This window comes from Euprymna scolopes, chromosome 33, assembly GCF_053919585.1.
Source record: "Euprymna scolopes isolate OS-2025 chromosome 33, ASM5391958v1, whole genome shotgun sequence".
In the NCBI taxonomy this organism is placed as follows: Eukaryota; Metazoa; Mollusca; class Cephalopoda; order Sepiida; family Sepiolidae; genus Euprymna; species Euprymna scolopes.
Genome location: NC_136514.1, coordinates 80997985 through 81142163, shown reverse-complemented (window position 1 = coordinate 81142163; position 144179 = coordinate 80997985). Strand labels below are relative to the sequence as shown.

The 144179-nt window shown below is 34.6% G+C and overlaps 2 protein-coding genes across 3 annotated transcripts in view; one reads left to right on the top strand and one right to left on the bottom strand.

Annotated features, from left to right (window-relative positions):
• LOC145258327 (unconventional myosin-XV-like) overlaps nucleotides 1-13164 on the top strand; it is a 597738-nt gene extending 584574 nt beyond the window's left edge. For both annotated transcript variants that reach the window (XM_080116477.1, XM_080116478.1), the window contains exons 59-62: nucleotides 2460-2509; nucleotides 4816-4893; nucleotides 7566-7697; nucleotides 12888-13164. In XM_080116477.1, the coding sequence (XP_079972603.1) occupies nucleotides 2460-2509; nucleotides 4816-4893; nucleotides 7566-7697; nucleotides 12888-12986 (359 nt within the window). In that variant the 3' untranslated portion in view covers nucleotides 12987-13164. The remainder of the gene's footprint in view (nucleotides 1-2459; nucleotides 2510-4815; nucleotides 4894-7565; nucleotides 7698-12887) is intronic.
• Nucleotides 13165-33726: 20562 nt separating this feature from the next.
• LOC145258326 (methionine--tRNA ligase, cytoplasmic-like) lies at nucleotides 33727-128557 on the bottom strand. Its single transcript, XM_080116476.1, has 23 exons — nucleotides 127905-128557; nucleotides 119425-119509; nucleotides 113576-113660; nucleotides 106204-106335; nucleotides 103811-103886; nucleotides 97498-97589; nucleotides 93964-94116; nucleotides 91564-91667; nucleotides 88044-88160; nucleotides 84780-84983; nucleotides 82579-82668; nucleotides 79392-79578; nucleotides 65642-65812; nucleotides 60491-60586; nucleotides 59326-59443; nucleotides 57918-58051; nucleotides 52833-52912; nucleotides 49000-49131; nucleotides 44820-44924; nucleotides 43191-43374; nucleotides 36593-36679; nucleotides 36359-36466; nucleotides 33727-33954 (listed from the first exon to the last, which is right to left on the bottom strand). The coding sequence occupies exons 1-23, from the start codon at nucleotides 128011-128013 to the stop codon at nucleotides 33793-33795; spliced, it is 2811 nt and encodes a 936-aa protein (XP_079972602.1). The 5' UTR covers nucleotides 128014-128557; the 3' UTR covers nucleotides 33727-33792.
• Between the last annotated feature and the right edge of the window lie 15622 nt (nucleotides 128558-144179).

Sequence of the window (144179 nt, the reverse complement as noted above, 5' to 3'; positions counted from 1 at the left end):
GAGTGAGTCGGAGCACGTGCAAGAGAAAGTTATCTCGCTGCCCAGATTACGTACTATGTCTTACCACAAATATAAACATCCACTCGAAATTTGTCTTATTTTTCCTTAAACCATCGACCATAACAACCAGCAAATGAGATCAAAGTGTAGTATCTGTTCTTCAGATGCTGCACTTCAATTTCTTGTTCTGTCAGTGGAGGGAAAATCCTTCACGACTGAGACAATTTTTATTTTTGTTCCTTTTCTCCGCGTTAAAAAAAAACGACCTTGGTGTCTAACTCTGTCCCGTGGGGAGGCATTGTAAATAGGAACAACCAGCAAATTAGGATTCACGGCAAAAATCCAAATTTAAGAAAACCCCAGTGTTTCACTTAGCATTGCTAAATGGAATTGAAAAGGAAAAAGCAACAAAGATTCGGATTTCAGATATATGAAAAAAAGAAGGAAAATTTTCAAACAAGTAACTAAAAAATACTAAAAAAAAAAAAATTGTAACACTTGCTTCCTTGACGCTATAACCAAAGTATTTTATTGTTCTTTGGACATACACACAGAATAAAAATGGAGGAAAAAGGTTACTAAACGGCAAAAAAGCCTTTTTTAGAAGGAAAAAATCTCAAGAAGAATTTTTTCCTCGCATCCCCCCTCCCATTATATAAGAAAAAACAAAACAAAAGCGCCGTTTTTGTTTTAGGAGGAGATAAACCGAAACGGTTTACGAAAATTGATTTAAGAAAAAAAAAATATCACATATTGATCTCTTTTGGTTTTGGATCTCATGCCAAAAGGCATATCCGAAAATTGTTTGGGACCAAAACTGAGATGTTCCACCTTCATCTCATGGAGTTTCTTTGGCGGAAAATGAAAAATTCTTGCATTAATGGATTAGTATGTGATATAATTTTTTTTTTTTTTTATTAATTAACACAAGTTTTTGTTTTGTTTTGTTTTTTTTATTAATTAACACAAGTTTTTTTTTGTTTTTTTTTTTTTTATTAATTAACACAAGTTTTTTTTGTTTTGTTTTTATTAACACAAGTTTGTTTGTTTTTTTTTATTAATTAACACAAGTTTTTTTTTGTTTTGTTTTTTTTTATTAATTAACACAAGTTTTTTTTTGTTTTGTTTTTTTTTATTAATTAACACAAGTTTTTTTTTGTTTTTTTTTTATTAATTAACACAAGTTTTTTTGTTTTGTTTTTTATTAACACAAGTTTTTTTTTTGTTTTTTTTGACATCATTTCATTGTTACAATTTATTTATTTTAGATTTTGTGTTTGTTAATTAATAAGTTTAATTATTTTATTACATAACATTGTTTCATTTTTAGTTTGTTAATTAACTTGTTCTCTTTTTTAATTGATTAACTGATTACAATTGTTCAGGTTTAATATTCGTGTATTAATATTTTCCCTTTGTATTCCTTTTTGCTATTATTATTCAAAAATTTGTGTATTCGTTTTTATTAAAGTTTGTTAATTAATGGGTTTCATTTTCGTAAACTGTCTCGGCAATGCTTTTTCTTTAAATAATCTCCCTTAGAGTCGATTGACCAACTAAAGAATTTCATGGATAAGGAGCGTTGTGTGTCCATAGAGACAATAAGAATAATTGTTCTTGAAAATGTTTCGACTTTTTTTTTTATAAAACGTCACAATTTTTTTTATAGAACAGTGGGACTTTTAGATAGAATGTTTGGATTTTTAGATAGAAAGTCGCGATGATAGAACGTTGAGACTTTTAGATAGAAGGTCGCAATTTTCTTGATAGAACGTTGAGACTTTTAGATATAACGTTAGGAATTTTAGATAGAACATCGGGATTCTTAGGTTGAGACGAAAGCGACAATATTCCTGGAAGCTACAATTTTTTTTTATTGCATTTTCACCCTAAACAAGGCACAGTGCCACTTTGATGTAGAGGAACATAAGTTGCAGGGATACTATGTAGGGAGTTGAGCAGCAAGATGTCTGATTACATTACACTTGAACTTCTGCATGTCAGTAGAGTCAGGGAAGCAGGAACTCAGAAGGGAATTCTAAAGTCCAGCAGTTCTGGGGAAGAAACTATTAGAGTAGAAAGCTTCCTTTCATCTAAGGATCTCTACTGTGTAGGGGTGGGATTTTGCTGCTTGTTGGGTTTATCGGGAGTATTTACATCATTTAGTGTGAAAACTCCTCTTAAGACAGATTTACATTCCTGTTGATGATGTATGCCTGCATCCGTTCAACTTGCATGCTACACTGCACAAGTGAAAACAGGTTTAGTCCTTGAAGCCGTTCTTTAAATGCCCTTTTCGTATGGAAGCAAATATTGTTATTTTTAAAAACGTAAAAAATATTTCTTTCTTTCTTTTTAATTGAAATAATAAAAATGTTTCTTTCTTTCTTTTTAATTGAAATAATAAAAATGTTTCTTTCTTTCTTTTTAATTGAAATAATAAAAATGTTTCTTTTCAGACCATCTGTCCTCGTTTGAATTATTTGGTTCAACATTTTTCCACATAAAGGTACGTCCATTTATTTGTTTATTTACTTTTTTTACGGATTCATAATGATAGTGTGCTATGCCTCTCACACTATCATAACAAAATTTTATCCAAATGTCACCAGTAGTTTCTGAGCAAAATTGCAACAGACAGATAAACAGGTTAAGTTAAAATATATATATATATATATATATATATTAGTGTGAGGACTATGAATCGGAATCAGAAAAATCAGAACTGATGAGGGTATCAGAATCAGAAAAATTTGTGCATATTTTCCGATGCCAAAAACGATTCCTTTGCCTTTTCTAATTAGATTTTGTTTAAAACAAAATCTTCAACTACTGGTAATAATGATAAAATACTAAATTATTTAAACAACCAGTAAAACTGAAATCTATAGATCATCCGCCACAAATGTATTTTCACGTTTGAGAAAATGTATGCAAACCTAACAGGTGTTTTTACCGTAATCAGAAAAAATAACAAATTTATACTTAAATATTTAGAAGTTTATAAAGAATTGAAATCGGAAATTTAGTACATAATCGGGAGAAATATTGCAATCATCCATTACTAATATATATATAAGTGATTGGAGGATGCCAATATTTCTCCCAATTATGTACTTATATATATATATATATATATATATATATAGTAATTTATAAAATATATATGGCGATTAAACTACATTGAATATTCAGCGTTTCATCCACTCTAGGATTCGTCAGGCTTATGCGCATAAGCCTGACGAATCCTAGAGTGGATGAAACGCTGAATATTCAGTGTAGCTTAATCGCCATATATATTTTATAAATTACTAACTAGCTCTACCTACGTATTGAGCACTTCTGAAATAAATACTTAAAGTTTACGCATAAATCTATACTTTCGCATATTAATTTTATGTGAGTAAATGAAGTAGTTATATATATATATATATATATATATATATAGCATAATCGCATTGACACACTGGTTCTCGTCAGATCACTGAAGTTAAGCAACGTTGAGCCTGGTTAGTACCAGATGGATGACCATTTGGGAATTCTAGGCTCTATATGTGCTCTCCGCTTATCTCTGCATTTGTTTCCAGTTGTCCTGTACGTACACGTCACTTGCCATTGGTATTTAACAATGTCATCTCAAGAGAGGTGTGGTTGGAGATTGCGCACCTCCTGCCACAAAAATTTAATGCGTAGTCACCCCTTCACGGGTATCCATAGTCTGTTAAAGACTGAAGGAGTCTGTGTGTGTGTGTATACTTCAGAATAAAATTATCTAACAATCAACTGGTATGGAAACCTGTTATATTAGGAGTTATAATATTTCAAATGTATTCTTTGTCTTACATATAAGAATCAAAATCTTTTGATTTGAAATTCAAACATTTCACGTCATAAATTTTTAAATTCAATTCATGACTAAGATTTGATATATATATTAGTGATGGGACGATTCCAATACAATTAGTGATTCTGATTCTTTATATATCTCTAAATATTTAACTATATACGTGTTAATTTTTTCCCCAATTACCATAAAAAAAAAACATGTTAAATGTGCAGATATTTTCTCAGCTATAAAAACACACTTTTAAGGGGTGATTTATAAATTTTAGTTTTACAACTAGTTTAAAATCAATAAATATTTATTATTTTTCGATTTTTCTGATTTCTGATTAATCGTCCCAACACTAAAAGATTTAGACATTATCAATTTTCTTTATCTAAATATATATCCGAAATCAAGAACGATTTATTATTTTACCATTACTACCAGCAGTGAAAGATTTTGTTTGAAACAAAATCAAATAAAAATAAAAACAATTAAAATAATTTGAGCATCGGAAAATAGGCATAAATTTTTCTGATACCGATTCCGATACACCCAAAAAGTTCAAGTTTTTCTGATTTCCGATTCCAAATAATCGTCCCAACATTAATAGATTTATCAATTTTTTTTATCTAAATAATTCTTTTCTATCTATATTAATTTATCATTACTACCAGATTTTGAAACAAAATCAAATAAAAACAAAAGAATCGTTTTTGGCCTCAGAAAATAGTCACAAATATTTCCGATTCCGATACCCCGAAAAGTTAAGGTTTTTCTAATTCCTAATTCTGATTAATCGTTCCAACACTGATAGATTTAGATATTATTATCAATTAGATATCATTATCAATTAGATATTATGATCAATTAGATATTATTATCAATTAGATATTATCGATTTTCTTTTTCTAAATAATTCTTTTATATCCATTCAGAACGTGGCGAATATTTTTACTTCTAAAATGCCATTTTTTGTTTTTTTTCAGTCGATTCCACAAACAACTGGAGAGTATTGGCTGGCTGTAAACCGAAACGGGGTCCAAATTATCAGCAAGGTCAATCACGTGAGTAACACAAACATTTGCGGTATTACCGTAGGTGCGAGATGGTATTTAGTTTTCTCCCACTGCATGAACTATGACACCAGGGTCGGAAAGTGGGATCGGGAAAGTTAGCACCCCAAAGGAGGTTCACTGACCTGTAAAAAGTGCCTGAGAAGCCCTGTCATCATTCCCCGGTCAGGGCGCCTTGGACGATTAGCAATAAACTAACCCCTTCTCAAAGAGAGAAGGCAAAGCCTGGGAGAGTGGACCTCCTAGAACTGCACAGAACTTTTACACCTACTGCAAAATCAACTGGGACTGAATCATTACAGGAATGGTCTAATCTCTGTTGATTTTGTGGGCCCCAGGATAAAAATCCCTAAAATGTGTAACAAAGCCAGTGACACATATGTAACCGTGATGGCATAACACACATAGAAATAACCAAGTGCCTTTTATAGATAAGTAGTTCACAATACATTGTAGTCTACATTGCACTGTAAAGAACCTACTGTTGATTTTTTTAACTATTTTTATATTAATGACTAATAGGAGGCCTGGCGTTGCCTCATCGTAAAATACGTATAAATCTCTACAATTATATAAATGCAACTTTGTGTGTGTCTGTGTGATAGTCCATTCCGAAAAGGCTGAACAGATTTTCTTTAAAATTTACAGAACTTTGGTGTATAAGTTTGGGAGTGATCTTAGTTAAGTTTTGTTTCAGAATACCCCCCCGATAATTACCGATAATCGAAACCGTTATTTTAATTTATCTATCATTGTTAAAGCCATTTTTTCCATGTGGTCGCTTAGCAACAATGATAGAACAAGGGGCCGTGAAAATTCTATTGTGGGTAAGTTGATAGCATGTTTTTTCATTTTTTTTATGTGACGTGGTCTGTAGGTTCAAACTCCACACTTAAATTTCTTAAATTTTTTTTTTCATTAACTGCAAAGAATTTTATTAGATTTGAAAATTTACATGTTTTTTTTTTTGCATGACGTCTAAAGGTTCAAACCCCGCACATAAATTTCTTAATGTTTTTTTTTTTTTAAAAAACAGTAGGTTCTCTACAGTGCAATGTAGAATAACATATTTTGGGCTAAGTTATTGCATGAAGGCATGTGAAGCTTCTTCCCAGGCGATTTCACGGATTTCGATGACAATAAAAATATAGGAGTGTGAAATATTCGTTGATCATCGTTCAATCCCAGGCAACGTCAGGTCTCCCTGCTAGTATTATAACAAATAAGAATTTTGTATTAATTAAAATATAAACAGTAGGTATTAAACGTAACGTTAAATTCCTTAAAAAAAAAAAAAATGAAGTAAAAAAAAAAAAGAAAACGGAAAGAAACCAAGACATGTCCATGAGGGTATTATGTTTTTTTCTAAATAGTTCACTTCTTGTAAGTAAACAAAAAAAAAAAAAATGCTTGAGCTGAGATCGAAACCAAAACCTACAGAAAGTGAGTCAACTACGATAATCATTGGACTAGCTTGACACAATCTTCAAAAGTGTTTTCAAACCTACTTATTCTTTATATAAAGAATCTGTCATGTGAACGATTCACGCATGCGCATTCATGAAACAGCTGACAAACATAAAAATCTGACAGCCTCCACGTATCAATTTTTCAATTTTTACCACTTAGCAACCCTTTTTTTTTTTTTTTTCTCTCAGGATGAAAATACCAAATTTCAAGTCAGTAGATCAAAAATTTGTTGAGTATATAGGTTGAGAAGTGTCCTCACACACACACACATTCTCACTTTTATAGATATATAAATTTGAATTAAAGTTTAAAAAGCAAGAGTTAATTATCATGGTTCAATTGTACTCTAAACAGAAACATTAATTTTGAATGTGCCCCTGTCTTATCAAAGAACTTACTGTTGATTTTATAAATCTGGCCCTTCTGCTTGCGCCGTGATAAAACTTCTAAAATACACTTCTGATGTTAGGCTGTATAAGGGTATGAACTTTGGTCAAAATCGGACTGTTCCTTCTTTAATGGGATTTTCCGATTATCGATTTTTGATACTTATCAGAGGTATTCCGACGCAAAACCTACCTAAGAATACTCCCAGACACATAAAGTAGATTTGTAGTAAATTTTTTTAAAAGTCGGCCCAGCTATTTTGGAGTGCATAAGGAACGAATTCACACACACACACTGTTCCTTTTCTATAATAGTAAAGATCAGTTATTTTTAATTATGGATTTCGGTTTTCGGACTCACTTCCTCATCTTTGGTGTTTTTTTTTAGTATGTTTCGGCCGTATCATCCTTCGGCCTTCTTCAGGTGTATCTCGAACTCAGGAACTGTTTTTTTTTTTTTCCTGAGTTCGAGATACACCTGAAGAAGGCCAAAGGATGATACGGCTGAAACGTAGTGGAAAAAACACCGAAGATGAGGAAGTGAGTCCGAAAAACGAAATCCATAATAAAATCACCTCATCCCAGCACTATAGACAATAGTTATTTTTAAGATTAAGCCTTCTCTTCTTTGCTCATAAAAATTAGATTTTCATCCCGGTTATTCTTTCCTTTTCTTTTTCAATTATTCTAAGATTTATTTAAATCTGAATTTTTGCGTCAGTCTTCTTTGCGACCATACGTTCTATATGACGCTTGACTCATTGTGTTATACTGACTTGAACAATGTTTTTTTTTTTTTTTTCTTAGGAATTATTGGCAAAATATAAATTCGGTGAGATTCTATCAACACGTCTTTATCGAGAGAATGAGAAAACCTATCTGGACATGAAACTTGGCAATTTAATGGCGCAGCGAATCTCCCGGTTCGAAACAGATCAGGTAACAAGTGTTTTGTTCTTTCTTTGTGTGTATGGGGGGAGGGGATAGTGCATAAAGGGAGACAATAGCTTTCAAACACACCGGAAGTTGGCACCCGTGTTTCTCAATTGAGGTATGTTGCACTTTTTAAAAAAAAAAATCATTGAAAATTTTATATCTATATCATTAATTGCTAGATGAAAGATAATGTTTTTAAATTGCAACAAAATGTACATTACATAAAATAAATCCAAGGTAATTTTTTGATTCAATTTAAATTAAATTTTTATACCTTACTTTGTAAAATTTATAAAAGTGTACTTTGAATATAAATAAATTTCAAATTGAATCTTGTACCTTTATTTTTCAAACCTATAGTAAAAACATTTTGTTTAACAATTTTCATGCCTTGGATGAAATGCTTTTCTAACTTGTATCTTATCTTTTTAAGATTATATTTTAAAACTCTCCTTCTCTCTATTTCAGTTTGTATTTCTTCTCACACCACAACTCATTTTTATAACCCCCTCTTTGTAATACATGTCTGAATAATGAGAAAATCTGGATTTTTTTTAACAAAAACTTTAAAATAACTTTTTTAGATTAAATTTTTTTAAACTTCTTTCAGATTAGAAAATCTTTAAAATTTAATCAGGAACATATTTCATAAAGGGTTTATTAACAAATATTCAGTACATAACGAGAAAAATAGAGATGAAAATTTCAAAAGGACTGTATAACTGGTTATGGTCAATAGTAGTCCTCGTCAGCGAAAGTCTTTGTTATTCTATTATTATTTAAAACATTTTGTATCCTGCTCTTTAGCGCGAGGACTTATAAAATAAACAGGGTTATCAAATGGTATTAAAAAACCTAAAAAAATAAAATGAATAATGTGAAATTTTTCTCCTCCCTAAAAGAGAAATTCACTATTTTTAGTGAAAAAGAAAACTCAGAAGGCCTACAGTATACAATAAGTTCATGAATGCCTCGAGGGAGAGAGATAGATGGAGAGTCATAGCTGTCTATGTCTGTACCAGAAAGGACACCACTTCAATAATGAATACTGCATAAGTACCAGGAAATCAATTAACTTTCCTTCATTATATACTGCTATAGCTATCCGATGTTGCCTGGGAGTCTTTATATTTAAAATTTTATTTTTGAAAGCTAAATTTAATTATTTTGTGATGGTATTATTTTAATCTCTACTAGCAGTTCATCCCAGCTTTGCTCGGGCCCTATATACTGTTCATAACTTTATGTGCATATATATATATATATATATTTGACTCATGTCCAGGCAACCTACATCTAAAATTTCAAGTATTTAGACCCAAAATTGGCGGAGGAATTTGATAGAGTCTGCAAAGGTCAACTCTTCCAACTTTGACCTCTTGGCAGCCAAATTTTCGCCTAAAAACTGATTCAAAAGTTTGCTGCATGTCTGAATATACTTTATGTAAAATTTCAAATGTTCAGATCCATAATTTGCTGAATAGTTTGCTAGATACCACAAAGGTAAAAATCTTAACTTTGACCCCTTACCAGCCAAATTTTTGGCCCAAATCCTATTAAAAAGCTTGCCCTATGTCTGAATACACTTTATGTAAAATTTTGAATCGTTAGACCAAAAATTGGCCAAGTAATTTCATAGAGACCGCAGAGGTCAATTTGTTTTTAACTTTGACCGATTTTGACCCTTAAACACATTGTTTTGAGCTCAGGTCAAACTTTTTAATTTCATTTATGTGCAAGTAACCTACATCTAAAATTTCAAGTGTTTAGAGCCAAAATTGGCGGAGGAGTTTGGTAGAGTTTTCAAAGGTCAAATCGTCAAACTTTGACCCCTTAACAGACAAATTTCTGGCCAAAAACTGATAAATCGATTTTTCCAAATCTTAATACCCCTTATATATCAACTCTCGAGTCTGTAGACTGAAAATAGATAGAGTAGTTTTGTAGGGAAATGTACACACAGACACAGACAATTTCACTTTTATAGATATATAGGTAGATTTATGAAGTTATTAGGCATCAAACACTTTCAGTTTTTCTAATTGAACGAGGATTTGCTGAGAAATGGCTTTCTATTCGACTGTTTAAAGACTTCAAAATTCCTTTCAAATATTGAAGAGTCATGAACTAATTCAGACTTTTTTTTTTTTTTAACTATTAACAAAACCTTAAAATGGCTGACTTGTTTACCCAATAAATATGAGTAAAAAAATAGCAAAGATACATTTACACCCAAATTATTTAATTAATTTTAATATTTTATTAATAATAAAAAAGTAGAAAAAAAATCTGGTGTCCCCCCCCCCCCAAATACCATCCATAAACTCAATAAAAACTTATTTCCAGTTTTCATTATAGTTGTTCCTTGTTTTTTTGTTTTTTACTTCCTAATACTTTGGGGGTTGGAGCTCGACAGTATCACAACCTAAAAATCATACCAGTCTTCAGTCGAGACCATATTTGATCTTCCAATCTGCTCTGAGCCACAATCTGCGTTTAACTGTCCCAAACTGAAAACTGTCCTCAACTTTCATCAACTCAAGACTGTTGTAAACTGTTGCAAAACTCACTCTCACAACTGTCCGTAAACCCTAAATATACTGACCTCTATTGTTCAGTCCTTTTGTCCCAATCACTGCCACATCTTGATTAACAATCCTATTTCAGCTCTCCTTTGTGTGCCTTGATGAACAGCTTTCTCTCCATGATCTTTCTACTAATCTCACTTCCTATATTTATGTTTTGCTTATTATTGGTCCCCCCGACAAAAGGAGGGTGGACCTGTAAATTCACCCTTGTCCGTTCGCACTTTTCTCAATAACTATAGCTTGGAATTTTTTGAAATTTCGCACAAACATTAAACATGATATAAGTAAAAAAAAGTAACAGAACGGATTTTTCGGGAAAATTACGGTTGCCCCTAGGGGTGCCTTTTGGGTTAAAATAGATAAAATTGACACTTTTGTGCTTATTAAAAAAAATTGATGCCTTGGATTTTTATAAAACTTTCTGAAAAGTTGTAACTAACTGATTTCTATATAATTTTGTTTGTCTATACTTCGCGATAACTCTTGGGTGTGCCCCAGGGGCTCTTTTAGAGCTAATAAAAACACTCCGTTTTTGGGACTATTTACCATATTTGTCCAAAATTTTCTGTGTATGTCTATTTAGCAGTTTTGTATGGTGCTGAACTCAAATTTAAATATGTTGAGGACTTTTGGGGCTAAATGGGGGGGGGGGCAAATTGTGGACTTTGTCATTTCTTTTTTTGCATGATGCAGAACTCAAATTTACATATGTTAAGACCTAAAATTGCACTGTTTGTTCATTTTCACCAGGATTTCCCTCAGCGACTTTTGGGGCTAAATGGGGGGGGGGGAGTAAATGCTGAACTTAGTTTTTTTATGCCTCGTTCATTGTGCACTTGACCATGCATGTTTCACTTGTTTCTTCTTTTCATTATAGTTTTTCTTTGTTTTGTTTATTTTATACTTCCTAATCCTTTGGGGGTTGGACATCGACAGTATCACAATATAGCAATAATAATAATAAAAGCAGAGTTTCACAGACCAATGACGTCATGACATTTACTTACTTATTAGGTTGTCGTTTTTTTTTACATATATCTGATAAAAACGACATTATTTTTGCATCAACCTAATAACTTTCTTGGTGACCGGATAGCAGTGGGAAAGTTGAACATAAGAAAATGATTTGGAAGGAAGTATCTAGTTTCCATCTTATAAATATCAGTTGTATGCTGGGTGTGTGTGTGTGTGTGACACCATTGTGGGAAACGATCTTCCAAACATTAACGTCCCCCTCTTAGTTATCTTTCGATGCCAACACTGTCAATCAGGCAAAGTCGGCTCATCTCCAGTTCGTCAAAACTGTCTCAATCTACTGCTGTCAACTGTCGCAAAACTCACTTTCAATTCTAAACTGTCTGTTAATTAAACTCCAAATATATTGACCTCTATATCTGTTTCTTTGTCCACGTCACTGCCACACCTTGATGAACAATCCTATTTTCGATCACCTTTGTCTTTGGTGAACCACCTATCCCCTATTGTCTTTCTATTAACCTCATTTCCCATGCCTCTTTTTGTTATAGTTTTTCCTCTTTTTAATCATTTCCTAACACTTGAGGTGGGGGGGGGCATATGCAGTATCACAATGATACTTCTGCAGTTTACGAACCATACTATCTTTTTAGATTCTTAGATACGATTTTCATGTTCATTTCAAATTTTTAGGGTTTTTTTGTTTATTAAATTATTAAGTGAAAGTACAGAATAGTTTATAAAGACCCCTCTCTCCACATGCTAAGAATGAGTTTCTAAGTAATGACGTTATTACTTCAGCACGGTCCATAAACTGCAGAAGTATCTATGTCATATTGATATAAATTTTTGTTCTGATAATCAACTATTTCCTCTTTTTTTTATATATAGTTCATATTCTTTTTTTCTGGGTTCAATGGTTGCCATATTGGCAGAGGTGGAAGTAGGGGACGAGCTCCCACTCTCCTAAAAAAATACTCCCAAGGCATGCTAAAATTTATAGCTTCTGACAATCTAGTCCTACTCCTGGCCTTCATGTGTGGCTTAGTCATTAAGCCTGGCAGACCTGTTTTGCTGACAGGAAGGAATACATCAGGCAAACAGCTGATAGAGGTAGATAGTGCTTGACAGACCAACCATCTTGGAGATGGAAAATTCTAATTTCAAACAACCGCTGTGTCACATAGTTCATGCATTAGGAGTGAGACTTCGTGAGTCAATCCCAAGCTCTGGCAACTCCTGCGACATCATTATTACCCAAGCTGCATGGCCCCTGTCTTTCCCTTGGATAACATTGAAGACTTGGAGAGGGGAGGGACCTGCTCTATGGGTAATAACCTATACCCCTAATATCTTGCCTAGGCACTGTGCCCCAAAGAGAACACTCCAGCGCCTCCAAAAGGTGGTGGCAAAACTCTTTTTTCTGTTTTTGGGGGGGGGGGGCGGGAGAATATCCATGATATCACTAGAGCATGAACAAATTGTTAACGGAATTTGTCGCATGGGGGATTCTTTCCAATGCAACAGATTGGAAGTCGTTATCTTGTTGACAGCAATTTGACATACCTTTCTTCCCGATAATGTCCTTGCACCAGACTTGATATTTTTTTTTTTTCTATTATTCTTTCAGTGTTCCGACATCTCGACGCTGATTGGCCAATATATTCATGTGATCAACCGGCACAGGAAACGAGAGAATAACGCAACACTAACGCCGTTGTATAACTGATTCACACAAATGGTGTAGATGAGGTGTACAAAAAAAACAATGAGAGAAGTTGGAAAAAAAATATAAATAATTAAAAAAAAACAAAAAACAATCGGATTCAGGAAAAGACTACCATAAAAAACATTTGTTATATTATATATATATACACACACACACACTCTCTCTCTCTATATATATATATTATATACATACATACATACATGCACACATCTCTCTATAAATATATACACACACGCACAAATCTACACATGCACTCATGTACATTCCAACAAGAACAATCAAAATTGGTTTTGATTAAAAAATAACAGCTCTTTCTTCACGGCTACACAATCAAATAAATTACAAAGTTTGAATCATTTAAAAAGCAAACTATTTTTTTTTTGATTGATACAAGATGTTGTTTTTTGTTGGAAACTATTTCAATTTATAATTGCTCTGGATATTACAACTCTTGGAGTGTCTAATATCCAGTGAGCTGAAACAGTTGAGTTTGAGCCCACAACCTAGACCGTCCCCTAATAAAAATATATATATTTTCATTGGTTAATTATTTGAATAATTTTGCAAACGTTTCAAGATGTTACTATTGTTGAAGTTTATTTTATTAATAGTATTTTTTTTTTTTTTTTTTTAGTTTTTATTAGTAATGCTACTAGTATTTCAATTTTTTGTTTAGTCAATCTAAGTACAGATGTGTTATCAAATAAAATCTACTTAAGTTGGGGCAAGGAAAAGGATGTTTTTGATGCATGGATAATCTCCTTGACAAAATGGTGGAAAACACTGCTATATTTAACCACCTGACTAATACACCATTCTTTCCTTTTTCCCAATTTAGGGAGATTTTAGTTGACAACACATCTATATTTGAAGAGAAAAAAAAAACTTTAAATACTAGAAACATTACTAGTAAAAACTAAAAAAAAAAACTATTATTAATAAAATAAACTTTGTCAATAGTAGTAACATCCTGAAATGTTTATAAAGTTATTAAAATAATTAACCAATGAAAAAAATATATACATATATATTTTCTTATATATCAATCCTTATATAAGAAGCTCAATGTAATTACAGAGCAATATATAGAATAAATGACAAAAATTTATATTCCAAAATTCATGATGTTGACCATCTTATAGTTTATTCCTTAAAATCAGTTGATTTATACAATTCTTGACAGTATCTGTTTTGTAGCACAAAATCAATCACTTAATTATTATGCCAAACAGGGAATCTATTATGCCCTTAACTCATCAGAAGAAATAGCAACAATCAATCCGTCAAAAGAAATTAAAATGTGATTTGACATGATGAAAACCCGAAAATTGGAAGAGAAGCTGCAGTTACCTTTATATTTTTTCATTATGCCATATTGAATTTTATCGGCATCCAAATCCCTGTTAAGCATGTCAATAGTTTGTGTCTTACATGCGAAAGCTCTACCTGTTATAAGCATGTCAGCCCTTTCTGAGCATCCAATTCGTCTGTTTGGAAATTCTTCCTGAAACAGTACACACACGTGGAGCGTGCTCCATTTTGCTGAAAGTAGAGGCAGCTGTTTTAATATTGTGTCGTACATTGACATTAACATTGTGTCGTACATTTTGCCATGATTTGATTTGACGGTTTTGTGCTGAATAATGGGTCTCTATACCTCCTTTTTCAACTACACATCAACTTTTGCACCCCTATAATATACATAAACACACTATATTTGAATATATATATATATATATATATACACATACATGTATTTTTTCAGTGCTTTTTTTATTTTAAAGAACAGGGTTATTTATAATTATAAGCTATTGACATAAAAAATATATATTCATTCCATTACTAATAAACTAACTATATATATATATATATATATATATATATATCACACAATATCATGAAATGAAATGTCATAAAGACAAATGTAGTAAGTACTTAATTAGTTTTCTTATATATATATATATATATATATATATATATATATATATATAGTTAGTTTATATATATATATATATATTTCCAAACCAAAATACCAAGTTTTAAAAAATGTTTGCATCATATTGTGTATTTTCTAGTAATGTTACAACTGTTTCGACACCATTCGGATAATATTAAACCTTATGTTGTTCAAAAATCTTCCAGATTGGCATTTCATTAGACATGTTGAAAGAAATACAAAAGTTAATACATATCTAAATAGATCTTCATCCCGCTATTAACGTTAGCAAGCAGTGCGATCCACCTCGCCATGTTTTGTTTTAAACCATTTCCTCATGCCTGACATAGTATATTTTAATATATTAAACCTTTGGATAAAATATATATATATATATATATACAGATTAAATATGGAAAAAAGGAAAACCTAATAACTCTACTCTTTCATAATCACACACACACATACATATGTGTGTGTGTAAAAACATGTTGTAAAATAAATATTCAAAACTTTGAAAAGTAAAAGCTCAATAAATTTTACCTTTTAATAACAGAGCACATATATATAAAAATATTGTCAAATGCCAGTGACAATGTCTTTATTATTTATTTATTTTTTTTTTTTACAATTAAGAAGATTCGATGACTCATCGGGACCAGCACCGTTGGCATTGATATCTAACATCGCTTTTATACAAGCATCGGTCGCCATGTTCACAAAGAGCTTTGCATTATGCTAAAGTAGTTGCATAAAATATCATTATCCAGAGTGCTCAACCCGAGAATTGGGGGGAGCTTTTATATAGTCATCCACAGACGGACTTTTCGCTGTATCATAGCTCTTTCGTTTGGCTAAACCAGTCTCCCATATATATATATATACCTTATTAATTCTTTTTTAACAAAAACTTTTAATATATCAAAATTCGGTAATGTTCATATACCAATAAAAATTAAAGTAAAAATTAATTGACTCAATTATTAAACTTCAAGATTATCAGTTTTTATAATCAAGCATGCAAATAATATTTTCACAAAATCAAGACATTAAAATAAAAAATGAGAGCATCATATAGTGTATTTTCATGTTCGGTTACTATTCGGGCAATTTCAAATTTTATCTCATTCAAAATATTCTAAAAATAGCCTCTCTTCAGACGGTGAAATACACTATTTATGCATATAAGAACACATTTCTAATCCCTATCTAATATATTAAATATAATAATATATCCCTATTTAATATATAAATATTTTATTTTAATATATATATATATTTACATGCATACATACACTGACGAAGACCATAGGTACGGTCGAAATTATGTTCTTTTAAAACAAACTACATGTTGCCAAATAAGAAATAGAAAATAGATGTCAACATATACACTTTTAGTATTAATTTTTTATACTTACACACAAGCAAACTACTTTAACCTGTTATTATGTGATAACAAGTTACAGTAGTTTGTTTGAAGCTTTGCACGTTTGAAAATTAAACACACACCTGACGAAGGGAAGACATCCCGAAATATAACATCATGGATACACCACCTGACCCAAGTAAGAACATCCTACATGTAAAATATTGTATAAAAAATACACACATATATATATATATATATACACACACACACACATGTATGATTATACATATACACATGAATTGGATCAATAAAAGTGAAACTGCTTAGATGGTTCCACCATTATATCTTAAGTTGCTTCAACTTGATTCTATCCGTCACACCTTTGCATTATTCTGCCTTCTATAAACCTAAATTTCTTGATATATACATATATATCATCTACAGACACAGTATCACACTTCTTCAATGTGGCTAGATAAGCAAGCCAAGATTCAAATTTGACCATCCAGATAAGTTGGTACTCCTAAACAAATAGATTATCATTTGGAATCTGCTAATAGCAAACAAAATCTCAATGATAAAGATTGTCAATTGCCTGCAAACTCCATCTGTTTTCACAAAAAGCATTGCTTTATATGAAGTTGATAAAAGTTTATGATTTCATATATATATATGTATACACACACATATTTTTCAAGCGATATCCTTGGCCTGATGATATGATTTCTCTGAAATGGGAAATTACAGAAACATGTATGCACATATGTAGCCGTTTGTTTGTATAAATGAGTTTAATATATGCTCTGTTAACTCATTGAGCACTTTTTTTGGTAGACACATGTTGTTTCAGTGGATGTACTTCTAGGAAACGAAATCAAACTACCACTGTATAAAATTGTTCATCTTGAAAAATATTAATTATATAAACCTGATGGAAATTGTTATGTGTAAGATAAAAATCCAGAGAATTTCCATCCGATTTATACAATTGATATTTTTCAATATGAACACCTAAAAGCCTATTATCTTCAGGTTGATAAGAAAAAAATAAATGACTAATATTAAAATAAATTTAAAATAATCCTCGTAATAGCTGTCTATTGCCTAACTGCAGCCATTGCACTTTATTCTTCGATGTCAACAGGTCACATGACTTTAAGGGAATGGCCTTCTATTTATGTAGGCCACATTTGCCAAAGAGTCAAACATTAATAGTGAACTTATTTACTGACGATAAGCGAAAAGTAGGATTAAATTTGATAGACCAATGTCAAATTCACTCGTGCTTGTAAACCCAATAGCCAATCCGCTTCCTAAATCAAGAAACTGGTCCTTATGCTGTATAAGGACTCTGCTATCATTAGAATCGTCCGAGTGGTTTATAGAAAAGATGCCGAACAAAACATTTGTGATTTTTTTTTTTCTCCAGACAATATTTTTCTGGTCATTTTTTTTTTGGGGGGGGGACATTTTTTTGTTTAGTTAATTTGTTATTCTGGCCAATTTTTTCAATTTCTGTTAGTATGAAGATAATTCAATAAAATCGATATTCTTGACGGGCAATTCTTACAAAACTTTAAGAAATTCAGGGTATTTTTTACTGCTCACAGACCATCGAAAAAGTGGTAAAAAAAAATCAAATATATAGCAAATAAATGTTACCAAAGGCAAGATAAGTTACCCTTCTACCCAGCTCTGTAGTTTTTAGTATTTTTACTCAAATATAAAATGTTTAATCAGCTCGAAAAACAAGCAAGTTCAATGGGTGCAGGACGACAAGAAAAAGTGGCCACAATGTATTTGTTATGCAGACATTTTTTCTTGTGCTCTCAAACCTTTTGAACTTGCTTATTTTTCGAGCCAATTAAATATTTTACATTAAATACACTACAACACCTACCCAGTTAGGTAGGAAAGTAACTTATCTTGCATTTTGTAACATTTATTCATTATATATTTTATTTTTTTACCACTTTTTTGAAGTACTGTGGACAGTAAAACATACCCAAAATTCGAATCAAGAAAAAAAAAAAACATTCGTTATAAGTTTTTGTTTTTTTTAATTAATAAACCAATGCTAATAAACAAAAGTCCTCTGCATTTTCTGTAAAGCGCCCAGACGATTTTGATGATAGCACTGTCTTTATACTGCATAAGTACTAAGAAATCAATTAACTTTCCTTCATTATATACTGCTATAGGTATCCGATGTTGCCTGGGAGTCTTTTTATTTAAAATTTTGTCCTGGCATTTTTAAAATATGCATTTTATTTAATTTTTTTTTAAATTTTTTTTAAATTTTTAAAATTTGCATTTTATTTAATTTTTTTTTTTTTTTTACCAATTTTAACAAAAATTTGAAATAGGTATATTTGAAAGCTAAATTTAATTATTATTTTGTGAAGATAATGTTTTAGTCTATTTATGAAGCCATTGGACGTGAATAGCTTCAAACACTTCCAGTTTTTTTTTGTTTTTTGTTTTTCTTTTCAAAATTAAATTGCTGAGAAATGACTTTCTATTCAACTGTTTAAAGACTTGAAAAATTCCTTTCAAATATTGAAGAGTCATGAACTAATTCAGATTTTTTTTTTTTTAACTATTAACAAAACCTTAAAATGGCTGACTTGTTTACGAATAAATACGAGCAAAAACAAAAAAATACTAGCAAATATATATTTACACCCAAATTATTTAATTTTAATATTTTATTAATGATAAAAAAGTAGAAAAGAATTTAACTCTTAAAATATTTGGTGACCCCCTCCCCCTGCCAATTACACCCATGGACTCAATTAAAAATAAATTCACAATCCTTTCTACAATTGAGCCATATGTAGCACGAATAAACTTTAATCCATGCATTACTTGTCCACCAAGTTTCAATAAGGAATATCCAACAGCCTTTGTTTTATTACATACCTAGTTACGATGTACAAAATTTTCTATAACATTAACGCATTCCTCTCCTGACACTGGTCTCGTTTTAGCTGTGATAGTATTCTTCAGTTTGGGAATAGTCTGGAGATTGGCTACCTCAAAGATAAGATGTAAAAGAGCACGTATGAGGATATTAGCAGCAGCCGTTTTGAGCGTGTATGCAAATTGGCAAGTGTCGGAAAAAAAGAAAAATTGAGAAAAAAATGTACCACGTGGCGAGGGCATAAGGAAAAACGCGTGCTAGGTGAAATAGACGTGTGGCTCTGTGATGGCAGCGAAAAACTTTTAAGCTGGTGTTGAGATGGCGGGGTTTTGTTAGTCTCATGGCAGACAAAATGAACAGTTAAAAAAAATCCAAAAAGCAGACATTGTTTCGAAAGTATTGGTAATAAATGCCTTTTGCTAAAACAGAAAGAAAAGGATGGTACCAGACAGCACGAGGGTCCGAGAGAGGTTTAAACTGTAATGCACACGGTTCAAGCGTAACGGTCACGTTACAAATATTTATTAAAACAAATTACGAATCTGGAGATGGGGTGGGGGTGGTCAATGTCCGGGTGAATGTGCGACCCATTCAGAATAACTTTCTACTGATGAGATGATCACCAAAGTGTCCCCTTCATATCATTGAATGGTGATAAAACTAAGACTGTTGGACATTCGTAAATGAAATTTGGTGGACATATCAGGCATAGGCTGAAGTTGATTTATACCAAATATGGTTGGATAATGGAAAAGATTATTGATTTTATTTTAGGATTCTGCGAGTGGCATTTTTGGTGGGTCACCACGTACAATAACCATTTTTTTTTGTTTTGTGTGTTATACTGATTGTTATTATAACTGCCCTTGTTCTTCTATTGGCTTTTCACTGTTTGTATCTTTTAATAATTTTTTTTTTTTTTTTCAGAGTAAAATTGTTGATAAATTCGTTTGTGCATTTAAAAGAAAAAAAGAAAGTAGAAAATTGTTTGAATTTTTTTTTTTTAATGGCAAACAAATGTTTTTTTTTATATTGTGTTGTTTAATTTATAAGGATGCAAATTGAAAGCCTGAAATAAATCAAAATTATATTTTTTCACATTAAAAATTTTCTTTTTCTTCATTTTTGTTTGTATTACATATTTTGGTGCTGGTCTTGGTTCTTGTTCAAGAATAAAGAAAAATCGATGGTTCTCATGAACTTGTTTGTTGTCTCCCTTTGGTGTTTTTTTTTTTTTTTCTCGCTTACATGCCCCTATTTCGAATTCGTAGCAATGAGCCATCATTAATGATTTTTTTTTTTTTTACCAAAACGACAATTAACAATTTTTTTTTAGTTTAACATAAACGAGGTGACTTAAATAAGTTTCCAGACTTTTGTGTACATGCATTTAAAAGGCTTGAGAATTCACTGTTATTGCTATACATCTTATGAGATGACTGACCAATTTTCATGATTTCAGGTTCAAATAACCAGCTACAGCAGGAATTGGAATACACCCTACAAAAGCTTGATTGTCGCAGCTGGTGAATTTCAAAAATGTTATCTGGACACAAGGACACTTTAGAAAAATGATAGACAATAAAATTATGTTTTTAAACTTGAAAAACAAAAATGCCACAGAAACATAGACTATATTTTGACCATCTTGCATGAATCGAGAATCAGTTCTTGAGTGGCATGAGAGATTCAAGGAAGGTAGGAAGTCTGTGAGAGAAGATGAGAGGTGTGGAAGGAGTAAGGAAGTCAGAACACCAGAGTTGATTGGCCAAATAAAGAATTTCATGGATAAGGATCGTTGTGTGTCTATAGAGATAATAAGGGCACAGTTTGATGCTAGTGTAGAAACTGTTCACAAAATTATTCGCGAGGCACTGAAGATGCCAAAAATTGGCACAAATGCACAAGTCCATCCTTGTCACAAACTGTTTAACTAAGATGGGCATTAAGACAGTGCCTCATCCTCCCTATAGTCCAGACCTTGCTCCCTGTGACTTTTGGTTATTCCCTAGAGATTCCTTAGAGGCTATCATTATGAGACAATTGAGATGAATGAGGCTGTGACAAGGGTCATTAGGCTTTCTAGAAGTTGCTGGAATGGTGTAAGTGCATTGCAGCCGGGGGAGATTACTTTGAAGGCAACCAGAGTTTCATGTATTTACTATCAATAAAAGCGCCTTGGAAACTTATCAAAAAAAGTTCATATCAAGCTCATATAAATTATTGCACAGTAAAAATAATTAAATTAAAACAAAAAATCATTTTTCTTATTTCGAATTATTTAATCAACTAAAAATGTCTTCTTTTTTTTTTTTTGTTTACTTGATTTCTAAATGTAAAAAATTATTCTAGCAAATCTGAAGGTTTTCATGGACTTTTGCTTGGAATTTTTATTTGATTGATTAATTCGAAATAAGAAAAATAAAAACCATTGCTATGTTACCACGCTATTTTTTTCATAGTATTTTCAAATTAAATTCATTTTTTCTTATTTTGAATTATATAAGTGCAAATTCCATGCAAGATCCATGAGAACCTTCAAATTTGCTTGAATAATTTTTTTTTAATTTAGTAATTAAGTAAAAAAAAACGAAATTCTTAATTAAATCATTTGAAATAAAGAAAAATATTTTTGTTTTAATTTAATTATTTTTTTGCTGTGCAAAAATTTATATCAGTATGAAATAGGTTAAACTAAAAAACAAAAGCATTGTTTATGTCCATTTTGGTCAAAAAATAAAAATAAATAATGCTTGCCCACTGCTATGAATTCATAATAGGGGCATGCAAGTGAGAAAAAAAAATGAAAGTAGAAACAAGGAGACAACAAGTACATGAGAACGAAATCGGCAATCCCTAACAATTTTGTCCCCAAAACTAAGACGATGGAAATGGATGTAGTCGATGTAAATACAGAACGGAAGCGATGGTTTCGTAATTCACTTGAAAATAGTTACCTTGTTTTATGATACACTAGCGGGGGTACCCGCCATTGCCTGGGTGTGTGGAAGTGTAGTAAGGACCTCCCCCCAGGAGGGGGGAAATAAAAGGTGTTAAAAAAAGTGGTTGCTTGGGTCAAGTAAGGACCCCGGGTGGGGGAGCGATTAAAAAAAAAAAAAAATAAATAATTGGTAGTAGCGGGGAGGCGAAGCAGTTTGGATGGAGAGAGAAAAAAGAAAAAAAGTGGTAGCAGGCAGGCAGGCTCGAACCTATAACATGAAGGAGGGAAAAAAACCTTGACATCTTTGCCAATGTCTCTATCGACCGACCGATACGATGACATGCAAAAAAATCGACCCCTCCTGGTACAAAACTGCCCAGTTGAGGGTGAACGAATGAATGTTTTTGGCCAATTCTTTTTATATTTGTCATGAAGGGTCGAGTTTTAAAACGATACCGATCTTGTGAGGATCAGTCGCCTCTGTCGAAAATTTTTGCGAGAAACATAAACACACACACATTTTGCCTTCTATTACATAAATCTATCCTGTCTATTTAAATGTATGTATGTAAGGAGGCGTCGCTTTTTTCACCGATCTTTTCAAAAGTTATCCCGTCTTTTTGATTGACTAGCCTTAATTTAACCCTTCGCCACTTCCGATTTGGCGATGGATATAACAGCAAAGACGTCACATTCTTTTCCTCCTTCACAGTATATATTCGCGTCTGCCTGCCAACTACCACTTTTTCTTTTTGCTCAACACACACTTCCAAACACCCGGGCAATGTTAGTTTACATATAGAGATTAGGTCAAAATTATGTCACAAAATTTGTGAAAGATATTCTAAGAATTCAAAGAAATATTAAAACATAATATAAAAATGTAAAAAAATAAATTAATTTTTTTTTTTGTTTCGTCATAAAACAAGTATAAAAACTAAATCAATTTTTTTACTTAAAAATATTTCTATATGGTTTCGTATTTCGTTTCATGTTTTGTAACTTCCATTCTGTATTTACATCAACTGTATCCACTTCCGCCGTCTTCATTTTGGGACCGCAATTGTTAGAGACTGCCAAAAAATCTGTATGACGTATGCACCCTGACGAGAAGGAAAATATCATATTCCAAAAATTATGTAACCTGATCAAGTAGTTTTAATTTTAAATAAGAAAATCAAATTTTATGACTAACTGAGGAGTGACTGTTTCACAATGCCATCTTGAAAACAGTCTAACAAAAAAAAAAAAAGGGGGGGGGGAGATAACTCAACATAATTCAGATTTGTGAGATTTGTCTTGTAATGTCTACAAATTCCTATTAATCACTTAAAATTTATTTTATTTGTAAAAATAAAACTACTTGATCAATTTATGTGATTTTTGGAATATGGCATTTTCATTTTATCATAGGTATGTACATCATACAAATTTTTCTCTTTTTTGCTTTTTTTTTTGTTTCAATACAGCGGAATTCTGTTTAAAGCACTCATATCGTTTTTTTTTGTTTTTGTTTTTTTAATTTACAATTTACAGCCAGACAGATTAAATTTGAGTTTCCCACTATGTTATGGCCGCCAAATCTGAAATCTTGAATTTCGACTAGTGTTAATTAAAAAAAAAAAAACTTTATCCTATTTTTACTTGTTTTTGTTATTTATTTTTCACCAATTTGTTTAATTATAAATAACTTTAATCTATATAAATAAAACAGTAGATGTATGTATGTTTGTATATAAATATTTAACCGATAAACTCTTAAACTACTGATCACAACACTTGAATTAACAGGAAACAGTAATCATACATCAAGGATGTTTTATAACGAGTAAAATCTTTGTTTGGATAGATGAATAACACATGCAAAAATGTTCATTTCAATTTGCCAACACATTTCTATTACGTTTGTGTATGGCTAAATTTAATTGATTCTTCAAGCCGTTTAATATTAAATCTTTCTTATCTATCTGTCAATAGCTCAAACAGTAGGGAACATGGCTGGAGCGCTAAATATTTTGGTTTCAATTCTAGCAGATGGCACTCAAGTCATTTTTTTTTTTTTTTTTAACTTTTGAAATCAATCCTATATATTAGGTACAATATAATATTCAATAGAGAATTGGTTCTATAATAATAAGTACAAAATCTGCATGAATTAAAGTATATTTAAGTGGATTTTGTGACTGGGTCATGCCAGGAGGCCCTGCTATATATTGGGTACAATATAATAATATTAATTAATCTGTATAAATAAAATAGAAGATAATTGTATGAGTTTGTCTTTGTATAAATATTTAATCAATAAATCTTAAACTACTAACAGTGAAGTTAACAGAAAATATTAATCATACACCAAGGATTGTTTATAAGGAGTAAAATCTTTGTTTGGATGGATGAATAACGCATACAGAAATATGTTGGTAAGTAGAAATGCAAAATGTTCATTTCAACTTGCCGACATATTTTTATTTTCTGTGAATGTTAAAATTCAAGTCATTTCTTCAAGTAGTCTAATATTAAATCTTTCTTGCCTATCTGTTGATAGCTGCATTGGTAGGAGACACAACTGGAGTGCTAAATGTTTTGGTTTCGATTCTAGCTGATGGCACCCAAGACATTTTTTTATTTTTAACTTTTGAAATTACTCCTATATATTAAGTATAATATAATATTCAATAAAGAATTGGCTCTGTAATAATAAACACAAAATCTGCTTGAATCAAAATATTTAAGCGTCTTTTTTGACTGGGCAAGCCCCTTCCCCCACTAGTAAGTAATAAAATGAATTTTTTTTTTATTTATATTTTTTTTGTATAGGTGTTAATTTTTTTTTTATTTATATTTTTTTTGTATAGGTGTTAATCATGGTACTTACCCAGTTTTTAGCCCAATATTAAAAACTGCTAGTAGAACAAGCCGCGTGTGCGTGGTCCCCCTCTGGTGCTGCATGTGAGATGACACCACAAAAAATAGTGAAGAAATGACGAATGTGAAAAGCGTGAAGTGCCAACGTTCCTTCATATTTCCGCCAAGTTTCAGAAAAATCTAATGGATGGGTAAAAAGTTATGGGTAAAAAGTGTCATTTTTTGCAATTTTGAGCTATTTGTGACCCCTTTTGAGCTCCTGGGAATGCTGAATCGCAGTGAAAATGAACAAACGGTGCAATTTCATGCCTTAAGACATGTATATTTGAATTCAGCACCATGAAAAACCACTACATAGACATACATATCAAGTTTTTGAGTAATATGAAAAAAGGGGTCCAAAAAGGCATGTTTTTTTTTTAGTCCTAAAAGTCCCAGAGGGATGTGAACCAGAATTTTGCCAGGGTCACTCTTACTGAATTTATATTAAGAACAATGGCCTCCATATTTTGGCCAAGTTTCAGGAAAATCTAATAGGTGGATTAAACGCTATGGGCCAAAAAGTGTCATTTTTGGCCATTTTGGGGCATTTTTGGCCTCTTTTGAGCCCCTGGGGATGCCGAATCCCAGTGTAAATGGATAACAGTGCAGTTTCAGGCCTTAACACATTTATATTTGATTTGACCACCATGAAAAAATACTATATAGTCAGACATATCAAGTTTTTGTTGAGAAATACGAAAAAGACCCACAAAAAGGGGCATTTTAGCACAAAAAGTCTCCAGGGACGCAAACCAGAATTTTGCCAAGGTCACCCATACTGGATTTATAGTAAGAACAATGGGCTCCATATTTTGGTTAAGTTTCAGAAAAATCTAATCGATGGATCAAAAGTTATGGGGCAAAACATGTCATTTTTGGTCTCTTTGGAGCCCCTGGGGATGCAACGGGAACTTTTGCAAAAAAAATTTTTTTTACTATGCACATCTGTTTAATGAAATACAATTTGTGACAAAATTTCAGGAAAAACTAATGGACGGACGGACGCACGCACGGACGCCACTGAAAACATAGGTCCCTCTCCGATAAATTGGGAGCCCAAAAATATAAATAAACAAAATGACACCAAAATATATAATAAAACTTGGTGCTTGTTTACAATTGTTGATTTTTTTTAAACCAATGCATTTCAGGTGAAAACATTACATACTTACTTGTCATGGCAAAATTAGTATGAATTACGAAAAACGATTCAGTAGAAAAATAATTACAAGTAAAAATAGAATTTATCAAATTATCAAGTTTTATCGTATGCTTTCATACAGAAGAGTTGTGCGACCAATTCAGTATGATAAACAATGAAAATAACCCTCGACTTAAATTAAAGGATCTGCCATCTTTAAACACATAGTTGATTTTTTTTTTATTAAAAATACTTTCAGCACAAAATCATTTTTCATAATTTTTAGCACTTATACTAATTTTGCGTGGACACATAAGTATGCAATAATAAGTGGTATGTCGCACTTCTGGGTGTCTACTGCTTTGTGACTGGCTATGATCTGTGCCACGTCCAATTCCGCTACATGTATATCACTGGTCAGAGACTCTGGTCCCTTGTATTTATTTGTGGCACTGAACCAATACTATATGGCACGCACATCAATTGGCTGGCTATATTTTTAATCAATGCAACCAATGTCATGCTGACCAAGAGTTTATATTGTTGTATATTGGAGGTAGGGGTATATAAACGGTGTTCTGCTGCTACCAGATCAGGCTGTCTGAAGATATTGACTTCCTAAGACGGAATGCACCTAACATTGATGTTTTTTTTTTCTACTTCCTTTTGCAAAACTTTATTATGTTCTGCAAAACCAAAAAATAACAACCCCCCCCTTTCCTTCCTCCTTCTATCTCCTCAACTTCCTTACTGGTTTCCTAACTTAAAATGTACCAAACATTAATACTGTAACCCTTTTCCCCTTTTGCATTGCAAAACTCATTCATGTTCTGCAGGGCAGAGAACAAAAACGACAAAATCCACTATAAAACAACCAAATCAAACACTACAAATTAGCGATTGAAGATACAAATAGATTCTCTCTCCTCTGATCTCGAGCGCGTGGTTCAGTGGGGGAAGACGTGGCTAGTTACCTTTAATGCATCCAAAACCAAACTCCTATCCTTACATCATCAACGCTCTGATCCCCAGCTGGCATCAATTGTGATGGATGGCTCTCGTCTGGGTGAGGCCCTGTGTTTTGACAAGCTTCTGGATTTGACCTTTACTCCTGATCTGAAATGGAACACGTACATCAAGTCTGTTGCCAAGGTCGCTGGAAAGATGGTGGGATCCTTCTACCGCTCCAGAAGATATCTCACTACTGATGCAATTCTCTATCTATATAAAAGCCAAGTACGTCCAAGGATGGAATACTGTTGCCATATCTGGGCAGGAGCTGCTAAAAACAGCCTATCATGCCTTGACAGAGTACAAAATAGACTTCGTGGCTTAGTGGGGGATGCCCTTTTCTCTACCCTGCAACCCCTCTCCCACAGAAGAGACGTTGCGAGCCTATCCTTGTTTTATCGTTATTTTCATGGCAGGTGCTCGTCTGAACTCCAATCCCTGGTCCCCCTTCGCCAATCTTTCACGAAAAACACCCGTCTAGCTGAATCCACTGTGAAAAATTTCCCCCACTCTATATCTGTGCCTAAATCAAAACGCGGATTCCATGAACAAAGCTTCTTTCTTAGAACTGCACGCCTGTGGAACTCTGTTCCGTCTGCCTGCTTCCCTCCGGACTACAACTTGGATGTCTTCAAGTCTAATGTTAACAAATTCCTAATGAACCGCCCCCTTAAGTAAACACTTCATCAAATCTCCACACTAACGTAATGTACTTGCAATAACCCTTATCCCTGAGTGGCTTCCGGGCCTTGATAAGTGGTGATCACTGTGTAAAAAAAAAAAAAAAAAAAAAAAAAAAAAAAAAGAATAAAAACCTTCAACAAAATAACTGGATTCAGCATTAAATAACACGAAAAGGGTTGATATGCTGTAAAAACAAAACCATATAAACAGTATAGCTGTATAACGAGCATATATGTTTGTCTTGTATTTATATATGAGCGGAGGTACCCGGCGTTGCCCGAGTGTGGAGAGGTGGTATAGTAAGGAGTTAATACAACCACAAAAAAAAAAAAAAAAAGTTTAAGTGAATGGTAAAATAATTCAGTTTTTGTTTTAAAAAGAAAAAAATCCCATTATGTAAACCTCAAAATAAAAAAAAAAAAGAAAAGGAGTCGGCAGGCAGGCTCGAACCTGTAACGCAAAGGAGGAAAAGGTGAAAAAAAGCAAATCACTTAATCCCCGCGGCCACCATGACATATGACTTTGCTGTCGTTCAAATTAAGGCTAATAATTGCAAGCGCATATGATGACATTGCAAAAATATTGACGAAAAAGTGAGCTCTCCTTATACAAAACTGCCCAGTTGTGGGTGAAGGAAGGAATGTTTTGGGCCAATCTTTTTTATATTTATCATCCGAAGGATGGAGCTTTAAAACGATACAGATCTTGTGAGGATCAGTCGCGTATGTGGAAAGTTTTTTGCAAGACATACAAACACACACACATTTTGCCTTTTATATATTAGACTACTGGGGGTGGCTGGCGTTTCCCGAAGTGTTTGGAGGTGTAAAAGAACAAAAAAGTTGTTAGTAGGCAGGCAGATTTGAACCCGTGATGTGAAGGTCGAACACATGCGATCTTACCGCTGCGCTATGACGACAAAGGAAGTGAAAAGCATTTAGATTTAGCGACGTCAATCAAAAGCTGTTGACTTACTAATAATTAAGTCAGGAGTCGACGAAGAAATGAAATGAATCTCGTGATATTTATTTTCTTCACCACGAGGTTGTTCCCAGCTCCCAGGTGTCCAAATGAATAGCAATTGTCTGATATGAGGGGTTTTCCACACGGTGATCAAAGCTAATTGCTTTCTGGACGCCCCCAACATGAAGCTTCCCTTTCGTTAGTTTCGCTTTTTTATAAATCATAATATCTCAGATTTGCAAACGGACATGGTTTCTTTCATTTTTTTTGATAAAATTTTCAAAAATTCCCACCGTCCCGTCGTATCAACTGTTTGTTTGTCTTTTTCGTATAAATAAAGCGAAACTAGTCGAACACAACAGCCAACTCCCGGCCTTCACCCAGGTAGTATCTGTTCTGTAATTGGTTCTTGGTCAATGTAGGGGAAACCCTTCATACTGAGAAAATTACTATTTATTTGGATACTGTCAGAGTGCCCCCTTTTTGGGGGAGCTGCTTTTCACCCACATTTAAAACAACTTTCGTGGGAGGTTTAAAAGCAATGCCATTTCTGCAAGTCATCTTTTTGATTGACTACGTTTAATTTGAACGCCTTACACTTCCGGTCGCGTTGTAGCATAGAGGTAAGACGTCAGGTTTTCTTTCACTTTCTTTTCCGCTTTCGCGTCACGGGTTCAAACTTGCCTACCTATTACCACTTTCTTTTTTTTTTTTTTTTCTTTAACACCTACAAACACCCAGGCAACGCTGAGCACCTAGGCTAGTCTTAAGAGAAAAATTCAGGTTGTCCTTGATGGTCGTACATTTAAACAATATGATATAAATGCGGGTGTACCTCAGGGGTCACTCCTTGGACCTTTATTATTCTTAATATTCATAAATAACCTCCCTGATAAAATTGTCTCTGAGATGAGTATATTTGCTGATGACACCACACTCTATAAAAGGCACGAGGGGAAAACAAATGAACACATATCTAAGGAAATGGCAGAAACACTAGAGGAAGACCTCTAATCTATAGTGGAATGGAGACAAAAATGGATGGTCACATTCAATGCTGCCAAGACTAAGCTTGTTTCCTTCAATAATTACAAGAAACTTTATCAACCATCAATAGCTATGGCTAAAGATACATTATCTTAAAGTATTCTTTCAAACTCCTCGGCTTAACGTTCACGGGGAACATGAGTTGGAATAGATACACTGAGATCATTGCCAAGGCTGCTGAGAAGAAGGTGGGCTCTCTCTACCATGCTAGAAAGTTACTAACGCTTGAAAGTATCTTGTACTTCTATAAGGCCACCATTCGCCCATGTATGGAGTATTGTTGTCACATTTGGGCTGGTGCATCTGCTACTAGTCTCTCTCTCCTGGACAGAGTTCAAAAGAGAGTCACCAACCTGATAGGTCCTGAACTGTCATCTAAGCTTCAACATCTGTCCCATCAAAAAAATGTTACATCTCTCTGCCTGCTTTACAAGTAATTTAATGGTGGATGCTCTGACGAACTACTAGCCCTTGTACCCCCTTGATGTAAATACCCTCAACAAACCCGAAAAGCAGCAAAGTCTCAACCTTACGCAGTAGAGATCCCTGGATGTAAGAAAGCCTTCTCCTCTAATAGTTTCTACCTAGACTTTGGAATTCTTTCCGATTTCCTGCTACCTCAACTGTACTGACATGCAGAAGTTCAAAACAGAACAGACATCTTGCTGCTCAACTTCCTACATAGTATCACTGCAACTTATGTTCTTAATAGTAGCTGCTACATCAAAGTGATACTGTGCCTTGTTTGGGGTGAAAATGTAAAAAAAAAAAAAAAATTTATTCTTCGGTAGGTTCTTTTTTAGAATTGGCACGCTTTGTATCAGATTATATTTTTGTAAGTCACCCCCTTCTGATTTCCAAGGGAGTTCTCTCAAAAAAAACCCATCTGTCTGTTTACGCATTGCATATCGAACCGCTCCCCTTGTAACTAAAACTCTACATCTCAAAACCTATTTTTTCCCTTACGTCATAACTAGAGCTAGGACAACAGCATATACTTTTCATTGTTTTGACTCTTGAGTGTGTATTCATTGATATCTTATATGCTTTTATACAAAGTAATGTGATTCTCGGTTGATTAACTGTGTCGGATATATACTCGAGAGTCAAAACAATGATAAGAATATGCTGTTGTCATAGCCCTAGTCATCGCTATACATAGCCTAAACATCCTTGCTGGGTTTTTGTCACGTATCTTTGCTTATATTATGGTTAGCTCAAATTTCATCTATCAAGTTAACATTACTGAGAACTATTAAATGTAAACATTTAAACTTAATTTTTCACGTCGATAACATTCTATACTAACAATTATACTCTTATCAATCATAATAATTGACCATTTTAATGGTGTTTTCCGGTAGACTAAAAACACAACAGTAATCATTCACCAGTTTCCTTCAGTGTGTTTAATCATATCCTAATGAGCATCTCACTGGCAGCCTTGATAGAGTTTGCACTTTTCTACTGAGTGCCCAACACCTAGTTGCATACACATGCAGTCTGTCTTTATGTGCAACACCTTGATCTGCCAGTGGAGCACCAAGTTAATTCCCTTCAACATAGCATCCAGTTTGGCCAGATTAATATGCTGTGCATCATTCTCAGATTGCAGCCAACAAGTGTCCTTCAACAGAGTTCCGTCTCTTTCCAATGCCAACTTGGTTGCTAGCGTGCTGGCACTGACCCATACGTTCAGTTCCCGGATGCCCATGTATCAGTCGCCACAAGCTGGATCATTCTGCCTTACTGCATATGGTCTCGCATATCATATGTCCGATATTCGGACACTCAAGTGCACAGTCATCTGCCCATTTCCATGCTGCGATCCACGCCTGTCTCCAATGATCATATGTAGTATTAAAATCAGGTTTACTGATGGAGATAGCTGCACATGTGGGGACTTTTCCATCACCAATCCAAACGGCACCTGTAGGTCCAACAGTGATGCTTCCCAATGCGTCTATTAAATTGATCCTTAACAACAGATCAAACCCCAATTGTTTACTACGCACTACCACAACATTGATCCTGATTGCTTTCGTTTGTGGAAATAATAACTACTTTCCTGCCACAGCATGCACGGAGACGTGCCTCCAATAGTCTAGACGTCCCCTCTTGCCGTTTTCCAGGATCAACATCGATTTGCATCTACTATTGTATGTGAGCATGTTGTGTCGATTAAGGCAGAACACTGCATTCCTTCAACATAGACTTACATCTTGGTGGCGGAGCAGTCTTGCACTGAAGCCTCATCCCCTTGTTAATTTCATGAAGTCATGGGCCCAGTGTCCAACCTTGTGTATTAGTAGCAATGAGTTCTATGTCTTCACCAACCTTTTCGTATATGATCCTTGTGACTGCATCTGTAACAGTTTACACCAGTGCTAGAGCTGGTCTTGGTAGGAACGGCAGATTTATCATTGGGTGGACCCACAGCTACAACCATATAGTAGCTTTGGTTCCTAGTCAATGTCAGTACCGTTGCTCTCGCAATTAGGTCTCCCATGGTCAGAATCTCAATTTTTGGTGTCTACTTGAGTTTGATGGAGATGGCATCAGTTTGTATTTAATTCTATCCCACTGCAAGAACTTAGACACCAGGGTCGGAAAGTGGGGTTGAAAAGTCAACTCCCCAGATGGGCACTCTGACCTGCAAAAAGTGCCTGGGCAGCCCTGTCGGCATTTCCTGGTGAGGGCGTCTAAGGTGATTAGCAATAAACTAACCTCTTCTCAAAGAGAAAAGGGTGAACCTCCTAGAACTGCACATAACTAAACTCCCACCGCAAAATCAACAGGGACCAGATCATTACAGGAATGGTTTAATCTCTGTTGATTTTGGTGGCCTAGGATAAAGATCCCTGGCCGTGGAGATGACATCAGTTACAAAAACCAGTTGGGTAAGCCTTTCTAGACCAACTCCCTTGAAGCCAACCAATCCGACCAACCATCTGATGTTGTTTGCATAAACGTCTACCTGCTTGCCAACCATGTAGCTACAGCCCATAGGAATAGCCTGTGAACACCTTTATCTTCTCAACATCCAGTATTTTCATTTTTCATAATCATCATGTTAATTGGTCTGTATTTAGCCATAAATATATATATATATATACTAACAATGAGACCCGATATTGCCCGGGATTGAATGCTGATCACACTCCCATATGCACCAGGAGGAAGCTTTACATGCCTCCTTGTACGGAATTAGTCCACAATATATTGTAGTCTACATTGCACTGTAGAGAACCTGTTAATTTTATAAAATTATTTTTATATATATAATAATGGCTTGAATTAAAGTTTAAAATGCAAAAGCCAAGTATCATGCTTCAATTGTGTTCTAAACAGAAATATTAATTTCAAACATTTCACCCCCCCCGTCACATCAAAGAATCCACTGTTCCTTCTTTCATCGGATTATTTTGATTATCAATACTTATCGAAGACATTCCTAGAGAAAACCTATCTAAGAACACTGCCAAGCACATAAAGTACTTTCGTGTAAAATTTCATAAAAATCAGCTCAGCCGTTTTTGAGTCTATAGGTAACGAACTCACAGAGACGAAATTCTTTTTATACGATAATATATATATATACACACATGAGGTGTCTTAAATAAGTTTCCAGACTTTTTTGTAAAGGCATTTACATGTTATGAGATGACTGACCAATTTATATGATACATATTTTATCAATCAACGCTTCTATCAAGGAACACGCACCCCTAACACACACACACACACATATATATATATATATATATATACACCGTTTTTTTTGTTTGTTTTTTTTATAAAATCCCAAAGAACAGAAATTTATGGAAAGAATATTCTTTTATTTCATATTAATTTTACCAATTGGCATCAGCGTCGTCGCAATTTCACTTCTTTTTGCCTTTTTTCTTTCCACCTCCGACTAACGTGCTTGGATCAATTCCTTGTAGGGTTGCTAGGCGGCGTTTCAGATCGAGCAGTATCACAACTTCTGCGTCCACAACACTTTTTTCAGCCTTGTTTGCTTTCAATTCCCGAACTTTTAAACCCTGAAAAATTTAAAATGGCATAAAATGAAGATAAACACGTACTACATACACTATTACAACTGCATATATACTGCAATCATACCATATTTACAATCTTTATATCCTTAAAGTATTTCAAAAAACTAAGATGGTGATCTAGTTTTGTTAGAGAAACTATGCAATATACATATATATATTTAAACAATGTGTGTGTATATATACATATATATATATACACACACATTGTTTAAATTACCTGTTGTTATAAAAGATGCTGGAAGTGCTCCTTTTTTTTTATTTACAAGGTAGTCACCACCTATCAAGGCCTGGAAGCCACTCGGGGATAAGGGTTATTGCGTGTACAGTAATCGATGGGATAGTATTGCAGTAATCGTTAGTATCGGAGATTTGATAAAGTGTCTTAAGGGGGCGGTTCATCAGAAATTTGTTTATGTTGGACTTGAAGACATCCAGGTTGTAGTCAGGTGGGAAACAGGCAAACGGAAGAGAGTTCCACAGGCGTGCACTTCTAAAAAAGAAGCTTTGTTCATGGAATCTACGTTTATAAAGAGTGGGGAAAATTTTTTACAGTGGTTTCAGCTAGACGGGTGTTTATCGTGAAAGATTGTCGAGGGGGGGAACCAGAGATTGGAGCTCAGACGAGCACTTGCCATGGAAGTAACGGTAAAACAAAGACAGGCTCGCAACGTCTCTTCTGTAAGAGAGAGGTTGCAGGGAATAGAAAAGGGGATCCCTCACAAAGCCAATTTTGTACTCTGTCAAGGCAGGATAGGCTGTTTTTAGCAGCTCCTGCCCAAATGTGGCAGCAGTACTCCATTCTTGGAAGTACTTGGCTTTTATATAGATAGAGAATTGCATCAGCAGTGAGATGTCTTCTGGAGCGGTAGAAAGATCCTACCATTTTTCCAGCAACCTGGGCAACTGACTTGATGTACATGTTCCATTTCAGGTCAGAAGTAAAGGTCGAGCCCAGAAACTTATCAAAACATGGAGCTTCCCCTAGACGAGAGTCATCCATTTCAATTGATGCCAGATGGGGATCAGATAGGAGCTTGGTTTAAGATGCATTAAAAGTAACCAGCCACCTCTTCCCCCACTGTACCACACGTTCTAGATTAGAGGAGAGAGAATCAAAGAAAACTTTGTCATTTACGGCCTTAGATGTGATGCCATAGATGTTGTGTCATCAGCATAGATGTCAACGAATGATTTAAGTATGTGTTTTGGGAGATCATTGATGTAGATTAGGAAGAGAGTTGAGCCCAGGATGGACCCCTGAGGGACTCCATCATTAATACTGTGGGCCTCTGATTTTTGTCCATCAACCACTAATCTTATGAGCCTATTGGAGAGAAATGATTTAATGATTGAGAAAACATTTCCAGTTATACGTAGCTGGAAATCTTGTGAAGTAGGCCCTTATGCCATACCTTATTGAAGGCCTTTGATATGTCAAGAGTAATTGCGCTAGAAAGGAAGCCTTTGTTGAGAGATTCACTAATCCTATGAGATATAACGGTTAGCACATCTGCTGTAGATCTGGCAGAACATCTATGTCATTGACATCTATGCATTTCTGGGCACATTTAACCACGTTTGCAGATACTGCCTGTAGATCTTTCTGGTGATTCTCCTGATAACGTTGGTAATGTTCTCCTTTACTTGGTCTAGATTGTGAGGATTATTTGCATAAAATTTTTTGTTTTAAAGTCCTCCAAATTTTTTGTTTTAAAGTCCTCCAAAGATAAAAATCACATGATGACACGTCCGGGAAAAATGGTGGCCATAACCCTTTCATTATTGTTCTTTCTTCCAAAAACATGTCAGGAACTCGTGTGAGTGATCTGTGAAACGTGTGGTATGTAGCGCCATCTTGTTGGAAAAAGAATTGCATTTTGTCTTGTGGTGTCAGTTGGTCGATAAGAGAAAAATTATAGATCAGGCTACTTTTAAGTGGGCCATGATATGTATATATATATACACACACACACATACATACCAGAGTGATGGAAGGAAAATATTGTATTCCAAAAATCACGTAAATCGATCATAATTTTATTTTTAAATAAGAAAATCAAATTTTATGGCTAACTGAGGAACGACTGTTTCATGATGCTATTTTGAAAACAATCTCATGAAACAAGGAAGATAAGTCAAAATAATTCAAACTTCCTAGATCTATGCTGTAACACCTGTAAATTCCCATTAATCACGTTAAAATTATTTTGTTTATAAAAATAAAACAACTTGATCCAATTTACATGATTTTTGGGGAACGATATTTTGTTTCCATCAGAGGTACATACGTCACACAGATTTTTTTTAATTTTTTTTTGTTATTTTAATATTGGGAAAATTCTAGACAAACATCATATTTTTTTTTCAAAACATTTCCAATATTTACCTGTTCTGTTACCATTTGCGTGAGTTTTTCAATTTCAGCTGCAGAAGATCCTGTTGGGATGAAAGAAACTGGAGCTGGGGATGAGGAAGCTGGAGGTGGCGTCTTTTTCTGAAAAAAAAAATCATTATTAAAATCATATCTACTTCTACTGCTTGTCAGGAACACTCGGATGTTGGGAATCGTGTAAAGAGAAAAGATAAACATTCAGGAGACGGAAAAGCAACCAACTGGTACCTTGGCATCAGCAACATTTTCAGGCATGAATTTCTTTTTCAGTTCTTGAATTAAAGCCGTTTCTAATTTCTGGAAGAGTGGACTCGGCTGGAAGTAAAAATAAAAACAAAGCGTTCATAAAAAAACAAAACATAAAGTGGGTTGTTTTTTTTTTCGGATTATAGTTATCTTATTAGCACGTTTTGGTCGAAGTAGTCGCTGACCTTTTCCAGGTTTATATTGTCAAACTTGAAAATCAATATCAAACTTGGAAATGTGCACAGAATTTCTAACAAAACCCTTTATTTACTCTGCCGGGGGTAGCTTGCTCTTGTTTCATTAGCCATGGCTGGTTAGAAGTCCTAAGTAATTTTAGGAGTGTCGCCCGCACTGAGGATTGAACCATCAATCTCCAGAATGTAACTTTACAATTGAATTTTTTACCAAGTATATCACTCACTATGCCATTAATCAAAATTTTTTTTATTTTTATTTTTATTTATTTACTTTTTTTTTTTTATCCCAAACAAGGCATATTGCCACTTGGACGTAAGGGGCTACTAATTGTAACGATGCCTAAGAAAGATTAAGATGCTGGTTTACGTTGCATTTGACCTTCTGCATATCAGTACAGTTTGAGAAGCAGGCAGCAGGAAGAGAATTCCAAAGTCTAGCTGTTCTAGGGAAGAAGCTATTTGAGTAGAAAACTTTTTCACATGTAGGGACCTCAACAGTGAAGGGGTGTGATTTTGTTGCTAAGTGGGTTTGTCAAGGATATGTACATCGAGAGGGCACAAATGCAATGAGTTCATTAGAGCACATTTCATTAAAATACTTGTAAAACAGACACAGGGATACAACATTGTGGTGATGGGACAGGGGTTGGAGCCTAGTTGACAAAGTGGGACCTATTAGATTGCAGACCCCTTTTTGGACCCCATCCAAGAAGGAGAGACTAGTGGTAGATGCACCAGCCCAGATGTGGATACAATATTCCATACATGGGAGGGGTAAGGATACTTTCAGGTATGAGCAGTTTTCTAACACGATAAAGGGAGCCCACCTTCCTTGAAGCAGCCTTCATAATGTCCTCAATGCATTTATTCCAGTTCATATTTCCTGTGAATGTTAAACTGAGAAGTTTGAAGGAAGAATTCATATCATAGATATCGGTAGTTTGAGATTTAAGATAGATTAGCCAACATGCAGCCAGTCCAATGGAGCAGTATTTGTTAGATATATTAAATATGCAAGTCATTGATTTTGTAAAAATTCAATACCATGTGAGTCTTTGCTTTCCGTTGTTTTTGTGGTCTTCTCCTTCAAACAGGGTGAGTCATGGGAAACGGATGTTTTTAGAACGCTCCTTGTTCTCCTTGAGCAAGGGATAGGGAGTGAGGAAGGTATTCTTTAAACCTGCTTAAGATGTCGTTTAGTTTGTTGTTATTTGTTCATCTTTTACAAATTTTGATTTAGTTATTGATTTTGAATTGATTTTCTTTTCGGTTCATTGTCCTCATCCTACTGTGGAGTCGTGAATACCGCGTGTTGCTTATGACACAAACTCCAACATATTCTGCAAATATCAGTTGCACTTTAATGTGTGTGACACCATCAATTCTCTGAACGCTAACGTCCCCGTCTACGTCTTCTGTCAAGGCTGCACTCATCAGTCGGTTAATCAATTCATTTCTCCATCATCTGTGAGTCACAACCTGCCTTCGACTGTGTCCAACACAGGCAACTGTTCTCAACTTGTAACTGCCGTCAACAGCCGCACCCAAGACTGTCCCCAACCATTCCTGTCATAAAGACTGTCACAAAATAAAACTGCCCACACACCAACTCTAAATATATACTACTACTGTAATGTTGTGACCCTTTCGGGTGATCATAGCATAGTATCTGTTAACTGTGGCAAGCAGGGCCAAGGGTCAAAACATTATTATTATTATGATTATTAATTGATTAGAGCTACGGCTAATCGCTGGATCAATTATTATGATTAGAAAAATAAACAATTAAATTGGGGAAAAAATGATTGACATATAATATAATAAATTGCAAAAGGAATATGAAAATAGAAAATAGATGTAAACATGATTTTTGGTTTGCATAAACAAATAACTAGATTGGGGACATTAGGTTGGTCTGAGACACGTAATGATGTGACGTAAAGAAACACGTGATGTATGTAGATTTGGGGAGATTCTAGGCAGTCGTTAGTTGGACATCAGAGAGAACGGACAACTCAAGATGACGTGGGAAGCGGCATCACTTCGGACAGCCAAAATGTAAAGAACGTGTAATCTCTGAAAATGCTGACTAGATCATGAGAATAAATGTTCATAAATAATTCAGGAATGTTTTGTGTTATTAAGAAAAAAATGTTTGTCTACAACTGTTTCGATACGTCTACGTCAATTGTTTCCTGTTAGAACTGTTGCATAAATGTTAAAATATACACACTAGCCGATCAACTAAATGATACAACGTATATATATACATGCATTTACCGTACATGAATATACGGATAAAATATAAAACCCAACTATTAAACGAGTACGTCGTTATAGAACGTATTCATACACCTGCCTATATACTACTACTACATCTTGAATCATAACCTCAGCTTTCTTTTGTGTGTGTTGGTGAACAACTTCCTATACTTTTGTTTTACTGATAAACTTATTTCCTTTTCTTTTTTATACTCCTTTCCTTTTTTACTTTCCAAGGGTGGGGGTGCAACATTGATAGTTTAACGAAAACACGATTATCAACTAGTGTCAAAATCAGAATATATTGCGATGTAAACATGTGCTAGGCTACCCTTGTGAAGGGTTCAGTTCGAAAGTCTATACAAATTCCTCCTATTAAACACTCACAACAAGCACTCTTCTACCTACAACAACTGTCAACAAATTCTCTCAGTCTCTATGTGTGCCTAAAACTAAATGAAAATTCCATGAACAAAGTTTCTTTCTAAAAACTACCAGTCCATGGAACACAATGCCCATAAACATTGTCAAATGATGGAAGCTCCAAACAAACAGCATTGCATTAACAGGCTAGTGGGGGTTTGTAATTTCACCCAACCCAGAAAGGGGGGGGGGCATATTTTTTTGCTCTATCACAACTCTTCAGTGCGGCTGCCTTAAGCTGGGATCAAAACTCAAGTCTAGATTACAGTGCATTTCTAACTCTGCTACACACACACACACACACTAACATATATTTCTGTGAAAATATGATTTTTTTTTTTTCAATTATATTTCACTTTTACATATACAAGTCCTTAATTTAAGCTCAATGTAAATTACAGCGCATATATTAAATAAATGACAAAAGTCTATATTTCAAATTTCATGATGTTGACCATCTTACAATTTATTCCTTTAATTCCATTGATACTTACAATTCTTGGCAGTATCTTTTTCGTAGCACAAAATCATTAAGCTAATAATAAGGTAATTGCAACTTCTCTTCCAATTTTCAAATTTTGTAATCATGCCCATTTGCATTTTATTTTCTTTTTGCGGATTGATTGTTGCTATTTCTTCTGATGAGTTAAGGGCAAAATAGATTCATTGATTGATATAATAATTAAATAATGTTACGAAACAGTTACTGTCAAAATTTGTAAGTGTTAACGTAATTAAAGGAATAAATTGTAAGATGGACAACATCATGAAATTTTGAATATAGACTTTTGTAATGTTGGAACGATTAATTGGAATTGGGAATCGGAAAAATTGGAACTTATACGGTATCGGAATCAGTATTGGAAAGATTAGTGTCTACTTTCCAATGCCAAAAACGATTCCTTTAATTATTTGTTTTTTTTTTGTTTTATTTTGTTTAAAACTAGATTTTCCATTACTGGTACTAAAGATAAAATGATAAATATTTACTGATTTTAAATTAACGGTGAAATTAAAAATCTCAAGATCACTCTAAAAGTGTATGTCTTACGTTTGCGAAAATATTTGCATATAATAAATGCGTTTTTACGGTAACCCGAAAAGAAAATAATTAAAAATAACTTTACAGCTACATATTTAAAAGAGATTTAAAAGAATCAGAATCAGTAATTGTATTGGAATCAGAAAAAATGTTGAAATCGTCCCATCACTAATATATATATATATATATATATATATATATATATATATATATATATATATATATATATATAATGCTGGAATCATAACTTCAGCTATCTTTTACTTCCTGGGGGAGGGAGCATTGTTGATCGTATAACAAAAGCATGATTATCAACTGAGGTCAAAGTCAGAATATATCGCGATGTAAACATGTGCTAGGTTGCTAGATTGCAAGTGATATAGATGCTTGGCTGAAGGAAAGGTCATGGCTGACAGAATCAGAACAATCTACCCTCGTGGATTAAATAAAGGGTTCAGTTCAAAATTCTATATAGATTCCCCATTAAACATTCACAACAAACACTCGTCTACCTACAACAATTGTCTACAAATTCTCTTACTCTCTGTATGTATCTAAAACCAAACCAAAAATTCCATGAACAAAGTTTCCTTCCTAAAATTACCTATCCATGGAACACAATGCATTTCAGCTGACTATAACATGGTTGTTTTCAAGTCTAATATAAACAAGTTCCTATTGAGCCATCCTCTTAAATAACCAAACCCTATCCTCGTTTCACCATTACTATACATCACAGTGTTGTCTCACAGTCTACCCGATATTCATTTACCCTTATCCTTGAATGGCCCTTGAGCCTTGATAAACGGTGTGCCCCTAGTACAAAAAAAATCTTGCCTCATTGGGGAGGCTATTTTCTCCAATTTTAGTATTCCTGTTATCAACAATGATAATAAAACCCTGCCCATAATGACGCAGTGAAAATTCAATGACCTGCCAGCCGATTATAGCTGACGTCATATCGCAATCTAGTGTCAGAGATGTGTCTAGTATTTCATTGGTTAATACCTCGGGAGCTGATCACCATTCTCAAGACATAACAACACTTTCAAGAAACGTCCACACAACAAACCAAATAACTCTCCCCGACAAACGATCGGATCTCATTTGGTGCCATGACCAGGATGGAAAAACCATTCTTGAAATGTCCACAAGACATGGACAAATTAAGAAACTCTCCCTGGCAAAAAATCCTAGTGTACTTTCATTTTCCCTTTTATTTTTTACTTGCAGGGAGACCCGATGTTGGCCGAGACTGAATGGTGATCAATGAATGTTTCACACTTCCAATACTTTTATTGTCATCAGTGAAATAGTCCATTTTTCTATCAAATCGATTGATAACCTGCTCTAGTCAAGGACCCGCTGTGATGCACCAGGAGAAATCTTCTACATGCCTTCCCACACTGACTTAGCCAGCAATGCATTGTAGTCTACATTGCATTGTGGAGAACTTTATGTGTCTGACATTGTTCTTGGAAAGGTTTTGTATTGGAATGCCTCTGATAAGTATCGCTAATCAAAAAACTCTAAAGAAGGAAGAGTCCAATATTTACCAAAAACTCTTGATTTTTATAAAATTATTTTTATATAATGACTTAATCAAAGTTTAAAATGCAAGTATCATTGCTCAGTTGTGCTCTAAACAGAAATATTCAATTGAAACATGCCCCATGTCTTATCAAAGAACCTATTGTTGATTTTCTGATTTGATGAAACTTTTCAAATGCACTTGTGATGTTAGGCTGAAAAGGGTGTTAGCTTTGGTCAAAATTTGACTGTTCCTTCCTTAGAGTTTTTCAATTATCGATACTTATCAGAGGCATTCCAATACAAAACCTATCCAAGAACAATTTCAGATACATAAAATATATTTGTGTTAAATTTAAAAAAAAAAGAAAATCGACTCAGCCATAGAGTATGAACTCACACAAATTGCCTTTTATATATAACTAGCAGGGGCTACCTGGCGTAGCCCGGGCGTGGAAAGGTTTTATGGTAAGGATATTGAGCAACGGGGCCCTAAAAAGAGATATTTCAATCGAGCGAGAAACAAACAAACAAAAAATTATCGCCCCCACCTAAAAAAAAAATTAAAATAGCAGCAAGTACCTGTGTGAGTGCAAGAAAAAAAAAGTAGTAAACAGGCAGGCTAGGCTTGAACCTGTAACGCTAAGAGGAAAAGGAAGTGAAAAACAAGTGAACAGCTTAGCCGCTGCACTCACCGTGACATACAACGTCGCCGCTGTTCGAAATAAGGTTAGTCATTGCAAGGCATATGAGGATTTTGCAAAAAGCATCAATGAAAAAGTGACCTCTCTTTGTGAAAAACGGCCCAGTTGACAGTCAGAGAATGAATCTTTTTGGCCAATTTTTGGATATTTGTCATCCGAGAGACTGACCTTTATAACGATACCAATTTTGCCAGTTTTGTTGCGTGTGTCAAAAGTTTTAGCAAGACATACAAACATACATACACACTAATAGACATTTGAGATTTATATATATAGAAGATTCAAGATAAATATTGTGAAGATGTTACTATCATACAAGATTTTAGTTTTTTTTTATAATTTATTCAAAGTTTTGATTCATTTAGAAAAAAATTAGTTAAAAGTGTGAGAATCGAGAAACGCAGATGCTGAAAATGGCTTACCTTCCCAATTTTATGTCCCGGTTTCAAGTAGGCTGCAATGTTGTCAAGGATGACAAAGCTCTCATCGGCCATGTTCAGTTGCTTCTGGATCGTTTCGCTGGTGGTCGGCATAAATGGTTGAAGCAGAACAGCTAAGAGAGCAGCAAAATTGGCTGAAAGACTCACAACGCAACCAGCACGACTCCTGAAATAAAAAAAACAAACAACCATTGAATCTGTTTTGTATGAAATAGCAAAAAAAAAAAAAAAAATCCCCTATGACGCCAAAGATTTTTTATTTTTACATTATTTGGTTCTTCTCCAGAATTCTTCCTATATTTAAAAACCAAAAATCAAGAAAAACTCTGTATGATGTACACACCCATGACGAAATGAAAATATCATATTCCAAAAACCACGTAAATTGATTAAGTATGTATTAGTGTTGGGACGATTAATCAGAATTGGGAATCGGAAAAATCAGAAATTTTTGGGGTATCAGAATCAGTATCGGAAAAATTTGTGCAAACGCCAAAAATGATTCCTTAAATTATCTTTTTTATTTGATTTTGTTTAAAAAAATTTTTCCACTGCTTGTAGTAATAATAAAATAATATTTATTAAATTTAAACAACCAGTAAAACTAAAATCTCTAGATCATCCCCTCCCCACAAGTGTTTTACGTTTGAGAAAATATCTGCACCCCTAACATGTGTAACTGATTTTGTAATCAGGAAAAAATAACCATTTTATAGTTAAATATTTAGAGATTTATAAAGAATTGGAATCAGAAATTGTATCTGAATCGTCCCATCACTAGTATTTGGATTAATCGGACTAACATTCTCATTTTGAGTGTTATTCGCATATTTCAGTCGATGTAACCCTCGTCAAGTGTATAAGTTGTCATATTTGGTGGCCTTCTGCTTGTACAGTGATAAAACTTCTCAAATGCACTTGTGATGCTATACTGTATAAAAATGTTAACTTTGGTCAAAATTGGCCTGTCCCTTCTTTAATAAGATTTTTTTGATTATCCATTAAAAAATTAAGTTTAATTTCTTAATGGTCATGAAAAAAATTAAGATTATTTTCTCAATGGCCATTAAAAAATTGGCAACGATACAAACACTTTTTGGTGACTAAAACATCATTTTAAAGTTTTATTTATTTTAAATTTTACTTTGAAAATAATTAGTTAATTAGCTGACCCGTGTCCTGGCATTGACCAGGAAAGCAGATTAACTCAAGAAATTTCATGCCCAACCACAAACTATTAAATTATTTGCTGCTTCTGGTTGTGGTGTCGTGTTTGTGCCAAATAATGTTGAAAGCAAAAAAAAGTATAAAAAGTCTCACTTCTTTTCTGGTGTATCCTTGACCAATACTTTAGTGACTAAAATGTCCATTTATTCTAAAGTTATATTCTATTTTAATTTTATCTTAAAAAAAAAAAAAAAAAAAAAAATGAGTTAATTTAAAAATAAGCTAGCCAACTCATGTCTTGGCATTACCCAAGAAAACAGTTAACTCAAAAAGTTTCATGCTGAACCACAAACTATTGAATTATTTGCTGCTTTTGACAGTAGTGTCTCCTTCATGCCAAATAATATTAAAAACAAATGAAATAAATAAGAAATGAAGGCTCACTTCTCTTCGGGTGTACCCTTGACCAATACCCAGGGTTTATTGGATTGCATGTATTGGTTTCCAAGGCGAGAGATACTCAGCAAGTTCCGGATGGAATCACGCATTCTGTGAAAAGAAGGAAACAGAAAGTTAGGATGTCAAAGGTAAAAAAAATGGGACGCATAAATCAATAGATTTTGGATTATCTATATATATAAACTAGCAGGGGGGTACCCGGCATTGGCCGAGTGTTTGGAGGGGGTGGGAATGTTAATGAAAACCTAAGAATAAGCGAAGTAAAAAAAGAAAACATAAAAACGAAGCGGGGGGTACCCGTGAAGGGAGGGGGGGGTAATCAAAACATCGAGGAAAAAAACGCAAAAAAAACCTAATGTAAGGCAAACGAACGATATTAAATGTAAAAATCGAAAAAAACAAAAAAGAAAACAGAAAAACGAACGTTAAAAAAAAAAAAACACGTGAAAAATGGCTTAAATAAGCCTGTTTCGATATTAAAATTTTAAAAATCGGTGGGTACCCGGGTGTTTTTGGGTGTGTGAGGTCGGTCAGGGTGTTAATGAAAACCTAAGAATAAGCGAAGTAAAAGAAAAAAAACAGAAAAACAAACGTTACGTGAAAAATGGCTTAAATAACACTGGTTCAATATTTAAATTTAAAAAATCAAAAAAAAAAAAAAAAGAAGACATCTCACACCCCGATTCGAACCAAAAACGTTTAGATAATGAACCAACGCCCTAACCAACTGAGCTAACACGATGTACATGAAATTTAGTCAGTTCTTCAACTATTTAAACTAAATCAGGTCATGACGTCATCTGACGCATGCGTAGAACCAGTTGTTGTCATGAGAGGACAGTTTGATCTCTGCAGTCTCCACCAAATTACTCAGACAATTTCTGGTCTAAACATTTGAAATTTTACATAAAGGGTAGTCAGAGATAAGGCAAGCTTTTTAATCGGTTTGGATCGAAAATTTGAGCTACCAATATATAAATGTATGTATGTATGTTTGCATGTCTGCCTTACAGAGGCAACAAATTTTCACAAGATCAGTATTGTTTTGAAGTTCGACCCTTCAGACGACAAATACCGAAAAATTGGCTAAAAACATTAATTTCTTCACCCTCAACTGAGCACTTTTCTACAGGGAGGGATCGCTTTTTTTACCAATATTTTCGAAAGTCATCCCCTCTTTTCAATTGTCTAACCTTAATTTAAACCTATGTCACTTCCGGTTTGGCGGTGGTCGTAACAGCAAAGACGTCAGGTTTTTTTCCCGTTCTTTTCCTCCTTTACGGTATGGGTTCGAGCCTGCCTTCCTACTACTACTTTTTTTTTTTGCTCAACACACCTCCAAACACCTGGGCAACGCCGGGCTGAAATGCTAGTACCAAATATAATAATACCATGCAACTTCAGAAGTTTTGATTTTATTTTTAATATCTAACAAATATTTTGATATTATTTTAATATTTAAAAAATATTTTAATAATATTTATTTGGATTTTATTTTTAATATTCTGATACAAATTTTACTAGATATAATGGATACGAGTTTTAAGGTCTTTTCCATATTTTCAAGGTAATTATAGAAACAAGATGAAGTTAAAAATTCAAGGCATTTTTAAGCCTGTAATATATATATATAAATATATATATACTCCTATCAATTTGTTTTTTGTGTGTGTATTGATATTCATATTAAAAACCCTTTTATTTATTTAAAAAAAAATACAACTTTGTTATGTATGGGTCGTGGAATTGCATTCACTAACAAAAGATCTAGCTAATTTGCATATTCTTTTAAACATTCATTTTAATTAATTCACTATTAGTATTTTCGGTTTTCTTTTGGGACGATCATCTTCAGTGAAGTTACGTGTAATTATATTCATACAGTTATTCTACATGACTTATACTTCCTTAATATTTGCGTAAAACACTTATAGTAAACACAAACCTCTTTCTATATATATTCATGTATATGTATATATATTTGTTTAAAAATTTTGCCTACCAAACTCCTCTGTCAGTTTTTGGTCTACAGAAATTAAACTTTATATATAGGGTATGCGAACCCATGAAAAGCTTTATATTTGAGTTTTAGCTGTGAGGAAATTAGTGCAAAAGTGTTAAAATTAAAGAAATAGAATTTGCCAGGTGAAAATCGAGCAACGGCATTACGAATAGGCATGCGTAACGTAATAGCTACTGATTCAAGTTTTAATTTTTAGCCTTGCAGCAAACATGACTTCATAGCTCAGGCATTAACACCAAAGGAAAAAGTAAATCGTAAGCTAAACGTTTCTGGCACAGAAGTCATTTTTTTTTTAAACTTTTAAAATCATTTCTACATATTGGGTCCCTATAATATAATACTAAATATGAAATCTGCATTAATCAAAATATTATATTTAAGCGTATTTTATGATCGGACAATGCATTATTATTCATTGACAGTGTATGATCAGAAAATCTGTTTTTTAAAGTCATTGAAGCATTGCCTATGTAGAATTTTTCTATTTCTGAGTTTTCTACGGTGCATATTTTAGCCTGGTATACCACTGAAGATGTGAGGCAATTATTGTTTAGTGGGCATTCGGCTGGTCTTTGGCAATTGCAAGTCTTTGATGAGGGTAAAATATTACCTCAGATCAAAGCAAAACCATAAGCCAATAAACAACCACCAAGTTAAAATGAAACCAATACCTCCTCGCTGCAACTGCTTGACCACATGGGACCCTACTTAAACCCTCACACTCAAATATATTTTATAAAAACCGAATGTAACTCTGACTCTCATTTCAATATCATCCCATTTCTTGGTCTGATGAAGTGGTTTCTTTGAATTGAGATTCCACTAAAACATGTATGCATATCTGTAACCAATAATGTTTGTATAATAAACAGACTATATATCTATAATATAAAGCTGAACGTCTGTGTGTCTGGTCACGAATAGGCTCCTTTATGGTTGATTATTATAGAAAACTGATCACATATAATGATAGAAGATGTATCGAAACACAAGAATGGGTATGTTTGATCTGGCATAATGATGATTCATTAAAATTGTGGGGTCTGCGTACGCGCCTGGTCCACAAAGTATGGAAATAAAAAATTAAAAAAAAAAACATTTACAAGTGTTTTTGATATAGATGTACATAATAATACTTTGATAAGTATGTTTTAACTTAAATAGGGATGGTATAATAAAATTGTGGGTCTGCGTTCGCGCCTGGCCTACATAGAATGGAAATAGGCACAAACTTTAATAAAGACTTTTCATATTTATATGCGTAAGTATACTATGATAATTATGTTTCAGTTTGAAGAAATACGGTATAATAAAATTATGGGGTGTTCGTTCGCGCCTGACCTCCATAGAATGAAAATAAGTCACAAAGTTTAACAAGGTTTTTTAATATAGAACCACAGAATATTGTGATAAGTGTTTCAGTGTGAACAGGTATGGTATAATAAATTATGGGGTTTATCTATTTTATTTTTACTTTCATCATATTTTGCTTTGGTTTTGATACCCCCAAATTCAAAGCTATCTCTTTACAACCCTTCCTTTTCATAACCTATCATACTTTCATAAATCAGAGTCCATTTTCTGTAGGCTGTTTTTGAACCCAGTCAACGACGGGTACTTTTGCTAGTATATATATATATAAAGGGTTAGCAAATGGAGTCAAAAATGGCTTGGGTTAAAATCTCCCGACCTGCAGGAATTGGCAGTTATACTGATGATTGCCTAAGCATAAAACACTAGTCTGTAGGTATAAAGAATAATTATGATGTAATTATAATTATCAAGCCCCTTTAAGAAGACTTCAGGTTGAGCACTATCCGAGAAAACAAAAAAGCATTCAACTAGCATTTATTCAACATTCACGACTTTCACTTGTTTGAGCACTAGATTTTCCGCCTAAATTTATTGTTTATTAGTTTTTAATTCCGTTCATTCTCGTGGCAAGAGTTTTGTGGCTTGGAGGTGAAGGCATAGCAGATAGGCTCAAAGGTGACTTTGTGATTGGGTTTGAATCTCACGACTGGCAGGAATTGTTACCTCCTACACTGATGATTGCATAAGTATAAAACACTAGTGTCTGTAGGTATAAAGAATAATTATTATGAGAGAGAAATAGAAAGATGTATTGAGGGAATTACTAACTTTGCTTTTTCCATGTTGTTGATGTAAATATGTAATTGTTTGTTTATTTGGCCAATCACGATTTCATCTGCTTTCTCTAATTTCATTGGTTGAATTGTTTGGTCAAAACTGTTGGAGACGAATGTCAAACCCCTAGAAAAGAAAAAAAAAAAAAAAAAATCAGAAAAATTATTAAACAAAATTAAATAATTAAAATAATGCGACGTATGAAAAAAAAAAAAGCAAAGAAAAATGTATCTTCCTGATGAAGAATTTGTTATAATTCCAAATATTTAATTTTTTTTTTATAAATAAATATATTTATTAAAAAAAACGTCTGCACTATTTTTCGTCTTTTTTCATTTTTTATTTTTTTACATCGAGGTCACCACTTATCAAGGCCCGGAAGCCATTTGGGAATAAGGGTTATTGTGTGTACAGTAATCAATGGGATAGTATTGTAGTAATTGTTAGTATTGGAAATTTGATAAATTGTCTTACTTAAGGAGGCAGTTCATCAGGAATTTGTTTATGTTGGACTTGAAGACATCCAAGTTGTAGTCAGGTGGGAAACAGGCAAACGGAAGAGAGTTCCACAGGCATGCACTTCTAAGAAAGAAGCTTTGTTCATGGAACCTACGTTTTGATTTAGGCACAGATAAAGAGTGGGGAAAATTATTGACAGTTAAAGTTTGAATTTTGTATTCCATATATAAAACAATGGATTCCTATTATAGGAACATGCCTAAAACAATGGATTCCTATTATAGGAACATGCCTTTTTAATCTAACATGCATTCAAGTGAACCGCACACACATCCATGCATCGGTTGTCGCCCTTGTTGTAACCTCTGCTTTGCCCAACAGGTGGCGTTCTCCATTTCCCTCTTCCATTTTCTCTCTCTCTTCTTTCTCTTCCCACTCCAGACATCGAGCTGACAACACGTTTTCCTTCGGTTCAAACCTCCAATGTGAGTGGCACCCGAATGACGTCCACGCCTCGACAGGGCGTTACCTTCTTAACGTAAATTCTTACACACACAAGGAACTTTCAACGTATACTACGAACTCTCATATTTATACACGCACGCACACACTTCAACGAACATTCATACATGTGCGTGTCGTGAGCTCATACTCACAACAACAATTAACTTAATGCATTATATATATTCACATGCACACATGCACACAAAACGCTCTCTTAATGTTCTCACCCTCTCTAGTTAAACAAAACATCTTGTAAGTACATATGTAACTCGACTCTTATGTTATCCTTCTTAACGTTATTCTTTTAGCGTCTTCTTAAATGTACTTGTAAAAAATACTTTCCATTGTTGATTGTTTTTATTACGCTGTCCTAGCAACGACGACCTCCAACTATCCAACTTATTGAACACGCAACCTATTCCAGTAACCGGATCCTACACGCAACCTACAAAGAGGGGATCCAGTTATACAACCGGGGAGTCAGCAGTTAACAATTTAGAAACTTAAGCTCAGTCCGTGTAAAGCTCGGTGCAAGGGGTAAATCAGCCAAACAGAAGAGAGAAAGACAATGTGAAGAAAAGAAAAATTGCTACTATAGCCCTTTATAACTATTTTCTGTTTTCTTTGTATCCTTTTCCCATAAAGGCAATATTATCTTTTAAAAAAATTCTTTTGATGAGAAGTGTTTGGCTTTGAAATGCCATGGCCTAAAGAGTTTTCCCTATTCCTAAATATTGAACTGATAGCATAATAAAATTTCATTGTAATTTTTTTTATCCCTTTGTTATCTTAACTTACTCTATAAAACTGGTTGCGTGTATATGTGAGTGAATGTTAAACCCTTGTCTACAACAGATAGGTCCTGGATATGACCTTAAACTATATCCGATGGTGAGGCCCCAGCTTGCGGGCTTTGAGGAGTGTGGAGCCACTCTTTAATTGCCATTGCTCCCAGGTCCACTCTGACCCGGAGTAGTAGTACCTGTTAGGGTCCCAACTATGGGTTAAATAGAAACCGATTTGAAAAAAACATGTATATTCTATTAAAAAAATTTTTCTTCAAAATCACTGGATTTGGCATTAAATAACCTGAAAAGGGTTGATATGCCGTAAAACAAAAACAACCAACCAACCACAACAGATACTGTTCACAGCAGATATTGTCCATAGCAGATACTGTGGTGCACCAGACTAGATGCAGAACACCATTGTCTCACAAGACAGAAGGTTGTTATCAGTTAGTTATGGTAGTCCATCCGTGTGGATGACGACGTCTTCTTCATCTGCTTTATTTTTTGTTTTAATTGCTTCTGTGAATCCGTTGATGATGTGAATCCGTTGATGACTGTGAATCCGATGTGTGATGTGCTGCACTGCTTTGCACGGATAGAGTATAGGAAAACAGGATTTGGGTTTTGATGGTGAGTGGCCGCCGTTTTTTGGTGTCTCAGTGTGCGACGCTCTGTAGCTGCTCGCTCATGCTTGTTGTTTAAGAATGCTATCCCGTGGAGCACCAAGTGTCTCTGTCCGCTGCCAAAGTCTCCAAAAGATTGAAGAGCTTCACCATCATCAGCATATACAAGAAACACAACTACAGTGATATTATCGATAGGCAGGAAGCGCTTGCAAAACGTCTTATCCAAAATTAAAACTTGAAATATGTATATGGTAATATGGTGTGATGAACACAATACAAAAAATTTTAAGTGATCCTCATTCAACCCCCTCCCCCATTTTTTTTTTTTTTTTTTTTTTTTTTTTTTTACACACAGGAATCACCACCTACCAAGGCCCGGAGACCACTCGAGGATAAGGGTTAATGGGTATACATTAGTCAATGTGATTATAGCGTAGTAAACATAAGTAGTGGGAATTTCGTAAATTGGATTACTTAGGGGAATGGTTCATCTGCTACAAGAGACATTCCAAAATAAATGCTTTCTATTTTTCATTTCGCCTGAATGGATGAGACGGAAACTTATGCATTCATGAACTGAAAGTTTCATCTTTCTGTTGCAGATATTGACAGTGTGAAACTAAGAAAGCAACCTCTATCATGGACCTGTGCGAGAAGCAGAAATGCTTTGTTGAATTCCTCCACAAAGAAAATTGGACCGATCAACATTCATTCATGTTGTAATGACTACTAATTCCCATTAATCACTTAACAATTATTTTCTTCATAAAAATAAAACTATTTGATCAATTTTATGATTTTTGGAATATGATTTTTGTTTCATCACATGTATGTACGTCATACAATTTTTTTTATTTTTTTTTTTTTTTAATATATGGAGAATTCTGAGCAAGAATCCCCAAAAAATAAAATTAAAAACTAAATCATGATGTCAGAGGCCTTAAAAACTGATAATAGTAAAAATAAATAAATAATTAAAATAAATAAATAAATAAATAAATAAAAAATGAATTAAAAAAAAAATCATGGCATCATGTTAAATTTGGTCCTAAAAACTGATAATAAAAAATAAAAAAAAATAAAAAAAAATGAATAAATAAATCATAGTGCCATGTTAAATATGTCCCTTTCAGAGGTTAGAATAAAAACTGCTAAAAAACAAAAAAAAAAAAAAAATAAAATAAATCAGTGCCATGTTAAATATGTCCCTTTCAGAAGTCAGAATAAAAACTGTTTAAAAAAAAACTCAAAGAAAAAAAATCACACAAAAAAAAATCATAAAAAAATCACAAAAAAAATCACAAAAAAAAATCACAAAAAAAAAATCACAAAAAAATCACAAAAAAAAGAAAAAAAATCACACAAAACAAAAAATATCACAAGAAAAAAAAAAATCACAAAAAAAGAAAAAATCACACAAATACAAAAAAAATCACAAGAATCTCACCTGTTGATAAAGTTTCCAATGTTATTCAATAATTCACTGTTATTTTTCAGTTGGAAATCGTCCCATGCAAACGCAGTGTCCTAATAGAAGGGAAAGAAATAATATTAATAAAATAAAAGGAGGTGACCGTGGTCAAGTGGTTAATGACATGGACTGACAGCCTGGGTGTTCCAAGTTCAAATCCAGTCTGTTCCACAAAAAAATAATTTTCACTTAGAATATTGGCAACCATCATGTAGTGTTTCCGTTATGTACTCAGTATCTTTCTAAAAAATAATTCTGACTAAAAAAATATCAGGGAAACCAATCTTCGAATTCATATGATATGAAGAATAAAATAACACAAGTTTTCCGTACAACTTACATATTAATATTTTTAATAAAACAGAGGCGATTATTTCCATCTATAAAAACACATAGGGAAAAAAAAAACAACATTAATTTACTATAAATCGAATCTTTATTGAAATAAGAAGTCCAAGAGTACAAAATAAAACAAATTTTTTAAAAATATCTAAAAAAAATAATTTCATTACAAAATTAAATCCACCATAATACATTTCAGTTTCATCATAAACAAGTCAGACATTTTAATAAAAAAAAATTTTTTTTATTGCATTTTCACCCCAAACAAGGTAGAGTGCTATTTTGATGTAGGGGGGGGGGGGCTAATATCCGGGACATAATTTGCAGGGGTACAATGTAGGGAGTTGAGCAGCAAGATGTCTGTTTACATTACACTTGAATTTCTGCATATCAGTACAGTCAGGGAAGCAGGAACCCGGAAGGGAATTCCAAAGTCTGGCAGTCCTAGGAAAGAAACTATTAGAGTAGAAGACTTTCTTACATCTAGGGATTTCTTTTGTGAAGGGGTGGGATTTTGTTACTTGTCGAGTTTGTCAGGGGTATTTATGACGAGGGGATACAAGGGCTTGTAGTTCGTCGGAGCATCTACCAGAAAAGTACTTGTAAAACAGGCAGAGGGATGCAACATTTTGTCAATGAGACAGCGGTTGAAGCCTAGCTGATAGTGTGGGACCTGTTAGGTTGGTGACTGTCTTTTGAATCCTGTCTAAGAGGGAGAGACTAGTAGCAGATGCACCAGCCCAAACGTAGCAACAATACTCCATACATGGGTGAATGGTGGCCTTGTAGAGGTAAAGGATGCTCTTAGGCGTAAGTAACTTTCTAGCATGGTAGAGAGAGCCCACCTTCTTTGCAGCAGCTTCAGCAATGCCCTCAACGTATCTGTTCTAACTCATGTTCCCCTAGAACATTAAGCCGAGGAGTTTGAACGAAGTACTTTCAGGTAATGTATCATTAGTCATGGCTATTGATGGTTGAGAAGGTTTCTTGTAATTATAGGAAATGGCTAAAAAATAAAAATGTCCTCATGCATTAAAGACCATAAATTTTACATGAATCCTTTTATAAACTGAGATTAAAACAAGACTTAAACCTTAATTTTATACGAATTTGGTTCAATTACAAAATCAAAATCAATAGCCAAACAATAGTGTAATAATTAGATTTAACTTAAAATCTTGTATAAAAATAAAAAGATTTGGGTAAATCAGAAGAATTGGCAACTCAGAGTCCGCAGCAAACAACGTCAGATAAAAAAAATAATTTTTTTCTGAAAGAAAAAATAATAATTAAATAAAAAGTCTAGTCTGGAAATAAAAATACACTTTTTTAACTACTGCATATCATCTTTCCGATAAGGATTGATGAGTTTTTTAGTCGGACAATGAGACAAGGATCGAGTGAACGATGGGTGAAATGGGTAGAATTTGATTTAGGAAGACAGCTCAATAAGAACTGGACTTGAAAACAATCATGTTGTAGTTAGTTTGGAAGCAGCCCGATGGTGTTGTGTTCTACAGATGGTAAGGTCTTGGAAAAACATTTTTAGTAAAAGTTTTGTTAAATGGTACTATGCAGTTTATGACCCATGCTGAAACCGAAGTTTCATTGGTATCTTCTGGCAATGTACATAAACTGCTGGAAGATGCTGAGGTAATTCAGAAGAATATGTGATACAAAGACTGCAGAAAAAAATTTTTTTTAAACAATAAAGAAATCATTAAATATTTCATAAAGTAATTTATCTATACTCCTATAAATCTTTTTTGTGAATTGATATTCATATCAAAAACCCTTTTTTCTATTTATTTAAAAAAAAAAAAAAAAAAATACAACTTTGCTATATAACTGGGTTGTGGAATTGCATTCACCTGCAAAAGATCAAGCTGATTTGCATATTCTTTTTGTTGTGGTGGCACCCACTCATTTACATATGTGGATAATATTACACATAAGTAACAAGACTCGGTTAGTCTGAGTGTGTGCTAACCAGAAGCCACCGAAGGCCGAGCCGAGAGCAGATATGTTCTCCAGCCAAGACTCTCTTACCTGACAACCATTATGTAAATATACTGTGAATATATTTTTCCTAATACACTTCTTATTGATCTACCTTTGTTTGTTGAGTCCTCATTTGTATTGCCTTATCCGTTATTTGGTTCAACCTGCAAACATAACACTTTTAAACATTCATTTCAATTAATTCCCTGTTAGTTTTTTCAGTTTCCTCATGGGATGATCATCTTTTGTTAACTATTACGTGTAATTATATTCATGCAAATATTCTACATGATTTATTACTTGTGTAATATTTGCGTAAAGTGGTTATAATAAACACAAACCTCTTTCTATATATATTCATATATGCGTATATATATTTGTTTTAAAATTTTGCCTACCAAACTCCTCTGTTAGTTTTTGGTCTACACACATGAAACTTAATATATAGGGTATTGGAACCCATGCAAAACTTTATATTTGGGTTTTAGCTGGGGAAAATCAGTGCAAAAGTATGAAAATTAAAAAATGAAATTTGCTAGGTGAAGTTCGAACAACAGCGTTTTCCGTGTCAGAATCTATTTTAACTAACACGTATTGGCAAATTTTTGACATTGAAGTAATAGTTTTTTAGCTCCTTACATTAAATGGCTTCATGCCTTGTCTGGAGTGATTTCCATGAAATAAAAAATAAATGAAATAAAAATATCCCGGGAGGGAAGATAACGTTAGGTTTTTGAAGTTCTTGCAGGAAGGTGTCAACATCCTCCTACATACAGTGCCTGGTATTCCCAAATGGTCACCCATCTGGTACTGACCAGGCTTAACATTGCTTAACTTTGGCGATCTAATAAGAACTGATGTGGTAACATGATTATGTGATATATATCTGGGTTCGTACAGATTTTCAATGTCCATTTTAAGGACTTTTCAAAGCTTTTCAAGGCCTTCAAGAAAAAATTCAAGTTTTCAAAACAAAATCTAATATATAAACGGCTATATGTCTGTCTGTCGGTTGTTCTCCATATTTTAAAACTCTATCAACTCTGAAACTAAAAGTCGCAGAGTGGCACTAAGGACCTCAAATGATTGAATTTTTTACAGGCTGTTTTTATGGGTCTTTAGTCTGTTAAAATTGTTTTTATGGGTCTTTAGTCTGTTAAAATTATTTTTAAGGGTCTTTAGTCTGTTAAAATTGTTTTTATGGGTCTTTAGCCTGTTAAAATTGTTTTTATGGGTCCTTAGTCTGTTAAAATTGTTTTTATGGGTCCTTAGTCTGTTACAATTGTTTTTATGGGTCTTTAGTCTGTTAAAATTGTTTTTATGGGTCTTTAGTCTGTTAAAATTGTTTTTATGGGTCTTTAGTCTGTTAAAATTGTTTTTATGGGTCTTTAGTCTGTTAAAATTGTTTTTATGGGTCTTTAGTCTGTTAAAATTGTTTTTATGGGTCTTTAGTCTGTTAAAATTGTTTTTATGGGTCTTTGTCTGTTAAAATTGTTTTTATGGGTCTTTAGTCAGTTAAAATTGTTTTTATGAGTCTTTAGTCAGTTAAAATTGTTTTTATGAGTTAAAATTGAAAAATTTGTTGAACATTTTGTACATTCATCTTAGTTTATTTTTAATTAGTTTCTATGCTTAACAGTGGTAAAGTCATCATCTTTGAATGCTACAGTTTTGGTTTCGATTCTAGCTGATGGCACCTAAATACTTTTCTTTTTTTTTACTTTTGAAATTATGACTATAATAATATATGTGGAATATGGACAAATTAAAATATCATATTTAAGCGTATTTTACAACCAGGCAAAGACCCCCACCCCAGCTAGTTTGATATATAAACAATATAATAAACCAAAAAACTTAATTGGCAACAAATAAAAATAATTTTCATTTATTTCTTTATTTTATAAAGTAATTTTAAAAGGTCATACAGTTATTTACATGAAGTTTTCTAATGCGCAACAAAACTGGTCAACAATTTACAGCTTACATTCGTTTTGTTTTCAGTGCCAAACAAATGCCTTTTTGCATACACAAAAATATGTCTATTTACAATCATATTTGCATTCGCTGACCCACTTATATTTGACTAACTAAGCATGATTAAATGTTGCTTTCCCCATTGTAGATTGATCTACACTGTGTTCGTTTTACTTTAAAATTTTGAATTTCCGGTATTGTGGATACAACAGTTACGCCCCTTTATAATGAACCTACCATATGTTATTACATGGAAAACATCAGATAGTTTTGTGATAAAGGGACCGAATTCTTGCATCCACAATAATACTATGCAATTACAGAACAATGTATTTCGATTTTATTTTCAATATTTAAAAAAAATATTTTAATGGTATTTTTATTAAGACTTAAAAAATAATTTAATAGTATATCTAAACAATATGATATAAATGTGGGAGTGCCTCAGGGGTCTATCCTTGGACCTCTATTGTTCCTAATATTTATTAATGACCTCCCCGACAAAACTGCCTTTGAGATGGGTATATATGCTGATGACACCACACTCTATAACAATTCAACCCACCTATGGTGAATGTCATACAACAACAATCTCAAAAATTCTTAAACAAGATTCAAGTAGATCTATTGTTTTTGATGCTGAAGAAGTCATTTGAAATAATCCTTCCTTTCCAAAGAAGCAGAAGAAATCAAAAACCTCGCCTTCTTATCAAAAACCAAAAAAGAAAAAAAAAAACTTACCTGTGACTCTGGACGTACATACAAAAGGTAAAACCTGAAGATGTCAGCTGGAATTCCTGTGTCCTTGGCGCTATCTCCAAAGACTCCAACTCCTCGACTCTTGGAGAATTTACCATCTTCATAATTAAGGTATTCTGAAAAAAAAAAAAAAAGAAAAAAAAAATTAAAACAAAAAACAACCTTAAATCTATATATCTATAAAAGTAAGAATTGTGTGAGGACACTTCTCAACCTATATACTCAACAAATTTTTGATCTACAGACTTGAAATTTAGTATATAAGGTATTCAGATATGTAGAAAACTTTTTAATCAGCTTTCATCCAGAAAAAAGGGCTGTTAAGGGGTCAAAATTGCAAAATTGATATTTGGGAGTGTCATAAGATTTTTATTCGTTTGTCAAATGTTTCATGAATACACATGCATGGCCATGAAACATGAGAGCTTCTTTATGTTAAGAATAGTAAGTTTGAAAACACTTTGTAAAGATCGTGTAAAGCTGGTCTAATGGTTATCATACTTGATTCACTGCTTTAGGTTTTGGTTTCAATCTCAGCTTGAGTATTTTTTTTTACTTACGAGAAGTGAACTGTTTAGAAAAGAAACAATACTCGCATACACTTGTTTCTGCATTAATTAAAATATTTATGCATATTTTACGACTGGGCAACACCGGGCGGCCTGGTAGTAAATAAATAAAACATAATAAAAAATATTCCGACTATTATTCTCATCTTGGTTGTTATTTTCGCAACGTTTCTACCGACGATGTAACCTCTGATTTTTTTCTAGTTCATCCTTTATTTAATCCTGGGAGGTATATTGTTCTTGTTCCTTCAGTCATAATCAGAAGTCTTAATTAAGTTTATCTCCAAGTTCCATAACCCAGTGTTTACAAAGGTTTTGGTCCAGAGCTGTCATCTGCAAAATGAAGAAACAATTTTTCATTTTTAAAAAATTTTTTTTCAAAATATATTTTTTAAAAATAAACGAACAAATAAAAAATTAAATTATCAATTTTTTTGTTTGTTTATTTTAAAAAACTATAATTTGAAAAAAAAAAAAAAAAATCTTGTTTCATTTTGCAAATGACAGCTCTGGGTAAAACCTTCGTAAACACTGGGTGACTGAACCTTCAGTTTTTGTGTATTAGAAACAGATGACTTAAAAAAAAAATAATAAATAAATAAAAAATAAAGGCATTTAAAATAAAAACACTATTACTTACTCATGTCATGTTGAAATTAGTAAAATTTTTTTCAAATTACAAAAAAAAAAAAAAAAGATTTGATAGAATTAGTGCAAGCTCATAAGCGAACAACTATTTAGCGCAATTGTGATAACTTTCACATCTTTGTGCCTTAATTTTATGCACTTAACTATTTATGGAATAGGTATGAGGGACTCACCTGTGGCCACAACACTATCGACGATTGTGTAGTTCTCTTTTGTACCGAGTAACGTGCAAGGGAAGATTACACTGTGAAATGGAACGTTATCTTTACCCAAAAAGTTGTACATTTTCACCTGCAACAAAAGAAAAGAATTTAGGTTTTTTTTTGTTGTTGTTTTGCAGAATTTGTAGAAAGTAAAAAAAAATTGTTTTTGAATGGAAGAAAACAATGACAGGAGAACAAGTTAAAAATTTGCTTTCACCGTGAATAATGTTTGTGCAAATTTTTAAAAAATTCAAGGAGTGCTTATTGAGAAAAGTGTAAACAAACAAATGATTTGAGAGTAATTTTACCCCTCATCTCAGAAAATCCGTTCTGGCAAAAATTTACTTTCACCATGACTAATGTTTGTGCAAAATTTCACAAAAATCAAAGCTGTGGTTATTGAGAAAGTGCAAACAAATGAATGGATGAACGGGAGTGAATTACTAGATCCAACCCCTCCTTTGTCAGAGGAATGGGGGACCAAAAAACGTGAAGACAAAAAAATGTGAAGAAAAAAACTTGGGGGAAAAAAAAAAAAAAAAAAAAAAAACGTGATGGAAAAACTCGAAAACACGTGACTAAAAACGTTGTGAAAAAAATGGGGGAAAAAAATGTGGAAAAAAAACAAAAAAACTGAGAAAATAAATGGAAAAAGGAAGAGAGAAAATCAATCTAAAAGCCACTCGAGGACAAAGGTTCATGAGACGTATAGATTGTCAGTTGAATGACAAAGAATAATATGAGAGGATTTAAAATGTAATTACTAATATGAGAGGATTTAAAATGTAATTACTAATATGAGAGGATTTAAAATGTAATTACTAATATGAGAGGATTTAAAATGTAATTACTAATATGAGAGGATTTAAAATGTAATTACTAATATGAGAGGATTTAAAATGTAATTACTTATATGAGAGGATTTAAAATGTAATTACTAATATGAGAGGATTTAAAATGTAATTACTAATATGAGAGGATTTAAAATGTAATTACTAATATGAGAGGATTTAAAATGTAATTACTTATGACAATGGTTTATGATAAATCTTTTTTGAAGATGACTATGTTGTATCCCTCAGGGTAGGAAAATTCATTTCACTCTCAGGAAGAATAGAATGAAGTTTTTTTTTACCTGTTCAGAATTCTGCCACCAACTCTCCCATTTGTCCGTGTAATTAGCTGTGATCGATATGTAACCAATTGGAGCATCGAACCAGACATAAAAAACCTGGAAAGAAAAAAATGGGTGAGAATTCCAGAGAAGGGTTTAATATCTACAATTTATGAAAAAAACTATTATTTTGTATTGCTATTGAACCTATGATTCGGGGTTTAAAAATTTTAACATGAGGTTTGCCCTATGAATGTTAAAGGGGACAGCTCCCAGTATTTAGAGGAATGAAGTAATTCGGATTGAAAATAATATCTATTAAAGGAGAATGATGGAATTGAACGTAATGATAAAAAAGTTAAAATGAATACATATTGCTATTTAGATGCGATTCCAGGAATGTAGTGAATTGTCCATTATAGTAGAAATAACTATACAACAAGTAAGGTCAGAGTAGGTAGCATGGGACAGTGGAAATTAAGGAATGTTTTTTGTGTTCCCAGAACTGTGTTGGAAGCAGATGCAAAATCCACATGCAAAACACGCACATGTTTGCCATGTTCTGATGTCACAAAGAAATATAGTTCCATGTATATAGTTAGGGTTAAAGAAGAGAGCCAGAGAGTTAGCAGGTTGGCGGTTGAGAGAGGAGAGAGAGTTAACCTAAACTCCTTTCGAGGCAGAGAGGGTAAGACAAAATGTAGAAATCAAACACAGCATCGAATTCTAATCTTTCTCATCACCAAAATAAATGTCTTCGTATTTGTTGTTAACCTTTGCCTTCATTTGTCATTTCAACAAGGTAATGTGTTTTCGTCTTCTGTTATTATTAGGGCTATGACAATAGAATATTCTTAGCATTGTTTTGACTCTCGAGTATATATCCGACACAGACACAATTGAGAACCGCATCACTCTACATAAAAGCATATAAGATATCAATGGATATATACCTGAGAATCAAAAAGTGATGAAAAGTTAAAAAGAATACATATTGCTATTTAGATGCGATTCCAGGAATATAGTGAATTGTCCATTATAGTAGAAATAACTATACAACAAATTAGGTCAGAGTAGGTAGCATGGGACAATGGAAATTAAGGAATGTTTTTTGTGTTGCCAGAACTGTGTTGGAAGCAGATGCAAAATCCACATGCAAAACAGGCACATGTTGACCATGTTCTGACGTCACAAAGAAATATAGTTCCATGTATACAGTTAGGGTTAAAGAAGAGAACCAGAGAGTTAGCAGTTTGGCAGTTGAGAGAGGAAAGAAAATTAGCCTAAGCTCCTTTTAGAACCGAGGCCGAGAGGGGAGGACAAAATGTAGAAATCTAACACGGCATCGAATTCCCATCATTCTGATTACTAGTCAAAAATAAATGTCTTCATATTGTTATGTAAGCCTTTGTCTTCGTCGTCATTTCAACGAAGGTAATGTGTAGTCTTTTGTTATTATATAACATCACGCTGACCCATCATCTTGAATATTGAACTTTAATATAAAACCCCTTCCAAAAGATTCATCAATAATGTATCACTCCTCCGGAAGAGAATTCCAAAGTCTAGCTGTTCGAGGGAAGAAACTATTACAGTGGAAAGCTTTCTGGCATTTAGGGACATCAACAGTGAAGGGGTGAGATTTTGTTGCTAAGCGAGTTTTCCGGGGATATGTACATCGAGGAGGCACAAGTGCAACGATTTCATCAGAACACATTCCATTAAAATATTTGTAAAACAGGTACAGAGATGCAACATTGCGGCGATGGGACAGGGGTTGGAGCTTAGTTGACAAAGTGGAATCTGTTAGATTGGAAACCCTTTTCTGAACCCTATCCAAGAGGGAGAGGCTAATGGTAGATGCACCAGACCAAACGTGGCAAAAATACTCCATGCATGGTCGAATGGTGGCCTTGTTTGGTATGAGATACTCTCAGGTGTGAGTAGTCTTCTAAAAAAATTTAAAAAGTTTGTAAAAATATTTTCCTTATTGATTATGGTATGAAGTTGATACTGTGCAGTTCTAGGAGGCCCAACTTCCCGGGGGTTAGTTTATTACTAATCGTGTGAAGCACTCCAACCAGGGAATGCCAATAAGACTGCCCAGGCACTTTTTGTGGGTCAGAGTGCCCCATCTCAAGGAAACTGACTTTTCAATCTCACTTTCAGACCCTTGTCTCACATTTCTTGATTGCAATATGTGTGTGTGTGTGTGTGTGTGTGACACCATCGGCCTTCTAAACGCTAACGTCTACATTTTAGTTTTCTGTCAAGGCTGTGTCCATCAGTTAGTTGATCAATCCATTTCTTCATCTCTTCCAAGCAACAATCTGCTTCCGCAACAGTAATTAACCATTTATTTATTTTAAAAAATTTTTTTATTTTATTTTTTTTTTTAAATTTATTTTATTTATTTAAAAAAATTTTTTTATTTTATTTATTTTTTAAAATTTATTTTATTTATTTAAAAAAAATTTTTTTATTTAATTTATTTTTTAAAATTTATTTTATTTATTTAAAAAATTTTTTTATTTTATTTATTTTTTAAAATTTATTTTATTTATTTAAAAAAAATTTTTTATTTTATTTATTTTTTAAAATTTATTTTATTTAAAATTTTTTAAATCTATTTTTTAATTTTTAATTTGTATTTATTTAATTTATTTTCCAATTATTTTTATTTATTTATTATTTTTAATTTTTTTATTTATTATTATATTTATTTAAAATTTTTGATTTCTTATTTAAACATTTTTTAAATATTTTATTTTCTCTAATTTTTTATTTTTATTTATTTTTGATTTTTTAAAAATTTATTTTAAAATTTTTTAACTTTTTATTTATTAAACAAAAAATTTATTTTATTTAAGATGAGGTTTCATAATTTGAGCATTCATCTTTTTGCAAACTTATCCTTATCTTCATTTCGGCCAACTCATCCTCTGGCCTTCTTCAAGCGATTAACCACAAGGGAATAGAAATCCTGAGTCTCATTACTTATTCGCATTAAATAGTTATTGTCACCACGTTTTGGCCAACTAATCCTTAGGATTGAAACCGCTGTCTTCAGACAATGCTCACCTGGAACCATAGAGATTCAACGTCTCCATCCACTGTGCCATGGGCCCCGAAGGACAATTAAGGTTGGATTTTAAGATCTTAAAAATCCAATTTTCTGTTCTTATCTAGTCTTCTTCGGGGCCCATGGTGCAGTGGATAGAGGCATTGACTCTTTACAGTTCCAGGTAAACATTGTCTGAAGATAACGGTTTCAATCCTACCCAAAGCCAGCCAGAAAATTAGTTGGCCAATACATGGTGAGACAACAACAACTATGGAAGGCAGTAATTATTAAGGATAGAGCAAAGAGACTCAGCGTTCCTATCCCATTGCAATTAATCACCTGAAGAAGACCGGAGGATGAGTTAGCCGAAACATGGTGAAACAACGACTATGAAGATAACAGTCCACAAAAACAATGAATGCACAAGTCATTAACTGTGTTCAATTGGCAACTGTCGCAAACTTTAACCATCATTAACAATCATCATTAATAACCATCATTAACAATCTTAAAACTAATTTACTTTCTGTTCAGTCTTTTGTCTGCCACACCTTGATTAACCATTAGTTCTGTTACTGTCACACCTTGACCAATACTCCCACCCCATATTTTCTTTTGTGTTCCTTGGTGAACAACTTCCTATCAATTGTCTTTCGACCAATCCCATTGTTCTTCCGATAAACACGTTTCCTATTGTCTTTTGTTATTCATCTTTTTTTTTTTTTCTCACCCACTTTCCAACACTTGGCGGGGGTGCATGCTAATATCAGGTTGACAAAGTTCTTGCAGTTTTTAACTTTCAGATGAACATGCTTCGGCTCAAACAAATGTTTATTGATCGAAACAGTGTATTCATGCCAGTAACGTAAAAATCTTGCATTCTGGTGGCGATGAAGTCGTCGGAGGCGTTTTTGACATCATTTTGAAAGTTGTCAAGATGCTTGAAAAAGTTGTAGTCAGTCGGTGAGAGGTTTAGAGATTATGGCGGACGAGGCAGAGTTTCATAGCCCAATTCTGCAGGGTCAGTTTAGCAACATGCGGTTAAGCATTATTGTGGAGGAGAATTGTACCTTTTCTGTTGACGAATGCTGGGTGTTGTCGTCGAATTCTCTGATGTGTTTCATCCATTTGTCTACAGTGCTTCACCGCCACAATGGTTTCGCCTGCATCCAAAAAACTGTAATGGATGAAACCAGTCGCAGACCACCAAACAGTCAGCATGACCTTCTTTTGGTGCAACCCTGGCTTTGGGAAGTGTCGTGCTTCATCAGCGTGTAACCACTGAACTGAGCGTTACCAGTTGTAAAGAATCCACTTTTCATCACAAGTCACAACTTGGTTGAGAAACGTGCTGTTCTTGTTACGTAAAAGAAGGGAAGATGACGCTTTATAACAGCGTTTCTTTTGGTTGTCGTTTAATTTGAGAGGAACCCATCTATCAAGATTTTTTGTCTTTCCAATCTCTCCCAAGTGGTTGGAAATTATCATATATGTTACGTCTAAGTCAGAAGCAAGTTCTCGAACAGTTGTGCGTGGATTGGCTTAAACTAAGATCGTTATCAACATCCGATGACCAACCACTGCACTCATCATCTTCAAGACTCATCTCCACCACAAAATTTCTTAACCCACCATTGTGCTGTGTGTTTAGTAGTAGTTTCTGAGTAAATGTTTCATTGACATCGCGAGCTGTTTCAGCAGCTTTTCAACCTAGCTTGAATCGAAATAAGAAAATTGTGTGAATTTGCTTTTTTTCCATCTTGTATTCAACGTTCTGAAAAGAATACATAATTGTTTTAAAACGATTGTAATTTATATGATTAAAGAGAGCAAAAAACGCTCATTAAAATGATATATAAAGTAAAGGTATAACAAAAACTTATTCGAAAATACATCTTTTAAAATCAAAATTTAAAATTCTGCAAGAACTTTCTTCTCAACCTAATAGTATCAAAGAGTCGGAATTGGAAAAAATATTGGAATCGCCCTATCTCTAATTTGACAGACCATTTCATCTTGTGCTGACACACAGAAAACAATCTGAAAAGATTTTTGGAAAACAAAAAAAATCTTTAATTTGGATTTCATGGCAGCGCATTGAAACTCACCTTGTCCGTAAAACCTTCAAGCGGCACTGGTGTCCCCCATTTGAGGTCTCGACTGATACACCGAGGTTTTAGTCCGTCTCTTAACCAAGAATTTGTGATCACTTTGGCGTTGTTCGTCCAAATGCCGTCGGGATACACCTCATTCAAGTGTTTCTGGAGATTCGGTTCCAACTAAAAATCAAAGGAAAAAAAACAATTAGAATAATACACAACATTAACTTTTCTTTCAGACGCCTATATCAAAATTATTAGACTTATCACTAACATGATTTAATTTTAATTCAATTTATTCAGCATAGGTTAAAAAATTACATGTTTCGTCATCATTAAGGATGGTGCAGGAAGAGAGAGAAAACTGAAAAAAAAAAAAAAAAAAAAGAAGGAAAGCAAACAAAAGAAAGAGTAAGGTGTGCTGCGAATTATGCAGTCAGAAATATAGCTGACCAGCACCTATCCAATTTTGCCTTGAACTGACCAGTTGTGGCAGTGATAACCTCTAGGGGCAGTCTATTCCAGGGTTGGTTGGTTGTTTTTGTTTTACGGCATATCAATCTTCTTCAGGTTATTTAATGCCGAATCTAGTTATTTTGAGGAACGATTTTTAATGGAGTATATTTTTTTTTTAAGTCAGATTCTATTCAACCCATAGTTGGGACCCTAACAGGTACTACCACTCCGAGTCAGAGTGGACCTGGGAGCAATGGCAATTAAAGGATGGCTCCACACTCCCCAAGGCCCGCAAGGTGGGGCCTCACCATCGGATATAGTTTTAGGTCATATCCAGGACCCTATTCCCAGGAGTCAATATGCGGACAGAAAATATAGCTTTTCGGTGATTTAGCCAAAATCTCTCTACAGACAAAATTTTGTCTTCCTATGGGTAACCGTCTTAGTCTCTGTGTATTCTTAGAATCCCTAAAATCTGGCCCTTTCAAGTTTAGATTATCTTTAAACGCAAAACACTAATTGACAACAATTTAATTTTTCTTCCTGAAAACACACACAGAGAATATGAAAAACAAATTAGACTCAGTCAAACACTCCATAAAGTTCACCTATGGAACAAAGAGCAATCACTCATTACCATTTCTAGACATGCTTATAAAATCCAACAATAAGCTATCCTTGAAAGTTTATAGCAAAAACATAAAAATCATTACATACATTTCTACTCATACCATAATAAAAAAAAAAATAAAAACAGGAATGATAGATTTCTTTCTCTGTGCATTCAGAATTTGTAGTTTAGAATATCTGGACAAAGAATTCAAATGTATCATAAAAATGTGAATGAAAACATTGCAATACTCCACATATTTTATATTAAATGCAAAGAAAAAATCCACACCAATATTTTCCAGAAACAATAAGCAAAAATCATACACACCAGACATTTCTCTTATAATTAGATATCTTTTACCTACACACACCAATAATTTGCAACACTCTAAACAAACTAGGAATTCCAATAATACAAACCACATCACAAACTATAAAAAAACATTAAAAACAACAACACATTTCCAAAACAAACCCATATCAAATGCAAGTATACATACTGTCCCGTGCCATAATTGCCATCACATATACGTTGGTGAAACTCAACGCGGATTAGATAAAAGACTCAATGAACATAAACGAGATATATAAAAATAGCAATTTCCTGAATGCATTCTCCTCTCATTTATTGCAACATGGTAATTCTTTTAATTTCAAATGAGGAAAAATCGTTAAATTTATTTAAAATAAAATCTTGAGGAAGACATCTTGAATCAGCACCTATCACAACCTCAAACACAATTAAACAGCGCGGAGATTACTATCACCTTTTATAAGTAAACTCAAATTAAAACAGTATTTCAATTTAGACACAGGTTAAGTCACTCACACCATAGAATAATATTATCTATAATAAATAATATATATGCAATCAGTTAAAATAAGAAAACAAAAATATAGGATGGAACAATAAAATTGTCGCCCTAGAAAGGACAACATGATTCCATTTTGGTTTAATGAAAATCATTTTTCATTGCAGACCATCTACTAGTTGGCTAGTTGTGTACAAAATCCAAGAGCAGTAGGAGCTTTCTATCATGTCTGGAAGTGACACAATGTTCAACGAGCGAGATCGGAGATGGGCCACTGTACAACTTATGCTCTCTACCAATCTAAGTTATGACTATAGGACCATTGCCAACACCCTCAAAATGCATCACTGGATTGCCACAAATAACAGGGACGTGCCTGTGTCCAGGGTGATGAAAACAACGTTTCCAACCACTGTGGTGTTTGGCATGGTTTCTACTGTATACTCTTTAACCCTTATCCTCGAGTGGCCTCAAGGCCTTGATAAGTGGTGATGCCTATGTAAAAAAAAAAAAATGTGAGGGCCACATCATGCCACCTCACATCTTCAAAGTTGTCTTGAAAGTCACCACCAAAGTGTACGTGGATGTGTTAAAGAGTGTGGTGATCCCCTGGTGCAATCAAGTGGCTGCTGGCCGACCCTGGGTGTGGCAGCAGGACTCGATTTGTTTGGTTTGTTATTGTTTTATGGCATATCAACCGCTGTGGGTCATTTAATGCCAAATCATTTGTTGAATTGGGATAGTTTGTGTTTTTTTCTTTTTGGTTGCGTAAATTTGGAATTATTATTTTTTAAACTTTTAGTTGTTTTCAAAGTTTTATTGGTATTGTTTAAAGTAATTTGAAGAATTGTATTTTTTTTAAGTATTCGATGATCTAGTGTGGTGCTAACGTAGGAAATAATTCTTTGATTTTATTTGCTGTGTAATATTTAATTCGGATGTTTTTGCATATCCGGCATTCTGTTAGTCTGTGTTTTATTGTCATCTGTTGGTTACAGAATGTGCGTTTTTTTTATAGTTTCAATTAAGTATGAGTGTATTCTTTTCATCCTTTTATTACTGTTTTGTTTTCCTTTTTAATTGTAAGTTTGTGTAATTTATTTTGGGTGTGCGCATCTCATTCTGTTTGTCACTTCTATTGTAATCTTTTATGTTTTACTGAAATCTGTGTATGGGATTTGATGTTTATTATATTTCTATTCATAACTTCTTTGGCTAGTTTGTCGACTTTTTCATTGGCTGTTATAACAACATGAATTAGTATCAAGGCTAGGACAATCTTTTCCTTTTTCATCATTTTATTGTATTCATTTATTATGCCTGTTATGCAGGGGTGTTCAAACTCTTCTCCTCTTAGAGCTAAGATGCTTGACAAAGAATCAGTGTATATAATGAAGTTTTCCCCTTTGTTGTTTTTTTATTAGTTCAAGTGTCATCTTGATGGTCTGTAATTCCACTGTGTATATTGATGCATCTATAGGGGAGTCTTATTTGGAGATGGTTTTGTCCATCTGTACAGGCTGCACTTGTTCCTTTTGTTGTTTTAGCTCCATCCATGTATATTTCTTTGTATTGTAGTTCGCCAAAGTGGCTTTTTTTTTTTTTTTTTTTTACAAAGGCATCACCACATTATCAAGGCCCAGAGGCCACTCAAGGATAAGGGTTAAAGAGTGTACAGTAGAAATTGGTCAATATAGTAATCATTAGTAATGAAAATTTGGTAAATTTAATAACTTATATGGAACGGCTCATCAAGAACTTATTTACTTTAGACTTGAACACAACCATATTGTAGTCAGCCGGAAAGCAGGAAAACGGAAGACAATTCCACAGGCGTGCAGTTCTAAGAAAGAAGCTTTGTTCATGGAATCTACGTTTAGGTTTAGGCACAGATAAAGAGTGGGGGAAATTATTGATAGTGTTTACAGCTAGACGAGTGTTTCTTGTGAAAGTTTGGCGAGGGGGGACCAAAGATTGAAGCTCAGTTGAACACTTTCCATGAAAATAACGATACATCAGAGACAAACTCGCAACATCTCTTCTGTGAGATAGAGGTTGCAAGGAGGAGAAAAGGACATCTCCTACGAGGCTACGAAGTCTATTTTGAACTCTATCAAGGCAGGACAAGTCCTTTCTAGCAGCTCCTGCCCAGATGTGGCAACAGTATTCCATCCTTGGACGTACCTGGCTCTTATATAGGTAGAGAATAGCATCAGCAGTGAGATATCTACTGGATCGATAGAAAGATCCCACCATTTTTCCAGCGGCCTTGGCAACAGATTTGATATACGTGTTCCATTTAAGATCAGGAGTAATGGTCAAGCCCAGAAGCTTGTCAAAACTTGAGGCCTCCTGAAGATGAGAGCCATTCATTTCAATTGATGACAAATGTGGATTAGAATGTTGATGATGTAAAGAGAGAAGCTTGGTTTTAGATGCATTAAAAGTAACCAGCCACTCCTTTCCCCATTGTACTACGTGCTCAAGATCAGAGGAGAGAGAATTGGAGAGAACTTGGTCGTTTACTGTCTTAGATGTGCTACCATAAATGGTAGTGTCGTCAGCATAAATGTCTACAAATGATGTAAGGATATGATTTGGAAGATCATTAATGTAGATCAGGAAAAGAGTTGGGCCCAGGATGGATCCCTGAGGGACACCGGCATTAATACTGTGAGCTTCTGATTTTTGCCCCTCAACTACTACTCTTATGAACCTATCAGAAAGAAATGATTTAATAATTGAGAAGACTTTTCCAGCTATACCATAGCTAGCGATCTTATGAAGTAAACCTTTATGCCATACCCTATCAAAGGCTTTAGATATGTCAAGAGCAATTGCCCTAGAAAGATTGCCACCGTCGAGAGATTTGCTAATCCTATGCGATATAACTGTAAGGACATCTGCTGTAGATCTAGCAGAACGGAAACCATATTGAGTGTCACTAAGAAGGTTATTTTTGTTGAGATGTTTGATTACTTCGGTATTTAACACAGATTCTAGCAACTTACTCATGACGCACAGGAGACTTATTGGTCTGTACTGAGAGGGGGATGAGCGATCACCTGAATTCTTTAATACAGGGCATACTGATGAGATTTTCCAGGGAGATGGGAAACTATTCTCCTTAAGACAACGTTTAAACAGTTTTGTAAGTATGGGCGCTAATTCAGGTTGAAGTTTTTTGAGTACTATAATTGGAATACCATCAGGGCCAGTTGCTTTACTCGAATCAAGGTTTTTGATTAGCTTCACAACATCACGTACAGATATACGTATATCACATAGCGTGTTTTCTGATACAGGAGGAAATATTGGGGGTTGGCGGTCTTGGTCGCAAAGGGTAGAATTAGCTGCAAAGTTCTTGACAAAGAGTTTGGCTTTGTCTGATGCTGACGAGATTACCTCAGGTCCATTGATAATAGTTGGGATGGAGCACACGCTTCTGTTCAGGATTCTGTTTGCTATTTGCCAAAACTGGTGGGAACCAAGCCGCTGCTCAGCTACTTTGGACTTAACAGATTGAGCATATAACACTCTTGCGTTCCTTATTACTTTCTTACAATGGTTGTTGGCAGTCCTGAAAACGGCTTTAGTTTCCATACATCTATTACGTTTGAAGCAGTGGAAAAAGTGATTTCTGTGCGCAATGGCAGCAGCACATTCTGGAGAGAACCATGGCTGGCTGTTAGGTTTTTTCTGAAACTTTTTAGAGGGTATGAAATGGTCAATACCTACAATTAACCATTCAGTTAGGTCTAATACTATAGAGGACACATCCTTTTTAAACATGGAATGCAGAGGTAGATCAGATATAAATGTACGGAAGCTATCCCAGTCAGCCTTAGTGTATCGATATACTGTACGATGAAGAGGTACGTCTGGGGACTTATTACATTTCATTTTTATCTTAATTGATACAACAGAGTGGTCGGAAGATCCAAGAGGCGACAGAACAGAAACTGAACATAGTTCAGGGCAAGTTGTGAGAAAAAGGTCTAGTAGGCTCGCATACTGGCCGTCATTATCGGGCACACGGGTAGGTTCCTGAACAATCTGAGTGAGGTCATAGGCAATGGAGAAATCATGACAGAACCTCCCCTCATCATCGGTCTTGTTTGAGTGGGTCAACCATTCGACGTTGTGAACATTGAAGTCTCCACATACGTGAATGTTAGCTGAAGGATAAGTAGAAAGGACTTGGTCAATTTTCTCAGATATGCTTTGAAAGATAGTAACTCCACTGTTGTGGGGGCGATAGAGAGTAAATATAAATGCAGTAGTGTGAGCTAAAGCAACCCGGAAGCACATATAGGGTAAGTTAGGATCTTCCCTGGAGATGTCCCTCCCACATGGAAAGCTATCTTTAATATAGGCACATATTCCATGCCCATGGCGATCTTGGGGGTCAGATTTAGAAGTTAAGTTAGAGTATCCTGAAATTGCAAACTCATCTAGGGAAATAGCCTGTCCAATGCCAGTTTCACTTAAAAATAAAAGGTCTGGTTTAGTCTCCTGTAATTGGGTTTCAACCTCTGGAAGGTTAGAACGAAGACCCCTGATGTTGGAGAAGGAGACATGGTAGTAGGGGTCTACGTTGGAAGTTGGGGAACCGGGTTTAATCGTGTATTTTTTCTTGAAACTTGTCATGATGAAATTTTGGAATTTGTGGACTAGGTCGACAGATTTACTTAGAGCAGGACAGAGAGGGGAAATTAAGAGAGAAAAAGAAACGAAGAATTTTTTTTTTTTTTATTTGTAGCTAATGATAAGGTAAAGCCGTAACAATTACCCACTAGTATGGCATCGAGAGGCCCCACCAGAAGCTACTGCATGGTCCAGAATCCATTCACCAAATGGCAATACAGCAGCACCTGCTGATAGGACAGCCTCCTTAGTGGTTAATCCAAGGTTCGGGTCCCTGACTATCAGGCAGATAACGTCAGCCCAGACAAAACGTTTACCTCCAGCACCCTTACTAGTAACATGGCTACAAGGATAGACATAGAAACAGAAAATTTCCGCCATCTCAGCCAACTGTTCGCAAAAATACTGCCAACCTAGAAAACAGCTTTTTCTTCTCCCTTTGTCCGAAAAATCACTCATTTAAAAAAATGAGGACTGAGGGACAAATAAGAAGAAGCGAGAGTAACAGGAGCTGCCGATAACGCATCCACAATGCGTTTTCTACTCTCCATTAAAAAAAAAAAAAAAAAAAAAAAAAAAACTATTAAGTATTGTACTTAATAAAAGTCCAACAGACGTGTTTAAGGGAAAGTATGGTGATAGATTCCCCTCACACGAACTAAAAATGAGTATAATTCGTAATTTTTGCTATCAACTCGGTGGATAAATAAACATATGTACGAGGAAAAAAAAAAAAAAAAAAAAAAAAAAAAAAGGCTAGCATTTAATAAAACAGAAATACACAAATTAAATACTGAAATAAAATGGAGAAAGAGTTAAATAAGTGCTTGGGTTTTTCAATGTCAATGGTGGTCTGTTACTTTGTGTGTGACTATGTTATTAGAGTTTTCATTAATTTGAGTTCTTTGATACAATGCCCAAAAGTGGGTCTATCTTTTGGTTTGCTAGTGTAAAAGTTTGTATATTGCAGGTTAAAGGTTTTCTCATGTGTTGGATTGTTTGGATTACTTTGTAGTTTCATTGCGTATTGTATTGATAATTTCTGCCTTCTTAAATGTAATGGGAGTTCATTGCTTCTATATATAGGCTTTCCATGGGTGATGTTCGGTATGCTCCCAGACTAAGTCTTAATCCTTAGTTTTTGGATAATTGTTAATTTTTTGGATATAGGATTTACAGGTAGAGCTATATGCGATGCACTCATAGTCTAATTTTGATCTAATATGTGCATGATATATTTTTAACATTGTGTCCTGGTCTGCTTTTTTATATTCCTTTTAAGATTTTTATTTGTAGTTTTTGTTTAGTTAGGTCTGGTCCTGGTTTGCTCTTAAGGGTTTGTTTCTGGCTTAGATCACTTCTGGGTGTTGTAGTAGGCATTATTTAATTCCTGTTGATTTTTTTTTTTTTTTTTTTTTTTTTTTAGGATTTTAATTAGATCTTTGAGTTCAGATATTAGTTTTTTGAAAGAATCTTCATAGTTTGTTTGGTTAGGTTTTTGGCTGATTTCCGCATAGGTTCATTTATTATCCTCATCTTTTTTTGTTGTTGTTTCATGATGTTTTGGACAACTATTCCTCTGTCCTTCATCAGGTAGTTACCAGGATGGGATAGGAACTCTGAATCTCCTAGCTGCATTCTTAGCAATTACTGCCTTCCATAGTTGTTGCCGTCTCACCAATGTAGTTAGGAGATTCGGAGTTCCTATCTCGTTGCGGTAACCACCTGACGAAGGCCAGAGGAATAGTTGGCCGAAACGTCATGAAACAACAACTAAAAAGATGAGGATAACAGTCCGCAATAAATAAATTAATATAAATAATACTCATCTCAATAAAATAATGAAAAATACTCATCTCAATAATGAATTCCAATTAATTAAATAATATATTTCCGCATAGGTGTTTGTTCTTTGGAGGGAATTTACAATTTTCCTGGCTTCTGGGAAGGAAATGTCTTTCTTGTATTTCACCTCCATAATTTCTTTTTCTTTTTTAAAAATTTTGCAGGTTTTTGAATAAGCTGAGTGATTTTCATAGCAGTTTGGACATTTAATTTCATTTGGGCATTCGTCCTCTGAATGATTTGGTTCCTTTATGCTGCATTTTCCACATGTTCTGTGCCCTTTACAGGTTTCTCTATTATTTATAGCACTTGAAGTATTTTAGAGGGGCTGGATTATATGGTTCAACTTTTCCAATTACGTATCTGATTTTAATTTCCTGTGGGATAGTGGAGGCGTTAAAAGTCAGGATGTGTGTATTTGTGGGTATGGTTTGACCATTCCTTTTAATGTTAATTCGGGTGTGGTCTATTACACCTTGTTTTCTTAGGATTGTTTTGATTTTGTCGGATGTTGCTATGGTTAGTTCGTGGCTTCTTACGATGCCTTTTGAGATGTTTAATTTTTCATAGGCAAATGTTCTACATTGATAGATGTGGAAGTTTTTCATTTTTAAGAGATTCTGAGCATATTTATGAGTGTCTACTTCGATCAGAAGATTGCCATTTTTCACTTTTTTTTTTTACTGTCTTTGGTATGCAAATTTGTGTAGTAACTTTTTTGATTAGAAATGGTAATAGAAGAGAAAAAAAAAAAAATCGGTGAACTAAGATTCCTATTGCTAGGAATCTTGGGAAATTTTTCTTTTCTATAAATTCTGGAGGGTAGTTTTCCACTGATATGGATTCTAGCTGCTGTTTGAGTCGGATACATCAGAGTGTGTTCTTTTAGTTTTAGTGTTATTGATTAATTTTTTCGATTTCCATATATATTTGGTTATTTCATCTTTTTTGTTCCGCACCCTCTTCAGAGCCCAAATGTGGGAGATGTTGGGGGGGGGGGGTGATACAAAGATAAGTGGGTCCAGCAGACAAGCCTTGTTCTGAAAAATCTGAACAGTTAGGTCACGTGACATGTGACACCGGTGCTTCTACCAGCATTGACCCTTCGAATGATGGATAAAGAAAGTAAATTAACCTCTCCGAATTGTTTTATTTACAAAAATATTTCTTTATCAAAAAAAATTTTGTTGACCTGCTTTATGCAAACAAACATTTGAACTTTGCTGTTAAACACATCTGTTTTTCTTTTTACGTTGACTTATCTTGCCTTTGGTTGCAATTATTTATTTTTTTATTTGCACTTGTTCATTATGTTTATATGAATAAATGTTCGACATTTTTTAAAATTTTTTTCTTTAATTCCTTGAATTAAAAAAAAAATTACTTTTAGCTTAACTTTAAATTTCACCACTTCATTTCTTCTTGTGTCTAACTCTGCCCTCGTGGGGAGGCAAGTAAATAGGAAGTAATATGGTGACTGAAAAACGTTTTTCGACCACCATAAAAGCATTACAATACATTTAAACTCTGAAGAATTTCCGCCGTGCGCCCTTGTTGTTTTAAGTTAACTAGCCACTACTTGTGTTTCAAACTTAAAAAAAAAAAAAAAAAAAAAAAAAAACGCTTTCAGGCGCCCCTATTATCCCAAAGAACCAGCTATGTAAACACTTTGCAATATTTTTCAATGATTATTTTTTTTTTAAATTCTTTACAATCAATTTTTATTTAAAATTAAGAAATTATTTTCTAAAATATTTTGTTTATATATGTTTACATTTTGTTTTTAAGTAAAATTAAGAAATTAATTTAAAAAAATATTGTTTGTATCCATCTTCATTCAAAAGGGTTACTTTTCGGTAGCTTCACTGGTTGTTAGCATAAATTTTCCAAATGTCAGAATGAGGCTCGTCTGCTGGACCCACTTATCTTTGCATCACCGGGAACCCATTCGGCCTTTGATTCCAGGGATACAAAAAAGATATTCTCAATCAGTTGAGTTTGTGCCATCGTTTTCTGATTCCTCATTTAGTTTGATTTTCCCAGTTTAATGGAAACAAGGATGGAGTACTGCTGCCACATCTGGACAGGAGTTGCTGAAAACGCCTATCCTGCCTTGACAGAGTACAAAATAGACTTCGTAGCCTAGTGGGGGATGCCCTTTTCTCTTCTCTGCAACCTCTCTCCTACAGAAGGGACGCTGTGAGCCTGTCGTTTTATCGTTATTTCCATGGTAGATGCTCGTCTGAGCTCCAATCTCTGGTCCCTCCTCGCCAATCTTTCACGAAAAACACCCGTCTAGCTGAAGCCACTGTCATTAATTTTCCCCACTCTGCCTAAATAAAAACATAGATTCCATGAACAAAGCTTCTTTCTTAGAAGTGCACACCTGTGGAACTCTCTTCCGTTTGCCTGTTTCCCACCTGACTACAACTTGGATGTCTTCAAGTCCAACATAAACAAGTTCCTGATGAACCGCCCCCTTAAGTAAGACACTTTATCAAATCTCCATGACTAACGATTACTACGATATTGTCCCATTGATTACTGTACAACACGCAATAACCCTTATCCCCAAGTGGCTTCCGGGCCTTGATAAGTGGTGACTTCCTTGTAAAAAAAAAAAAAAAAATTGGGTAGGGAGGAGTTGTGTGGTTTTATCTCAGCAATTGATTGACCCTTTCCACCATCTTCTAACACTTACTTGGTTTGCATGTAAAGAGTAAGAAGATATTGTATTCTCTTTAGACTTTACTTTTTTTCAATGTTGTAATTGACATTTGCCAGTGTAAGTGTTAGGGCTTGACATGACTAGCCAGTTGATCGGATCGGGCCTCTTCAACCTCCCTGTTTAGCTGAGGTAAGGCCCAAGTAGTGTGTTGCAAGTCCACAACTTTTTTGCACCCAGGTCATGGTCTGCTGAACCACCAGGATCTCATCCCAAGACATTACAGGTCGCTACCTAGGGTCAACAGGTAGCCCTACTGAGGGATTTTTACTCTCTGCAGGGAGGCAATCTGCATATTCTGATGCTCCACCGACGGGGTCTAGTAAGATCTGGTCAATTTGAAAGAGTTTTTATACTTCAAGTTGTTTATATCTTTAAATATTTATTCATGAATTTTAGTTTGGTTGTTTTGTTTTACTCCCTCCATTAATCATAGTGCTTGGTTTGGTGTTCATGTGGTGGATTTTGTTGTTTTCATTCTCAGCCCTGCAGAACATGATTGAGTTTTGCAAAGGGAAAGGGTTATAGTATTATTGGTTGGTATGCTTTAAGTTAGGAAACCAGTAGGGAGGTGGAGGTGGAAAAAGAAAAAAAAAGGGGGAGGGAGGGAGGGGGGGATTGTTGTTTTTGTTTTGGGCTTAGCAGAACATAACTTAGTTGTGCAAATGATTAAAAGAAAAAAACAAAAGCAAAAAGGTGTTAATGTAGGTGCATTTGTGTCAGGGAGTTATCTTCCGACAGTCTGATCTGGTTGCACCAGAGTAGGATTCGGTGCTGACCCACAAATCCAAAGAGAGCCAGGCTTTGCTTCAGAAGGAGTGCTACAACTACAACTCTGTACCCTTCTCTCACTGGCCCCCTCCTCCTTCCCCAACCTGAACCCGCAGGACTACTTCGTTTGGCCATACATCGAGAACATCACAAACATGACCTCCCACAACACCAAAGCCAGCCTAATCGCCGAGATCATGCCAGCACTTGCAGAAAAAGCATGCTCCCAGTTTCGGACCCGTATCGAGGTGGTGACTGAGGTTGAAGGCGGCTACATTGTACAGATGTCAGCTCTACTATATAATTAAGTTACCTGAATGGATTTTTTTCAATAAAAGTTTTAAAATAAAGCTGTAGTGTTGTTTTCTTTAGTGCGACAAATTTATCGTTCCACCCTGTATACCCGCTATCGAACGAAGATGCCATATTCAAAATATTATCTTAAACAATCAAGTAGCTTTTCTTTAAACAAAGAAAATCAAAAGTTATGATTTTTAGCAATTTTGCTACTAAACTGTATTAAACATAAGGCTATTTTGTTCACCTGGACACTTTCATTTTAGTTGCCCCCATCTTGTTTATTTCATCCGATTTAATCATAAATGACGAAAACACTACAACTTGCTTGGCCACTTATTTTTCAGATTGACAAAGTTAATTACTTTTTTTTTTTTGTTTTTATCGGCAGTATTTGGTGTCATGTTTTACTTTCTTGTATGGTATACAACAATTATTTCTTGAGATATCTTTGTCTTTCCTGAAAAAAAATAATTGAAATTTTTTTTTTAATGTAAATCCAGACAATGCATTGTTTTCCTGGAAAATGTTTGGTAGCGATATGAGTGATTGTCAGTGTTTACTAAGTGGAAATATTTCAATAATAAAAAGGAATGTTTAAATAATAGAAAGAATGGTATTTAAAGATAAGATATTTATATTAAAATTTTTATCAGGTATGTAAAATGGCCACCACGTTCCCCAGATTTGACTAGCCCCGATTTTTTCTTGTGTGGATATCTTAAAGAAAGAGTCTATGTTAACAAACCCCAAATCCTACAAGAATTGAAGGAAAACATCTGGAACAAAATAAGGGACTCAAATCGCAATCCAGAGATTCTACAATGTCATGAATAATGTTTTGAACTGTCATGAATAATGTTTTGAACTGTCATGAATAATGTTTTGGAAAAAGCACAAATATGTGAAGCTGAAAATGGGCAACATTTAAAAGAATTATTTTTCATAAATAAAAATTGTTTGAATTTTGCATTTTTATATTTTAATTTCCTAATATCTTGGTCAGATTGTGTTAAAATTACAGAAAGATATCATCAAAAATAAAGAATCTATTTAAGTTCAAAACCCTTCAGTGACTTTCTGGACACCTTATAGTAGTGACTAGGCCCAGTCATAAAATACAGTTAAGTATGATATTTTAATTGGTCCAGATTTTGTGTATATTATTATAGAGTCGTGATTTCAAAAGTGAAAAATAAAAAGTATTTAAGTGCTATCAGCTAGAATCGAAACCAAAACTGTAGTGTTCAAAGCTGGTGATGTTACCACTGTACCAACGTTACAAGCATATGAACTTATTAAAAATAAACTAACATGAATGTACGAAAAGTAAAATTTTAACCGGCTAAAGACCTATAAAAGAACAGTCCATAAAAAATCCAATCCTTTGAAACCCCTAGCGCCGCTCTGCGATTTTTAGTTTCAGAAGAGATAAAGTTTTAAAAATATGAAGACAGACAAACAGTGAGTTTTATAAATTAAACTAATGGAAAGTACCCCCAGACAAGACATGAAGCCACTTGATGTAAAGAACTAAAGACTAGAGATGCCTCTATGAAACAAAAAAAAAAAAAAGAAAAAAAGTCGAACTTACTGTTGGTAGATCCAAAAAGAGATGCCGTGAGGATTTAATGACTGGCGTATTGGAACACACTTTGCATCGAGGTTGCAGCAATTCGACAGCGTTTATGAGCTTCCCGCATTTATCGCATTGGTCCCCTCGGGCATCATCAAAACTACAAAGGGGGCAGGTGCCTTCAACAAAACGGTCGGCCAGAAATCTGTCAAATGAAATAGAAATTATAAGTGAGGGGTAGAAGTCGAATTTATACAAAAAATTCTTTATTTTCCACCTTCCCATGGAACACGGTAATCTTCAAAGTCCAAGCATTCATGAACAAACAATTAACAATATCTTGATTTTATATATATATATATATATATATATATATAATTATAAAACTCAAATGACCTTGTAACGGGTGTTGTAACCCAAGATCCGGTTTACGACTTCCAGTTGCGCATGCATGCATAAACATAAACCCATAACATAATATGGAAATGAACGATGTAAAAAAAAAAAAAAAACAAGCAGAAAGTATTAACAATTGTTTATTTGGATAATTTAAATGCAAAAAAAATTAAAAAAATTGGGATGCTGAAAACGTACACAGTAAAACAATACATTTTATTGTTGCGTTGATTATTTATTTGTAACGCAAATTAAAAAAAACATATTTACAAATAAATAATCAATGTGACAATATAACATATTGTTTTACTGTGTAGGTTTTCATCGTCCCAATTGTTTTTTTTTGCGTTTAAATTATTTAAATGAACAATTGTTAATACTTTCTGCTTTTTTTTTTTACATCGTTCATTTCCGCATTGTCTTAATTAGTTTTATTGACCTTATTATTAACATATAAATTAAATATTTGACCCAATGGAAGTATTATGGTATCTGTTCAGTGCACATTTACCTATAAGTATGGCAAACCACTTATAATTCAATGGCTGTAAGTTTTTTCTTTGTTTTTTTTTTTAAATAATCAATTATAATAAACAGAACGACTCATAGAAATCTATCTATATTCTTTTTTCATTTTAATATACTTTCATAGAAATGTTTCTGTTATGTCACAAAAAAACTATTTTCTTTATGTCACAAGTGTTACGCTCATACATGAATTCCATAGCTAATATAGCATACTGACCCAACAGGTCACGGGTAGTCTAATATATATATATATAAATAAAGTTGACAAGAAAGTTCTTGTGTTTTTTTTAACTTTTCAATATAGGTGAACATATTTCAGCTCAAACAAAAATTTATTGATCCAAATAAACACCATGAGAATCAACATGCTTTGTTTGGATTTAAAACCGATGGTACTGATGTTGTGCTGATCTTCTGTAATACATATATAAACATTACACTCTTATTTTCATTTTATTTTTATTTTTTTTAACTTTTATAAATAATTGAGTACTCTGCTTGGATTATCTCCCCTAGCTTTACATATGTATACAGAGTGGTAGATATCCAGTGGTGAGGCCCCATTTAGGAGTTGTGGGGGAATATAGAATTATCTCTTAGTTACCATAGCTCTCATAAAAATCTTGCGTTCTGGTGGTGATGATATCACTTAGGTTTTTGAAGCATTTCTCATCCAGAAAGTAGTCGAGATGCTTGAAAAAGTGGAGTCGGTAGGTGAGAGATCTGGAGAGTATGGCGGATGAGGCAGAGTTTCGTAGACCAATTTGTTCAACTTCAGTTTAGCAACGTGCAACTGGCATTGATGTGGAGAATTGGGGTTTTTCTGTTGTCAAAGTTTCTGATACATTTCATCCATTTGTTGACAGTATTTCACCGCCGTAATGATTTCGCCTGCATTCAAAAACAGTAATAGAGGAGACCAGTTGCAGACCACCAAACAGTCAGCATGACCTTCTGTTGATGCAACTCTAGCTTCAGGAAGTGTCATGGAGCTCCGTCGGCATCTAACCACTGAGCTGAGTCCACCGGTTGCTGAACAAACATCACTTTTCATCCCAAGTCACAACCCGATCGGAAAACAGGTCATTCTTGTTGCATAAAAAAAAAAAAGGAAAGATAATACTTCATAACGGCATTTCTTTCGGTTGTCGTCCAATTCGTGAGGCACCCGTTTATCAAGTTTTTTATCTTTTCAATCTCTCTCAAGTAGTTGGAAATTGTTGTATATGTTACGTCTAACTCAAAAGCAAGTTCTTGAACAATTGTGCGTGGATTGGCTATGACTAAAGGCTCTTAATTGATCGTTGTCAACATCCGATGGCCAACCACTATGCTTATCATCTGAAAAGAAGACAATTGTTTTAAAATGATTGTAATTTAAATGATTAGAGAGAGTGAAAAATGATCTTTAAAACGATATATAAAGTAAAGGTATAACAAAAACTTATTTGAAAATACATCATTTGAAATGAAAATTAAAAATTACACAAGAACTTTCTTCTCAACCTAATATAGGAAATAAAAAATAAAAGAAAGAAAAGAACAAAATGAGAAAAGAAAGAAAGAAATGAGAAAAGAAACAAAGAAAGCAATGAGAAAAGAAAAAAATGAGAAAAGAAAGAAAAAGGAAGAAAGAAATGAGAAAAGAAAGAAAAAGAAATGAGAAAAGAAAGGAAGAAAAGAAAGGAAAGAAAGAAAGAAATGAGAAAGAAAAGAAAGAAATGAGAAAAGAAAGAAAGAAATGAGAAAAGAAATAAAGAAATGAGAAAAGAAATAAAGAAATGAGGTTAAAAGGAAGAAAGAAATGAGGTTAAAAGGAAGAAAGAAATGAGGTTAAAAGGAAGAAAGAAATGAGATTAAAAGGAAGAAAGAAACGAGAAAAGAAAGGAAGAAAGAAATGAGAAAAGAAAGGAAGAAAGAAATGAGAAAAGAAAGGAAGAAAGAAATGAGAAAAGAAAGGAAGAAAGAAATGAGAAAAGAAAGGACATTTCCTTCTTTCTTTTCCTCATTTCTTTCTTTCTTCCTTTCTTTTCTCATTTCTTTTTTCCTTTCTTTTCTCGTTTCTTTCTTCCTTTCTTTTCTCATTTCTTTCTTTCCTAATTTTCTCAAAGAGATTGAACTCACTATACAAGTTTGTAGAAAAGAAAAGGAAAAAGTGAGAAAAGAAAGAAGGAAATGAGAAAAGAAGGAAGGAAATGAGAAAAACGAAAAATAAAGTAAAGAGGCTAAAGGGAGCAGAGGAAGGAAAAAAGAAAATAAAAAAGAAAAAAAAAATCCTTACTTGTCACATTTTTCACATTTCAATTGATCAACCGTGTTTTCCGATATAAAACCATTTTTATATAATTTCCAAAATATATCTTGAGAAATTCTGGAAAAAAAAAAAAAAGAAAGTAAAATAAAATAAATACTTTTCTTTTTTTGAAGGAATTTTATCATAAAATGAGGAAACGATCATAAATTTCCTTCATTTTTTTAATTGTTTAAGATTTAACTCATTCACACGCACTTTTATCAATAATTTTTCTGTCTTTGAAGATTGTAACGCTGGGTATGGGGCAGCCAAACCAGCTGCCAACACTGCCCTGCTTTTTATTGAAACCAACCGAGAGCTCTTTATAGTATCCCCGCTGTTCCCTTGAGTGTAATTGTCTGGATTTCCCTTGCACATGGTTCACAAGGAATATTAGTTAGGTAGGACTTCAGGTTCTTCATAAGCCCTGTGGCACCTATAATAACTGGTATAATTGATATCTCCCTAAGATTCCAGTTTCTTTTCATATCATACATGAGACCTTGATATTTGGTCTGTTTCTCTCTTTCTTTAGTATTACTTTCTTTCCACATTTAAACATTTCTTCCTTTTAATAAAAATTCACATCACTTCCTCTTATTTACTCACAAATTATATTACAATTTTTGCTTCACTCATTCAATCAATGTAAGCTTCAACCTCACAGGGAACATGAGGCTGCTATGAGGAAGGTGGGCTCTCTCTAACATGCTAGAAAGTTACTTATACCTGAAAGTATCCTGTACCTTTACAAGGCCACCATTCACCCATTTATGGAGTATTGTTGTCACATTTAGGCTGGTGCATCTGCTACTAGTCTTTCACTCCTGGACGAGGTTCAAAAGAGAGTCGCCAACCTGATAGATCCTGAACTGTAATCTAAGCTTCAACCTCTGTCACATTGACGAAATGTTGCATCCCTCTGCCTGTTTTACAAGTATTTTAATGGTGGATGCTCCAACGAACTACAAGTCCTTGTACCCCCTCGACGAAAATACCCCCGACAAACCTGATAAGCAGCAAAGTCCCACCTCTACACAGTCGAGATCCCTAGATGTAAGAAAGCTTTTTACTCTAATAGCTTCTTCCCCAGAACTGCTAGACTTTGGAATTCCCTTCCGACTTCCTGCTTCCCCAACTATATTGACATACAGAAGTTCAAGTCTAATGTAAACAGACATCTTGCTGCTCAACTCCCTACATAGTATCCATGCAATTTATGTTCCTGATAGTTGCCCTCTATATCAAAGTGGCACTGTGCCTTGTTTGGGGTGAAAATGTAATAAAAATGAAAATTTTATTTACAATAAAAACTCCTACTCAGTAAAAAAAAAAAAAGTTAAAAAACGTTAAAAAAAAAACCCGGAGCATGTGGGGTTCCCCTTCACGAGTGAAAAATTTACTTTTACCATGACTAATGTTTGTGCAAATTTTTTTATTAAATTCAAGGCGTGGTTATTGAGAAAAGTGTGAACAAATGAACGATTTGGGGGAAATTTTACACCTATAATGCCACTGTAGGAGGAGACAACCAGAGTTAGCCCAGAAAATCCCTTTTGGCAAAAATTTACTTTCACCATGACTAATGTTTGTGCAAAAATTTTTTTTAAATCCAAGGTGTGGTTATATTAAGAAATGTGCAAATGGACGAAGAGAAGTGAATAATCCCTCCTTTGTCAAGTGACTAAAAAATATTTTCATCAATTTAAAGAAATGAAAAAAAAATTAAAATTAAAAAAGCGAAAAAAAATAAAAAGTATAAAAAAAAACGAAAAATGAAATGAAGAAAAAATTATAAATTTAAAAAATTTTTAAATGAAATAATCGAAAAAATGAAAATGAATTTTTTTTTAAATTAAAAATAAGAAAAATAAAAAAATACAAATGAAAAAAATACAAATAAAAAATAAAAATTACAAATGAAAAAATAAAAAGTACAAATGAAAAAAATAAAAAATACGAATGAAAAAAATAAAAAATACGAATGAAAAAAATAAAAAAAATACAGATGAAAAAATAAAAATGAAAAATAGAAATCTACAAATTAAAAAAATATGAAAAAAAAATGTAATTGATCTAAAAAAAAAATAAATAAATAAAAACTACACTAAAGAGAAAAACAAAAAAAAGAAGATAAATACTCAAAAGTGATCCGGTTAAAGTTCAAAAGACCACAATCTGACACTTACTTTGTTTGCTGTGGTGTTGTCGTGCGACCAAAGTAATCAAAAGAAATCTTAAACCAATCATAAATTTCACGATGGATTTTGTTGAACTTGTCACAAATTTGTTTCGGAGTCAGGCCTAATTCGATGGCTTTCGTTTCCGTTGCAGTTCCGTACTCGTCTGTTCCACATATATACAAAGAATTGTATCCTCGGAGACGACAATATCTGAGATGAAGGAAATACAAATACTGATTAACAATGGTGAAGTAAAATAATTTCAATAACCAATATTGAAGAATAAAAAAAATTGTAATGTTGGTATTTATTTTTATGCAAATACGAAACGACCCATAACCCATTTCTGCTAATCACAACATTCATTATTACTAGGGCAAGGACAACAGCATATTCTTTTCATTGTTTTGACTCTCGAGTGTGTATCCATTGATATTTTATATGCTTTTATATAGAGTGATGTGGTTTTCGGTTGATTACTTGTGTCTAATTATGTACGATATATACTCGAGAGTCATGACAATGAAAAGAATATGCTGTTGTCATAGCCCTAGTTACCACAATAGTTCCCAAGTAAGTTGCATTTACATTTACATAACCCATGTATTCTCTATAATTTGTTTGCCCTGGCAACACGTTTGTTTTGATTGTGTTTAGTGCCCCCAAGTGTTAAATGTTTATAGATTGACAGGAGCAATCAAAGAATAATTTTAATAACCAATATTGAGGAATTAAAAAAAAAAAGAAAAAGAAATGGAATATTTTTTTATTCTATTAGGGAATCACTGTTTATCAAGGCCCAAAGGCCACTTGAGGATAAGGTTTAATGAGTGTACAGTGGTCCGTAAGGACTTGCTTACATTGGAATTTAAATGGGGTGGAACATGGCCTACTATACATATTACTATTATTGTAGTAGGCAATGGGTGAGACTAAAAATTTAAATGGGGTGGGGCAATAAACTTAAATGGGGTGGGGCAATAAACTTAAATGGGGTGGGAATATAAATTTAAACGGGGTGGGGATATAAATTTAAATGGGGTGGAATATAAATTTAAATGGGGTGCGATTATAAATTTAAATGGGATGGGACTATAAGTTAAAGCTCAGTCGAGCACCTGCCATGAAAATAGCGATAGAGCAGATATAGACTTCTGTGAGAAAAAGGTTGTAAGAAGGAGAAAATGGCAATGTCCACTAGATTTCGAAGGCAGTTTTGTACCCTTGTGACACCACGTGGCCCCACCAACAAGTCGGCGACCCCAAACATAGTGTGCCATGGCTTTGTTCTCCATCTTTCATCATTCTTGTTCTGGACGTGTCGTCATCATCTTTTTTCACACCGACGACCATCGATGTATAAAATTTCAAATGTTTAGACCAGAAATTGCCGTTAGTGATTTGGTAGAGACCGCAGAGGTCAAATTTTCTTTAACTTTGACCCCTATTATGACCCCTTAACATTTATTGTTTTGGGCTCAAATCAAGTTACTGTTAGATCAATGTCCAAGAAACCACTATCTAAAATTTCAAGTGTTTAGACCCAAAATTGATGGAGAAGTTTGGTAGAGTTCTTAAAGGTCAAATCATTGAACTTTGACCCCTTAAAAGCCAAATTTCTGGCCGAAAATGGATTACAAAGATTTTCCCAAATCTCAGTACTCTGTATATCAAATTTCGAGTTAGCAGACTTAAAATTGACAGAGTTATTGCATAGGGAAATGTAGACACACAACAGACACGTTCACTTTTATATATAGATAGATAGATATACAAGGTAGAACGATAAAGTTGTTGCCCTGAAAAAAAACAAAACAACACTACAGCTTTATTTTAAAACTTTAATTGAAAAAATCAATTCATGTAACTTAATTATGTAGTAGAGTTGACATCTATTCAATGTAGCCACCTTCAGCCTCAATCACTGCCTCAATACAGGTCTGGAACTGAGAGCATGCTTTTTCCACAAGTGTCAGCAGGAGCTTGGCGAATGGCGGCGATCAGGCTGGCTTTGATGTTGTGGGAGGTCAGGTTGGTGATGTTCTCAACGTATGACCAAACAAAGTAGTTCAGCGGGTTCAGGTTGGGGGAAGAGGCAGGGCCAGTGAGGGAAGAGTACAAAGTCGTAGCACTCTTTCTGAAGCCAACCCTGGGTCTCTTTGGACTTGTGGGCCAGCACTGAGTCCTGCTGCCACACTCAGAATCTGCCAGCGGCCACTTGATTGCATCGGTAGATTACTACACTCTTCAGCACATCCAGATATACTTTTATGTTTACTTTCAAGCCGACTTCGAATTTGTGAGGTGGCATGATGTGGTCCTTAATCAAAACCATACCAAAGACCATAATCGTGGCGAGAACTTTGTTTTTACCACTCTGAGCATGTCCCTGTTATTCATGACAATCCAGCAATGCATTTTGAGGGTGCTAGTAAATATCCTGCTTTCATAACTTGGATCAGTAGAGAGCAGGAGTTGTATAGTGGCGCATCTCCAATCTCACTCGTGGAACATTATATCAGTTTCAGACATGATAGAAGGGTCCTATCACTCTTGGGATTTGTACACAACTGGCCAACTAGTGGATGGTCTAGTTCAAAAAAAAAAGAAAACTGGTTTTCATCAAACGGAAATGGAATCATGTCGTCTTTTCTAGGATGACAGTTTTAATCGTTTCACCCTGTAGATAATTTATTGTTGGGAAATTCATCCAAGTTTGTCATTTTTCGATTTGTGAATGTATATTGATATTTCTTTTATCGTCCGAATGGGGGATTTTAAAATTTGCATCACTTGGAATATTGAAGGCAATTTTTGCTGTTGAATTGGCTAATTTATTTTCTTTGATATCTGTATGGCTTGGTATCCAGCAGAAAATAATTATTTTTCTGACTGCTTGTGTAAGCTTGTTGAGTGATTTCGTGATTAGAAGGTTGTCTATTTTTTTATTTTTAAATTATTATTATATTATATTATTATATTATATTATTATATTATTATTTTAAATTGCTTTTAGAGCAGATTGAAAGACCGAAAAGATATGTTTGAGATGCTTATTGTTGGAGGCCAGACTGAGGATCAGTGCATGTATTACTGCACTGAAAATGAAAGTTTCATTTAGAATGTGTTTTATTATGGATAATTTTTAAATTTAAATCAGTTTGGAAGTTTAAGGCAATTTTCGCTGCTGAATCAGCTAATTTACTTTTTTTTATAGCGGTATGGCCTCATATCCAGCAAAAATAATTTCAATAAGTTTTCAATGCTTACCTTGAGAAAACATCGGCACTGAGGGTGGAACCAACTATATTGCCCAAATGAGGGACGTTGTTAACGTAGGGCAAGGCACTCGTAATTAAAATGTTACGGGCATCTTTTTTCGGCAAACTGGAAGAAGGGGGGGAAAAAAAATAAAAGCAATAAAAATCATGATCATCAGATGAAACGGATTTCATCTACGAAATAATAATGCTAACATTTATTTTAATTAACTATTTGCTCCCAAGTTATCTCCCCTGATCAAAAAAGCATTTTGAAAAGTAGAATTATCTCCTATACATTTATTAGACAAACATATACATTCTTGGCCTTCGGGACAAGATCAAAGTGTAGTATCTGTTCTTCAGATGCTGCACTTCTATTTCTTGTTCTCTTTCGGTGGAGGAGAAATCCTTCACGACTGAGACAATTTTTATTTTTGTACCTTTTCTCCACGTTAAAAAACGACCCTGGTGTCTAACTCTGTCCCGTGGGGAGGCATAGTAAATAGGTACATTTATTAGACGAGAACGGGAAAATATTTTCACTGAACGTTCGCTTAATAACAGACAATTAAATGCTTCCTTATATCAAGAATAATATCTTGATCTACACAGTCGTTTTCATCCAATTTATTTCTTCATGTTTCCGTCTTAACACTCACAAAAGATCACTTGGTTATAGTCAGCTAACTTACTTCCTAATTTCTGGTGTAGTGCTACTGGAAGCAGTGACAAGACACATCAGTTCCTTCACTTTTATTGTCCTTTAGTATTTCTATTAGAAGAAAAGGACATTATTGCAAAGTATACAATAAAAATTAACAAAATTATTCAGATAAAAATAACACAATTAACCTTTTTCGATAGTCATCTGCAACTATGTTGGGAATATTATGTATTCAATATGTATTATTTTATGATGTCTGAAATTTTGATTTTAATCATTTCATTTTGTTATTTTGATTTCAATAATTTTATTTTTATACTTTCATTAACATATATTATCTAAATTCAAATAAAAGACATTTTTAAAATTTAAAAAAAACACACTTTTAAAATAAAAAAAAAACTTTGTCAAGGGTGTGAATTCCATATAGAAACGTTGTTTTAATTTGAATAAAATAAAATATGTAGTATTAGGAAAATAAACAAATATTTGACTTGTTTGAAATTTATAACAAATATATTTCGGAGGTAAACTCCATCTTCAGTCTGTTGTTTTCTTTCTTTTCTTCTTTCTTACCATGCTGTAAAATTGGAGAAAGAAAAGTCTGTTTGTAAAGAGCTACACATTGTATCTCAGCAGTTGTATTTTGAAATGTTGGAACAGTGCGTAGTGAAAGCAAGAATAATATCAAGCGTGTGAGTTCCATATACGCACTGTCCTCCAACATTTCAAAAATATGATTGCTGAGATACAACGCGTGGCTCTTTACAAACACTTTTCTTTCTCCAACTTTACAACATGGCAAGAAAGAAGAAAAGAAAGAAAACAACATACTGAGGATGGAGTTCACCTCCAAAATATATTTATGTTATAAATTTCAAACAAGTAAAATATTTGTTTATTTTCCTAATACTACATTGTGATTTGGCTTTCAAGCGCACTTGATGCGTATTTTATTAAAAAAAATTATTTTTAAAATTAAAAATTCTTTTATTTTTATAATTCAAAAACATATTTCTTATAAAATTTCAAATAAAATAAAACTTTTTTTATAAAATTTTGTTATTAAAAGTGCAAATAAAGACTAATTGTGTTAGGGTTAGGAAGTTACAACACCTGTTACAAGGTCATTTGAGTTTTATAATTATATAGATATTTCTTATAAAACTTCAAACAAAATAAAAACTTATTTTTTAATTTTGTTATTAAAAGTGCAAATAAAGACTAATTGTGTTATTTTTATCTGCATAATTTTGTTTATTTTTATTGTATACTTTTTCAATAATGTCTTTTTTTTTATATTTTACTAGCAAAAGTACCCGTCGTTGATTGGGTTCAAAAACAGCCTACAGAAAATGGACTCTGATTTATGAAAGTACTAGCGAGGGGTACCTGGCGTTGCCCGGGTGTTTGTAGGTGTGTGTGAAAAAACCCGAAAATGTGAAAAAAAAACGAAGCGTTGACGACGCGCAGTTGGAAAATAGTAAAGTGTGAAAAAAAAACAGGTGCGCGTTTTTGATTGACGTGACGGCGATAGCTATTCAGCAGTTATGATTTTGTGCGGGACAGTTTTTAAATAAATAAATAAATAAATAAATCGGTTTGTTTGTTTTTAACTAAGTTCGGGGAAAACCAGCTCCCTGTTTATTAGGGGGAGTGTCTCGTCTCGAAATGAAAGCTAAGTCGACATTGAACAAACGTTACTTAGCTCTCTAGAGACCACTGGCTCTGGGCCTGTGATTAGAGTCGAGTTTCACTTTTTTTTATACCGAAAACCGAATGTAACGCGTGCCGATGCGGGAAATGTGGAATAATTAACGTTTGAAAGTCAATAAAATTAAATATACAGGCGAGCTCTGTGGTTAAGTGTGAGATATTACAATTTATGGATGATACAAAAAGTTTTAAGAAGTTGCGAAGCGAGCAAGCGCTTCTCTGAAAGAAGCCTTTTGTGGACATCGAAGAAAAGCGTACATACATACAAACATACATACATACATTTTCACTTTTATATATATATAGATGATAGGTTATGAAAAGGAAGGGTTGTAAAGAGATAGCTTCGAATTTGGGGGTATCAAAACCAAAGCAAAATATAATGAAAGTAAAAATGAAATAGATAAACCCCATAATTTATCATACCATACCTGTTCACACTAAAACACTTATCACAATATTCTGTGGATCTATATTAAAAAACCTTGTTTAAATTTGTGACATATTTCCATTCTATAGAGGTCAGGCACGAACGAACAACCCATAATTTTATTATACCATATTTCTTCAAACTGAAACATAATTATCAAAGTATACTTACGCAGATAGATATGAAAAGTCTTTATTAAAGTTTGTGCCTATTTCCATTCTATGGAGGCCAGGCGCGAATGCAGACCTCACAATTTTATTATACCATCCCTATTTAAGTTAAAACATACTTATCAAAGTAGTATTATGTACATCTATATCAAAAACACTTGTAAACGTTTTTTTTTTAATTTTTAAATTTTTTATTTCCATACTTTGTGGACCAGGCGCGAACGCAGACCCCACAATTTTAATCAACCACCGTTCTGCCAGATCAAACATACCCATTCCTGTGTCTCGATACATCTTCTATCATTATATGTAATCAGTTTTTTAAAAATAGTCAACCATATAAGAGCCTATTCGTGACCAAACACACACACCCACAGACATTCAGCTTTATATTATAGATTTCAATAAATCACTTCACAATAGAAATACTGAAGAACAATAAAAATGAAGGAACTGATTTGTCTTGTCATCGTTGCCAGAAGTTAGGAAGTACATTAGCTTTACTTTTTCACAATTGTTGATGGCAGAAAAAAAACAGTCATCTTACATCGGATGCGATCGTTTACACTTCATCACGGGATTCAAATTCTGCCACGAAGAAATGGCCACAGCGATTTCTTCATCAGTTACAGCAACATCAGCTGTTTGCTCCTGAAAGAAAAACAATACATTTTTACATTACATTTAAATTTCTGAATGTTTATATAATCAAGGAAACGGGGAACAGGGAGTGAATTCCAAACGCAAACGGCCCAAAGAAAAGAAGTGATTATAGTAGAAAGCATTCTGCCATCTAGAAATCTCTCCAGAGAGGGCGTGGGATTTTGCTGCATGTCGGGTTGGTATATGTTCTCCACATCAGAGTTCTCATCCATCTCCATTGTCTTACATTTCTTGCACAAAAAACTGGTTATCATCTCTCAACCTCGTAGGAGTCTATATATTAATACCGTAGTACCATTTAACGTAGGTACGTGTGTCATGGTTTCCAGATTATAAATTATTCGATCGGGAGATGCTATTTATTAAAAAGGAGGATAGGTAATAACATACTTCGAACATTAAATTAGCATATAGAGATGCTGATTTTATGTTTGTAGCATGTTATCACCTTCTATCCTCCTTTTTGATAAATAGGATCTCCCGATCACCGAAGACGCAATATAAAAAAAAAAAAAATAATTAAAATAAAACGGGGTTTTGGCTTTTGGGACAAGATCAAAGTGTAGTATCTTTTCTGATGCCGCATTTCACTTTTTTGGTCTCGGTTAGTGTGAGAGAAATCCTTCATAACTAATACATTTTTTTTTATTTTGTTACTAAACAGAGTGCCCCTTTTTGGAGGAACTGGTTTCCCCCCATATTAAAAACCGATCTTGGAGTCTAACTCTGCCCTTGTGGGGAGGCAAGTAAACAAAAAAAAAAGAAAAAGAAAAAAAAAAGAAAAAGAAAAAAAAGAAAAAGCAAAAAAAGAAAAAGCAAAAAAGAAAAAGAAAAAAAAAAAAAAGAAAAAAAGAAAAAGAAAAAAAGAAAAAGAAAAAAAAAGAAAAAGATGATGTCGCTTTTGGACTGCACGTTTTGAAGGAAACGTATCTTTTCCGGTTTTAATTTTATGTTTATTTTCTTATTGAAATCTTATTATGTATGTTATCAAGTCTAATGTATTAATGGCCTCATTGACACAATTTCTCATAGAAAATTTGTTCTTAAAATTGAAATGTAAAAATGGTGGTGAAATATTAACTAACCTATTAGTACCTTTAACGTATGTACGTGTCATGGTTTGTTTTTAAAAAATAATACACTTAGAGTAAGTCTTTTAATTCTATAAAAATATCTTGAATTAAAAATAATTATTAAAGCAACATCAACAATTATTTCTACTATCACTGTGAAATTTCCACAGGCCCTGCTAGTTATGTAGAGTCGAGAACTCAGTTAACGGAAGTAAGCAGCAAAAAATAATATCAACATTTATAAGATGTAAGATTTGAAAATAAAAAGAAAATAAATAAAAATACCAATTTATTGAATCTGTGTCTGGGGAACTTTACTATAGTGTGTCATACGATCCAATTGTGTATTTTTGGAAAAGGCATTTCAGGGAAAAACATTATTACATACTTAAATGTCATGTCGAAATTAGTATAATTCTCAAAATTACGAAAACTGGTCCAGTAGAAGATGTGCTAGAGTTGATTTTCGGGGAAGGGGGGGGGGGAGCGTGCAGTATATCGATAAAAAGCAAAATGGCCGATCTGAAAGATGATGTTATTCGATTCTGCGCAAAGCAACTTAGATAGAATGCAGTTATCTCCCCCTAATTTCGATCTTCAAACTATGGCCCGTGAGCAAGATCCAGCTAACCAAGTTTTTAATCCGGACTGCGAAGCTCTCATGGAAAACAAAAATATCCAAGAAAAAAATTTTTAAATGGAAATGTGTGAAAATAGTGTAATGGGTTTTTTTTGTTCAGAAAATGATTAAAAGAATGAGGTTTGGTAGAGAAAAAAAAATAGCTAATAATAAGCAAAAGAGTATAAAACACGTCCAGGTCATTTTCTTTTTATTTTGACCCATATAGCTCTAAAAAGTCAGCAATATGGCCGTCCGTTCAAAAACTTTGGAGATCCCTATTCTAAAGGGTCAGGGTTAAGCAAAGCAACTTAAACAGTAGAATGCAGTTATCTCCTCTTGATTTCGATCTTCTAAAAGGTTAATTAACAGTGAAAAATGACAACTTCAAAAAATTCTGTTTTTACTTATAATTATTTTTCTACTGAACCATTTTTCGTAATTTTTGGAATTCATAATAATTTCGCCATGACATGTAACTACGTTATAATATTTTTATCTGAAATGCATTTTTTCAAAGACACACTATAGTAAAGTTGCACAAAATTTTATTTTTAATTAAATTAAAAATTTGGTTTGTTTTCTGTGTTACCTGATCAGGATCCGACGTTGGAAGCGGTTTTGATGGAAGACCATTTGAAGAATTATTCTTGCCAGAAGATTTGGCATCTTTTTTGGAATCTTTGTGAGATTCTTTCTTTGCACTGGTGCCATTTGGTTGGATTTTCGGCTCAGAACCACCAACCTGAGAAGAAAAACAGAAATGATGTTTCTGAATTTTTGAGATGAGAATTGGTTATTTGTATTATTATCCATCGGACTACTGCTCTCATCTTGAGTGTGATTTTCCTAACGTTTCAGTCGATAACACCTTCGACCTTCTTCAGGTATATCTTTTCGAACTCAGGAATGTTTCTGTCGAACTCAGGAATTTGGACGGAATTTCGAGCGGAACCCTTTATTTACTTCATAGGGGTAGCGTGCTCGTTCCGTCAGCCATGACTGGATAGAGGTCAAGATACACCTGAAGAAGGTCGGAGGTTATATCGACCGAAACACTGAAAAGTATGCTCAATTTGAGAGCAGTAGTCCAATGAATAATACAAAAACAGAAACATAAGATTAAATGTCAAAACATCAACATGAAATAATGTCACAAGAAAATCAAAAAAATATCCCAACATCAAGTGAGAATCTTTTTCTACAGGTGAAACGATAAAAAGTGTCGCCCTAAATAAAACAACACTACAGCTTTATTTTAAAACTTTTATTGTAAAAATCAATTCAGGTAATTTGATTATGTAGTAGGGCTGACATCTATTCAATGTAGCCGCCTTCAGCCTCAATCATCGCCTCGATACGATTCCAGAACTGGGCGCATGCTTTTTCCAGAAGCGCTGGCGGGAACTCGGTGAATATTCGGTGGATGGCAGTGATCAGGCTTTGGTGTTGTAGGAAGTCATGTTAGTGATGTTCTTGTTAGTGAAGTAGTCCAGCAGGTTTAGATCGGGGGAGGAGGGCAGGAGGCCAGTGAGAGAAGAATACAAAGTCGTAGCATTCTTTCTGAAGCCAAGCCTGGGTCTATTTGGACTTGTGAGTCGGCACTGAGTCCTGCTGCCATACACAGGGTCTGCCAGTGGACACCTGATTGCATCAGCGGATCACTACACCTCTTCAACACATTCAAGTATACTTTGGTGCTTACTTTCAAGCCGACTTCGTGAGGTGGCATGATGTGGCCCTTACTTGATTTTTCCAAGTACTCTAACCACTGCGCCATTAGTACTTGTGCAAGGACCCATGGCACAGTGGCTAGAGTACTTGGAAAAATCAATTGTAAAAAGTGATATTCTTCTGAAGGTTGAATCCTCAATGTGGGCGACTGAAAAATACAATCGCGAATTACTTAGGACTTCTATCCAGTCATGGCTGACAGAACAAGAGCATGCTTTCCCCATGAAGTAAATATAGGGTACCATTCACAATTCTGTCCAAATTCCCGAATCCGAGAGAAACATTCCCTAGTTCGACAAGATACGCCTGAAGAAGGTCGGGGGTTACATCGACTGAAACATTGTGAAAATGACACTCAAGATGAGAACAGTAGTCGGATGAATCCAAATAATATGAATGACCATATTGTAGTTAGCTAGAAAGCAAGAAAACGGAAGAAAGTTCCGCAGGTGTGCAGTTCTAAGAAAGAGGCTTTGTTCATGGAATCTACGTTTAGCTTTAGACATAGATAAAGAGTGAGGGAAATTATTGATAGTGGTTTCAACTAGACGAGTGTTTTTTTTGTGAAAGTCAGGCATGAGGGGACCACAGATTGGCATGAAAATAATGATAAAGCAGAGACAGGCTTCCAACATCTTTTCTGTGGGAAGAGAAAAGGGCATCCCCCACTAATTACGAAGTCTATTTTGAACTCTGTCAAAGCAGGATAAGATGCACCTGGCAGCTCCTGCCCAGATGTGACAACAGTACTCCATCCTTGCACGTACTTGGCTTTATCGTTATTTTCTCACACTGGTGGCTGTCGAGGGAGCGCACAAGTTCACAGCTAAGAAAACAAAACACAGACTCCAATGTTTCACAAGTATATCGATTGGACTGTGTGTGTATGTGTGTGTTTCCATCAATCCGCTACACGTTAAGGCCCACATCTACGTCCTGTCAAGGCTTTGTTTGTTGCTATAAGTTCATCTTGATTTCCCAAAACTTTCCTAACCTGCCCCAAGCCTCAATCTGTTTGCAATTGCATCCAAACTTTCAACAGAACTCTTTCGAGTCCAAACTCCAACTGCTGTCAAAGTCCCACTGAACTGTTATCGATTGTTTCTATTGTTGCCGACTCATAGCCACTCCCCAAATCTAAAAATTTCGCAGTTTCATTGTTCGATATCTCTGTTACAGCCATTTGTCACACCCGAATTTAAAGTCAACCCTTACTTCTCTTTAGTCTATCTTGGTCAACAGTTTCCTATTCACTGTCTATTGATAAATACTTTTGTTACTCACTAAACACACTTCCTTTCCAAACGTCTTTTTTTCTCTTACTTCCTAGCATTTAACGCCACTGGGGGTTGACCATAGTATCCCAATTTAATGCTGAATCCAGTAATTTCAGAAAAAAAAAAAAAAAAAGATTCTGCTTCAAGTTCTTTACATATTTATTCATGGTGTTTGGTTTGGTTGTTTTGTAGCAGAAAATTGTTTTTGTTTTTTTACTTTGCAGAACATGATTGAGTTTTGCAAAAGGAAACGATAGCAGCAATAACATTCACAATTTGATGCATTTTTGTTCAGGAAGCCAGTGTCTTTAGACAGCTTAATCTGGTAGCACCAGTTCTAAATTAGAAAAGATTTTTAAAATATATATGATCAAATGAATAAATTAGAGAAAACATATACATAATATATCGCATACTCCTCATCATCAGCCTCCTTTGTGTTTATCTTGTGTAGTGGATTTCTTTTGCCGATTGGATTTTTCCCTGCACAATAAACAGTCAAAGGTTTTGTCAGAGTGAAGTTTGGCCATCTTAATATCTATGTTTAAGGTATCCAGCTATCTTTATTTTGCCAGCCCTTTCACTAGGGACCGCCATCTTGAATCCTGTTTTTGCAATGTTGTTGTTTGTGTATACTACATGTCTGTACGAACCTGATGATGGAGGCAGGAAGATAAAATGATGGGGCTGCTGGAGTAGAAAGTTAAAGAAGGAAAGGAAGAGAGAAGGGGGGAAGGGAAGAGAAAGAGGAAAAAAGAGAGAGGAAAAAGAAGAGAGAGGGGAGGGGAGTGAGAGGAGGGGAGAGAGAGGAGGGAAGAGAGAGAGGAGGAAAGGGGGGAGAGAAAGAGAGAGAGGGAAATGAAAGAGAGAGAGGGAAATTAAAGAGAGAGAAAGAGAAGAAAGAGAGGCAAGAGATAGAGAGGACAATGGAGAAACAGAAAAATTGGGGAGACATAAAAAAAAAAATTGTTTTGATCTTTATATTTTAAAAATGTTTATATTTTTATAGACTAAAAAAAAAAAAAAAAAAAAAGAAAGATTTTTTTTACATATAAATCAATTTTGGGGAGAAACCCCCTTCCCCATCTTCCAACCAAATAGATTCCCAGACTTACTTCCATCAATTGGTTCAAGCCATCTCGGAATTCTTTGCGGAATGACATATTCTTGAACCAATCAAAGAGATTCACATATTCCATTTCCCATCCTAAAAAGAAAAAAAAAAGATAATTTTCATTGTGTATTTTTTTTAATTAACAAACAAAAAAAAAATCCTTCCTTAAGGACTGGCAGGGATATTTCTTGGCTTTGAAAGGGGAAAGCTGTAACAAAACAGAAAAGTTTTAAAAAATTAAAAGACACGTGTAGGTAAGCTCTTTGACTGCCTCTCCCTCTCCCAATAATAAAACTAAAGAAAAAATAAATAATAGAAAATCATATTGGAATACAAAATTTTAAATTTATCGGTTTAAAGCAAAACATTTTCAAAAAATAAACATTTATTTATTGAATACTTGTACAGTTTAATCAAGACATTAAAAATTGAAAATCTTGAAAAAAAATTATATTGTACGTATCCGTTAAGGAATGAAGTTCTCTGGAAAATTTTTTTAACTTAATTTGATCAAGTAGTTTTTTTTTATTATTACAGCGAAAAAAAAATATGATACCGATCAAAAGTGGCGGTCAACCAATCAGTGGCCGCGCCTTTGTTCGGAGGGGGGGGGGCAGTAAGAGCCTGGCCGCTTGGTCGCAGAAGGGAAAGAAAAGAAAATGATAAAAAGCGACCTTTACATTTATCTAAGAAAAAGAAAAGGAAAGAGATTTTCCTCTCTCATCTTCTCTCCACCCACCCCTCTCTCAACACATCAGTAAGGGAATAACATCCTTTCGCCAGGAACACAAACCATCACGTCCAATTAATCACAAAGTCTTTGCCATGCATGCCAGCCTGGGTGGTCCCTCAACGCATAAGTCCATCTGTTAATTTTCGGAATTATTTTTATGACTTATTCTGGCGTTGACACGCGCTGTAGTATCCATTCCTGAGGAGGGGGGGGGGTCATTTTGATTATCCACCAAGAAACAGACGTATTCTATTTAAAACAACATCAAAACATCATCATCATCATTAGAGTCCAGCTGCGCGAATTCTCCTGAATTCGTGTCAATGGGCCACCCAGACTACAAGCTGTTCTTTAATCAACTGGCAAGGTCTCCTGGCATCGCCCGGTCCCCATCGGGTCACAGCTCGCCCCCTACCTGTTTTGTCTTTTACCTTGTAAATGACACCCAAGCCCTAACCCCGGGCTCGGACCGTCCATAACGGAATATTCAAGTTCTCAGATCAATTGCCTCTAGTGTGAGGAGGGAGAGAGAGAGAAACAAACAAAAAAGTAACAAAACAACCAAAAATCACAACTTGCCAGCCCCCATACTCTAAAAACAAGAAAAAAATCGAATGAGAATTTAAAAAAGAAAAAAAAAAAAAAGGATAATTGTTCACTTGAAAGTCCAAGAGTCTTTCATATAGATGTCAACCAAAAATCAACAATTGTGTTTTTTTTTTTTTGCTCTCGTCTTCTGTGTTTGTGTATGTGCATGCATGTGTATTTTAGATCAGGTGATGGGAGAAGTGACAATTCAATTAGGGACTATGCATGCAAAGAAAATGTCTTTCAGTTCACTACAAAAATGAGGGCTCTCACACCCCCTTACATTTACGTGTCACTCTCCCCTTCTCTGTGTTTTTTTTTCCTTTCTTAATTTTTGATAATTTTCAGCTTAACAGCAGGTTTCAACCTGCTGGCTGTGGGCCTTGACATTTCGTTTGCAGGTGGCGTTTCCACCGGGATATCGGTCCCCTCCACCGGAGACTGCAGTTCTTGCATTCTGCCTGATCTAGACATAGTGCACTTATTGGTATCCCCTTTTCACTCAGGTGCTCTTATTGTCCATGTCTTGGTTTTACCCCACCTTTTTCTCTGCCTTATCCATACCAACCGTGTTATTATCACCATATGATTATGACCACAATGGCGTGCCTCCCTGGCTAGGCTATTATGCTAACCACATCCTCACCGGACTAACTTGGCTACCTAATTCTGGGTGCAGCTCTGCCCCGCTCCATTATGACCACCACCTACTCAGGCTGCCACATCCCTCCTCGGTGGATTGCCCATTTGAAATCCATTCCTATCCACACTGCAACGACCGAAGTCAGCAAAATGAAAACGGAGTAAATGTGGTACTCTGGTGGCTGCAAGGACCTGAACCAAGCATGTCGTGGTCAAGTCGCATCTCCAGTGATTCACCTATCTCCGAGTGCTTCGAGGACAGTCTACCTCCCGGCTACGCAGTCAAAATTCGAATTACCCTTAGTACCGTCAGTTTTGAATCCGACTGAGGTGCCGGAAAACGCCTACGTCAATAGGAGGGGGGAGGGGAGATCATTTTGATTATCCACCAAGAAACAGACGTATTCTGTTTAAAACAACATCAAACCATCATCATCATCATTAGAGTCCAGCCGTGCGAATTCTCCTGAATTCGTGTCAATGGGCCACCCAGACTACAAGCTGTTCTTTAATCAAGGTCTCCTGGCATTGCCCGGTCACCATTGGGTCACAAGTACCATTTACTGAATTTAAATTTAATAAATAATTTTTAAAAGAAATTCTCCACTTGTTTAGCTATAAACCGTTAAATTAAAAATTTTGTATTCCAATATCAACAGTGTTTACTATAAACAGTAGATTTTCTATTATTTAACAAATACGTGCTCGACTGTACTAGACATCTAAACCTTACACTTCACCAACATTTGAAGAATAAATGCCAAGCATTACCATCGCCATGGCATATAAAAAAAAAAGAAAATGAAAAAATAATTTTCCTGATGAAGATTTTGTTTGGAATCAAAATATCGAATTTAATTTTAATAAATAAATATGTTTATTTATATTGAAAATAGATTTTAATAATTTAATTTTAATAAATAAATATGTTTATTTATATTGAAAATACATTTTAATAAATTAAGTTTAATAAATAAATATGTTTATTTATATTGAAAATACATTTTAATAAATTAATTTTAATAAATAAATATGTTTATTTATATTGAAAATACATTTTAATAATTTAATTTTAATAAATAAATATGTTTATTTATATTGAAAATACATTTTAATAATTTAATTTTAATAAATAAATATGTTTATTTATATTGAAAATACATTTTAATAAATTAATTTTAATGAATAAATATGTTTATTTATATTGAAAATACATTTTAATAAATTAATTTTAATAAATAAATATGTTTATTTATATTGAAAATACATTTTAATAAATTAATTTTAATAAATAAATATGTTTATTTATATTGAAAATACATTTTAATAAATTAATTTTAATGAATAAATATGTTTATTTATATTGAAAATACATTTTAATAAATTAATTTTAATAAATAAATATGTTTATTTGTATTGAAAATACATTTTAATAAATTAATTTTAATAAATAAATATGTTTATTTGTATTGAAAATACATTTTAATAAATTAATTTTAATAAATAAATATGTTTATTTATTTTGAAAATACATTTTAATAATTTAATTTTAATAAATAAATATGTTTATTTATATTGAAAAATACATTTTAATAAATAAATGTTTATTTATATTGAAAAATACATTTTAATAATTTAATTTTAATGAATAAATATGTTTATTTATATTGAAAATACATTTTAATAAATTAATTTTAATAAATAAATATGTTTATTTATATTGAAAATACATTTTAATAAATTAATTTTAATGAATAAATATGTTTATTTATATTGAAAATACATTTTAATAAATTAATTTTAATAAATAAATATGTTTATTTATATTGAAAATACATTTTAATAAATTAATTTTAATAAATAAATATGTTTATTTATATTGAAAATACATTTTAATAAATTAATTTTAATGAATAAATATGTTTATTTATATTGAAAATACATTTTAATAAATTAATTTTAATAAATAAATATGTTTATTTGTATTGAAAATACATTTTAATAAATTAATTTTAATAAATAAATATGTTTATTTGTATTGAAAATACATTTTAATAAATTAATTTTAATAAATAAATATGTTTATTTGTATTGAAAATACATTTTAATAAATTAATTTTAATAAATAAATATGTTTATTTATATTGAAAATACATTTTAATAAATTAATTTTAATAAATAAATATGTTTATTTATATTGAAAAATACATTTTAATAAATTAATTTTAATGAATAAATATGTTTATTTATATTGAAAATACATTTTAATAAATTAATTTTAATAAATAAATATGTTTATTTATATTGAAAAATACATTTTAATAAATTAATTTTAATAAATAAATATGTTTATTTATATTGAAAAATACATTTTAATAAATTAATTTTAATAAATAAATATGTTTATTTATATTGAAAAATACATTTTAATAAATAAATATGTTTATTTATATTGAAAATACATTTTAATAAATTAATTTTAATAAATAAATATGTTTATTTATATTGAAAAATACATTTTAATAAATTAATTTTAATAAATAAATATGTTTATTTATATTGAAAATACATTTTAATAAATAAATATGTTTATTTATATTGAAAATACATTTTAATAAATTAATTTTAATAAATAAATATGTTTATTTATATTGAAAATACATTTTAATAATTTAATTTTAATAAATAAATATGTTTATTTATATTGAAAAATACATTTTAATAAATTAATTTTAATAAATAAATATGTTTATTTATATTGAAAATACATTTTAATAAATATGTTTATTTATATTGAAAATACATTTTAATAAATTAATTTTAATAAATAAATATGTTTATTTATTTTGAAAATACATTTTAATAAATTAATTTTAATAAATAAATATGTTTATTTATATTGAAAATACATTTTAATAATTTAATTTTAATAAATAAATATGTTTATTTATATTTAAAAATACATTTTAATAAATTAATTTTAATAAATAAATATGTTTATTTATATTGAAAATACATTTTAATAAATATGTTTATTTATATTGAAAATACATTTTAATAAATTAATTTTAATAAATAAATATGTTTATTTATTTTGAAAATACATTTTAATAAATTAATTTTAATAAATAAATATGTTTATTTATATTGAAAAATACATTTTAATAATTTAATTTTAATAAATAAATATGTTTATTTATATTGAAAATACATTTTAATAATTTAATTTTAATAAATAAATATGTTTATTTATATTGAAAATACATTTTAATAAATTAATTTTAATGAATAAATATGTTTATTTATATTGAATGAGGTTCTGCACTTGTTTGACTTTTAAACTGTTAAATTTTGGAATTTAGTATTTAAAGAAAAATAAAAAGAAAACAGAAAGAGAAAGGAAAAACGAAAAAGAAAAGGAAAAAAAGAAAAAAAGAAAGAAATGTGTATGTAAACTCTCTGACTGACCCTCCCCCCTACTCATCTCCTCAAGGAAAAAATAAAATAAAAATAAGGAAAGAAAGCCAAGTGACAAACCTGACAGGCTGAAGAGATTGACTGTTGGAGTCTCCAGTATGGTGCTATTAGCCATTGTAATTGATGGTTGGAAATGTTTCTTGTAATTGTTAATGGATACGATACATTGGCTGCATTAAATGTAACTATCCGTTTTCTCATTCTACGATGGACTGGAATTTCCTAAGGATTCAGCTATTGTCTTCAATATGCCATTCAATTTGCCTGTCTGACAAGATTTTCCTGAGCAGCTAAAAGCAAATACTTTAATACCATCTGACTAATTTTTGAAAAAGGTTTTTTTTTTTAACACAAAAACAAATCGGTATTATATTACTTATATTGATTGAACTATTGTTCTCATTTTGAATGGTATTCATGCAATGTTTCTGTCAAGCAACTGAAGGAGGCAGCACATAATGCTAAGAAAAGAAAAAATTACTAAGCAGATCAGGCCTAGATTTTAGTAGCATTTGGGAGCCTCTAATTATAGAAAAAAAAAAACAAACATCGTACACCCTTAAAATTTTGGTAATGAAAGGGAGATAATCCCCTATCGATCTTTATTAGTTGCCTCCCCTTTGTCAAATTTTTTTAACAGGCACAGATGCAACATTGAGGCAATGAGACAACGGTTGGAGCTTAGTTGGCAAAGTGGGACCTATTAGATTGAAGAGTTCATGCAGAAACAGCTTAGTTTGGAAGACAATTTCTAAAAGCTGTCCACCACATGCCAACATGTAAAACAGACATTAAACTGAATACGATGATGATGGTGAGGAGTAGGAGGAGGAGAAAATAGCTGAATAAGTAAAAATTCAAAAGAAAAGTTTACCTTTAACGATTTTATCATTGGAAAGAATCGGATAAAGTGTTGACCATACAACAACATCAGCAACTGTTAATTTTTCCTGCAGAAATAAAAAAAAAAAAATATCTTGTTACAATGAAGATTCGGTGTCAGTCTATAATTATACAAACTTGTTAACATTGTCCTAAGACTTTTTTTTTTTTATCATACCAGCAAGCAGACATATTTAGTGCCGAATCCAGTCATTTTTGGTAAAAGTTTGACTCTTATTTAGGACTCAGCTTTGTTAAAACAAAAACACACTTCGGAAAAATCTTTATGATACACGGGAAGGAATTTAATATTCCAAAAATCACATAAATTGATCAAATAGTTTGTTTTTTTATAAAGAAAATCATTTTTAAGTGACTAATGGGAATTTGTCAGCATTACAACATAAATCTAGTATTTATAAATTATTGTTGAGTTATCTCCCTTTGTTTTTGACTTTTGTTTTTTAATGGCAGGTGAGATAGTTACTTCTCAGATACTAATAAAATTTGATTTTCTTAGTTAAAAATAAAACTACTTTATTAATTAATGTAATTTTTGGAATATGAAATCTTTGTTCCGTGACGGGTACACACATATAAAAGATCTTTCTGTGTTTTTTTTTTTTAATTAAATTCGATTCTAAATAAGAACTAAAGTTTTTATATTTCAAGTTCTTTATATTTTCAAATATTTATGGTGTTTGGTTTGATTGTTTTGTATAAAAAACATTTCGTTTTTGGCTTTGCAGAACATGATTGAGTTTTGCAAAAAGAAAAGGAAAAAAGAATAATATCAATGTTTGGTGCATTTAAGTCTTCAAACAGCCTGATCTGCTAACACCAGAAAAATTACTGGGAGTTATAACTTATTTAAAAACTAGCCTGGGTGCCCGGCGTTGCAGTGGTGTTTAGAGGTGGGTGTTGAGCAAAACAAAAAAAGAAAAAGTGGTGGCAGGCAGGCTCGAACCCGTACCAAAAAGGAGGAAAAGAATGTAAAAAAAAAAAAAAAATGTGACGTCTTTGTCGTTGCGTCCATCACCAAACCAGAAACAGCAAAATTTAAATTAAGGCTAGACAATCGAAAAGAAGGGATGACTTTAAAAAATATCGGCAAAAAAAGCAAGCCCTCCTTGTCGAAAAGTGCCCAGGGTGAAGGAATTTATGTTTTTAGCCAATTTTTCGATATTTGGTATGCAAAGGGTTGAGCTTGTGAAAATCCGTTGCCTCTGTCGAAAGTTTTAGGCAGGCAGACATACATACATTTAAATAGACAGGTGAGATTCATATTATAGATGAAAAAAAAAAATTGAAGATTTCTTTAAAGTGAAGAAAATTGTTGATTAGATGATGTAGCAGTTTTTAAACGATTTCAAGGGAAATTACATTTTTTAGTTTTTGAGATGAGGATTGGTTATTCGTATTATTTGGATTCATTGGACTACTGTTCTCATCTTGAATATCATTTCTACAATGTTTCGGTCGATGAAACCTCCGACTTTCTTCAAGTGTATCTTGAACTTGGGAATGCTTTTGTCGAACACAGAAATTACTTAGGACCTCTATCCAGTCATGGCTGATGGAACAAGAGCATGCTACCCCCTGTGAAGTAAATAAACGGTTCCATTCAAAATCCCCAAGTTCAACAGAAACATTCCTGAGTTCAACAAGATACACCTAAAGAATGTCAGAGGTTACATCGACCAAAACGTTGTGAAAATGACACTCAAAATGAGAACAGTAGTCCGATGAATCCAAATAATATGAATTCAAGGGAAATATTTGTTAGATTTTAATATCTGTAAACCCCGACAAAAATCCAGTTTGGAGTCCCAATAGATGGATGGTGAACCACTGCAACACCTTTCTGGCAATTCCTGCAGCTGCGCTGGCTCCGACTGTATTGGTTTGCCTTTCCGTCGGACTTTGCAACGCCAAGAGGAGGATTCTGGTAACTGGGCAAATGAAGGTCTCCTTACTAAAATAGTAAAATATTACAGAATGCAATGCCAACAAATTATTTGTGACAATCTACAAAAAAATAATAAACAAACAAACAAATAAAACTTCAGCAGTTAGGTTTATCCTGGCAGCTAAGTGCTTAACTTATCACCTGCCCAAGCCTGCATCCGGAGAACCAACTCCAGCTCCGAACTGTGTAGCTACAACAGATGCTGCAGTGCACCAGACTAGATGTAGAATGTCATTGTCTTATTAGACAGAAAGTTGCCATTAATATGAGCTACTATTTTTTTCCTGTTCTGCTGCTATGTGTTATCTATACAACATGACAGCTATATGTGATGAGCTGCTCTCTGGATCATTTGTAGAAATTAGAAAAAATAAAAAAATGTCCCATATTAGTGCAATGCTTGTATTCACACTTACTTTCACAAGGGTTTCATCTTTGCTGTCCAATTTTTTGTTAATATATTTTAGTAACAAATTCAGGTCAGACGTATCAACAGCTTTCTCCTTAGCAATCCCAGAATGCAACGCCAACAAATTATTTGTGACAATCTACAAAAAAATAAATAAAAAACAAACAAATAAAACTTCAGCAGCTAGGTCAATCCTGGTAGCTAAGTGGTCAACGATACAGACTGAAAACCTAGGTGTGCTAAGTTTGAATCCAATCCATTCCACAGAAACAATTTTATCAAACCTAATCTTGACCCTGTGCCTAACCTCTTGGAAAGATGGTAAATTATTAAAAACCTAGTTTTCCTATTTAAAAATTACTAGCAAGGAGACCCAACGTTGCCCGGAACTGACTAACAATCAACAAATGTTTCACCCATATTTTTGTCATCGACATCGGTGAAATCGACCATTTTTCATTCAAATCGATTGATTGCGTGCTCTAGTTGAAGACCCATCGTGGTGCACAGGGAGGAAGCTCCCATGCCTTTCACAGTGACTTAATTCACAATATATTGTAGTTTGCATTGCACTGTAGAGAACATACTGTTGATTTTATAAAATTCTTTTTTACATATTTGAATTAAAATTTAAAATGCAAAAGTCCAGTATCATACTTTAATTGTGCTCCAAACAGAAATATTAATTTTGAATGCACCCCTGTCATATAAAAGAACCTACTGTTGATTTTATATGTTGGGCCTTCCTGCTTGTATGGTAATAAAACTTCTCAAATGCACTTGTGATGTTAGGCTGTGTAAGGTGTTAACTTTGGTCAAAATCGCCTGTTCCTTTAATGATCGGATTATTTTGATTATTGATACTTATCGAAGACATTCCGATACAAAATCTATCTAAGAACACTGCCAGCCACATAATGTTCCTACATGTATAATTTCATAAAAATCGGCCCAGTCGTTTTTGAGTCCATAGGGAACAAATTCACAGACAAAGTTCCTTTTATATAAAAGTATAGATAGAGATTTAAACAAACTTCTTAATATACTTAGTCATGAATATGCGCGCAACTACATGAAGGTTAACTAATTTGCATATTCTTTTAAGAAACAAGTGTTAATTACTTATTCATTTTTTATAGTTTTTTATTAGATAATTGTTTCATTTCACTATTACACTGATTCTATTTATGCATAGTTTCTACATTCTGCATAATTGCGTAGAATTTAAGATGAAGATGTTCTAATACACTGAAATATTTTCATATATTTAAAAGTGACCTTGTTGGTTGTATGCAAAAAATCTCTAACAAACTCCTCTTTGAATACTGGGTCTACAAAGTTGGAATTTGATATATAGGGTATTTGGACCTGTAGCACAATTTCGATTTGTTTTTAGCTGATAAGGAGTCAAAATTGAAATAAAAAGACACTGACCATGGTCTGGCGCAAGTATACCTGTTTTTTTTCTGCGCATTTTTTTTTTTTTTTACAAAGGAGTCACCCGGAGGCCACTTGAGAATAAGGGTTAATGAGTGTAGTCAATGGGATAATATTATAGCAATCGTTAGTAGTGGAAATTTCATAAATTGGATTACATGTAGGGACGGCTCATCAAGAACTTGTTTACGTTGGACTTGAAGATGACCAAATTGTAATCAGCTAGAAAGCAGGCAAACGGAAGAGAGTTCCACAGGCGTGCAGTTCTAAGAAATATTGTTTTTTTTTTTATGGCATATCAACCCTTTTCAGGTTATTTAATGCCAAATCCAGTGATTTTGAAGAACAATTTTTTAATAGAGTATATATTTTTTTTTAAGTCGGTTTCTATTTAACCCATAGTTGGCACCCTAACAGGTACTACCACTCCGGGTCAGAGTGGACCTGGGAGCAATGGCAATTAAAGGGTGGCTCCACACTACCCAAAACCTGCAAACTGGGGACTCACCATCGGATATAGTTTAAGGTCATACCCAGGACCTTCTAAAAAAGAAGCTTTGTTCATGGAATCTACATCTAGGTTTAGGCACAGTGGGGGGAAATTATTGATAGTGATTTCAGCAAGACAAGTGTTTTTCGTGAAAATTTGCCAAAGATGGGGACCATAGATTGGAGCTCAGACGAGCACGAAAATAACGATAAAGCACATACAAGCTTACAACATCTCGTCTGTAGGAAAGAGGTTGCAGGAAAGAGAAAAGGGCATCCCCACTAGACTACAAAGTTTATTTTGAATTGTCAAGGCAGAATAAGGTCTTTCTAGCAGCTCCTGCCCAGATGTGGCAACAGTACTCCATCTTGAACTACTTTGCTCTTATGTGCTAATTGAAAATTATAAGTTAAACGTCATTTTTTTTTTTTGCAGTTTTTGTATACGTGTAGATTTTGGTCATATGCTAACAGATAAGGCTGGAGAGCTATACGTTTTGATTTCAAATCTAGCTGATGGTGCACAAGTCATTTTTTTTTAACTTTTGATATTACTACTATATATTAGGTACAATATAATGATCAATAGAGAATTGGCTCTATAATAATAAATACAAAATCTGCATGAATGTACTTGTAAAGCAGGCACAGGGACGCAACATTTCGGCGATGGGACAGAGACTGGAGTTTGGTTGATAGTGCGGAACTGATTATGTTGGAGATTCTTTTTTGAACCATGACTAAGAGCAAGAGAGACTAGTGGCGGATGCACCAGCCAAAATGTGGTAACAATACTCCATACTCCATGGACGAATGGTGGCCTTGTACAGATACAGGATACTCTTAGACGGAAGCAACTTTCTAGCACAATAGAGATAACCCACCTTCCTTGCAGCAACGTTGGCAATCTCCTCAATGTATTTGTTCCAATACATGTTACTTGCGAATGTTAAGCCGAGGAGTTTGAACGAAGAGCTTTCAACATCCTCCTACATACAGCGCTTGGTATTCCCAAATGGTCACCTATCTATCAGTTATCTGTATGGAAAAGGCAAAACGGCCACACGCATTTTTGTATGCCCAGCAAAGTATTTTATTTTCAGGGAGGGGGGGGTACTATATTTTAGAACTTTTTATATACTCCTTAGCTTGTAATATTTACAATTTGCGAACGGTCGTCATCTCTGCATTTATTTTCAGCGAGTTTTCTTAAAAAAAAGAAAACCTGGTCTCCAGTGTTTGTTTGTCTTTTTCATATAAATAAAACGAAACTGAATCAAATCAAATCAGCTCACTGGCCTTCTAAGGCAATCAGTTTTGATCAATGTGGGAAAAACCCTTCATATCAGACAATTGCTATTCATTTGAGAGTTCCCCCTTTTCCAGGGAGCTTGGTTTCCACAACATCGTGGAGAAATAAATAAATGAAACAACGGAAATCTGAACTGGCCTTCAGCCAACATTCATTTCTGCGCATTCACTTAACAAGTCAACTTTTTGATTGACATCGCTAAATTTGAACGCTTTTCACTTCCTATGGCCTCGTAGCGTAGCGGTAAAATGTCATGTTATCTTTCGCTTACTTTTCCGTCTTCACATCACTGTGTTACGGGTTCGAGCCTGCCTGACTACTGAACCTTTTTTTTTTTTTTTTTACACCTATAAACACCCGGACAACACCAGGTACCCCCGCTAGTAAACAATAGGGAGATAATGATTAAGTTACATTAGAACTTTGTTACATCACCATATTAATGATGTTAAGGATGATCACAATAAGTATAAGGGAAACAAAGAGGAAACCACTTTAGGCCAAGGTATTTCAAAGCTAAATGCTTCTCATCAGAAAAGAAGGCGAAATAAAAAATCAGCATTATACAAAAGTATGAGCAAGATATATATGTATACAGTTATATAAGCACACTAGCAGTATATACCTGGCATTGCCTGGCCAAAATATTTTGCCAAGCAGAGGGATTAGTCACATACTATTTAAGATACACCGAATATCCTAACTTGTTACGAAAAGTGACCAGATGTTGGATTTAGGAAAGCATAAAACACATCCATCTTGGTCTATGAAAATCAAACGCAAAGCAATTTTCATAGCTTAAAGGGGAAATAACTCTCATAGCTTAAATAAATAAATTTACTTCCAGTTTCAAACGCAACCGTTGTCAGCTATTAATTCAAAATAGATTACATGTAACGTAAATTAAATTTAATATAAATTAAATAAACCAACTTTAAATAATATTTCTAAAATAGAACAATTTAAACAATTCTATTGTTGCAACAAATAATTAATAACATCGAGTTAATTATTAAAATAGATTTTTTTAAATGTAATATGCAAATGAATGAGGTTACTCATCGAATGTATATTTCTTTTGAATACATAGTGTGTGTGTGTGTGTGTATATATATATATATATATATACACGACATAATCGCGTTGACACACCGGTTTTTGTCAGATCACCGAAATTAAGCAACATTTAGCCTAGTCAGTACCAGAAGGGTAACCATTTGGGAATTCTAGGCACTGTGTGTGTTCTCTGCTTATCTCGGCATTTGTTTCCAGTCGTCCTGTACGTGCACTTCATTTGCCACTTGTATTTAACAATGTCGACTCAGGAGAGGTGTGGTTGGAGATTGTGCACCTCCTGCCACAAAAATTTCATGCGCGGGCACCCCTTCGTGGGTATCCATATTTTGTCAAAGATGAAGGAGCCAGTGTGTCTGTGTGTATATATATATATATATATATTGTGTATATTTAGGCAGCATTTTCTCATTTAGACAAATATCATTGAATAGCACGGAGTTATTCTGTTTTACAATTTTCCTTTTTATCTTCTCCAATCTCCGAATAGTCCTTTTTGTGTTCTTCTCGAAATTGTATAAGTTGGATCCATAATCGCGAGCGCTTTCGAATGTCTAAATATATAAATATATATATATATATATATATAGATATATAGAGAGAGAGAGACATCAATAAAAAAATAAAATTAAAAAAATAAGACTATATATTAATATATATAAGTTTATTCATTTATTCAAAAAGGGTATAAATCAATTACGGGTGTTAGATAAGTATATATAAAGAGTTCTTACTTATCTAACACCCCTAGTTGATGTAGACCCCTTTTGAATAAATGAATAAACCTGTATATATATATTAATATATAGTTTTATATTTTCATTTTATTCCTTTATTGATTTCTATATAAGCTCCAAAATAATTTGTTGAGCTTTATATTAACCCAATAAATCTCCTCTCAAAGAATTAATCATTTTTTTTCTTTTAACTCCCCCATATATATATATATATATATATATATATATATATATTAGAAAGCATGCTGGAATAAAAGTGTATAGAAGTCAGTTTCAAGTATGAAAGTTAATTCATAAAAATGCTAACCTTTTGTACATATTAATTAAATTGTGAACAAACAGACGACTTTATTATAATAGATTTAAATATTTATATATATACTAGCAAAAGTACCCGTCGTTGACTGGGTTCAAAAACAGCCTACAGAAAATGGTCTCTGATTTATGAAAATATGATAGGTTATGAAAAGGAAGGGTTGTAAATTTGGGTTGAATTTGGGGGTATCAAAACCAAAGCAAAATATGATGAAAGTAAAAATAAAATAAATAAACCCCATAATTTATTATACCATACCTGTTCACACTGAAACACTTATCACAATATTCTGTGGATCTATATTAAAAAAACCTTGTTAAACTTTGTGATATATTTCCATTCAATAGATGTCAGGTGCGAACGAACAACCCATAATTTTATTATACCATATTTCTTCAAACTGAAACATAATTATCAAAGTATACTTACGCAGATAGATATGAAAACTCTTTATTAAAGTTTGTGCCTATTTGCATTCTATGGAGGCCAGGCGTGAACGGAGTCCCCACAATTTTATTATACCATCCCTATTTAAGTTAAAACATACTTATCAAAGTAACCTTATGTACATCTATATCAAAAACACTTGTAAACGTTTTTTTTTTTAATTTTTAATTTTTTTTATTTTCATATTTTATGGACTAGGCGTGAATGCAGACCCCACAATTTTAATCAACCACCGTTCTGCCAGATCAAACATAACCATTCCTGTGTCTCAATACATCTTCTACCATTATATGTAATCAGTATTTTAAATTAGTCAACCATATAGGAGCCTATTCGTGACCAGACACACACACACACACACACAGACATTCGGCTTTATATTATAGATATAATTTCTGTAGAAATATACCTCATTTCCTTATGTATACCAATCCTTATTTAAGAAGCTCAATGTAATTACAGAGCAATATAATGAATGTATGACAAAAGTCTATATTCCAATGATGGTGACCATCTTACAATTTATTCCTTTAATTCAGTTGACATTTACAATTCTTGACAATATCTGTTTCATAGCACAAAATCAATCACTTAATTATTATATAAATCCATGAATCTATTTTGCCCTTAACTCATCAGAAGAAATAGCAACAATAAATCCATCAAAAGGAAACAAAGTGCGTTTTGACATGATTAAAAATCCGAAAATTGGAAGAGAAGCTGTAGATACCTTATAATACGTTTACGTTACGCCATTTTGAATGTAAATGTCAACTGAATTAAAAGAATAAATTGTAAGATGGTCAACATCATGAACTTTGGAATATAGACTTTTGTCATTCATTCATTATATATATATATATATATATATATATATATAACTCAGGAGAGATGTTGGAGATTGCGCACCTCCTGCTACAAAAATTTCATGCAGAAGCACCTCTTTGTGGGTATCCATAGTCTGTCATATATATATACCATATATATACATACCCGATGTAAGCAAGCAAGAACGCCCGGACAGTCCACAGTTTTATGATTGATGTCACTGCAAAAACTAAGGTCGCCATCTCCCTTAACTAAGATTGATGTATATATATATATATATATATATATATATATATATATATATACACACATGATTAGGAACAGCTTGTGAAAGTAATATTTCCTAGAAATTTTCCCCAAAGATGAAACCAGCTCAACCCACTACGGTACCAGATAAGTAACATGGTGTTTGGTTTGACTGTTTTGTTTTACGGCATATCAACCGTTTTCAGGTTATTTAAGGCCAAATCGAATAATTTTGGAAAAAAGTTTTTGATGTTTCACGTTTTTTTTATATATCTTTAAATATTTATTCATGATGTTTGGTTTGTTTGTTTTGTAGAGGGAAATTGTTCCTTTTGTTTTTGACTTTGCAGAACATGATTGAGTTTTGCAAAAGGAAAGGAAAAGCACAATAATGTCAACGTTTGGTGCATTTTAGGTCAGGAAGCTGGTATCTTCAGGGTAGATAGCATGAAAGAAAATGAAACGACCTTTGCTTAAGTAAGCAATACCTCACCTGTAATTTTGTAGATTCCCATTCGAGCCAGGTGTCAATTTTAGCTTCAACCGGTCCATCGCTCACATCTCCACTCAATAAGAGCCTAGAAAAGAAGAGAAAAAAAATTTAATTTTTTTTTTTTTACATGGGCATCACCACTTATCAAGGCCCAGAGACCACTTGAGGATAAGAGTTAAGAGTGTACAGTAGTCAATTGGACAATATAGTAATCGTAAGTAATGGAAATTTGTTAACTTAAGTGGAACGGCTCATCAAGAACTTGTTTACGTTGGACTTGAAGACAATCAGATTGTAGTCAGCTGGAAAGCGGAAAAACAGAAGACAGTTCCACAGTTCTAAGAAAGAAGCTTTGTTCATGGAATCTACGTTTAGGTTTAGGCACAGATAAAGAGTGGGGGTAATTATTGATAGTGTTTTCAGCTAGACGAGTGTTTCTTGTGAAAGTTTGGCAAGGGAGGACCATAGATTGAAGCTCAGTCGAGCACTTGCCATGAAAATAACGATAAAGCAGACACAAACTTGCAACATCTCTTCTGTGAGAAAGAGGTTGCAGGGAAGAGAAGTCTATTTTGAATTCTATCACGGCATGACAAGTCCTTTCTAGCAGCTCCTGCCCAGATGTGGCAACAGTACTCCATCCTTGGACGTACCTGGCTCTTATATAGATTGAAACGGTGAAATTTATCATTATTATATACATCCGCTGTACAAGAGCAGTTCCAAAAGTAATGCCTCCTATTTTTTAAATCAAAAAGTTGAAGAGCTACGCAGACAGGAATGGTACCATTAAAATGAACAACCTTTTGTGCTCCACAATTTATTTTTTCTACATGAGTCGCCACCATTTTCAATGCACTTTTGCCAGGAATTCAATGACGCACCCCTGCTTCTGGCACATGTCCATGATAGGGGTCGCTTCCTTAGAATATCACACCATCAATATCTGCAACAGAGAGATGAAACTTTCAGATCATGAATGCATGAGTTCAGTCATCGTAATGAAATTTGCAATCCACTCTGATCTATTTGTGCAGACTAAAAAAATAGAAAACATTACTTTTGGAACGTCTTTCATAATATATCTTCAGCAATCTCACATTGGAACACTTCATGTGACCAAACAATCTCAAGACTTTACATTCGAGGACATTTAACAGGATGCAAGTACATTTGCACATGTCTGCGATGCTGATGTGATCAGATAGTTTACGATCAGTAATGAAGCGCACAAGGTTCCGTCATCATAGCAATACAATTTGCAATCCCCTCTGATCTATTCGGGTGGAACAAAAACACAGGAGGCATTATCTTCTATAATATAAAGCTGAACGTCTGTGTGTGTGTCTGGTCACGAATAGGCTCCTATATGGTTGACTATTTTTAAAAAACTGATTACATATAATGATAGAAGATGTATCGAGACACAGGAATGGGTATGTTTGATCTGGCATAATGATGATTCATTAAAATTGTGGGGTCTGCGTACGCGCCTGGTCCACAAAGTATGGAAATAAAAAATTTTAAAATTAAAAAAAAAAAAAACGTTTACAAGTGTTTTTGATATAGATGTACATAATAATACTTTGATAAGTATGTTTTAACTTAAATAGGGATGGTATAATAAAATTGTTTGGTCAGCGTTCGCACCTGGCCTCCATAGAATGGAAATAGGCACAAAATTTAATAAAGAGTTTTCATATCTATCTGTGTAAGTATACTTTGATAATTATGTTTCAGTTTGAAGAAATATGGTATAATAAAATTATGGGGTGTTCGTTCGTGCCTGACCTCTATCGAATGGAAATATGTCACAAAGTTTAACAAGGTTTTTTAATATAGATCCTCATAATATTGTGATAAGTGTTTCAGTGTGAACAGGTATGGTATAATAAATTATGGGGTTTATCAATTTTATTTTTACTTTCATCATATTTTGCTTTGGTTTTGATACCCCCAAATTCAACCCTTCCTTTTCATAACCTATCATACTTCCATAAATCAGAGTCCATTTTCTGTAGGCTGTTTTTGAACTCAGTCAACGACGGGTACTTTTGCTAGTATATATATATATATATATATATATATATATATACACACACACACACACAGGTTATATGCTTCTTGAAGTGTTTTTATATTGCTAATACTGGAAATTTATTGGATGGCATGTTTACATTTTTTTTTTTTAATTTTATCTCTAAACAAGGTATACTCCTACTGGGCTACTATAATTTGCAGCCAGCTTTATGGGGGGTATTCTAAGTGGGGAGTTATGCAATAAGATGTTTGTTCACATACCATTTATTAATTAATATTTTAACCAGAGGCCATATTTATCAATAGCCAATAGGTTTGTTTTAAAAGTTTAGAACGGACAAAAATGGTAAATGGTGATTTTTTTTCTTAGTTTTTTTTTTTTGTTTTCTTTTTTTTTTAGTTGCTTTTTAGTTGCTTGTTTGTTTTCTTTTCTTAGTTGCTTTTTTGTTGTTTTTAGTTGCTTTTTTATTTTTTTTTAGTTGCTTTTTTTTGTTTTCTTTTTTTAGTTGCTTTTTTGTTTTCTATTTTTTAGTTGCTTTTTTGTTTTATATTTTTTTAATTGCTTTTTTTGTTTTATTTTTTAGTTGCTTTTTTTGTTTTCTTTTTTGTTTTCTTTTTCTTTTTTTAGTTGCTTTTTTGTTTTATTTTTTAATTGCTTTTTTTGTTTTATTTTTTAGTTGCTTTTTTGTTTTCTATTTTTTTAATTGCTTTTTTGTTTTATATTTTTTTAATTGCTTTTTGTTTTATTTTTAGTTGCTTTTTTGTTTTCTTTTTTTGTTTTCTTTTTCTTTTTTTAGTTGCTTTTTTGTTTTCTTTTTTTGTTTTCTTTTTCTTTTTTTTAGTTGCTTTTTTGTTTTATTTTTTAGTTGCTTTCTTTGTTTTCTTTTTTTTTAGTTGCTTTTTTGTTTTATTTTTTTAGCAGCTTTTTTTTTTTTTTTTTTTAGTTGTAAGCCATTTTAATTTCAAAAGAGCAAAGAAATGTTGTTCCAAAGAAAATGGCAGTATCAAGCCAGAGAAGCTTTGAATTGTAAAAACTTGAAGACGGAGACAAAGAATTTCTGATAGGTAGTCAATCTGAAGAAGTCAAAAAAGCAAAAAGGAAGAGAGAGAGAGAGAGAGAGAGAGAGAGAGAGAGAGAGAGAGAGAGAGAGAGAGAGAGAGAGAGAGAGAGAGAGCACAAAAATTAGGAAATCGTGATGTTGTCAAAAACCTGGATTTCTCTCTTATCTAAGGATTTAATTATGTTAAGTATTCTACCAGTGATACCGTATGATTTAATTTTCCTGAGGAGACCCTTGTGCCATATCCTGTCAAAAACCTTAGATATATCTAGAGCTACCGCTCTGCCCTCCCCCGCTTTGTCCAGTGAATGGTATATACGTTCAGAGATTACAGTGAGGATGTCAGCTGTGGAACGGGCTTGTCTAAATCCATATTGTTTGTCAGTCAGAAGTTTAGCATCTGTAAGGTGCCAGACTAGAGCATAGTTAATTATGGTCTCAAATATTTTGGCGAAAAGTGGGAGGAGGCTAATGGGGCGATAATTTGATTGGTCAGTTCTTTCGCCAGAATTCTTGAATATTGGTACCACAGAAGCAGTTTTCCAGCAGTGACTCCCTGTTTGAGAGTACATCTTTCAAACTGCTTGACCTAACGTTCACAGGAAACAGGAGTTGGAACAATTATATTGAAAACATTGCCAGGGCTGCTGTGAAAAAGGTAGGCTCTCTCTACCGTGCTAGAAAACTACTGACACCTGAAAGTATCCTGTACCTCTATAAGGCCACCATTCGCCCATGTATGGAGTATTGTTGTCACATTTGGGCTGGTGCATCTGCTACTAGTCTCTCACTCTAGACAAGGTTCAAAAAAGAGTCGCCAATCTGATAGGCCCTGAACTGGCATCTAAGCTTCAGCCTCTGTCCCATCGACGAAACGTTGCATTCCTCTGCCTGTTCTACAAGTATTTTAATGGTGAATGCTCTGACGAACTGCAGACACTTGTGCCCCCACGATGTAGACACCCTCGACAAACCCGATAGGCAGCTAAATCCCACCCCCAAACAGTCGAGATCCCTAGATGTAAAAGATCTTTCACTCCAGTAGTTTCTTCCCCAGAACCGCTAGACTCTGGAATTCCATTCCAGGTTCTTGTTTCCCTAACTGTACTGACATGCAGAAGTTCAAGTGTAACGTGAACCGACATCTTGCTGCCCAAATCCCAACATAGTGCCCCAGTAGTTGCTTCCCCTGATAGTAGCCCCCTACACCAAAGTGGCAATGTGCCTTGTTTGGGGTGAAAATGTAAAAAAGAAAAAAAGAGAGAGAGACATGGATGCCTAACAGGCTCAGTGATGAATTCCTTTGGGTTTGACCTTTCAGAGTCTGGGGTATCAGATCATTTTGACACAACAGAGTTTCGTAAACAAGTGTCAGTCAAACATGGTTGATATATTCTGACATTCTGAAATTCAAACAGTACCTGTATAACATGTGCATGCTTCCCGATGAGAGCAAATTTGATGCAAAGACAAAAAAAATGTGGGGAGTTGTGACTCCACCAAAAAGGGCTCTTATGCATTGTGCCACACATGAATTAAATTGAATACAAATCTGAAATATTTGAATTGTTAAAATGTCCCCCCCCCCAAAAAAAACTAAAACTTTGAGAACATTTATTAATTGATGTCTCATATACGAGGTGCTTTCAATAAGTTCCAGACTTTTTTTGTATGAGCACTTTTATTGATAGTACACACATGAAATTCTAGTCCCTTTCGAAGTAATCTCCTCCGGCTGCAATGCATTTGCTGTACCATTCCAACAACTTCCGGAAGGCCTCATGGAAGTCCTCTTGAGTGAAGATGTCAATGACCCTTGTGTCACAGCCTCTTTCATCCCCTTAATTGCCTCTGTTTTCCTTGAGCTTAGGGAATAACCAAAAGTCACAGGGGACAAGCTCTGAACAATAGGGAGGGTAAGGAACTGTCTTGATTCTCATTTTGGTCATGACAACATCTTTCTTTCTGATTTTCTCTGAGTACCCTTGAGACGAACTTTGTGCAAATCTTCTGCATTTTCAGTTCCTCACAAATAATTGTATGTACAGTTCCCACACTGACATCAAACTATGCACTTATTGTCTCTATAGACACACGATGGTCCTTATCCATGAAATTCTTTATTTGGCCAATCAATTCTGGTGTTCTGACTTCCTTAATCCTCCACCTCTCATCATCCCTGCCTTCCTTGAATCTCTTATGCCACTCAAAAACTGATGTTCAATTCATGCAAGATGGCCCAAAAGCAGTCTGAAGCATTCCATACATTTCTGTGGCATTTTTCCATATTGTTCTTCTAAAATGTCCTCACGCCTAGATTGCAATTTTGACATTCATCAGCTGTGACAATCAGGCTTTAGTAAGGTGTATTCCAATTCCCACTGTAGCTGTTTATTTGAACCTGAAATCATAAAAATTGGTCAGTCATCTCATAAAACGTATAGTAATAACATACTGAATTTTCAAGAGTCTACAGCAATTTTAAATGCCTGTACAAAAAAAGTCTAGACACTTATTAAAGGCATCTCATATATTGTTGAAATTTCACAAAACTAGGAGGTATCTGAAATTTCTATAAAGGGCTTCCACCTTTTTATGACACTAAAACTAAATATAACACACATTACTCACTCTTACGCGAAGCAATGGTTTTAAAAAATGAATAATGATTGGTTGATTAGTTAAAAAATAAACCATGTACATACAAATATATAAACATATTTATAAAGATAAATACATCCAACTCACCTTGCAGCTGCATTCGTAGAAAATAAAAATTCTGTGGGTTCCAATTCAAGGGCAGGTAACTGCTTCTTGTTGAGAAAAGATATCACTGGAAAGAAAGAAAAGGCGTTTGGTTTTAGTAAAAACTAGCAGGATCTGTGTCCTGACTTTGGCCAGAAAGAATATAAAAGAAAGCTTTAACAATATAGAGCCTGATTACAAATCACTATTTTTGACATGAAAGACCAGACTTTTGAATTGAACAAAAATTATCTTCCTCTAATCTATCCAGCAGAATTTGAATACTATGATTGCAAAAACACGATTAAATCGCAACATCTCCATTTTTGCATAAAAAAATTAAAATAATAAACATAAAACAAAAACTGAGAGCGGTTTAACTGATTGACCGGTGACAGACATTAGGTGCGAATAGCTTCAAAGTGATAATGTTGTCTCAGTCGGCTTCCTATTTCATTCCTATAACAACAACCCTTCTATCGCTTACCCCAGTCCCTACCTCAGGTAAGTTGTTGAAATATTTCAATGGGCCATGTTTTTATTTTTTCAATAACAGTTTCAAAAATGCACGTCATAATTTTATCCATTTGCTTCGAGTGATTTTTTCACTTTGAAATATTTTGACGTTCCTTGAGGAAAACTAATTTTTGTTACATTTTTGTAATTTTAGATTTTCTTTTGTTTTTTCTGATTTTTCAATGTTTATTTTGATTATGGTTTTAAATATTTAGGTTGACCGGGGCCTGCAAGTATCATTTTTCTTAATTTTTCATTGTTGCCCTTCATACGTTCCGCAACCAGTCATTATAATACTCTCCGGCCCGCAAGATCAAATGAGTTGCCAACCCTTATCATATTGCATAAGAAAAGTATCTAACTTAAATTCACAATGCTCGAATAACATGGCCTTGAGCCTTCCTTGCACAAATGAAATTCACAATGCTTGAATTACCAGAGACATGATGCTTCTGGTTTCAACATCACTTTTAATTAAACTCCTCTTTTATTTTGCTTATCACAAATTTGCAAACTCACTTTTTTAAGCTTAATCTTTGTTCGATCAGCGCTTTGGTTTTACGAGTGGTCGGCTTGGGTCGAAGTTCACATCTCCAAGGTTGATTTCAGACTAATTTTTCATTTTTCTTCAATCTTCTGCACATGGCCTAGCCCATACATTCGATATGCAAAGGTTAATCTGATTGGACAGTGTTTGTTGCCATGCTGAAATTCTAAAAATAGCTGAGGCTTACGTGATGAAAAGCTTGTCATTAATGTTCATGATGTCATCAACTCGATCATTCGGGTTACTCGGTGCAACTTGGGATAGGAATGTCACGTATTACATAAGAAAAATACATAAATTGTAGTGAAGACAGTTTATTAATATCTGTTCTTCATTCTGAAAATAAACGAACAGGCCATGTGAATCTACAGACAGTAGAAATTGTAGTAATATACTGTGTTGTGATGTTTAAATAGATAACAACAAAAGTTTATTGCCGTTTGGGACATTCATACATCTCACGGTCTTAAAAAAGGAAGACACTTGTGCACTTCTGTTACAGAACTTTCTTGGTTTAAGTTTGAAGAGCGCACATCAGAAGGGGAGAAAATTCAAGCATTCCCTAGACATTAATTATCAAACCATTAATTGAATTAGGGAAATCTTGAATTGTTTCCCCTTCTGATGTGTGCTCTTCAAATTGAAAACAAAAACGTTCTGTGACAATAGTGTATAACTGCTGAAAGGAACAAGCTATGTAAACGTGCGGATGTCAGTAATTATAGTAATATTTTGCATTATGATATTTGAATTAGACACTGACAAATTGATGCTTATTAAGAATTCAACCCAATTTTTAAAAAAATAAAAACTTTATGACGAAGATGATAACACATATCGACAAAACTAAATTTTTTAATAAATGCGTCACTTGTACATTTCTGGCTTTGACAACGCTTTTTTTTCTTTTTGATCCAGGTAAAATCGTGCAGGCATCTTGCGTAGATTTAAACATGATGTGTGTGTATATATATATATATATATATATATATATATATATATATACGTAAGCAAGCAAGCAAAGATGCCCGGACGGTCCACAGAGTTTTATAATTACTAAGATTAGAATTTCCAAAATAAATTACAACAGACAAGTTTTTTATATTTGTAGTCCAAGACGTCGAGCTTCAAAACAATACTGATCTCATCAGGATTCGTCCGGTGTGTCAAAAGTTTTTGGCAGACCTACAAACACACACATTTTGCCTTTTATATGATAGACTAGAGGCGTTGCCTGGGTGTTTGGAGGTGTAAAAGAAAAACAAAAAATAGTATTAGGCAGGCAGGCTCGAACCCGTGACATGAAGGCAGAGAAGAAAGTGAAAGAAAAGCTGACATCTTATCGCTACGCTAAGACGCAAGAGGAAGTGAAAAGCATTCAAATTTATCGATGTCAATCAAAAAGTTGATTTGACAGCACAATCACGTTGACACACCGGTTCTTGTCAGATCACCGAAGTTAAGCAACGTTGAGCCTGGCCAGTACCAGATGGGTGACCATTTGGGAAGGCTAGGCGCTGTATGTACCTTCTGGGAAGGTTGGGCATGGGGCCAGCACCCTCACCCTGTAAAAAGAACTCCTAATACAAAAGCATCTACAAAAGTTGTAGAGCCCCAGGGGCTCAAGGGCTAGGGATGGATTAGATTAATAAATGAAAAATCCTTTATGTAAAAGAGGTGTGTGTGTGTGTGTGTGTGTGTGTGTGTGTGTGTGTTTGGTTCTAATATGGACGATCGATTTATTCTATTAGAAACTGTGCATGCACGTAAGTAAACCAAAGAGTTTTCCTGTTGCTACGATGAGGGACCAGATTAACGAAGAGTGTCAGTAGTGTTAAGAGGCTGAATGTAATAACATTTTTTTAGTTCCTCGACGTAAAACAAAAACATTAAAACGTGTCGAAAGCAGCATCAAGACGAAGTCGAATATAAAAACATTTATAAAATAGTTTTATTTAAGAAAGCAAGAAATAATAAATCATATTTTTATTGTTTTCATGCGTGTGTGTCGATTCAACACACAAGCAAAAAATTAATAAATGAATGAATCGTCCGATGTTTGTGAGAATGTGAAAATGCTCCTGAAAGAAGTTTTCTGGCGTAAATGCTACGTTAATAACTTGATGTATAGTCGCTAGGACTTTATAGATATTTTTAAAAGAGTCTGATAGGATTTGAATTAAAACATGTAGTGAAGAACAGGAGAGAAATCTTTCTCTGATTGAGGCAGAATGTACTTTTTTTAGAAAAATGTTTTTTTTTTTTTGTTTTGTTTTTTTTAAACAAAAAAGCAAATAAAATTGGTTGCTTTAATCAGTTCCATGAATATGTCTGATATAACACAAAGTTATATACTTTTTCTTTCGATAATTAATCCAGGGAGATTTATAAGCTTTAGGTGTACGGTGCGCAAAATCATATTAATGATTTAACATCACGAGACTGAGTGCGCAGTTGTGGTGCTGGTCTGTACTAGAAGGAAGATCTAACTCGAGTGATTGGGTTTCGCAAGTATGTGTTTTGATGGCTCCAGAAGACAGTCACAAAATTATTTACGAAAATGCGTTTTTTTTTTGAGCACCGATTGGATGAAAAGTAAACACCTTTGTCATGTGGGGTGCTTTCAACACCGTCCGCAACAATTACCAAGTTTTGCTATTTATGGTGGAATATTTGCATGGGTGTAGTTAACAGATGTACGTGCAATTGAAACGCTCCTTGTCCAGCTACTCTAATGTCTTTGGCATGTCGCTACACTGTTAATTTAAAAATTGTAAATGTCGGGTGATGAAACTTGAAGATTACATATCTGGTTTTTTCATTTCTAGAAAATAAATTGTGGGTATTGCAACTTAGACTTAAACTAGTTAGACTTAATGTTTGTTTGTTTGTTTGTTTTTAACAAGTTTTTCCAATCGTTTTCAATCTGCCGTTTCTTGGAAATGACCCATCGACATTTCACAAAAAATTGTCAGATTAGAAACAGCTGGCCCAAAAATCAGTGATCATTTTACATTAAATTTATATGCAAAACTGATCCCCACATTTTTTTAATAATAATAATCATCGCCCCCCCCCCAATTTTTTTACCGTTTTTCCAGGGTCCTTTACATGTAATCCCTTAAAAAAAAATTTTTTTTTTTTTAATTATCTCACGTTTAGTTTTGGGTGAATTAAATCTGCAAATTTAACCAATTTCCTCTTTAAGATTAGAGAATCTTCGTAAATTGAGATGTGGGGAGGTAAATTCGGCCCTGCGCAGAATTGCTCTATTTGGTAACTTAGCCGCCAAGGTATCCGCGTTCACCGATGACGTCACGGTCTTTGTATCAAGCTTCTGAGACATCGAGATCATATCAGAGGCGCTCGCTTGGTACAAAAGAATTACAGGAGCCAAGATAAACCACAGCAAGTCAGTCGGATTGCGGTTGGGCGCCTGGAGTGGCAACACAAACTTCCCAGCGCCCTTCAGCTGGACAGATGGCCCAGTTCGGATCCTCGGCGTGTGGTCTGGACCGGGTCTCCAGCTCGACAAAAATTGGTCAGAGGTACGGTCAATGGTGGAGGCTGCGATCAACTCGTGGCTTTCCAGGAAACTTTCTTTAAAGAGTAGAGCTGAGCCATGCGCCACATACATCTTTCCTCTCATCCTTTACTGACTGGCTGTACTTTCCCTGCCTGCACAACACCTAAAAGCTCTTGTTGAACTCTTGTCCTTGCTCCTTTGGGACAAAGGAAGACATTGGGTGAGCAGACAGGTCTGTATTCAACGTCTGTGTGAGGGAGGCTTGGGAATGCCGGACTTGAAGTGTAATCGAGACGCTGAGAGGCTGGCCTTCCAAAGCCAATACATGCAAGATGATCAACTGTGGCACCCAAAGGTTACTTCCGCTTTTCCCAACCTCATTCTCGACCCCTCTGTCGAGAGCCATCACAGGCCACGGGGAAAATCTGCCTTACCAAAAAGGCTGCCAAGCTGCGTTAAAACGACTACCAAGGTCCAGCAACCTTGTGACTGTTACCCATAGGGAACTCCACAGGGATCTAGTGAGGGGGGCCGCCGCCGACCCGTTATGCACACGCTTGGGTTGGCAGCAGAGTGAGATCTGCTCTGTGTGGAGTTGGGCACCGAGTGGGAGTCATCTGAACAATTCAGAATTCTCTCTGACCTGGCGATTGGCCCAAAATGCACTTCCACTCCACAAAATACAATGCAGTTCCGTTTTTTTGGAGTTGCCTGCGTGCCCCCATTGTGAAACAACGGTCGTAGAAACGACTGATTACGCTTTCTTCGATTGCCGCGAACTCTGTCATATGTCAGCAAGGTGACGGCTCGTATCGATCCCGAGCATCCTCACCCAATTACCGTATTTAATGTCGTTGATAACGTGAGGCCGCCGTGGGACTGGAAAAGACAAATGGTCTATATTACGATCCTGGCTGTGGCAAGAATGGTTATTTGGATGTCGCGACTGCAAGGTGGCTGGAGGGGTGTTGTCTTTTTCTGGTCAGGATCTGATCGCTTTCTTTAAACACCAACTATGGGTGGAGATCAAATGTGATAGAAAGTGGCTGCATCGCATGATATTTGACAAGAAGATGGATACATGTCTGACACTGTGTGTATGAAAAGGAGCCAAATTTGAATATGTGTTCCCCGCCTAGGTGTGAAACGCACAGTTCCGTCAAGTGTAACCAATTTTTAGCCTCTTAGCTAGCCGAGTGAGTGCTCCATCCCTCCCCAACTAGTAAGCCTCCAAGATCCCGACCCCCTCCTAACTGCAATTTTTCTTTTCAACCATCTTGGAGAGAAAGAAATCAATCACTAACACCCTCCCCCTACCCAACAATTTCTCTTTTTTCCATTTTGTCCCATCTAGAGGGTACCCCTACTTAGAGACTGTCCCGCAGGAGTTCAGGTTCCTTTACAAACTGAAGTGGAACGGGCATTCTATCAACTAAACAAGGTTGGGGGAGGGTCCTACTAACCACTTTTGTATTTTTTCTTCCCTCGCCCTCGACACAAATGAATTATTGTATCATCATTATTGTTATCTTTTTTGTTTTTACACATAAATAAAAAATGTTTTAAACAATTGGGTTTTAAGTAGGACGTCCCCCAGTACGAAAGGGTGAATGCGGTATTATGGTGAAAGAAGATACTAACTAAGAGAAACTTTTGTTTAGTTCTGGAGTGACAAGGATGACCAACGAACCCCCTCCCATTTTCCTCCCTTTTGAGTTGGCCTTGTGCCTAAGTTTTTTGTTCAGTTTGAACTCGCATTGTAATTTTCGCTTGATTTAATACCTCGAAAAAAAAATGGATTTTTGTTTATATTTTTGGTAAATGTTTACTTTAACTACAACAGAACACCAACCAATAAAATTTGTTTTTTTTATAGGTTTTCGGGGTCGCTGACAACGAATCTGATATTCAAGCTCGTCGCAAATTTACCGTTTGCATGGTATTAACCCCCTGAACCCTCGCATCATTTATATTATTCTTACATGATGCATCCGTGCATCGTCCATCGACGCGCGTAGTAAGGTGACTTGTCACATGGGGAAGAATTTTTAAGCAGACATTTGAAATAAGTGGGTTTGTATTACTGTACACATAGATTCGAAAAAGTTGTCAAAAAACAAATATATAACAAATAAATGTTATCAAAGGCAAGATAAGTTACTTTTCTACCAAACTGGATATATTTTTTGTGTTTTTATTCAATGTAACATATTTATTCAGCTCGAAAAACACAGTGTTTACCGATGTATTCGAAAATTCAAGATGGCGTCTCACACCCTCTTTAACACCGTAAGTATGGAAAAAGATGTTATAAATAAAAAACTATACAAAATACTATTAAAAACCCGCCGAATATATGTCAACCTATGTCACGGTAACATATATTGAGCGAGTTTTTAACAGTATTTTATCCGGTTTTTTATTTATAACATCTTTTCCCACACTTACCCTGTTAAAGAGAGAATAAGACGCCATCTTGAATGTTCCAATACATCGGTAAACACTGTATGGTTTTCGAGCTGAATAAATATGTTACATTGAATAAAAACACGAAAAATATATCCAGTTTGGTAGAAAAGTAACTTATCTTGCCTTTGATAACATTTATTTGTTATATATTTGTTTTTCGACTACTTTTTCGAATCTATGTGTATAGTAATAAAAACCCAACTTGTACAACATTTAAGAAGTGCTTCTGCAGTTTAATTTACCGTTTTACTGTAAGTAACGCGCCGACACACCGAGCAGAAGAACTGTTTAATTTTTCACAAAAATTCTGTTTACATTGGGAGGGGGGTCGCGCAGAAAAATATTTGATGTACGTACTCGTCACGGAACTAATATACCATACACCAAAAATCACGTTTTTTTAAACTAAGAAAAATCAAAATTTACGATTTTTAGCGATTTTACTACTACACTGTATTATTGGACATAAGGCTGTTTTTTATCTCGACACTTCGATTTGAGTTGTCTCCTCCTTATATATTTCATCAGATTTCATCATGCCGGATGAAAACACTACGATTCCGATTAGTCGAAAAAATTGATTTTCTTGAAAAAAAAAAAAAAAAAAAAAAAAAAAAAAAAAAAAAAAAAAAAAACGGGTTTGTATTACTGTACACATAGATTCGAAAAAGTAGTAAAAAAACAAATATATAACAAATAAATGTTATCAAAGGCAAGATAAGTTACTTTTCTACCAAACTGGGTATATTTTTCGTGTTTTTATTTAATGTAACATGTTTATTCAGCTCGAAAAACATAATGTTTACCGATGTATTGGAAAATTCAAAATGGCGCTCGACTTTCTCTTTAACACGGTAAGTTTGAGAAAAGGTGTTATAAATTATAAACTAGACAAAATACTATTAAAAACCCACCGAATATATGTCAACCTATGTCACGGTAACATATATTGAGCGAGTTTCTAACAGTATTTTGTCTAGTTTTATATTTATAGCACCTTTTCCCAAACTTACCGTGTTAAAGAGAGAGTCGGCTGCCATTTTGAATTTTCCAACACATCACACATCGGTAAACACAGTATGTTTTTCGAACTAAATGAACATGTTACATTAAATAAAAACACTGAAAACATATCCAGTTAGGTAGAAAAGTAACTTATCTTGCCTTTGATAACATTTATTTGTTATATATTTGTTTTTTGACAACTTTTTCGAATCTATGTGTACACTGTACAGTAATACAAACCCCAAAAAACTATTAGATCGATTTACATAAGTTATGTGACTCGTACGTACATCATTTTCGGTATTTTCTTTATTTTTAATTGTCGCCATGAGTGCTAATTTGAATAGCACCTGACAGTCTTCTGGTTCGCCAAATGCCGGTAAAAGAAAAAAAAAATGGCCTTTGTTTTCTTTTTCTTACCTTCGTCTTCTGTGAAAATAATCTCAAGTTCTTTGCCGGCCAATCGAGCTGCGATCAGCAACTTGAGGGTCTGCGGATTCGCCTTGTCCGTGTAGAGTTTTGGTATCATCGTTAAAGACCACAACGTTGTATATATATATTTTTTTTTCAATGGATTCTTTTAAGAACTATTCAAAAGTAACGAGACCGAGAAATAGAAAGACACGTTGGGTTTTTATGTGATCAAGGGAGATAACTCTAGAAGAAACGAACAACTTTCCCAAGCAAAGGTTGTGATGAAACAAAATTGGTAAAATTGGATCTTTGTGTTAATTAACGTTAATTGTTGTTTTGACAATTAACAGCTCCTCACCCTCCTCCGACTATTCCTCCTTTATTAAATTGTCTCCTCCCCTTTCTTTTCTTCTTCTTCTTCTTCTTACCCTCCCCCTCGGTTTTTCTATTGATCAATTTGTTTTGACAATTGGCATCTCCTCTCCCTCCTCTGCATATTCCTTCCTTATTAAATTTTCTTCTACGCATTTTCTTCTTCTTCTACTCCGAATATCTCTACATTATTAAATTATCTCTTCCCCTTTTTCCTTCTTCTACCCCCACCCACTTCGGTTTTCTTTTCTGTTGATCAATTTCTTTCGACAACTGAAATTTCCTCCTCCTTTTTCTCCTCAATATGTGTTACTTCCTTTCCTTCTCATTCATAAAATCTCCCCCCCCACACACACTCTTTACCCCTTTTCCTGTATTCTCTTTCACTCCTTTTCCCCCGTTTCATTTTTTGTCTTTTTTGGCGATTCAATTTGTTTCTACAATTGACATCCTCCTCCTCCGCCTCCTCCTTTTGTGTTTTCCTTCTCTTCTCCTTTCTGTATGATACTCCCTCCACTTCCTTAGATTTCTTTTACTCCGACTATTCCTTCTTCATAAGATCTTTCCTCTCCTCCTACTTTATTTATTTAAATAGTCTCGTCCCCTCTTCTTCTTCTTCTTCTTCCCTCCGCCTTTCGGGTTTTTCTTTTCTAGCGATTCTATTGATTAATTTGTCTCTATAATTGACACCTCCTCCGCTTCTTCCTCCTTTTTGTTTTCTTCTGCTTCCTGATTTATACTCCCCCTCGCCCTTCTTCCGTTTCTTCTCCTCTTACTATTCCTCTTTCATATCTCCTGCGTCCTCCACCTTTTTTTCTTTCTGAATTTTTCTTCTTTTTCTTCTTTTCTAACGATTAATCAATGTTTTTAAGAATCGACATCTCCACCCCCTCCTTTCAGCCTTTTCTCCTCCCCCCTCTTTTTTCTTTTTGTTCTCTTCTCCTTTTTGTATGATACTCTGTAGTGAACTACTACTATAATGCTGCTACGGTATGCTTCCCTTATTGCTCTCTTTCTCCCTACTCTTCCCTTCCTTTCTTCTCTCAACGTCACCAGAGGTTTCAGCCAATCGGAATAGAGGACTGTCCTGGAGGGAGATACAAAGAAGAAATCTGTCTCAGACATGCGGAAACGATAGAAGCATCAACATGTGACGAACCAGTTTCTCTGGGTAAAGACTTTTATCAAAGAAATGTACTATTCTCTTTGTTGGGAAAGCAGAAACCCGGAAGGGAGTTCCAAATCTAGCAGTTATGGAGAAGAAACTATTAGAGCAGAAAGCTTTCTTACATCTAGGGATTTCTACTTTGTAGGGGTGGGATTTTGCTGCTTGTTGGGTTTGTCGGGGGTATTTACATTGAGGGGGTACAAGTGCTTGTAGTTTATTGGAGCATTCACCATTAAAGTACTTGTAGAACAGGCAGAGGGATGCAACATTTTGTCGATGGGACAGATATTGAAGCTTAGGTGACAGTTCAGGACCTATCAGATTGGTGACTCTCTTTTGAACCTTGTCCAGGAGCGAGCTGAAGATAGATTAGGCTTAGTTGGTGCTGAAGATATGTTAAATATAGAGGAAAAAAATCTATATATATTTCTGCAAGCAATAAAACTGTTCTTCATGAGGTGAAAACGAGTCAGATGCCGCAAAAGAGGGGAAAAATTATTTAGAAAAAACTACACAGTGCATTCTTTAAAAATACTGGATTTAGAGATAACGACAGCTGGAATTGGTTGGTCAGGGGAGATCTTAAAAGATCTACTGAGAGCACATTAATGGCAGCACAGGAACACTCTACTCGCACTTGGTTCATCAAGCACTGCATTAACAAAACTGCCGAATCATCGATGTGCAGATCGGGTAATGAAAAGGAAAAACATTACAACATATTTTATTAGAATGTCATATGCGAGCTCAACATCAGTATAAAAAGTGGCGACACAACATATTTGCAAACTATGAATTAGACCACATTGAGAAGTGGTATGAGTATAAACCAGAAGCTGTACAGGAAAACGAGAATATCAAATTTCATTAGGATACGCGTACACAAACTGATAAGGTTCTTGAACATTCCAAACCTTACATAAATGTTCTAAACAAAAACAAGAGAATTTGCTCAATCATTGACGTAAACTGTTTTTTTTTTATATCAGTGTGTAAAAGAAAATAAATAAATAAATATCAAGATCTGAAATGGGAATTAGTTAGACTACTTTTTTTCTTTTTTTTTTTTTAATTTTTTCTTCCTTTGAACATTGTAATGGGGCAGCCAAACCAGCTGCCAACATTGCCCTGCTTTTTACTGAAACCAACCGAGAGCTCTTTTTAGTATCCTCGCTATTCCCTTAAGTGCAATTGTCTGGATCTCATTTGCACTTGGTTCACCAGGAATATTAGTTAGGTAGGACTTCAGGTTCTTCTTCATAAGCCCTGTGGCAGATATAATAACTGGCATGATTCATATCTCCTTCTTTTCATGTCATACATAAGACCTTGGTATTTGGTCTGTTTCTCTCTTTCAGGAATATAAGTCAAGGTGATTCCCATTGTAATTGGAAGGCTTGGTACCATAACAAAAAGCCACCATAAATTGTTTAATCAGATTGACAAGACAATTTCTTGTCTTTTAGGAACAGCGAAAGTGTTAAGGTACAGCTTCGATGTTCAAGAAAAAAAATTCAATAAAAAACACCCAAAAGTTGAGACTATTATGAAATAATTAATTAATTAAAACAGAAGAATTATTAAAAATTTTCACCTGTTAGCTGACGGGTTCACAGCAAGCGTCGGGGAACGTAACTTGAAAATAACCCTGCCTTTTCTTGCCTCTCTACTTCATTCGTTTTCTTCTTCCTCTTCTTTTTCTTTTTTTTTTTTCTTAATTATTTCTGTTAGAGAAAGCGAATGTTTAATTAAATAGTTTGGTGAAAAAAAAAGATCACACAATACAATTTAAGTGCTTTCCCATCTGGCTTTCTTTTTTTTTTTGTATAATTAAAAAGACATTCACCTCCAATAAAAAGGAATTTCTATGAAAGGATTTTTTCCCCCCTAAACATAAACGGGTACGTATGCAGAATATAGAACACAAGAAAAAAGATGTACATACATTAAAAAAAATTTTGTTGTTTTCATTAAATATTGCTAAATGAGGAATCATTTCCATTTAAAATCCAGTTAATATAATGCATCTAAAATTGAGAAAAGCATGCACCAATAGCATCAACATTTTATGAATAAGCTGAATAAAAACAAAATGGCCACCGAATCTTACCTGATGCCGTGTTTATCTAACAATGAAAGTCAAATTTTAATTCAAACTGATTCATCGTCTCCTATTTAATAAAATGACTGCAGAAATTCCCCTCTGAACCATAGTATCGTAGCTTTGCAACAACAGATGCCACATCATCCAAATTCAATATGTCTAGGCTATTAGCCATTATCTTATATGTAACACCATCACAATCGTAACATTTTCAAAATAAGAAGTTCCTATTTTTCCCCCGTAAGTATTTAGTTCTCCTACCACCATCAGTCAACATCATAGGGAAATCTACACTTTCTACAGATATTGTGATTTCATCGATCATAACTGGCCCATAGATAACTATACATAACATAACCTAACCTTTCCGATTTCTGATTCATAAATAATAAATTATCCCTTGATATATTCCACACATTCTGATTGGTTGAGAACAGCAAATTCTTATATTCTGAAATGAAAATTTTTCCTACATAAACAAACACTTCAAAAAGTTTGCAATATGGCTTCGCTCTCTACAGGAGACAATAGTGCTAAAAAAAAAAATACACTCATTAACCGCCCATAAACAGAGAATTAAATACTGGTAACCTTAATTACTGGAAAATACGTGCACAATTAAAAAATATATATATGCATAACGTCTTTTTCATCTTTGCTTGCACATCTGGAACACTCTAAAAAAAAAAAAAAAATGTAAACCTAGCAATGGTTTGAGAATGTAAACATGCACAAAATACCTACACGCCACTACCCCACCCCCCTAAAAAAAAAAAAAAACAAGCCCTGAAAAAAAAAAAAAGAAAACATTTACAGGTAGCAATATTTATTTTTCAGTTTTGGAGCGATTATCGACCCTTACTATATATTTTTTTTTTTTTCTTTGCGTTTTTTTTTTTTTTTTTTTTTGCATTTATTTACTATTTCTGTGGACAATTTAATTTACTTTTATATTTTTCACAGATTACCTAGGCATAGTCGAAAACCTATAAAAGTCGTTATATCAAAGAAAATTATGAAGGTGGATCTAATGTAATAATTGACTCCACCCGCGAAAAAAAAGTTAACATGTGCAAAATTGGTAAAAACACAAGTATATAACAAATAAGTGTTTCTGTAGGCAATATACTTGACATTATAACTGAAGCGTATTTTCACAACATTCTGATTGATGTAATCTCCAATTTTATATAGGAATTTATATAAGATTCTGATCCCCCACTCTAAATTATAAAAAAAAGTTTGTCTAACAGCAAGGGACAGGTAAATAAGGACATCTATAAAACTATGTGTTCTGATGAACTTGTTTCACTTGTACCCCCTCGATGTACATATCCCCGACAAACCCGTTTAGCAATAAGATCTCACCCCTTCATTGTTGATGTCCCTAAATGCCAAAAAGCTTTCTGTGAACATGAGTAAAAAAAAATTTAAAAAAATAGAAGGAGTTGGAGCACATGCTGACACTGGTCTTGGCTCTGCAGGAAGGAGTAAGAATAAGAGCTGTGCGAAGGAGCAAAAACTGGAGAAAGGGTGCCATAATGTCTTACAAAAGTTCGTGCAGTTGGCAAAGACAGAAGAATGGTGTTAGGTGTTGAGACCAGGGGTTAAAGGTCCTAAATGAACCATGGTATATATTGTGTTGCGCTGTTGATATAGCGGTTCAATGAACTTTGACTGGTTAAGTTGAATGATAATATGTGCAGAGGGCTGGATTGTTTGCTGCTTTTAGGGGATTAATTGTTGCTTTGTACCCCTAATAAGATAATTAGTAGTTTTCGAACACGGAGCACGGAATGAATAACACACCTCTTTTAAAAACAAAACAGCGGAAGCATTTATTCGAGCAGCAGAAAGTTGGACAGTGTTCAGATCAAAGAAAGGATGAATGAAAAGTTCTGTTGGCTGTGTTGGTCACGCAGCCATTTTCTGTGGAGTCGTGGGTTGACAGCAGTCGTTTCTGTGAAAACCGTCAATGCTGCAATGTCCATTGGACAGGGATAAGAGAGGAAGGAGAGAGGTGTCTGGATTCGTTACTGATCAAGTTCTCTCAGCTAGCTGACTGCTGTTCTGAAAAGCAGCTAAAGAAGTTCCTTAGGAGGCAGATAAATCAATGCACCATGCCAGCTGATTAGACAATATGTGGCTGAATCACTCAGTACGGTGGGGTGGGAGGCATTGATCCACAAGAGGAAATAGGCCTTTATTTGTGACTGCTACACTTTTCTCAGTCAATATGTCAGGGTGATCCTCCTTTATTTTCTTATGTTGAAACCAGTTTCTGCGCAAGCTAAGTGACGGGGTGGTGAGCCCAATTCTATGTACTCTTGCTCCATCCAGTAATGTGAGAGCTCATATTTTCGCATATGCTGATGATATCACAGTGTACATGTTGAGCTTTCTAGGCATTATCTCAGTGACTAAGGTACTCAAATGGCACAAAAAGTGACGAGGTCAACATCAGCAAATCCATTGGCCTTTCCTTTTCTGATTATAGTGTTGGGGCAATTAATCAAAATCGGAATTTAAAAAAAATCCTATGTTATATCTCCCTGCCTCTTTTGGAAATAGAGTACAATTATGAATATCTCCAGTATCAAATAATCCTTATATACTGTGAAATTTACTTTATGTACGAAAACCAAAGAGGGGGGATATAACTTGAGAAATATTTGAAATCAAATCTCCTCTTGCTGTTATTTCAGATCATTTGAAACCATAGCAGCAAGTTTTAGTCTCCTCTCCACCCAGGCCAGAGGTTTTTGAGGAAATATCAGATATTTTGTAATTCATATCCAAAACTAAGAAAACGAACGACCATGATTGAAATATTTTATGGCAGTAAAATGTGCCAAAAGTAGGCTCTGGATGATAGATAATCTCTTTAATGTGCGATCGTAAGGGCAAATGTCACATAGCTTACTGCACAATTCAGGTCATTACCTTTCCAACGAGCCTTCATTTGTTAAATTCTGATCAATAGTTGCTAAAATTTGGAACTTATAAAATTGCCAGAAAATGTGGTATATATATATATATATATATATATATATATATGGATATATCTATACTAGTAGCCAAATTGAATATTGACATGCTCATATTTTTGGTTCTATGGAATGAAACTATTTGAAAATTTGCAGGCTTTGTGAAGATTATAATACTATTCTATAGTTAAAATTTTATGGCAATTGGTAGAAAAGAACCTATATTTTCAAACCAATAAAATTTGCCCAAATCTGCCTACATTTGTATATATAGTGTCCTGCAAGCCAGCTTCAGCTTTGCTAGGCCACTAATATATATATATTTTTACTCATTTTCACCCCTTACAAAGCATATCACCACTTGGACGTAAGGGGCGACTATTCGGGGCCACGTCTAGGAAAGATTAACAAGATATTTGTTTATGTTACATTTAAAATTCTGCATATCAGTACAACCAGGGAAGCGGGCAGCAAGAAGGGAATTCCAAAGTCTAGCTGTTCGAGGGAAGAAACTATTAGACTAGAAATCTTTCTGGCATTTAGGGACATCAACAGTGAAGGGGTGAGATCTTATTGCTAAGCAGGTTTGTCGGGGATATGTACGTCGAGGGGTACAAATGAAATGAGTTCATCAGAACACATTCCATTAAAATATTTGTAAAACAGGCAGGGTACAGCTAGTGTGTGTGTGTGTGTGTGTGTATATATATATATATATATATATATATATATATATATATATATATATATATATATATATAGTCTCTATTTTACTTTATTTTATACGAGTACACTTACCCCTCACTCCCCAACCCCATTTCCTGCTATTCTACCCCCCCCCCACTTGTCTGTATCCCTTTCTTTTACGCACCCCTAATAATTAGTATTAACAGTATTTACATTATTATTATTGGTAATAGTGGTGGTGATGTTGGAGGTAGTAGTTGAAGTATTGTTACTACTGCCTTTATTATTATCATTATTATTACTGCACTGTTTTTAACGCTATTACTATTGTTATTATTATTATTATTATTATTATTATTATTATTATTGCTTTTATCATTATTTTATTATTATTATAATCATCATTATAATTGATATCATTATTATTATCCCCATCATTGCTACCATAACCGCTACCATTATTTCCATTTTCACTGTTATTAACAGTAATTTTGAATGTAATTTTATCACAACTATTGGTAACATTATATTTAATGTTTAATTTTAATGTTGCCTTTATTTTTATTTTATTTTTATTTTTTAATATTCAATTTTACTTCTAATTTATTTTCAGCTTTATTATTACTACTATTATTATAATTGTCATTACTATTATCTTTCGTACTATTATAATTACCCTACTATTATTTGGTATATTTTTACCACTCCCATCAGTAGCAATGGTTTTCTTACTCCCTCACTTTAACATCAATATGTATACTTAACCTTTTACATCAAGTTATACGCACTCATAGTCATTGCCACCCTAATCTCCGACCACCCCCTTATGATCATACTCCTTATATCATAAGAGTAGAAACTTATAAATATATTGCCGCATATTACCTTTCAGTTTTACAACCTTGCATAACCCCCGCCCCCAATTAATCAAAATTATCCACTCCATAGAAAATAGACACCCCACAAACCGTTAAAATAAATTACCACACAGCAACAATACACCCCCTATTTAAGCATAATACATATACCCCTTAATCTCAATACAATGTTAAAGACCATATATATTCTTATATATAATAAGCTTCTCCTTATTTATTTAGAATCCAATAAAGCTTCCTCAACATTCTATAATTCCTCTTGATCTTTTTCATCCCTAATGAATCTTACGCTAGACGCCGCATCTCCCCCATGCTACCTAGCACCTTCTCTACTCTTCTGATGAGAAGCAATAGGCTTCGAAATGCCCTGGCATGATGAGTCCTTTCTATCCCCCAAATTTTGCCTGTATTCCATTATTCAATAAATGATCCATTCTATATCTAACAATATATAGTTTTGTGCCTTCATTTCATACTCTTGTTGTCCTATTATATATATGGCGTAACTAAAAGGAAACACAATTGCAACTTCACACTTCACTTTCAATCTTCGGATTTATTTTCTGAATTTGAATAAAATTTTTGGAAATAACTAACTTTACAGGATCGTTTGATGATATAGTTTTCATTTTGCTGTGACGTATATTTAGTGAAATATTGATATTTTACTAATCTGCAATAAAGTGATTGACACAGTGTATCTATCTATCTATCTATCTATCTATAAAAGTGAGCGTGTCTGTGTGTGTGTACATTTTCCTTCGCAATAACTCTTAATTTTCAGTCTACAGACTCGAAATTTGATATACAGGGTACTGAGATTTGGGAAAATCTATGTGATCGGTTTTCGGCCAAAAATTTTGGCTGTTAAGGGGTCAAAGTTCAACGATTTGACCTTTGAGAACTATCAAACTCCTGCGACAATTTTCGGTCTAAACACTTGAAATTTTAAATATAAGTTCCTTGGACATGGATCTAACTTAATAGCTTGATTTGAGCCCAAAACAAATGTTAAGGGGTCATAATAGGGGTCAAATTTTAAAAAATTGACCTCTGCGGTCTTTACCAAATTACTCAGACAATTTCTGATTTAAACATTTGAAATTTTACATAAAGGGTATTCAGAGATAGGGCAAGCTTTTTAATCGGTTTGGGTCGAAAATTTTTAGTTACCAATATATAAATGTTTCAAGTGTAACGTGAACCGACACCTTGCTGCCCAAATCCCTACATAGTACCCCAGTAGTGTTGCCCCTGATAGTAGCCCCCTACACCAAAGTGGCAATTTGCCTTGTTTGGGGTGAAAATGTAATAAAAAAATAAAAAAAAATGTCTGCCTAAAACTTTTGACAGAGGCAACGGATTTTACCAAGATCAGTATCGTTTTAAAGTCCGACCTTTCAGATGACAAATATCGAAAACTTGGCTAAAAACATTAATACCATCAACTGGGAACTTTTCTACAGGGGTGGGTCATTTTTTTGCCAATATTTTTGAAAGTCATCCTCTCCTTTTGATTGTCTAGCCATAATTTAAAAAAATGTTACTTCCGGTTTGGCAGTGGTCGTAACAGCATAGACATCAGGTTTTTCCCTGTTCTTTTCCTCCTTCCCGGTACAGGTTTGAGCCTGCCTTCCTACTACCATTTTTTTTTTTTTTTTTTTTTGCTCAACAGACACGTCCAAACACCCAGGCAATGCCAAGCTGAAATGCTAGTATATCTATAAAAGTGAACGTGTCTGAGCATCTGTCTGTGTGTCTGTCTGTGTGTGTACATTTCCATACGCAATAACTATCAATTTTTAGTCTACAGACTCGAAATTTGATATACAGGGTACTGAGATTTGGGAAAATCGATATGATTGGTTTTCGGCCAGAAATTTGTCAATTAAGAGGTCAAAGCTCAACGATTTGACCTTTGAGAACTATCAAACTCCTCCAACAATTTTGGGTCTAAACACTTGAAATTTTAGATATAGGTTGCGTGGATATGGATCTGACTTAATAACTTGATTTGAGCCCAAAACAATAAACTTTAAGGGGTCATAATAGGGGCCAAAGTTAAAAAAATTGACCGCTTTTTTTTTTTTTTTTTTGCTTAATATACACCTCCAAATACTCGGGCAACACCGGGCACCCATGCTAGTATATATATATATATATATTTGGCGTAACTAAAAAAAACAAGTGCAACTTCATTTTCGATTTTCGGATCATATCCATATTCCTTTATTTTCTTTTGAAGTTAATGAGTTCCTTTTTTTTTCTGATGAGTTAAGAGTGGAATAAGTTTAAAAAATTGACATAATAAATACATGAATGATTCTGCGCTACGAAACAGGTGCTGTCAAAAATTGAACATTGTAACATGCTTAAAAAAATAAACAGTAAGATGAAAAACATCTTGAAATTTGGAATATAGACCTTTATCATTTATTTTATATATTAGGTTGGTGAAAAAAATAATGCTGTTGAACGTCAAAAAACGATATTTTCCCACCAACCTAATATATATATCAGTGTTGGGACGATGAATCGGAATCAGAAAAAATTGGAACTTTTTTAGGAGTATTGGAATTGGAAAAATTGTGCATATTTTCCAATGCTGAAAACGTTTTCTTTAATTTATCTTTTTATTTATTTGATTTTGTTTAAAACAAAACCTTCCACCGATGGTATGGAAGATAAAATAATATTTATTGATTTAAACTTCCAGTAAAAGTAAAAGCTCACGAGTGTGTTTTTACCTTTGAAAAACATATCTGCATTCAAGATGTGTTTTTACGGTAATCAGGACAAAATAACTTAGTCTTCGGGTCAAGATCAAAGTGTAGTATCTGTTCTCTCAGCTACGAAACTTGATCCACCACCGGGCTTTCGGGCTAGGTTAAGGTGTTTTTTCATACTAACTTTTGTTAGCAAGGACCGACCCCCTCCTTTGGGGAGTCAGGACCTAAAGGACCGACTCCACATTTGTGGGAGCTTGGACCCGAAAACCGATCCCCTCTTTTGGGAGACTGGAATCTCGGGACCAACACCACTAGCTGGTAGTTGAGACCTGCCTTTGTTGTTTTTTGCATGTTTTTCTTCGTTCCGGTCTCTTCCCTCTAGAGACAGGGGATGGTCTAATTTCTCCACACTTAATTGCCTGAGCAGCACTCTGACCTGCCAGGCCCAAACTTTATTAACAGAGGATGGTTTACTTTCTCACCACTTAATTGCCAGGCCAAAACTGAGTCTATTTTCGCTGCTCTCCCGTTGGATCGAGCAGACAGGGTTCTCTTTCTCGCTTCCGTTAGGCAGTTAGTGGGTAGGGTGACGTGGCGGTAGGGCGGGTGCTTCGTTTCTGTGGGCAGAGATGTCTATCCCCTCTCTCTCTTAATTGCGACGCGGCACTCTGACCTGCTAGCACCCACTGCGTCTTTCTTCTCTGCTTTCCCCCCTCGCGGGGGAATTCGAGCTGCTAACCCGACATCCCCGTGAGGGGGAGGTCAAAAACACTAATCTCTTCTGAGCCCGCTCCTCCCCCTCCATACCCTCCATTCCCCTGTTTTTTTTTTCTCCCCGCTACACTTTGGTCCGCGTCAGTAGCCAGTGCTGCCACCACGATGCCAGGCACCCCCGCACCACCCCCGCAGAGGACTCCCCATGTGAGGGAGCAAGTGTACCTTCCGACGACACGGAACCTGCAAGCAAGGTAGGGCCGCAGCCCGCGGCGACCTTGGGAAAGAAGGGAGAGGTAGGGCCGCAGCCCGTGGCGACCCGCGGAATACCACCTGCAACTACTCCCCACGAGGGCAACCCGGCAGAAAATGCAGCCACAAGAACTGCAGTCGAGGAGAATGCAGAAGGAGCTACACCAGCTGCACTCCTGGACACGAATCCCACGGAAAGTAAGGCGGGAAATCAATCCCCCGCTCCCCAAAAGGGCAACACCCCAGTTGCAGCAGAGGATGTGGAAAAAGGCTCCGACGACAAAACCGAGGAGCTATTTAATACCACAATAGCCTGCAATCACTTTTTGACAAAGAGACCAGCGTTCCGCCCTTCAGTACTTCCCAAGAGGGCAAGAACGAGAAAAAGGAAGCCCGGGAAGGGGACAAGAAGCCAACCAGTAGCAACCAAACCACACTGGTGGGAACGGCTCCCAGACCACAGCACCTGCTACGCCAATGCCAGCAGCTGGGAATATAACCCCAGGAGGGGAGACACCACCTACTCCCCAAGAGACAGCCACCCAGCAGCTAAGGAAGAAAAAGAGAAAAGGGAATGACCCGGAAAGCAGAGAAAGCCAGCACGCAATATCCAACGCGGATTGGCCAACTTTGACTGGTAACGGTCAGACCCCTGAGCCAGCAACTCCCACAACGGCAGTTAGCAGAGAAGTGCCAGCTACGCCTCCCGTCCCTGAACCAGCAGACTCCCAACAGGACGGTGGATCAGCATGGGGCCCCAAAGAGCAGCAGAGCAAGTTGACACCCGAGGACTATCGGAAGCTGTTCGACTCCACGTACAAGGAGTACACCAAGGGGAATGACATCCAACCCCTTCCAGGACAGGTCGAGGGCTTACAGAAGAGGGTCCTGTCACTGATTACATCCGATGTCAAGACGAGGAGCCTCACGGGTGTCAACAAAGACACAATGGTAAACGTGCTGCTGGAGCAGAACATCCCGGCCAACTACATCTGCAGAAGAAGCTACGCGCAGTGGGATGTTCTGCTTCCCACCCCCGAACATGCGATCAAGCTGTCCAGGACCAGTCACCAGAGCAGAAACAAAGCTACAGCCCATTTACATGAACAGGAGGAGGGCAAATGTTTCTACTCTGAACGTCCCCTGCTATATGGAAGCCCAACAACTGGGGGCCATCCTCAGTCAATACGGGGACGTGGAGGAAGTCACGCCAGTCCGTGGCCTAAGAAACATCATGACTGGAGACTATAAAATCCAGATGGTCTTGGACAAAGCGGGATTCTACGGCATTCCGGCCACTTTGAAATTCGGAGAGTGGACGCTCTCCCTAATAGTGGAGGGGAGGAAGCCACATTGCTGGCATTGCCAGCTACAAGGCCACATGGCCAAAGACTGCCCGAAAAAGAGTGGGAACAAAAACCCAACAAAAACGCAAAGCAAAGTTGCAGGGCCAGTCAAAACTACACCACAAGTCTCCACACCCGCGCCGGCCACAAGCCTCTCAGAAGCACAGGAAGGTTGGTCGACGGCCACTAAAAAAGGGAAGACAGCTAAAAAACCACCCCCTCCAACAGTGACCAGAGACCAGCCAGAAAACAAGCAAGAAGGCACGGAAAACATGGACATGCAGGCACCCTCCTCCTCAAACAAGAGGAAGTTACAAGAGTCTGAGGAGGAGGTCGCATCAGAGGAAGAGGAGGAATCACCAGCAACAGCAACACTGAGCGCATCAGAGATCAGGAGGGCCAGGAGGAGGAAAAGCCGGAAGATGCGAGCTAACCTCCCTACCCTTACTGAGGAAGACACTTCCAACAAAACACAGGCTGATCCCGCCATCATCCCACCACCCCAAACAACTCTCCCCGTCCCTCCCCAAGGCCCCCAAAAACTCTATATGCCCCCCATCCTGTGATAAATCACCCCATCAAGAGACTGTGAAAGCTACCCCAACCCCACCCCCTCAGCCTAAAGAGCCCCCTCCCCCAACAACTGCGGTTCGCAATGAGCGAACGAAAAAACTCCCGTTCCTACCAGGAGGTAGGATCTGCGAACTAGACCCACATCAAACAATACCGGACCTTAAAGGACAACAAAAGGTCCGGTATAACAAGCTGAGGAGTCTCGCCTATGTCGGCGGGGACAGCGTCGCAGACCCGATCAAATTTAAAGACGCTCCCTTGTTGACCACTTTCATTAGAGTCAACAAGGATGCAAGGACTCAAGCCCTCTGGGCTATGATAGATGCAGCGAAGGATGCGATCCCGGGCCAGCAGCTGGTGGACAGGGACCATCCTTCATTGAACAATTTTTTCTACAAATGTGAGGGCAGAGTCCCCGTGTACATCCACCCCTCTTTCTACAGGGCACTTAAACTAACCTTTCCCCTGGACGTGGGGGGTGTGGCCAAGGACGGAGTACCCTCATCAGACCTACTTACCGGCAGCCTCGGCCAGGCCTGCTACGTCCTCACTGCCAAAGATTTCAGACCCGTCTGTGACACTGAATAAGGTAAGTGAACATGGCTTTGAACTTGGCTACATTGAATTTGAGGGGCATCAGGTGTCGAAGCAAGGCCTCGCGCATTGTGAGAGACTCCGTGTCCCTCAAGGTAGATATTGCCGCTATCCAGGACACCCACTTTATTTGTGATGAGGATTGTCAGGAGCTGGTGAACGATTACGATGTTTACTCAGCATATGGCAATACTTATAGTCGTGGAATCTCCTTGCTAGTGAGTCGCACCCTGTTAGCGTTGGTGAATGTTGTGCACGCAGGCGAGGACGGGCGGCTAGTTGTTGTTGATGTTGCCGTTAATAGTAGTGTTTTTCGGATTGTCGCTGTTTATGCTCCCAATTCTGCTGTAGAAAGGGCATCCTTTTTTCGACGGTTGGAGGGCTTCTTAGTGGATCCGGAACAGTTAGTTTTAATGGGTGATTGGAATGCAATCCTTGATCCCAATATAGATAAGGTCGGGGGGGGGGGCTAGTGGGTCGGTGCGGTGTGACAGCACTCTGTTCGACCTGATGGCCTCGTGTGATCTCGTCGACAGATTCCGTCTGGATCATCTGGGGCGGGAGATGTGGACGTGGCATCCTGTAGTGCCTTCCTATCTGAGTACTTACTTGGATTGGATGCTTTCTATCGTGCCCCACGTTCCACTTGTTAGGACACTCGGACCATAAACTCGTTATGGCCCGTTTGAACTTAAGTGCTAGGTCTAAACTAGCCAAATACTGGAAGTTCAACAGCACCTTGTTGGAGTTGGAGGACTACCGGTTGAAGGTTACCAAATTCAGCGGGCTTTAGGGGGCGCGGTTACAGGGAGTATTGGTGAGTTAATCTTAAGGCCAAAATTAGGTGCTTCTCTGTCCAATACAGACAACGCCTCGCGTTAGATAAGGCTAAGGCAAAGAAGCGCTTAGAGGATAAGCTGACCCGGGCGGTGGAGGGGGGACCCCCTAGAGGTAGCACTAGCTAAACAAGACCTCAGCCGCTTGGCTAGCGAGCAGTATGAAGGTCAAGTAGTTAGGGCTAGATTAATGAAAGTTTCCAACGAGGCTGTGAATGTTGACGCTGTTGAGTGTAAGGCTGCTTTAAGGCGTGGTTCGGACGGGTACATTCGTAAAGTACATAACCTGGAAGGACACGCCCTAGTTTCGACTCGGGAGATCTGCGAGGGGTTTCGGGAGCATCTATCGGAGCGCTTCACCCAACTAACCGGACTCAGGGTCGAGGAGTTTGGCAGCTATTTGGCTGACTCGCCCCGCCTCACAGTGGCTCGGGCGGCTAGCTGTGATGGTCTTGTTACTGAACATGAGGTCATTACTGCGTTGAAGCAGGTCGGCTACAACAAATTCCCGGACGTTCAAGCGGTGGTCGAGGCGCTCACTTGATAAGAAGAAGTCACAGGGGCCATCTTCAACCGCAGCAAGTCTGTCGGCCTGCGGTTGGGGGCCTGGACCGGGGTAAACTCGCTTCCAGGTATTTTCAGCTGGACCGATGGACTGGTCCGTATTCTCGGCTTTCCTGGGTTGTTCGCTTGAAGAAGACGCTCCTTGGGTCTCTGTCGTTGAGAACTCGTTTCCTAATCTCAAAGCCAACCCCTTGGTAGAAGGTCGTCGTAGACCGAGGGAGGAGTCTAAGTTCTTCTCTGAATGCCGGACCGCTCTTAGAGCTTTGCCGGGGACCAGTGTCCTCGATCAGCCAAGAAAGAAACTTTATCGGGAGCTAGTGGAGGGGACCGCGAAGGATCCACTTTGTAGGCGGATGGGATGGTCGATGGAGGTTATTCATTCTCATTGGAGTTGGGCGCCGGGAAGGGAGATTCTGAACAACTTGGAATTTTCCCTCACCTGGCGACTGGTCCGAAACGCGCTGCCCCTTCTCGATG

Bases quoted from the DNA above. Each gene is read 5' to 3' on its own strand.
- LOC145258326 (XM_080116476.1), bottom strand. From the start codon at position 128,013: ATGATACCAAAACTCTACACGGACAAGGCGAATCCGCAGACCCTCAAG. The intron at 88,161-91,563 runs GTAAGATGACTG...CCCTTCTTCCAG, and splicing joins TGTAAACGATCGCATCCGAT to TTTGCCGAAAAAAGATGCCC. The intron at 43,375-44,819 runs GTGAGCCTTCAT...TTTTTATTTCAG, and splicing joins AAGGGTACACCCGAAGAGAA to GAGTCGTGCTGGTTGCGTTG.